The sequence below is a fragment of the Heterocephalus glaber genome, unplaced genomic scaffold, assembly GCF_053883595.1.
Source record: "Heterocephalus glaber isolate CG9 unplaced genomic scaffold, H.glaber_assembly_v1.0 deba00001312, whole genome shotgun sequence".
NCBI lineage: Eukaryota > Metazoa > Chordata > Mammalia > Rodentia > Bathyergidae > Heterocephalus > Heterocephalus glaber.
Window position 1 is genome coordinate 1 of NW_028258252.1, and position 123,587 is coordinate 123,587.

Genomic DNA, 123,587 nt, shown 5'->3' on the forward strand with positions numbered 1-123,587 from the left:
CTGAATAATGAATGTCTGGTGTGTTGGAAAATTCATAATGCCTTTAGCGCTATTTCTGTTCTTTAGAAGTAGTTTTTCTTTCCATTATTTCTGGTATTTCTTGGGATTTTCTTGTGTCATCCCTCTCTCCAAGCCAGGGGCTCTCACATAGGGTTATCTGTGGAGTCACCAGGGCATCTTTGAAGGACACTGATAATCTCATTTCACTGGCCTGCAGTGAGAATGGTTCAATGGGAGTTAGAAAGCTGCACAGGTGATTTTAATGTCAGAAGAGTTTGGGAGCTGATCCCTGGGCCTTTTACTGTAGCATGAAGGAAGAATCTTATTTCTAAATCTATAAAAACCCATGAAGGCCTCCTCTCTGTCTTAAATTTAAACCTGATTTTTTTTTTTAGCTCAAACTAGTCACAAGAATGGCCCAGACTGTTCTCAGGTCTGAAAACAAATGGGAAAGAAGCAGCCACTATACAGGAGAGTCAGGGAATTACAGATGGTCTTCAGGAAAGGAATGCATAGAGAAAGACACAAAAGAATAGCAATGCACCTATTGGTACAGAATCCCAAAAGAAACTGGTCATGTGTCCTCAACTCCAGACTGGGAATGAGGTCACAGTACTTAGAATGCCATAGCAAATGTGCTTCCTGGGTACACACTCTAGGGAAACACACATTAGAGCTCAGGGTTGCTGAATGCAGGAAGATAAGAAGGGATTCAGGTGGGGTCCAGGAAGAAATCTATGGATGGAAAAGGACTTTAGGCCCTCTCTACTCACAGGTGTCCCTCAAATCCACAGCATCAACAAACATGTGACCAATGACCTGGGGTCTGAGGCTTGAGACTTCTGAGTCAAGACCTTCCAGCACTATTCCTCAAGCTCCTCAGGTATGCACCTGCATGTTAAATCAACACTTATTTCTTCATTTCTTTGGTTTTCCATGAATCTGTCCAGAAACAAGGTCAGGATATGAAGGCCCTAGCCATATCTGTCTTTAGGAAACCTGACATTTTGTGTTAATCTGAGCCCACTGGGGAATTATGATGCCCCCCCAAAGTAGGAGATACCTGTGTTACAAGTGAGAACACTGAGCCTTAAAGACAGAAGAGGGAGAGAGAATATGAATTCAAGTGTGGTCAAGTTGGCAATGTCAAAACAGTAACTTGGCCTCCCTTGTCCCTGAGTTTAGAGTCTGTCCCCAATCACTGAATCTTATGTCCCAGCGCCAAAGTTGGAGAAGCTGGGGATTCTATTTGGTTCACTGGACTTGGATGGCAGCCCTGCCTCTTCCCCTTTGATGCCTCTGTTCTGTGACTTAGTGAAGCCACACCATCTAGATACTCAGGATCAGCACAACTCCAAAAAGCCCCTGCTCCATGGACAGAGCAAAACTCACTCAACAGTCTATGTTTCAGGGAGAAGAAAACTGAAGGTGGTTTGAGCTGAGTCTCATGGAAATGAAAAATGTAACTCAGAGAGCAAGTGCAGTTCCAGGTCCTGCTGTTGATAAATTTACTGAAGTTTTTAATTAAAGAATTCAAGTAACTTGCATGGTTTTGAATTTAACAGATTTCATTGAAAAAATGTTGACAGTAAAGGGAAGAGCACAGGTTTGTCATAATTATACCTCCCCAAAATGCCTACTTCAAATTGGCTAGAAGCCCCGCAGTCTACACTGAGTATCTCTGTCACTGTCACAGCACTCACACCACCCGAGCTGATTCACGGTTGGCTTCATGTCAGTGAATGAAACTCAATGGTCCTTGGATCATGTAGTTTCTCCTTTCCCAATTAACTGTCAGCCTGATGTTCTCAGGCTATGTGTGTTATGCTCTAGCAGAATAATTATCACATTTTGTTCATGTACTGTGACTTTGTGAGAGACTGAGATTAAGGGAAGTGGGCAAACTAACCTGATGTAGGAAATTTCAAGACAGCCTGATGTTGAGGCTGTGGCATAGGTCCTGTTGGGTCTTTTAGCCACCTCTACATTGAGAATCAATAACATACAGCACAACTAAATGATTTTAAAACTTCAGTTTGCAGAAAGGAACCTTCAGTAAAGTTGGGGCCTTCATATTTGGAAAAGGAGAGGTTGGCTGCTTAATAGACAAATACAAAAAGAAATCAAGTACTTTGTATCAGAGACAATAAAAAGGACATGTTGAGGGTATGGCAGGAATCCAAAAATGCCACCCTTTGCAGACACATGGGTGGAAAATTCAAAGAATTTCCTCTGACCACAGAGTCCTAGGGTACCTTGCTGTACAAAGCCTGTCGAAGAAATTGGATCAATGGGATTCCTTTCACAATTATTAGCCATCTGAGCATGCAGAGGCCTCTCCATCCATGATTCAATAGGGTTGTCTATGTTAGAATCTGTGGCAGACCTTGTGTCAGCCATATAGTACTAAACTTACAGGCATGCAAAATGCAAAAGTTATGGGCTCATAGAGGATTCTACTTAGATGTCAGAACAAAGTCTGGAAGTGCCAGTAGTGTGCTTCTGAAAACACAATCCATGTAGCTATGAGAGTGAATCTAAATGTTAAGTGAAGACCAAATGAATTTGGAAAATCTCCAAAAGTAGAACATTTAAGGAAAGATGGCAGGATTGACAAAGCCAATCCAAGATAGAAGCCATGAGAATAGCAACTGCCAGCGATGTGTTAGGTGTGGGATGATGCAAGGAATTTAGAGATTGTATCTTGACATCTCTTCACCTGGATGCTGGACCTGGAGAATGTACTATTTGCTCTGCTAGACTTCCTTCTGGCTTTGGTCTCATTTCTTTCTGTTTCCCTATTCCTCCTTGGTGAAATGGGGATTTTTATCCTGTACCACTGTACATCAGCAGTGTTTAACACTCATTTTGACTTTATGGGGACCTGAAGATAAGAGTTCCCTTAAATCTCATTGGAGACTTTGGACTTGGACTTTTTAAAAATGCTGAAATTGTTAGGACTTTGGCTACTCTTAGAGATGGACTAAATGTCATTGGCATAGAGACATGGACATGAGCAAGGGGCAGGATGTTACGATTTATAACTAGACCACATATACTCTAAGTTGGAGTTCTGGAAAATGGTTGGATTCTGTGGGATGTATTGCTGACTTGCTGTTAGGAGGTAGTGTCTCATAAAAAGAAGTGAATCACTGTGTGTGTGGCCTGGCCACCTAGAAGGATATATCTTCCTTCTAAGTCCTCCCTTCATTGGTATATGCACCTAGGCCATCTTGACACAACAGGTTTCCTCAGCATCGGACCCTTCTACAATGCTGCTGACCATGCAATGACTGAAACCTCTACAAACTGAGTCATTCAAACCTCTCCGCCTTTATGTTGCAAGTGTTGGGTACTTAACAACTAGCAAAGTGACTAATTCTGCTGTAATCTCTCTTTGTATTGCCATGTCCAATTAACTCAGTACAAATGAGCCTCCAGCTATAGGTTCTTTCCCTCTGTGTCTTTGTCATTGTTTTATTGGTTTCAAAGCCTCTATTACTTCCCTTTATTATTTCTCTCTTCTCTATTCTACATGTTCTGTGAAATAGCTTAAAAAATTCTTGATCCTCATGGGTTTCCCGAACTTCTTCTTTAATAAAAAAGGCTCCCAGTTGTTGCAGCTGTGGAATTGTTACACATATTTGTTTACTCAGTGACTGTGTAAGTCTTGTTCTTTAGCTGGTTAAGCACAGGAAAGAATCTCCACCTTCAGAAGCAGTTGCCAGATTCCAGCAGGGAGCCCTGTATGTGACCCTCAGTCCATGATGACACTCTGGATCCACTCACTCTGCACTCTAATTTCTCTCACATTACAGAAAGCTCTCCTGGGCAGCCTCCTGGCCCTGGCCATCTTTGTCACTGTATGCAGAGCCCACTGCTTCACCCTACCTCAGGTCCAAGGTCAAGATGACTCTCCAGCTTGTATGTCTTCATTTTCAATGTTGATTATGTTACTGTAGCCTGGTAAGTAGAATCTACTGGCAAATGAAATCCTTTGAGTCAATAAAGGAAGTTGGGTGAGAGAAGATACAGAAGTAGAGTCAAATGGGAGTCTTTAATGTGGCCTGCATATAAGAAAGACATTCATATTTCTGTCTGGCTGAGAGTTGCCTGGAGAGCTTGTCACATGTTCCAGTGTTGGTATTTATCTAAGACCCAATCAATCAGAATCTCTATTGTCAGAGCTAAAGATATAGCAGATCTACAAATGACTTCAACATGAATTCAAGGTTAGGAAGTATTCCTTAGCTCAAAGAGACATTCAGACATTGATCATGCCAAGCTTGTTAACTTGCAGTCTTGTTAACCTGAAGACATTGGTGTTCATGCCAAGCCTGTTAACTTGCAGTCCTGTTAACCTGCAGATGCTGCTTAAGGGACCTGAAGGCAGGTGTTAGAGTTGCCTGTCAAGGGTAGCCCAGGTGATGCTGAACATGGGAGTCCTGCAAGTACATGGAGCCTCAGGGGTCTCATCAGCAGTTCTTAGCCTTGGTGGAGCAAGGGTATCATTTCTTGTATATTCAGAAATGATGGCATCATAGGCCACACCCAGGGATCCTGATTTCTATGCTCTGTGGTGCTGCTTAGTATAGATTTTGTTTGTTTGTTCCACATTGTTTTTGTGTGTTTGTTTGTTGTGGTCTTGGGGAATTAACCTGGGCTTTTTGCATGATGAAAATGAGATCTTCCACTAAACTATGGTTGTTCAATACAGTTTTTTTGCACACCCAAGATGTTCACTTCTCAAGTATTTGTAAAATAATGAACCAAAGTAAAAGGAAGCAAACTAAGAAGTACAGAAATGAGGAATTCATTTAGTTATACTTCATTAGGAGAAAGAGAGCCCAAATCCAAATTAAAGAGAAAGGCCATAGTCATTCTGAAAATGTTTTTTCTTTTTTTTTTCTGGTACCAGGAATCAGACTCAGGATCTTGCACTTGTCAGGCAGGCACAGTGCCACTGAGCTACATCCTCAGCCCTGGAAATGTTCATTTTGAAGGAAAAATATAGGAAGATTTGAGTTTGTTTTGGAAAATTTCAGTCTTATAGACTTCCCAGGCCTGTAGTTGTCATGAGGATAATTAGAGAAGCACTGTCCCATGTGCTTCTAAGTTGCTTATTGTCCCAAGGCACAGTCTGGCCTCAATGTCCTCAAAGCCTTGTTCCTGTTTCATGACTCTGGTGCACCACTGATGATGCTGTGTGGATTTCTTTCCAGAATGCAAAGATTTTTTATGGAACCACACATCCAATACACTCAACATGGATGAGTGGGGTCTGTGTGAACTGTACATGCAAGGAAAATGGACTTCTATGCTGCAATATGTGAGTACCATTTCAGTAGTAACCAAGAGGGAACATAGCTGTCTCAAAAGAGCAACTCCTTCATTCAAAATCCCATCCTTTCTAACATACTGCAGTTTCTAACATACTATATTTTTACAGCAGTTTTAGATTCCTAGTAAAATTGAACAGAGACTTAGATTAACCATCTCTCCATTCAGCTATATTCACAGCATCCCAGACTATCAACACTACCAGTGATGGCTCCATGTATTACGCAGCAGATCCGATATCTACATGATTGTCTCACAGACTCTATGGTCTACATGAAGGATCATGTGGATGTGGTGGGGAAGTGTATTTTTAAGACCTGTATCTTGTACTGATTTGGTGCATTTAATATATTCATACTGTTGTGCAACATCCCCACCAATCACCCCCACAGTACTTTTATCTTGCACAACTAAAACTCATCAATCATTCAACAATCACTTCCCTCCTCAGGTCTCTTAGCCCTTAATAATAATCACCATTCTCCTTTCTGCATCCATGATGCACTCTAGCTATTGAGATGACTGTAGTGAACATGGTGTGCTGTCCTCGAGGTTTGTCTATGCTGCAGTGTGTTAAAATGTCCATCCAATTCAAAGACTATAATGTGACAATGTATGGAGAGAACAAATTACGTTTATCCATTCACTTGTGAATGGGCAGTTGGCTTGCTTCCACCTCAGTTTTAATTCTCTTTACCTATTCATTATATTTATTCTGAAATACACATATGCACTTAGGCTCCTCAGGACAGGAAAACATATTCAGTGGTCACATGTTATTCTAGAGTGTAACTTGATGAACACTGTTGCCTTGAAATTGGAGGTCTGCAATAACGGGAGTGTTGTAAGCACAGTCACAGGGAAGAATTGGGAGTGGTCAGGAGCGGTGACTAGTGCACCTTGTCCTATAAGCTCTATGTTCCTTCCTTGCTCATGTTAAATTCAGGGCAGCCAAGAGTTCTGCAGAGGCTTCTTGGTGGGTTTCTATGGATGCCAAAGATGCAGCCATGGGGAGGGTATGGTACATACTCCTGCAACATACTCAAATGAGGCCACCCATCCCCCCCGTCCCTCTGCAGTGGGATGAACCCAGGACTCATGCATTGTAGGCAGGTGTTCTACCACTGATGTACTTCCCTGCCCAATCAGAGCATCTTCGCTGACAGAAACATTGGTGTGTAGTAGTATTTCTCAACTTTCTTCTGAGTCTGAATATAACCACGAGCCTCAGAGTTTCAGTTCAATCCCAGTGAGTAGAGTAGCAAGCAGGTAGGAATGCACAAGTGTCTGGAAAGCTCTGACAATGTCCATTGAGAAGGCTTGTGGTTAGTGCATAGCAAGGAGTGAAGGGCCTGATGTCAAGACTATGGTAGGCACCCAGAGCAGCCTTCCAGGTATTGCTGTATGTGGCCACTGCCTGTTGCACCTACATCTTAATTCTGTGGCTTTTGCAATTTGACCTTAATTTGGGGGCAAGTTGCAGTTGACTGTGCAGTGTGGTTGTGTCTCAACCATGTTCTGGGCTGGTAAATAATTCCTCCCTCATAAGGGAGCATTGCCTTCTAGTCGTGAATTGGTCCACTGTACTTCAGTGCTGCACCACACCAGCAGGTCTGTAGAACCCTGTTCTTCTATTCCAGAGAGTCAATTAGAGAACAGAGAGAACTGATCTTGGTAATGAACTGGAAGGAGCCTGAATGCTGGAATCACAGTGACCTGAGTCTGAATCTCCCTGCCCTCCTGTACCAGCTGTGTGTGCCCTTGCAAGTTTATCAGTCTCATTTGCCCTCTTATTTCTCACTGTAACCTGGGAATTTTCAGGTGGAAGTTCGAAGTAAATTATATTTTTCACAGTTATTCATTCACCAAGGAGGGATATAACAGTTTACTTGGGCCCAGTCTTTGGCTCTAAGCCTAGAATGAGAGCAGGCTCAAAGTCAGGCATCCAGGTGTTCTTTTCTTCATTAGTTCTATATGCTTGTCCTACAAGGCATATTGTCCAATCTTGGGAACATGAGCTCAATTATCTCATTAACAAAACCAGCTTCTCCTTCACTTTAACTTTTCCACCACCTACCATATCTGTTTTCTTAGACTATTTCATTTTTATTTTGAGGATAGGAAAATATTTATCCTGTTTAGAATCTCTGGGACAAGGACTGGACCCATGTTCACCTCTATGGGACACTGACCAGATGCCCAGATGGTCATTGTCTGCACACCCAGGCTGAGATTCCCTGGGCAGAGGAATGAGGTGTCCTGTCTTCTGCTCTGTTCAGGATCAGCTATGCTGAAGACCAGCTTCCAGATAGCAGTGAGGAAGGCAGAGAACAAAGATCATCCAGCCTCCAAGTCAAGGAGTTTATCACATGATGTCTGTGATGTCCACTGAGAGTCTCTCAGGTGTTTCCCCTCCTGTGGTAGGGCTGGGTGGAATTAATGCTGTATCCAGTGATGGGCCCTGCCCCCAGAAACATGGTCCTGCACACAGATGGGAGATTTATGTATCCTCACTACCAACCAAAGACATGTAAAATACCAGGTGTGCTTCAATAATCATTGCTCCATTTCTAATTATTTCCTATTGGAGTAAAATATATGCTACATAAAATTTTCAGTGTAATGATTTTCAAGTTTAAAATTTACTATTATTGAGAATGTTCATATTATTTTTTAATCACCCTCCCTTACTTCCAAAATTTTATAGTAGATTTTTGTTTTTGCAGTACTTCGGATTGACCCTAGGGTAGGATTTCTTCTGCTGTCAAATTCTTTTCCTCAGCTGCTGCCCAAGGTGCAGGCCTTTTGCTGCATGCTAGGGGTTTTTTCCTCAACACCACAGCAAAAGCCATGAGCGCTGGCACCCACACTTGGTTTATTCATTCCTTGTGGAGGGACTTTGAGAATTCTGCACTTTTTATAGTAAATGACACAGCTGGGAATATGCATGTGTGTTTGCACCTTTGCTCTCCTCTCTTTAAGGTTCTACCTGTAGAAACTGCTGGGCCATATGGAAGTATGAATGTAAGTTGTGAGCGACCACCAGGGTATTTTCCACTGTAGCTACACCATTTCTTGCTCACATGTGAACACAACCCCTTCTGAATTTTAAAACATTCTAAATGCCATTTTCTTACATGTGTGATAAAATTACATTAATTATAAAAATATTGGAAAGCATAACAAAAAACTCACTTTATTTGTAATTCCACTGTATAAAATAATCATCATCAATATTTTATCACAATTTTTTCTTTTATACATTGTTTTGTGTGCTGGATATCAAACTTTATATTACCATTCTGTGGTGCTAGTTGTCAAATAAATAGACCAGTATCATTACTCTTCTATCTTATAAAAATTCCTCAGAACATTTTCTAGTGCAACTGAATCAATCCCTTGTCTTAATTAAAGCAGGACTTTGAAGCCTAAGGCAGGATTCCAGAGTTTGCTTCCACTCACTGGGAAATGTTCCCAGAGGAGTTTGTAATGCCTGGTCCCCTGCATCATGGCTCGAAGCCCTGGTTTCCATGAGCAGACTGCTGGGCTCCTCTGCTGGACTGCAGGAGCCAGTGTGCAGGGGCCACAGAGGAGCACTGAGGAGCCACACTGCTAGAGAATGCTGTGGACTAGGATCAAATATCCTCTTCAGTTAAAGTAGAGGTATAGCACCACCTCGTGGCAGGAAATAATGTCCCAAGGGGCTCTGGTTCTCATTGCTTCCGCCCATTTAGGGAATTTTAATTCCTTGTCCTTAGGATGGTTTGCAAGGGGTCAGTGGGTACTAAGAGGAGCACCTCTGAGTTTGGGGTGGATCTTTCCTTGAATGTGACCCCAGGTTGATCAGCTTTCTTGGGTCTATGACTCGGACTTGGGTGATTCCTTGCCCTTTTTGTTGGAGTGAGCTAATCTGGAAACAGCTCACCAAGCTGTGTGGAGCAGCACTTTTTACCACATTCCAGCTGCAGCAATGCTGACCACTTCCTGAAGAGAGAGAGAGAAGAAATGGGCTGGACAGGACTTCCTAACCACAGTGTGTGGCCCAGCTACCCTGGTCCTATCACAGTGTCCTCTGCCTTCTGTGCATGCAGGGGAGAACTAGGGAACCATGAGGGCTAATCTATGTGTCTCTATGGCACAGACAATTCTAGTTGTCTAGGGATCCACCTTGAGGCTCCCAGCCAAGGTGTGCCTTAGGGTTAGTGAGGGCCATCTAAGCTAGTAGAAGGGTGAGCTGCTTTAGGAACAGAAATGCCTGGACAAGGTGGTGGGACTTTTGTGGTTTTTGTCCTTCTAATGGGTCTTGGTGTTTCTCCATTATAGAACTGATATGCCTGAGTATTATGACAAATTCAACTCCCATGCCATTTTCCACATGGATAACTGCTCATACACTGTTGACCAGTGCCAGGAGCCATGGAACCCCTGTCCTGTCTATGACCAGATACTTGATGCACTGAAGGATCCAAATTACCAACCTTGCCCCTCATGCTGATTAGGCCACTAAAATCTGACTGTGTAACCCTTTCTACTAGTAACATCTTCCTTGAGCAAATTCTTGAAAAGGCATGTTCTTTAGTATTTATAATTACATATGCAGTAATATAAAGCACAAAAGAATTTAAAAGAGGAAACAAAAATATCCAATCACCAGTTGATGGGTATATGGGCTGTTTCCAAGATGTAGCTATTACAAACTGTACCGCTATAAACATGGGTATGCATATATAACTTTGATGTGATGCTTTTAATTCTTTTGGGAAGATATGAAGAAAGGGAAAAACTGGGTCAAATAGAACCTCTAGTTTGGTTTTTTGAGGAAATTCAACACTGATTTCCACAGTGGTTGCACCAGTCTGCACTCCCACTAACAGTGGAGAAGTGTTGCTTTGTCCCCACAACCCCACCAGCATTGGTTATTGGCTGATTTCTTGATAGCAGCCATTCTTTCTGAAGTGAGATGGAATCTCAGCATTATTTTAATTTGCATCTCATGAATGATCAGTGTTGTTGAACATTTTTTCATATGTTTATTTGCTGTTTCTACTTCTTTTTTTTGGTCCTGGGAATCAAACTGGGGACCTTAAGCATGTGAGGCAGGCGGTGGAACCACTGAGTTAAATCCCCAGCCCTAGCTGTTTCTACTTCTTCATCTGAAAAATGTCTATTCATTTCAGATCACATTTTTGGATTTGGTCTTTAAATTTGGAGAGTTTGATTTTTTTAAGTTCTTTATATATTCTAGATAGTAGTCCTTTGTCCGAGGAATAGCTGGTAAAAAAATTTTTTTCCCACATTGTGAGTTGTCTCTTTGTTCTGTTGGTGGTCTCTCTTGCTGTTCAAATGCTCTTTAATAAGATGAGATCCCAATTGTTGATAGTTCCTGTGGTGGATTAACTAATGGTCAACTTGGAACACCCAGCTGAACTGAATTAGCATGATTTGGGCATGGAAGACCCACCTGAGGATTGTTGCCGACAGTGTAAAAAGAGACTTGGAGGGGAAGATAGTGGGCTGTTGATTTTTCTAGGAGAAGCTTACTGCAGTTGGTTTTCCTGATGCAAACTTGGCTGTTCTTATTGGAGGAGGAGCTGGAGTCCTCACTCTCACCAGGGATGGCTACTGTTCTTGTCAGGGGAGCTCTGATCTTCACCTGAGCAGCACTTCTTGGCTCCAGCATAGATACCTCACCCTGGTGGCACAAATTCTTCACCCCACTGGTGCAGATTTTCTGGCTTCCACCATTGACCTTTGGACCTTCCTGGTGCAGATCATCGATACAGACAAGCATGAGTTATTGCCATGTGCTTAAGCCACCAGCTGTACTCATGGAGGATGTTGCTTTGGGCTCTAGGCCTTCAGCTGGACTTGTGTGGAACATTGCTGTGGGATCCAGATCCTTGACTGGATTCTTTTGGGTCTCTAGTGTGCAGCTAGATTTCTTGCTCTCCTTTGCATTTGACTTTCTGGGTTACTATTGTAAAATAATGCTATAAATTGTGTGTCCTGTATTAAATCTATTCTCTTGCAAAACCCTGACCACAACAGTTCCCATGTGACCAAGGTTTTGTTCATAAAGTATTCCTATGGCAATGTCTTCAAGAGTTCTACCTAACCTATCTTCCAGCAGGTTTAGTGTTTCTTTTTTAATATTTAGATCTTTGACCCATTTCTATTTTAGCTTAGTGCATGGTGAGAGATATGGGTCTAATTTTAATCTTTGGCAAGTTGAAACCCAGTTTTTCCAGCCTCATTTATTAAAGAGGCTATCTTACCTCCAGTGAGGGCACTTGGCTCCTTTGTCAAAGATGAGGTGGATGAGTATGTCTGGAGTTGTTTCTGCATCTTCTAATCTGTTCCATTGATCCTCAAGTCTGTTATTATTGCCAGTACCATGCTGTTTTTATCATTCAGTATGCTTCCCACACTGCAATTAGTCATGCTGCATCCTTCTCCAGGGAACCACTGCTTCTGAAGAAGGAAACAGTGAGAACCCCAGACAGATAACTCTTTAACATAAAGATAGGAGGGAAAAGTGGCTTTTAATGATACCAGCAGCTCAGTGACTCCTGTCAGTCTTGAGAGCCCTGAATGGAAGTTTGCGCTTCCATATATACCTCTTTTTACATCTATGAAGCTTAATTCCATTGCAGTTTCCCTGGGAATACAGCAAGCAGGATTTATACAAAGCAGAGCAGTAGAGAGAGAGAGAACAAAGAGTTCTGGAAGGACTTTCTGAGTCTGTTATGCTCCTTTGGTGATAGTTTACAGAAGTTGTCATGAATACACAGGTACATTCTACAAAGAGCATGGTTACCTAGTTAATCCATAGTTGCCCAATTCCATGCAGATAGGGGGTCTCCTCTCTCATTTCCTCTACCACTTCTCACACATCACCCTATGCTGCCTGTGTCCTGTGACCTTGTGGACAAAGTAAAAATAAGTATACCATCCAGATGAAATTAGATCTTTCTTCAGTTTGTGATGTCCACGTTGAACCCAAGCTTTCTTTCAGGTGGCATCCTGTCTGCTTTGTCCTCACATTCTTCTGCATATGCCTGAAGTCAGAGGAAGCCAGAAAGAAGAGCCTGATAAAGTTCTCCCAGGTAGATGTGCAGCCCCACATGAAATCAAGGCCAGGACTCTAGCTGCAATGCTTGACTTAGGTGCAGGCTGTCTGTCTTTTGCTGTACACAGACCCTCAACATGAGGTAACTTCAGACATTGACAATATGCATCTCATTTACAGTTTCTTTGTGTACAGAAAGTGCTTCCTCCATCTAGTGCTGATTGTGTGGGCCAGGAAGGGTGCTGGTCTTTGGATCCAGGAATGAATGCAGAGGTCAGGCCCCTGCTGTCCTGGGGCATAGAGTGGCTGTGTGTATCTACATGTATCTGACAGATCTCAAACAAGCAATCAGTGGGCAACTGATACAGAATTCCATTCTGCTACAACCACCCCCACATGCTATGTGGACCCTTTAGCATCCTAGGTAGGCCTCTCAATTTTATGATCATTTTGAATAATAAGGATATGCTTTGTTCAATTTCAGTGCCAGGATATCTCCTTTCAAAGTCCTCATCTTAATTGAATTGGGACTCAGGGAACAGATAGTTAAGGGTCTATCATAGTCCTAAGATGATTATCTCTCATTCCTCCTGGGGTCTTGGTGGCCTCTGGGACATTCTCTTGTGGTCCTCTACCTCCTCACTTTCCTTCCCTTCATGAGCTCTCACTACTCTTGAGTTTCAATATATGAATTAAGGTCATTTATGCTTTGTGCACAAGTCATCCTCCCACTTTGAGGCTCATCCTTGCCTTAGATACTGGAAACCTCATTATTGTCCTTATTGTATTATTGGGAATTTTAGGTCAAGTGTTGGTATATGTAGGCCTTCTATCAATGCTGAGAATAAATATTTTCCATTTGAACATCTCTTTAGTAGTAGATTCACAAAAACTTTCCAGGTTGATAATAGTACCCTGAAAATAGCACAAGGGAAGGACAGCATGCTAGATGCACATGTGGAAAACTGCATATCATGCTTTAGCTCACACAAGTGTTTGTTGGATATAGGTCATGTAGGTAAGAATCTGGCTTCTCATAGTGTCTCAGTTACTTTCTCACCACTGGGAGAAAATACCTGATGACCACAAGTTAGAGGGAAGGTTTATTTTAGCTTATAGTTTGTAGGGTTTTCCATTCATAAGCAGCTGGCTCCAAGGCAGGGCAACATGGCAGAGAGGCATGGCAGAGAAGAAACAGTCCATGGTGTAGTGGGCAGGAAATAATAAGCAGCAAGCAGTGAGCTTGCCTTCTTTCTGTCCTTTTATATTCCATCCAGGCTGTAAGACTATGGATTGGGGCCACCCACACACAGGGTAGGGCTTCCATTATCCACACCCATAACTATGCTAAACCAATTTAGTAATCACACACACTCTTAATCCATACTCATACACCCTATATCAGTGATTGCAAAACTTTCAGAGAACTGAATACCCAAACTGCAACCCCAAACCCACTTATTTATCACAAAGTGCCAGTATTGTAATTAACCTGAACACTGAAGTTTTAGTTAGAAAAAAACAACCGTTATTCCATGCTTGGCTGCTGGGGTGACTTGACTCACATGCCAATAGATAGGGCTCTGTGTGTCCACTGCAGTATGCATGCCATAGGTCCACCACCTCTAGATCCAGCCACCTCTGAAAAGCCCTGCTCTGAGCACATGAGGCTTTGGGGGGGGGTGCAACCTAGAAACAAGCCAACACATAGTTACTTACTCAATCATGAAAACAGATGGTCTCAAAATTTACTCAAGATAATTTGCATCATTATACCACTCTCTAAGTGTTCAGGGCAGTTAAGTCATTCACACTGCTCTGCAAGTGTCGCCACCTGCAGAACATTCATCACTCCACACTGAAACTCTGTGCCCAATCAGCAGTCACTCTGATGGCTGCCATCACTCCACCCCTTTATTGACATCATTCTGTTTCTATAACTATGAATTTAACTCTTCTATTAATGGAGTCTGATACTGTTCAATGGAAGAAATTACTTCTTATGTTCTCTAACATAATGAAACAGCTATGGTGATAATTAATTAAAGATTTCACAACATCTAGAAGAGATATTTTACATTCTCCACACTAAGAAATGTTGTCAGACCCAGCTATTCCCCTACGGGGAATCTTCCCCAAAGAATTAAAAGAATCATACCACAGCGATATATGTGCACCTATGTTTATAGTGGCACAGTTTGTAATAGCTAACGCTTGGAAACAGCCCAAGTGCCCATCAACTGGAAACTGGATAAAGAAGATGGGTTTTTTTTATAAAATGGAGTACTACTCAGCCATAAAGAATGAGAAACTAGAGACATTTATGGCTAAATGGATGCATATTGAGGCCATACTCTTAAGTGAAATAAATAGGACACACATGTGTAAATACCGAATAGTTTCTCTAGTGTGAGAAATTGAAAGTGTAAATAAGGATGAAAATGATTTAAATGAATAATTGATAATTTGAAATAAGAAAAGGTCCAAGGGTTTGGGGATGGTGGAAGGGAAAGGGGAAAGGGAAGAAGGGAAAGAAAAAAATTATGGGAAAAAAATGGAATCAAACTCTGTGTAGATAGGAAAGGGTGCACAGGTAATGGGAGAAAAATAAAAACTAAGAAGCCTCATGTTCTGGTACAAACACCCAATGATAAATGTAAATGTATTTTATACCTAAAATGTACCAATAAATATATACATGTTAAAAAAAAGAAATATTGTCAGAGATTATGTATATCTCAATTACCTTGCTCTGATCATTACTCCTTGTGTACATATATTGAAAAGTCACTTTGCATCCCAAAATATTTATAATTACTATATGTCAACTACAAATAAAAATATATTGGAGAAGGAATCTGACTGCTTTAGGTACAGTATGTAAGTAGAATTAGTGTATATTCTAGTTTATGTATTTCTACATCTGAACATTAAAGCTAAATAACATCTACCTTGTGGGCCTGGGTTTTAGCTCAGTGGTTCTGCCACCTGCCTCGCAAGCACAAGGACCAGAGTTTGATCCCCAGTACCAAAAAAAAAAAAAATCTACCTTGCAAAAAACAACCAACATTGATACTATAATATTATTCACATACCATATTCAAATGTCACCATTTTCTCATATTTTAAATGTGAACACAGAATCACAGATTAAATTTAGTAATGAAATTACTTCAGTCAGCTTTAATCCCAAATCATATGTCAGCCTTTTGGAACTTTCAAGGCCCTGATGCATTTGGAGTTAGGGCAGTTATTTCACAGAACAACTATCTCTGAAAAGACTAAGCTATGCATTTTTTAAAAAATAGAAACCCTATGGAGGAAAATGTATCCCTCGTAGGGCTTTATCATTTTTGAAGTGCTTCCATTTCTTGGCTGAAGTCACATACATTAATTATCATCTTCTCTTGGTTGAAAAGCTATAAGTAACTGCTAAAATATTAATATTTTTCTTCTTCAATTAAAAATATGCCTGTAGGAAATATTTAGAGGTGATTCAATATCCTGTTCCTCACTAAATTCGAATCACTAATTGTTGCATCCTGTCTTTTTTCTTTTAAAATATCCACTTTTAAGTATGTATCATACATAATAAATTTCATCGATTTTAAATGCCCATGAGAATGAGTGGCACAATGTAGTCACCAACACAATAAAAAAAGAACATTTCTATAACTTCAAAAGGTAGAAAGTTGGTTCCTTGAAATAATAATTTGGGATGACACACCTGACCTGGACATGTGTTGCTTACTTCTACTGACCATTGATATTTTATATACAAGAAACACATCTAAAGCAAAAATAAATAAAGCAAAAAACTAAAGAATGCAAAACAATATTCCATGCAACTAGAACACTAAAACAAGCAGGAGTAACTATCATATTCCCAGATAAAATGGACTTTAAACCAATAATGAAACCCTGGAAAAAATTAGAAAAAAAATCCACTAAGACTTCTGAAAAAGTAAACACCTAGGAAAGAACATAATCAAAGAGGTGAATGTGAGTATAATAACAAATTACAGAACTCTGGACAAACAAATTGAAGAAGATATTAAAAAATGGAAAGACATCCCTTCTTGAATTGGCAGATCAATGTTGTTAAGTGGCCATATTACTGAAAGTGGTCTACACATTCAATGCAACCCTTATTAAAATACCAACAACATTCTTCACAAAACAAGAAAAAGTAATCTTGAATATCAGATTCTGAAGAGCCAAAGCAGCTCTCACTAAAATAAGCAATGCTGGATGTGTCACTCTATCAGACTTCAACTGTAACTATAAAGCTGTGGCAAAAAAACCTGACATCAAACTATCAAAAAATACACAAACATAGGCCAGTAGAAGAAAATAGAAGACAAGGAAACAAACCCAAGCACCTAGACCCATTAATGTTTGACAATGTTTCAAAAACTTATACTGAAAAAAAAAGACAATCTCTTTCAGAAATGATGGTGGAATGCTGGAAATCAATATGCTGAAAATTAAAACGACTTCCCTAGCTCTCACCCTATACTAAAATCAAATCAAAATGGATCAAAGACTTAGACATTAAACCAGGAACATTGAAACTGCTGGAAATCACAGTGGAAATGCTTGAATCTAAAGTACAGGAAAAGACTTCTGAAGAGAACTTCAGCAGTACCAGAGAATAATATCAAGAATCAGCAAATGAAACCATATCAAATTAAAAGACTTTTTAATAGAATAGGAACCAAAAGAGAAAAGAGACAACACACTCAAAAGGAAAAAGTCTTTGCTAACCACTCTTATGTTAGAGGATTAATATCGAGGATATTTAAAGAATTTAAGAAATTAACTCTTGTGAAACTATGAGCTCACACAAAAAGTGGGAAATTGTACAGATACTATATAGTGCAAAGATATCCTTCAATGTTGAAGCAGAAATATAGAACTTCCATGATAAGAAAAGCTAGAAAAATCTGACTACAATGCTAGTATTGAAAAAAATAGTTAAGAGAATCCTAAACACAGATTTTAAAACATACAGGTACATAGAGGGGGAAAGAGTAAAACTCACTGGGATGGGGTAATGAATGAATATAATAATAATAATAACAATAAATTATGGAACAGAGAAATTGAAGAAGACATTAGAAAATCAAAGGACATCACTTCTTGAATTGGCAGAAATAATGTAGTTACATGCCATTGTATTGAATGTGATGTACACATTCAATGAAGCCCCTATTAAAACACCAAGAACATACTTCAGAAAACAAGAAGCAATCTTGAATTTCATTTGAATTAGAAGAAATCGTGAATAATTAAATCAATCTTTACTAAAATGAGCTATGCTAAATGCATCACTACATCCGATTTCAACTCTTACTATAAAGCTATAGCAACAAGAGTTGAATAGTACTGGGGAAAATATATAAATAGAGTAGTGGAAAACAATAGAAAACCTCTAAAGCCATCTAACTTTTGACAAGGGGTCCAAAGACACGTGCTGTAAAAAGGTCGAATCTACACACAAGCTAATGGGACCTGGAAATGTATTACCCAGACATGTAAGCACCGTTAGTGATGTTAATGTTCAGTGAAAGAAAACGAAGCAATTCAGTGGTAACAATTTTTCCTTTTTGTGTAAACATTCTCCTTTCTGGTTTTATCAGCATTTCATAATGGATATATTGAAAGAAGAATTGTAGAGAAGCAATATGTCATGCTACAAAAGGGTAATATATACTTTACTGTGCTCAAGGGACATGTTTTACTAACTTATTTTTTGGCTCCAAGACAATGACCCCTGACTCTCAAATCCTTATAAGATATTTAAGCCTTTTTCTTTTTTAGAAAGCAGAGTAAAACTTCTGTTCTTCTATACTAATTTACACTGATATAAGGACAGAGTCCTTACTGCACTTAGGAAGTTATAAAATAATGTTCATTGTCTGAAATGAAGACTGCAGGACTGACATCTTATTTTACCTTAGGATGATTTGTGATTCCTGAATAATCACCAGTGTTGTAATTGTTGGAGCCTAAAAGATGATAATTTCAAAAGTAAGTAAAATAATAATGGGCCAAAATAAGAAGCAGCAATTTGAGAAATATAAGTAAGGGCAGAGGGCTCAGGAAAGTTTCCAACCTTAGTTATTGGTTATGGGTTACCAGAGGAAGAGAATTATTCCAAATTATATATATTTTATTAGATTTAGAGAATCAGGGGTAAGAAAGTGCACAATGGTTTTCTGTTCACTAGAGATTCAGAAAAACTGGAAGCTTCTCAGCCTAAGAAGCTTGAAGCCACTGAACGAAAGGGATTAAGGAATCAGTGCTCTCTAAGAACAAAGGCCTGGAAGGGCTGCTGACAGTCACTGGTGTGAGTCTGAGTTGGATGGCTGAAGTAACTAGAGTCTGATGTCCAGGCAAAGCAGCAGCAGAAGATGCAACTGCTTAAGCAGACTAGATCTTCAAACACACAGAGAGACAAACACAGGAGGCCTCCTCCTTTTTCCCTTTTCAGTCCACCACCGATGCAAACCCAATGGAGAGTGCCAACCACACTCATGTTGTGTCCTCCCAACACAAGTGATCTGTGCGCTGGTCTGTATGCTAAACATCTCTGGTAACACCCCACTGACACACTCACAAATATGTTTTTGTAATCTGTGAGGCATTTCTTAATTTAGGCAAGTTGACAAGTCAAAATTAATGGTCACAACCCATCCCTTGTCAGCTTGGAAACCAGACACATCTCACTAAACCTCACTAAAACTTGGAAACAATAAAGTTAATTTTGCCTACCATGATACAACTATCCTGCATACATTCAGAAAAGCACCATATCCCTTCCCAGAACAGTAGGAAAAGTTTTTCTTTGGATAATGCTTACTCTTCTCTTGACATTCCATAACATAAATATTATAACATACTTTTTAATAATCCTTGAGTACAGATATTAATTCAATGCACAAGGTGTGATAAAAAATTACAGTGAATGTTGCTACTGAGCACCATTGAATGGAAATGCAGGGATCTTTAATAAGACAAGTGGCAAGTGGAACCTTAGTAAAAGTGTATGGCAAGTTTCAAGTTATTCAGTGCAGTAAGTTAGTTGTGAGCTATGGCTGAGAGAAGGTGTGCTTTAAAATGTGCCTTAAATCTTGGATCATGATCAAAGCATTAACAAGAAACTACCAATTTTATTGTAGTTGCTTGATTGTAGGGGTCTCATATTTAGCTTTTTAAAAAATGCCATCATGGCTGAGTAGTACTCCATTTTATAAAAACAAACCCCACATTTTTCTTTATCCAGTTTCCAGCTGATGGGCACTTGGGCTGTTTCCAAGCTTTAGCTATTACAAACTGTGCCACTATAAACATGGGTGCACATATATCGCTGTGGTATTATTCTTTTAATTCTTTTGGGAAGATACCCAGCAGGGGAATAGCTGGGTCAAATGGGACCTCTAGTCCTAGTTCTTTGAGGTATATTGAGGCCATACTCTTAAGTGAAATAAATAGGACACACTTGTGTAAATACCAAATAGTTTCTCTGGTGTGAGAAACTGGAAGTATAAATAAGGATTAAAATGATTAAAAAGAGTAATTGATAATTTGAAATAGAAAGAAAAGGTCCAAAGGGGAAGGGAAAGTGGGAAGGGAAGGGGAATTGAAAGAAGGGAAAGAAAAAAATATAAGAAAAGGAAAAAATGGAAACAAAGTTTTTGTAAATAGGCAAGGGTGGAGTGGGTGAAGGGAGGACAGGTAATGGGGAAAAAATAAGAACCAAGATGCATCATGTACAGGTACAAGTACCCAGTGATAAATGTAAATGTATTGTATACCTTAAATGTACCAATAAAAGAATTTAAGGGGAAAAAATGCCATCATGGAAGATGAAACTTGGGTCTAATGCTATAATCCTGAAGCAAAGAATCAGAGTTCTTCTTGGCAATCATTCATTTTTCCCTGCGAAAAAGGTTTATCCATCAAGGTCTAATATTAAGGTGATGTTGATTCTGTTTTGTGACCTTGATAAAGTTGTGTGAATTGGGTTTGTACCCAGAAACATTGTGGAGAACTCTGAGGGCTATGAAGGCTTAAGAGAGCATGCAAGAATCATGCATACAGAAAACAGCCTGTGAAATTGGCAAAAGTTATAATGTTCCATCATGACAATGCTCTGTTTTACACATAATTTCTGGTGTAGTAATTTCTGTTAAATAGAAATGGTAGAGTGTGTCCTCATCCACCTTATCCATTAGATCTGGATCCTTGAAACTTCCAGCTTTATCCAAAAATAAAAATGACCATGAAATGTAAGTATTATAAATGGATTCATGACACTGAGACAGCCACAGTAGCACAACGAAGGACATTCACAAAAAAGAACTCCCAGAGCTGCTTCAGAAAGGAGCAAGAATGATAGGGACAGTGTGTTCAAAATGAGGGAATTTAATTGGAGGGTAATGAATGACCATGTGTCTTTTACAGTTTTAATTTTTCTTGAAAATCTAAATATTCACAGTAGTTTTAAGCATACCTCATATGTTTCAGGGTATAAAATACAAAGAAAGAAAACAAAGATATTTGCTTGATATATATATATATATATATATATATATATATATATATATATATACTGCTGTATTTAAAAACAGAAAAGAAATTTTATGACAATTACAATGTTTACTTCTGTAACTGGTCACATGGCCAAAGCTTTCATTTATAATTTCTTTCTACTCTCCATTCTGAGTTTCCTTGGTCTTTAGCAAGAAATCTGTAAGTCTTGATTCTTGGCTTGGAGGTCTACCCCACACCTTCAATCCTGAAGTGTAAGAGCCATTTGTGATACTGCCTAGATTGCATTGTAGTTTGCAGTTTATATTACTGACAAGGCATAGTAATACTGGGAGATACCCTAAAGAACCTCCTGCACTCAAAATATACTCATTCTTACCTGCACAGATGTCAGCCAACAGATGAATGGATAAAGAAAATGTGGTGTACACACACAATGGAATTTTGCTCAGCCACAAAAAACAATTAAATCTAATTTTTTTAGTTCTTATATATTCTGGATATTAGTCCTCTCTCTGAAGAATAGCTGGCAATTTGTTTCCAAATTGTCTTCTTCATATGTATAACCTGTTTCCCAGCACCAGTTGCTAAATAGGTTATATTTAAGGTAGATAAACATTATGTATCCCAATTGAACTTGCCATAATGAGATAGCCTTTACAAATCTTCAGTACTCAGGTTTGTCACCTCACTTTCCCTCATCTTCATCCAATGTTGCCTGTTACTCAGAACAGGATGCTTCCTGCAATAATTCAGGAAAAACAGAATAGGAAATGTAACCTATTTAGCAAGTGGTGCTGGGAAACCGGTTATCCATATGCAGAAGACTGAAACTGGACACATATATCTAAACTAAAATTGAAATGGATCAAAAATCTAAATATTAAAGCAGAAATACATTACCTACTAGAACATAAGATAGGAAAAATTCTTGGTGTAATTGCTTTAGGCAAGGAATTTCTGAATGGAAATTAATTGCACAAGAAATAACACCTAGAAACAATAAATGGAATTATATCAAATTAAAAACCTTCTTCACAGCAAAGAAAACAATCAACAGAGTGAAGAGACAACCTACAGAATGGAAACAGATTACCACTGTAACATTCAGGGGTGTACAGCATGCCACTGCTATACTGCATCATGCGACTACTCTGCTAAAACACACAGCTCCCAGTGATCCTAAATTGGGCATAGGTTAAAGAAGAAGAGTTAAAATAAAATAAGATGATTTATTTTAAGAAAAGGGAAAGAGAAAGAGATGAGGTGGACAGCTGGATGAGTAGGAAGTATTCAAAAGGGAAATATTCATGAATTTCTTGTCTGTCACTCCTTTCGTTGAAATTCTTGTCCCATGTAGGCTCCTGGAATATGACTGGCTCCCTGGCTTATCTTTCATCCTAACCTTGGATTTCTTCTGGCCACGACTTTTCCTGTCCTTTGGTAGAGGGGAAGGTTACTGGTGAGGGCCTTATGGACAAGTGGTTTAGGGTTAAGGATTAAGTAAAGAAGAACTTTGCAATTCTTATGTTAATCCTGCTACCTAGAAATTTTCCAGTCCTGAGTTTCTGCCTCATTCTTTGCCTTTGTCTTTCTAATTGGTCAAGTCTACCTATCTTTGCCTTTCTAATTACTGGATTCTGGATTCAGAGGTCAAAGCTCCCTTTTTAATTTTTAATAAAGTTCAATGAGGCCTTCATCCTATGTTTTCCCTACCTATATGGAGCCCCTTGTCCCTACACAACCATTACGGAAATCAGGATGGAGATTGCACAAAAAAACTAAAAACAGAAATACCATTTGACCCAGGTATTTCCCTTTTTAGGTATCTTCCCCAAACACCTAAAGAAAGACATCATAATACAGAGATACATGCCAATGTTTATAGCAGCAATAGCTAAATATTAGAAGCAACCTATATGTTTATCTGCAGATGAATGGATAAAGAAAATGTGGTATTTATACAAAATCTAATCCTACTTGGCTATAAAGAAGGATAAATTCAAGACATTTGTATAAAAAGAGGATACACCTTGAAAACATGTTAAGGAAAATAAATCAGACATACAAGCTTAAATACTGCATGGATTCTCTCATTTGAGTAATCCAAATTGTGACAAACAGTAGAGGAATGAGACCACCCAAGCAGGCTAGTGGAAGGCAGTGAGGCACAGACTTTATCCACCTGGGTCCAGGTTGACTGAGGGCAACAAAGACATCACTGGTGAACAAAGAAGGGGCAGAAGATTTTATAGAGGATTGGGAAGGGGTCTGGCACATCTGTCATGTACAGGAGACAGAGTAAATATTTGTGGTCGGGGTCCATGCAGTGGTCAAGGCAGAGGTATAGATGTTATCAGATAACTTGGGGCCAGGAAGATGTTGTGCTGTTCTTTGTAATCTTATCTCTCTTCTGTAACAACCTGTTCTGTGTTTTGTCTTCCCAAAGAAGGCAAAGCCTGTGTCTGGGTGGAGACAGCATGGGCTGTGTCTGGTCTTTAGCCACTTGAAGGAGCGGCATGTTTTTGATGAGGGCTGTGGTGTTTTGAACCTGCTAAACTGTAGCTTGGGAATAAATAACATATTCATTAACCAGATCATGACCAGATCAAGCCTGACACAAATGAGTACAAATAAAGACCAAATGAAACAGTCATAAAAGAAAACAGACCTAGATGTGTTACACAGTGAAAGAGAACCAAGAGACTGATGGTGGGGTAAGGAGAAAGGGATTTAAAATATTTAAGATGCTTCATGTACATATACCAACTACTCACAATGAATTTAATGTTTGTATTTTGCAAAAATAAGCTAATAATGATGTTAATAACTAATTAATAATAATGGGGGAAAGTGTTCTACAGACAGAGGGAGTGAGATGGATGGAGAGGGGAAGAGAAATAAAAAGAACCAAGATACGTTAAGTACATGTAGTCACTGACTAAGATGAATGTAAACATCATGTACTCCAAATGTGTACTAAAACAAAAGTCAGATTACCTTCCAGGTGTGAAGCATGCACAGGTGGGTAGGAGGTGTGAGTGAAGACATAACAGTTACAGGTGGTTGTTGAAATAATAGGTTAGGGAGAAATTGCTGAAGTTTGGAACTGGAATATCCCCCAAAAGTCCATGCAGGAAGCACAGTCCCCAACATGAAGCACCATTAGGAGATGGTGGAACCATTGGGAGGTGAGGCCTGTAGAAGGAATCTCAAGACTAGAGGGGATGTCCCAGAGGGTTATAATCAACTCAGACTCCTTCCTATCTTTCTCCTTGCCTCTCATCAGCCACAGGGTGAGCAGTTTGCTCTGCCCCCACTCCTGCTATGATGTTCTGCCTTGCCACAGAAACAAATGCATTCAAACTTCACACTGAAACCTCTGAAACTACAAGCCAAAATAAAGCTCTCTTGTATTTCTGTTGCATTTTCTGTGTTTCTGTTGTACTTTCTGCATCAATAGAAAGCTGACTGATACAATCAGTGAGTGCCCCCACAACCAATCCTCAGAACAGTAGCTCTGCTAAGGCATTGGGCTGAAGATTGCTGCTGAGCTGCTCAGCTGGCAAGAAAGGTCAGCGGTCTTGGACCGCAGGTGGGAACAGCATGGGAATAGTTGCAGACATCTGCCATACAGCCTACAACATAACTGACATTTCTGAGGTCTACCATCTTTTAGTCATCAAGCAAACATCTCTCACCACAGTAGCCCAAATTCCTCAATGTAAGACTTTACCAGATAAAAGTCTATGCCTGAGGTTCAGTTGGATACTGTGTGTGAGGCTTGCATTCATCTGGCTACCTAGGCAGCCAGAAGCAAGATCCTTTATGCTAACTGCATTTCATCATCTGTTCTAGTATATGTCCTAACATTGCCTCTTCTGGAAGACATATGTTTGCTGGTTCATGATTTCTATCTAGAGGAGAGCATGTAGGCCTAATAGCATCAAAAACCTATGAAACTGACTCCAGGTTGGATAATTGACAGGACATGTAGTTTTCAGTCAGGAGTCCAGCAGGAACTCTGTTTTACAGTCCCCTCTCCAGCTCTGTCTGTCTCTGGCTGGTGGCATCTTCATCTAGTCTGGATAGGGATAAGAATTCTTCTATGCCTAGGGTTCAAGGTAGGGATTAGTTTAGCTGATACACCCAAAGCTGTTTTGCCCTAAATCTATATTCCATGTCATGGGCTATGGGACTCCAATTTAAAACAAAAGCTGAGCATTGTGTTATTTTTTCTGAATTACTGAAGGAAGCATCCTGCTTGAGTCAGAGTCACCAGGAAAAGAAGAGGAAGTGGAAGGTGGAAAGCACAGCAGGAATACTTGTAAACACCATGCAATTGTTGAATAGTTCAACTAGCAAAACTCCAAGTAATGTGTTTATCTTTAGGTGTTAATCTACCATAAGCACCCCCTTTTAAAATAAGAAAATTAAACATGTAATAAGTATGTATCTATCCTTGTATCTCCTCTTTCTGAATACAGGGTTAATAAACGTTTTTATACTTCAGATCCTCCTTCTTTTGACTGTAAGTCAAATTACATACAGAAATACCTTTTTCTGGAGGTTTGGCAAGTGGGAAGAGATGCAAACATAATGTCAAGATGACTGAAAATTACAGTGGAGGCTTATTTCCTGGGAAGGGATATACTGGATGCCACAATCATCAGAACACCTGGGTCCCAAGAAGGAAGAAAGCAACTTTGCAAAGCATAGAACATTGCTCATGAGCAGATAGAATCCAGTGAGGTTCACTGGAGAGAAAAGAAAAATGTTATACTCATCCTTCATTTCAACCTATAGGTGTGCATTGTATAGCCAATTTGGTATGGACAACTTTTCTGGTCAGAGAAAGTTTCCTTTTTGTCCCTTTTTCACACCTCTGAGAACCAATGGCTAGATCCTTGCAGTCCATCCCTGACTTCAGGAGCATGGGCCTCATGTAGGTGATGGTGATGTCTATATTATTGTGTGAGATCAGGATATCACTTTAAGCAGCATAAGTGTGACATTCAGATTTCTTTCACTGTGACAAAACCACTGAGATAATGAACTTAAGCAGGGGAAAGACTTGGCTCATGTGTTGGAGGTTTCAGTCCACCTGCCACTGGCTCCGTAATCCCAATTCTGTGGCAGGACAGAGCACCCTGAAAGGAAGTGTTTTCATGGAGGAAACTCTCACATAATGGGGGAGAGAGAGAAAGAGAGAGCACAACTATCCCCATTTAAGGACATTCTCCCAAAAGACCTAACTTTTTTTCCACTAAGCACCACCTGTTAAAAAGCATCATCTTTTGCATTGCCTCAAATAGACACTTGGCATCTTTTACATATAATCAAGTGAACTTTTTAACACCCACTAATCTCCTTTCTGCCTTTATATATTTGCCTGTTTCAGATATTTTACACAAGTGAAATCTTATGACGTGTGTCTTTTTTGACTGGCTTTGTCATCTAGAATGTTTTCAGTTTATCCTTGTACAATGTATCATTACTACATTTCTATTTTTTGCTAATAATCTTCTATTGTGCATAAGCACCACATACAAATATGCTTTTGAGTATCTATTTCAGTTCTGTTGGGTGTATACTTATGTCTTGGTTACTTTTCCTTATTGCTGAGACAATATACAAAACACCCAAAGTTAAAGGAGGAAAGGTTTATTTGGCTCACACTTTCTGGAGGTTTCAGTCCATACTTGGCTGGCTCCAAGCAGGGTGGCCTAGCAGAGTGGCATCACATAACAAAGCAAGGCTTGCAGAAGGCACCAAGCTGCAAGCAAATGACAAATGACAACACTAGCCTTCTTTCTGTCCCTTATATTTTATCCATGCTACCCACTCTCAAGGCGTGGTACCTTTACCCAGAACTATGCCAAACCAATCAGTGGACTAATTTAGTAATCACACACCCTTGATCCCAACATCACACACTCTAGATCCAGCCATTTATGAAAAGACCCATCTATGACCACATGAGGCTTTGGGGGAACATCTAGACATAAGCCATAGCAATTTAGGAGTGAAATTTCTGGGTGAAATAGTAACTTCATGTTCACCCTTTTTGGAACTGTAAAAAAAATGCCAATCCATATTTCAACAACAACACATGGCATTATCAGCCTTTGTGATCATTTGTGAATTGGTATGTCATAGTGGTTTTTATTTCCATTCCTTTAATAACTAATGCTTTTCTGCATTCTCCTATGTGTTTATTTGCCAACAGAAATACCCTTCTATCTTACTTTAATTATTATGCTAGTTTGTTTCATTTATACTACCGGTTTATCTTAGTTGTGTGAAAAGAAAATTTTCTGTTATCTGTTTCTTTTTTGTAAGGATATTTTTGATTTATTTATGTATTGTATTCTGAGTAACTATTTTGAAGATGACAATACACAGTATAATAACTGTTCTCTATTTGCTTATGAAATTTTAGGTTTTTTCATAAAATAAAATATTTTAAATTGTGACATCATTTCATATAATGACAAATGGATAGGGTAGTGCAATATACTCTCATATAACGTTTACCCACATTTACTAACTTAATATTGTGATCCATTTTCAGTTGTCATGTCTTTTGCTCAGTTTCTCTCTCTGCCTCTATTTCCACAGCTACCACATTTAGAAAAATCTTAGAGTAATTTTCAATCATCAAAACAATTTATCCATAAAGATTTCAGTGCAGATTTCTTGAGGGCAAGGAATTTTTGTTGTTGTTGTTGTCATTGTGGTTTTAAAACCTGAAGTATATTTGCCAAAATCAGAAAACTGAACACATAGTATTATTCACAGACCATAACCAAACATCATTTAGCATCAAGTATCCATCTTTTCAGTCCAGGATGACAAATTGTATTTATTAATCAAATTCTTTAGCCAACTATAATCTGTAACCATTTTCTAGCCTTTTTAGTTTCTATGAGTTAATATTTTTAAAGTTTGTGTCATAGTTCCTGGAACACGTGCATGATGAATTCCACAGGTATAATCCAGGTTCTTTTGTGTAATGAGCAAAGAATTCCAAGCACACAATCCAAAGGCAAATAAAAAGCAGCTACATTTATTGATGGCCATGGGAAGATGTGCTCAGAAAAAGTCCATACTGACAAAAATATGGCACAAATAGTAAAGCAGTGTTGGGGTAACAGGAAAGCAAAAGAGTTGCACACAGAACACAATACACAGCAGCTCCCAATAAATCAGGCTTTCAAAATTTAAAAGATATGCATGCATACCACAGCCCCGGTGCCTCCACTGAGTCTCTAGGTATGATTGATGGGAATGAATGACATAGTTCTGTGCCATCTCAGAGGCCCTCAACATGCATTCCTGACCCAGAATTTACTCAGGTCTTAATTACATACATGAGATGCAGTACATATTCAGACACAGGCTGACCTTGAGTTAGCTCGTGGTAAGAACTCAAAATAGAATCAAGGCCTGTGAAAGGGTCGCTGAAGAAGGGGGGGCATGCACAGACCTTCAAACAAGCTTTATTGGGGCGGCAGTCTGCAGCCTGCCGGGCTGACTCACAGAATGGAGACCAGCAACTGTGTGGGCTGAGCTGGAAGCTTGTATGGGGATCTTGGAGGAGAGAGGGCACTACTAGTCCATTGGTGGGGGTGGGTGATTGGGGCTGGGGTATGTAGCAACAGGTTTCGGTCAGGGGGGATGGAGTCACCACTTTTGGGAAGCCCCTATCTTACTGGAACATCTGACCATGAAACTGGTGGGGCAGAGAACTAGAGGTTGGGAAAAATAAACAGAACCTAGGAAACACAGGAAATTTTCTTGTGGCTCTGGGAAAAGTTCCCTAGTGTGTCCCAGCAAATGGAAGGTAAGAGGGGAAGTTCATGGCCTCTGTGTGTTTCCCAGCCAATAAAATAGGCCCACAGATCCTCCTAATGTTTATCTCCCCTCTTCTTTCTTCTCTTTTCTGATTTTGGTCATTTGTTGTGGGTACAAGTCAGTTAAGATCTGCCAGAGAGATGATTATCATCCCAGCTGCCAAACAGATCATTTGAATTCAATGTGTACCACCTAGAGTTTAGTATTCTTTTTCTACCCCTCATGCTTTTCTTTTCCCTGATACTTTGTTCAGCTTTGTCATTCTTTTGGATGACTGCTTGTGTTCAGTCTCATCTGTGCTTGTCCCCTACATGGGCTATTATCTCTAAGTATGCTTAGTGAGTCACTTTCTCAGGGTCTTTTTTCATCCCAGTCCACCTTTCTACCATGTTTGGCAGTCATTTTTGTTTCATCTAGTTAGTCACATGGTTCCACCATGTTTGTTGGCCATTTTGGGTCATTATGTAAGTCAGTCAAGTGGATCCACCATGCTTGTCAGCCATTTAGGTTGGTCATGTGAGTCAGTCAAATGATCCACCCTGTTTATTCACCATTTCCTTTTTTTCAGCTGAACTCATGAACACCAGGAAATCTAACTCTCATTGATAAGAGCTAAGCTTCTTGGGAAATATATGGGCTTCCTCCTCACTTCTCTTCAGAATCAGATTAGATCCCCTCTTTGTTTCTTCTAACAGAAAATCAGCTAATTTTTTTTTTTTGGTACCAGGGATCAAACTCGGAATCTTGCACTTGCAAGGCAGGCACTGAAACCACTGAGCTAAATCCCCGGCCCAAAATCAAATAATTTAAAACATATGCCTGAGACAGTGGCTAACTGGAACCTCTAGCAACAACAAGGTTAGGGACTGCAGCAGTGAGTAGTGAAGGTAGTAAAACAGAACAAACCATCCTGCTCTGTGACCGGGGCATGAGAGAAGGATACAGATGTGGGATTTAAGCAGCCTTGAGCCATAGCTGTCAATGAGTGAGAAGTCAGCACTAACCCTGCTAGAGAGGAGAGAGAAGTGCAATCAAGCAACCTTGGGCTGTCTCCATGATAGTGACAGGCACAGTGAATCAGCCAACAGCACTCCCCACACCCTGCAACAAGCAGCTTGAGAGGAGAGAGATGTGCCAGCAGGAGTGAAATAGGGGAGACTGTGTAAGGACAAAGAGAAGTCAAGTGTACATGGGACTGGTAGCCACCTTGGACTCTCTCTGTTTGAGGGCACCACTCTCTCTGAGGGCACCAGCATCTGGGACAGCAATGCAGAGACAAACAAGGTAAGGAAGCATGAGCAGGCCACCAAGGCAAATCCACAAAGCTGATGGCAGAAGACTGGTCCTAGCCCCTACATTCAGACCATAAAACTACAAAAACTACATAAACACATGGAAATTAAATAACACCTTCCTGAACAACCAGTGAGTCACAGATGAAATTAAAAGCAAATTAGACAATTTCTACAGCTAAATTATAATGCCCATACAACATACCAAAACTTATGGGATGCAACTGAAGAAATCTGACAAGTGAAAATCGTAGCGGTAAATCTTCATATCTGGAAAATGATCCAACCTGAAATAAACAACCAAATGTTGAACGTCAAACTTCTTTTATATATATATATATATATATATATATATATATATATTGGTACATTTTAGGTATACAATACTTTTACATTTATCATTGGGTGTTTGTACCTGAACATGACGTATCTTAGTTCTTATTTTTTGTCCCATTATCTGTGCACCATTCACCCCCTCCACCTTTCCCTATTTGTCGGGAGCAATCCTACATAATTTTAGGGAAAAATCATTTGGTTAGCCTAGTTCTCCTGCCTACAGCCCACCTATGGAATTCTGAGACATAATTGCATTTTGGCCTCTGGTCACAACTGAGACCTCAATGATCCCGTGGTGCTGTCCGTGATTCTCCAGGACAAGAAACATCCTGGGAGCTGAAAACATCCTGGGAGGAACAAACATCTGCTTAGTTCCTCATTGTTCTTGGACCTTTACCATCTTGTTTACCCGGATGTGCTGAACTCTCTGCAAGCCATTTGTTACCTTTGTTTCTCCCGATGTACTGAATAAAAGGTGCAGTAAGCTGGGGGCTTTTGTCTTTGCTGCCCTGAGCAGCACTGATCAGACCCAAAGCTCAGCTTCTTCACAGTCTCATTTTTCTACCTTTCCTGTAATTCGCCGTGTGCTGCTGTGGCTCGCAGGAGACCAGGACCCACTGCAGAGGTTCTGATAACGTCCCCTTCCCCTGTTCCCTACACCTATTTACACAGATTTTGATTCCGTTTTATTTCTTTCTCATAATTTTTCCTTTCCCTTCTTCCCTTTCCCTTTCCCCTCCCGCCACCCCAACGCCTTGGACCTTTTTTTATTTCAAATTATCAATTATTCATTTAAATCATTTTCATCCTTATTTACACTTTTAGTTTCTCACACTAGAGAAACTATTTGGTATTTACACATGTGTGTCCTGTTTATTTCACTTAAGAGTATGGCCTCAATATGCATCCATTTAACTATAAATGTCTCTAGTTTCTCATTCTTTATGGCTGAGTAGTACTCCATTTTATTAAAAACCACATCTTCTTTATCCAGTTTCCAGCTGATGGGCACTTGGGCTGTTTCCAAGCTTTAGCTACTACAAACTATGTTGCTATAAACATAGGTGCACATATATTGCTGCAGTATGATTCTTTTAATTCTTCGGGGAAGATTCCCAGTAGGGGAATAGCTGGGTCAAATGGGACCTCTAGTTCTAGTTCTTTAAGGTATCTCCATGCAGATTTCCACAGTAGTTGCACCAGTCTGCATGCCACCAACAATGGAGTAGGGTTCCTTTCTCTCCACACCCCAGCCAGCATTTGTTATTGGTTGATTTCTTGATTGCAGCCATTCTTTGTGGGTGAGGTGGAATCTCAGTGTTTTCATCTGCATCTCTCAAATGACCGGTGATGTTGAACATTTTTTCATATATTTATTTGCTGTTTTTACTTCTTTGAGAAATGTCTGTTCATTTCAGATGCCCATTTTTGAATTGGGTCTTTGAATTTGGGGGTCTGATTTTTTTCAGTTCTTTATATATTCTAGATAGTAGACCTTTGTCTGAGCTACTGCTGCTAAAAATTTCTTCCTATATTGTAGGTTGTCTCTTAGCTCTGTTGGTAGTTTCTCATGATGAGATCCCAGTTGTTGATTCTTTGTGCTAGCTCCCGTGCTACTGAAGATTTGTTCATAAAGTCTTTTCCTATGGCAATGTCATCAAGAGTTCTACCTAACTTATCTTCCAGCAAGTTTAGTATTTCTCTCTTAATATTTAGATCTTTAATCCACTTTGATCTTAGTTTAGTGCATGGTGGTAGGTATGGGTCTAGTTTTCATCTTTGGCAGGTTGAAATCCAGTTTTTGCAACACCATTTATTAAATAGGCTATCTTTCCTCCAATGAGGGTGGTTGGCTCCTTTGTCAAAGATGAGGTGGCTGAGTATGTCTGGAGTTGTTTCTGCATCTTCTAATCTATTCCACTGGTGTTTGGGGATGTTTGTTTGCCAGTAGCATGCTATTTTTATCACAGTAGCTTTGTAGTATAGTTTCAAGTTGGGGATTGTGATGCCCCCAGCCATGTCTCTGTTGCCTAGAATTGCTTTTGCTATTCTAGGTTTCTTCTGCTTCCAAATGAATTTTTGGATTGTTTTCTCTTGTTCTGTAAAGTATATTTTTGGAATTTCAATCAGCATTGCATTAAATCTATATAGTAATTTTGGAAGTATGGCCATTTTCACTATATTGGTTCTTCCTACCCAGGAGCAAGGGATGTCTTTCCATTTTCTTATATCCTCTTCACTCTCCTTCAGAGTGCTGTAGTTTTCAGTGTAGAGGTCTTTTGCTTCCTTTGTTAGGTTGCTTCCTATATATTTTATTTTTTTAGATGCTATTGTAAAAGGAATTATTTCCCAAATTTCTGTCTCAATGAGTCTGCTATTTGTGTATAAGAAAGCTATTGTTTTTTGAGTGTTGACCTTGTATCCAGCTACTCTACTGAATCTGTTAATTAGGCCTAGAAGACTTTTGACTGAGTTTCTTGGATCTTCTATGTAAAGTATCATATCATCAGCAAATAATGACAGTTTCACTTCTTCTTTTCCTGTCTTTATTCCTTTCATTTCTTTCTCTTGTCTAATTGCTATGGCTAATGTTTCCAGAACAATATTGAACAGGAGTGGTGATAGTGGGCATCCTTGTCTTGTTCCTCATTTTAGCATGAAAGTTTTCAGTTTTTGACCATTTAGTATGATGTTGGCTGTTGGTTTTTCATAGATAGCCTCAATCAGGTTGAGATAAAGACTTTCTATTCCAATTTTCTGTAGCATTTTTATCATGAATCAGTGTTGGATTTGTCAAATGCTTTTTCTGCATCTACTGAGATGATCATGTGTTTTCTGTCCTTGGCTCTGTTAATATAGTGTACTACGTTTATTGATTTACAAATGTTGAACCATCCTTGCATCCCTGGGATAAATCTGACTTGGTCAGAGTGTATGATCTTCTTGATGACACTGTATTCTATTTGCCAGTATCTTGTTGAGGATTTTTACATCTATGTTCATTAGGGAGATTGGTCTGTAGTTCTCGTTTTGGGTTGGGTCTTTCCCTGGTTTTGGGATCAAAGTTACACTTGCTTCCAGGAATGAATTTGGAAGCCTTGCTTCCCTTTCAATTTCCTTGATGAGTTTAAAGATTAATGGTAATAGTTCTTCTTTAAATGTCTTGTAGAATTCCGCAGTGAAGCCATCAGGACCTGGGCTTTTCTTTGTTGGTGAATTTTTTATTACATTTTCAATTTCACTCATCGTTATTGGGGTGTTTAGAATTTCTATATCTTCTTCATTTAATTTTGGCAATTTGTATGTATCTAGGATTCTGTCCATTTCTTCTGTGTTATCCATTTTATTAGAGTACAGATTCTCAAAGTATGTATTGATGATCCTCAGGATTTCTGCTGGATCTGTTGTGGCTTCACCTTTTTTGTTCTTAATTGCATGGATTTGAGCCTTTTCTTTCCTTTTTTTGATAAGGTTGGCTAAAGGTTTATCGATTTTATTTATTGTTTCAAAAAAACAACTCTTTGATTCATTGATTTTTTGTATTGTTCTCTTAGTCTCCATTGCATTGATTTCTGCTTAGATCTTTATAATTTCCTTTCTTCTATGAGCTTTGGGTTTATTATACTCTTCTTTTTCTAGGAGCTTGAGGTTCTGCATTAGGTTATTTAACTTAGTTCTCTCTGTTGTCCTAATATGGGCATTGACTGCTATGAATTTCCCATGTAGAACTGCTTTCATTGTGTCCCACAGATTCCTGTATGTTGTACTGGCATTATCATTTACTTGTAGAAACTCTTCTTCTTTAATATCCTCTTTAATAATTTCTTCTTTAATATCCTTTGTCACCCACTGGTTGTTCAGGAGGGTGCTGTTCAATTTCCATGTGTTTGTGAGTGTTTTGCGGTTTCTTATATTATTGTTCTCCAATTTTATTGCACCATGGTCTGATAATATACAGGGGATAACTTCAATTCTTTTACATTGACTTAGATATGTCCTATGAGCTAGCATGTGATCTATTTTGGAGAATGACCCATGTGCAGCTGAAAAGAATATATATTTGGATTTTGTGGGGTGGAACACTCTGTAAACATCTATTAAGTCCATTTGTTCAATAGCTTGGTTCAGTTCTAGAATTTCATTGTCAACTTTTTTTCTAGTTGATCTGTCTATTTGTGATAGAGGGGTGTTGAGGTCCCTCACTACAACTGTATTAGTGCTTATTTGGTTTTTCAAGTCCATTAATATTTGTTTTGTATAGTTGGAGGCATCTGTATTTTGTGCATATATATTTAGGATTGTCATCACTTCCTCTTGGATTGTTCCCTTCACAAGGATGTAGTTACCATCTTTGTCTCTCTTAATTAGTTTTGGTTTTAAATCTACATTGTCTACAAATAAGATTGCTACACCTGCTTTTTTCTGGGTTCCTGTTGCATGGAGAACTATTTTCCATCCTTTTACTTTCAGTCTATGAATTTCCTTTTGATTTAGCTGTGTTTTTTGTGTACAGCATATTGCTGGGTTTTGCTTCTTAATCCATTCTGTCAGTCTATTTCTTTTGATTGGTAAATTGAGGCCATTAACATTGATAGTTATAATTGAGTGATATTGACTCATCCTTGTCATGATGTTTTACAGTTGTTGGCTCATTTATTTCTTATTTTCCCTCGTTTCCCTTTAGTGTCTTACCTTGCATGGTGCCTTCTCTCTGTTGGGCCTCATGGAGTTGTGACCTTCATCGTCTTTTTCTAGGATATTGTTTAAAATTGTTTGGAGTGCTGGTTTGGTGTTCATGAAATTTCTCAGGTGTTCTTTGTTGTGAAAGTATCTAATTTCCCAATCGATTTTGAAAGATAATTTTGCCGGATACAACAGTCTTGGTTTGAAGTTATTTTCTTTTAGGGCTTGAAATACTTCACTCCAGGCTCTCCTTGATTTGAGGGTTTGTGTTGAGAAATCTGCCATGATTCTGAAGGGCTTTCCTTTGTAGGTGATTTGTTTGTTTCTTTTCTCTAACTGCCTGTAGAATTTTGTTCTTCTGTTGAGTTTCTGGGATCTTGACTATTATATGTCTAGGTGTAGATTTTTTTTGGTCATGGCTCATTGGAGTTCTATATGCCTCACTTATCTGTATGTGCAATTCTCTACCTCTGTCTGGGAAGTTTTCTACTATTACTTCTGTGAACAGTTTTTTTATGTCAATTGTACTTTCTCCTGTTTTTTCGTGGACTCCTCTCAGTCTTATGTTATTCTTCTTTGCATCATCTAGCAGCTGTTGGATTGATTTCTCATGATCCCTTACTATCTTTAAGAAATCTCTGTTTTCATGGTCCTTAACCACAATCCTGTCTTCTATATCTGATAGTCTGTCTTCAGATTCTCTTAGTCTGCTCTGCATGCTTTCTTTTTTTTTTCTTTTTTTCTTTTTGCATTAAATTCTTTTATTGGCACATTGTAGGTATACAACACAGTTACATTTCTCATTGGGAATTGTACCTTTATATAATGCATCTTGGTTCTTATTTTTTCCCCATACCTAGCCCTCCCTTCATGCCCTCCACCCTTCCCTATTTACAAAGACTTTATTTCCATTTTTTCCATTTCTCAGCATTTTTCCTTTCCCTTCTTTCCTTTCCCCTACCCCTTCCACTAATCCTACCCCTTTGGAACTTTTCTTCCTACTTTACATTATCAATTATTCATTCTAATAATTGGTACATTTTAGGTATACAATATAATGACATTCATTATTGGAAATTTGCACCTTTACATAGCCTCTCTTGGTTATTTTTTACCATTGCCCAGCCCTCTCTTCAACTCCTCCAGTCCTCCCTATTTACAAAGATTTTGTTCCTATTTTTCCATTTTCTCATATTAATCCCATTCCCTTCTATCCTTTCCCCTAGCCCTCCCACTTCCTTCCCCTTTGCCCCTTTTCTTCCTATTTCACATTACCTATTATACATTTAGTCCTTATTTACACTTTCAGTTTCTCACACCAGAGAAACTATTTGGTATTTACACATGTGTCCTATTTATTTCACTTAAGAGTATTGCCTCAATGTGCATCCACTTAGCTATAAATGTCTCTAATTTCTCATTATTTATGGCTGAGTAGTACTCCATTTTATAAAAAAACCACATTTTCTTTATCCAGTCTCCAGTTGATGGGCATTTGGGCTGTTTCCAAGTTTTAGCTATTACAAACTGCGCTGCTATGAACATGGGCGCACATATACCACTGTGGTATGATTCTTTTAATTCTTTGGGGAAGATCCCCAGGAATGGAATAGTGGGGTCAAATGGGACTTCCAGTCCTAGTTCTTTGAGGTATCTCCATACTGATTTCCACAGTGCTTGCACCAGTCTACACTCCCACCAGCAGTGGAGCAGGGTTCCTCTTTCCCCATAGCCCTGCCAGCATTGGAGTTTTTGATCTTCTGAATATCTGTTTGAATCTGTTTCATGGCTTCCATTTCTTTCTTATGTTGGGTGATCATGTTTTCCATTTCTTTCTTATGCTGGGCATTCATGGCTTCCAGCATGTTTCTGAGCTCATCTATTTTATCTGTTTCTGCTCTAGAGCCTCTAATCATGTCTTTCACTCTGCTCACCATCTCTGTATTTGTCTGGGAGATTATTTCTGCTTTGAATTTTTCCAGAGGCTCATGCATCTGCTATGTTACTTCCTGTGCTATCAGTTCAGGGTGTCCAAGTGGTTGCTTATCAGACTTTTCCACCTCATTTCCCCCAGAATTTCCTTTTTGTGGCATGGAAGACTGCATTTGTGCTTTGCTTAAGTGTCTTCTCATTTTTGTTTTTGGTACTGTCCTTGGTCTAATTCCTGGGTTGATATTTCAAAATTGCTTAATGTAAGTATCTTTGTTGCTTGTGTTTAAAACCCTTGTGGAATGATTGCTTTTCAGAAGTGTCTTCCAGATATAGCTTGTTTGGGTTTTGAGACTCTAATGACTCTGAGGCTATTTTATTTTCCTTATACCAGGAAGGAAAACTAATTAGATCAGTCACAACATGTTAGCCCAAATGACACACTAAGCAATACCATAGCATCAAGCGCAGCTTAGAAAATGACTTTTTGTGGTAGTTATTCATCTATCACATTTAACTATGTGAGTTAAATTAAAACCATGGACCAACCCAACATAAGTTTATAATGAATAAACTCTTCAATATAGCATCTTTCCCCTTTGGGGTGGGGAGTTAGAAGGAGTTGGGGAGGGAGGGACAGGTAGAAAGATCAGGAAAGATTAGCGGTGAGGCCAGAAGACACAGGAAGATCACACAAACTCTAATAAGTTGTTAAAGGCAAGAGGAAAAGGCAGAATGAAAGAACAAACATGTGAACAGAATCACCCACAGCAACAGGGAGGCTAGATACCGTATTTACTTTCCTTTAAACCTAATGATAATCAAGGCAAAAGAGAAGAAAAGAAAAGTAAAGGAGAAATCCAAATTCAGTGCAGAAAGGAACAAATGTGGAGATGAAGAGCAATGTGGGACAGTGAGAGAGAGAGAGAGAGAGAGAGAGAGAGAGAGAGAGAGGGAGGGAGGGAGGAGATAAAAGAAAGAAAGGTAAAAATTTGAAGAGTAGAAAAAAGTAAAAATTAAGAGTTAAAAATAAGAGAAATTTTTTTTTCTTTTTTGCAAATAGCAAAAAATAAAAATTATGGGCCTCCTTCAGGGTATGTCTCTGCTGTCACAGTAGGCAACATAGGAATCCATGTGCATATATGAGTCAATGAGTCTCAGCAAGGCACCAGCAGACCAAGTACAGTGGTCTGATGTGTCTTTATTGTAGAGATTCTCTTTACTTTTCTGCTGAGCTTCAGTTTTCATTGAGGAGCCTGAGAAGCCCTCTTTCTGTTACTAACTTCTGCTCTATATTGTGGCACTCAGAACAAGGGTCTTTATAATCCCCTGTGCCTCTGTAATGTGGGACCAGGTAGCAGAAAAGCCAGAAGGCCAGAGGTGCGGCAGGGATGGGGGTGGGGGGCTAAGTGGACCTCACTGTGGCATGGGCCCGGGACTGCCAAGGAGCTTCATCCTTCTTGTCTCACTGGCTTATGCTGGGTGGTTGCAGCTGGGAGAGCATCGGATGGGGGCCAACCTCAAACTTCTAAAAAAAGAAAACCATGTCAAGCCCAAACTTGTATGAGAGAGGAAAGTATAAAGATCAGAGCAGAAATTAACACAATTGAGACTAAGAAAACAATACAAAGAATCAATGAATCAAAGAGTTGGTTCTTTGAAAGATTAAATAAAACTGATAAACCTTTAGCCAACTTAATCCAAAAAAAGGAAAGAAAAGACTCAGATGCCCATTTTTGGATTGGGTCTTTAAATTTGGGGGGTCTGATTGTTTTTTAGTTCTTTATATATTCTAGGTACTAATCCTTTGAGGAACAGCTTGCAAAAATTTTTCCCACTCTGAGAGTTGTCTCTTCACTCTGTTGGTGGTTTCTTTTGCTATACAAATGCTCTTTAATAAGATGGGATCCCAGTTGTTGATTCTTTCTATTTGTGCAATCAGGGTTTTGTTCATAAAGTATTTGCCTACACCTATGTCTTCATGAGTTCTACCTAGTCTATCTTCCAACAGATTTAGTGTTTCTGCTTTGATATTTAGATCTTTGTTCCATTTTTATTTTAGTTTAGTGCATGGTAAGAGATATGGGTCTAGTTTTAGTCTTTAGCATGTGGAAAGCCAGTTTTTCCAGCACCATTAATTAGAGGCTATCTTTTTTTCAGTGAAGGTGTTTGGCCCCTTTGTTAGTGATAAGGTGATTGAGTGCATTTTGAGCTGTTTCTGTATCTTCTAATCTGTTCCACCGATCCACAGGTATGATTTTTTTTTGCCAATACCATCCTGTTTTTACCACAGCAACGGTAATATAATTTCAGTTATTAAATTCAATTTAATTTATTTTTTTATTTCTTTTCCTTATTCCTTTTATTTCTTTCTCTTGTCTAATTGCTCTGGCTAATGTTTCCAGAACCATATTGAGCAGGAATGGTGATAGTGAATATCCTTGTCTTGTTCCTGATTTTAAAGTGAAAGATTTCAGTTTTTGACCATTTAGTTTGATGTTAGCTGTTGGTTTGTCATAGATGCCTTTTATCAGGTTGAGATAAAGACCATCTATTCCAATTTTGTGTGGGATTTTTATCATGAATTTGTGTTGATCTTTGTCACATACTTTTTCTGCATTTATTGAGATGATTGTGTGGTTTTTGTCCTTGGTTCTGTTGATAGGGTGTATTATATTTATTGATTTGCATATGTTAAATCATTCTTGCATCTCTGGGATGAACCTTACTAGTCATTGTGCAAAATGCTCTTGAAGATTTGCTTCATTCTGTTTGCCAGTATCATATTGAGGAGTTTTGCATCTATGATCATTAAGGAGATTGGCCTGTAGTTCTTTTTTTTGGTTGGATCCTTCTCTGGTTTTGGTATCATGGTAATTCTTGCTTGCAGAAATGATTTTTGCACTTCATTTATTTATTTATTTATTTATTTATTTTTGGTACTGGGGATCAAACTCAGGACCTTGTGCATGCGAAGCAGGTGGTAGAACCACAGAGCTAAATCCCTGGCCCTCAGAAATTATTTTGGGAGTATTGCTTCTCTTTCTATTTCATTAAAGAGTTTGAGGAAAACTGGCATTAGGTTTTCTCTAAATTTCTTGTAGAATTCAGAAGTGAAACCATCAGGGCCTGGACTTTTCTTTGTTGGTAGGTTTTTAATTACATCTCCAATTTCATTGGCTGATACTGGGTTATTTAGAATTTTTGTATATTCTTCATTCAGCTTTGATAATTCATATTATCTAGGAATCTGTCCATTTCTTCTATGTTTTCCACCTTATTTGAATACAGGTTCTCAAACTAGGTATTAATGGATTTCTGCAGAATCTGTTGTGGTTTCACTCTTTTCATTCCTATTTGCATGGATTTGAGTCTTTTCTTTCCTTTTTTGATAAGATTGGCTAAAGGTTTGTCAACTTTATTTAATCTTTTAAATTAAAGATTCATTAATTCTTTGCATTTTTGTCTCAATTACATTACTTTCTGCTCTAATCTTTATAATTTCCTCCCTCATATGAGCATTCAATAGAATTTTTAGTCTCCTGGATTATCTGCTTCAAACTGTTTCATGGATTCCATTTCTTTCATATGTTTGGCATTTACAGTTTCTATCATTTTCCTAACTTCCTCTGTTTTTTATCTGTGTCTGCCATAGATTCACTAACCAAGTCCTTCATTATGGTCATCACCTCTTTCTTTACCTGAGAAATTATTTCTAATCTGATTTTCTCTAGAACCTCATTGATCTTTTCTATTACTTCTGCTGCTATCATTTCAGAAAGCTCAGGTGGGTGGCTTCTGATTTTCTCCCCTCTATGCTCCCTGGACTTGCACTAGGTGGGCTGGAGGTCTGGGGTTGCATCTTGCTTCTGCATCTTGTCGTTGCTATTTTTTTTTTATTTTGTTGTCTGTGTTGATTCTTGTAAATTGCTTGTGGTAGGTAGCTTTATCATTAGTATTTAGGCTTCCCCAAGAATGTCTATTCCTCAGAGATGTCTTCTAGGTGTAGCTGGTTCTTGGCATTTGAGTCTGTCTCAAGAGCCTACCTTCCCAGTTTATTAGGGATGAGAAGTTGCTATCTCTTTGGCCCAGCACCTAGCTCTTTGATACTGGACTATGGTTGTGTTTATGACTCCGGACAATCGTGGTGTTGGCATACAAGGAAGAACAACTGATCACAACAGGTATGACACCCTGGCTAACATAGTACAATTAGCAATAACAATAGCATCAAGCACAGCCTAGAAACTGACAAATTGTAGTAATAGTGTAGATAGGTAAATTAATTAGATATCTTGTAAGCAGTTAGATAGGGCCATCCCTTGAGGAGTCAATATGAAAGACAAACAAAATACATTCACTGAAGGTCAGCATTATGGGGAGGGGGGTGGCCAGGGATTTAGCTCAGTGGCTCCATGCCTGCCTCATAAGCACAACATCCTGAGTTCAATTCCTGGTGTGTGTGGGGGGGAATACTACATTTGCTTACTTCTCCTGGAGATAAATAGCAGTGATTGATATTCTAATATACCTCGATCTCCCTAGCCCATTTCCTTTCCAGAAATTCCTTGTTCATTCTACGTACACCTGCTACATGACTTGTTTTCCCATTTGATCCCCATTTAATCAATATTACCTGGGTGACTGTACTTGTAATATTATTGGTTCATCATAGTTTCATCCCACCTTATGCCCACCTTGTGATTTCCCCTTGGATCTTATTAGTTTGCTATAGTTTTGTACCACTTTATACCCACCCCACCTCATGGCTTTGCTCCATAATAAACCCCTGGGAAACAGGGCCCTGGGCAACTCACTTTCTGGTCTCTCTTCTGTCTCTCTTAGACAGAAGCTATCTTCCTCCCAATAAATTTTTCTTACTCTTAACCTCCATTGTTTCTAGAATTAATTCTTCAATTTTAGAGAACACGAACTCACATTTCAGATATCTAGCAGGTTTGAAGTTATAATTTTTGGATTACTTGCTGCCCTATATCAGTAACTATTAATTTAACCAGAGGAGCAAGATCTATAGTTATATAATAAAATCCAACAAAAACCAGAGACTTCTATACAGTGAATCTCCCATTAGTAGAGTGATTTTTACCCTGTGGTGGGGGAAATTTAAAAGGGATAAGAGGAAAATTAGAGAAATAAATAAAGAGAATAATATTAGAAGTAAGGCTGAAGGATAAAGGTTGATCACCCAAACCTTAGGAAACTGGAGAAGACCAGAGAGAAAAAATTAATGAGAAAGCAAAAGAAGATTAAAGAAAACCAGAAAAACTAAAAATAATGTTCACTCACATTTAAAAAAATCAAGAAATCAAAAAAGACAATCAAAAAAGGGGGAAAAAGGAAAAAACTATGAACCAAAAAAAGAAAAGAAAAAGCAAACAACAAGAATAAAGACCTAAACAACCCCCAAAAAAAGAAGAAGAAGAAAGAAATTTCTCTGACCACAAGCATGTGGCTATTCTCTGGTAACCACAGTCCCGTGGTGGAATCTAAGTCAGAGCCCAGATCTGTGCTGGGTAACCCCAACCAGTCTGCAGTAGGATTAGTGCTGCATGTGGGGCAGTCACAGCAAGCCTGCAGTAGGGTTGGGCAGGGCACCAACTCTGCTCTTTCAGCTCCACAGACTTGAAGGTGATCATGGCCTCCAGCTGTGGGGGGTGGAGCCTGAGTCTTCAGCCAGCAACACTCTGGATGTCCCTTGGCAGCCCACCTGTGCCTCCTGTATGCCTCCACAGGAGTAACTCATGCAGGTGCTGTGGGATTTCAACACTGGAGGCCCTGAAACAGACAACCCATGTCTGCTTTGAATTCCACCTTCAATTGGCCCCTCCCACCCCTTGCACAGCCTGCTCTGTTCCACTTCACTTGTGCCTCTCTCCTCTCTCATCCCATGGGGAGGGGGTGCTTCTTCCCTTTGGCTGTGGTTCACTGTGGTCCCTCTGCTCACTGCCTCAGCATGTTCCAATTATCCACTGCAGCACACAGAATTTACCACTCTGCTCCATCATTGTATTTCTCCCTGGAGGGCTCTGGGCTTGCTCACCCTTAATCTGTTCCTGTAGGTTCAATACTCCTCTCTCACACCATGAGCTGGGTGCAGGAATCCAATACTGGTGGTTCCCAACTCATTCAGAGGTTGCTTGTTACCACTTCATAGTCTGAGAACAAACTGGCAGACCATCAGTGAGGGAGGAGCTTGTTGGTCACTCACCCCTGGTGTGTGCCTGAAAAATATGCTGCCAGGCTGCATCATCTGTTTAGAGGAGAGCAAAGAGGCAAGGAATCATATACCCTAAGTCTACCGTGTGTAGGTTGACTCTGCTATGCTATTAGGGTTCCATCAGCTGTTTGGGAACTTCCTGGAATGGAAGCTCCTGTGTTGTGTGAAGATGAAGGTCATGCCAGCAGCCCTGTGGGAAAGCATCCCGTTTTATGAACTCCTATGCCCATTTTGTTTGATTTACAAGTCTCTTATTTCAGATTGATTTTTGTCATCAGGATGTACATCCCTCCCCTTCTTCCAAATTCCTGTTTTTAGTTTATTTTCTCTGAGTATCTCCAACATGACTCCTCCTCCATTCAGCCATGTTGAATTTCCTAAGGTATTTTCAAGAGTACAGGGACATCAAATTCAACAGGGTGTCAATTACCAACTTTACAGGATCTTCATCCATACCCATTGGTGGTGCTTAGAGGTTTTGTCATTGCCCTAAACCTGAACCACTTTGCCTTTCTGTATCATCTTGTCCTCTGATTCATTCTCTCCTCCAGACACCTTGGATTTCATTACCACCAAGTATGATTCATAAACATCCCTTGACACAAGTTAAAGATACCCTCATCCAGTTATTTTTTTTTTATCACCAACAAGGCTTTGAATGGCCACTCCTAAGATAATGATCAACTAGTCTACAGTTTCACAAGGCTACATGACTATGAATACCTCTGACAGCACTTCATTTTGGATCTTAGAGCTCATGTTAGCACCATGACAGAGATAGGAATGCTTGGTTTCCTGTATCTTTCACAGTATGGCATTACCAAATAAAAGGATTTTCTATTTCAAAATAAACTCTTCCATGGTGTGTTGTGACTTTCCAGTGTTGAATGTGCACTGACTTAAAATTGTGGTAATATAATCTTTAATGTCCAAATACCTATCAGATTTTGATCTCCTGAGATCCCACCAGAATTGCCCAATAAGCTTTGCTTATGGCATGTTAAAATTTTTTGATGCTACTTCTCCAAACTTGTCAAATTTCCTCCTGTAAATTAACTCCAAAGTTAATCAAATCACAACATTGGGTATAGTCAGCACCATAACACCACAAACTACTACCAATTTGGTTGTTAGTCAGATTTACTATATTGTGACAAATGACTGTGACAATTTAAAAGCTGAACCAACACTGCCATCCCTATAATAAAATCACTTTGTACACACTGCCAGATCTGACTTCTAATAGTTTATTTTGTTAAACAAATTTTTATCTATGTTCATACTTTTCTCTTCTACTATTGTTATCCAGTTTTAGCATTAGCACAATGTTGAGTTCCTAAAATGAGGGGAGAAGTGTTCCTTCTTTTTTCTGCTTTAATTGTTTGATATAATTTATCAGTTAAAATGTATACGAGCCTGTTGTCATAGAGGTAGGTTTTCAAGCTAGGAATATACTTTCTTTAATAGGTGCTATTAAAATTTTATATTTCCTCCAGAGTTAGTTTCATTAATTTGTCTTCCAAGGTACTTCTTAGAAGTTGTCAAATTTATTTCAAAAAATATTTTTGTAATATGATTTCTATATTCTTTTAAATTCTGGAAAATCTGTGGTAATGCCTTCTAGATCTTGGTATTGTAATTTTAAAAATGTATAATTGATATTGTGTAATGGAATAAAAGGTCTAAAGGAGTAGGGGAAGTGGGAGAGGTAGGGGAAAGCAAAGAAAGGAAAAGAAAAAATATGAGAAAAGGAAAAAAATGGAAACAAAGTCTTTGCAAATAGGGAAGGGTGGAGGGGGTGAAGGGAGGGCAGTGGAAGAGAAAAAACATAAAAACCAAGATACTTATGTAAAGGTACAAGATCTCAATGATGTATGTAACTGTATTTTATACCTAAAAATGTATCAATAAACTTAATGGGGACAAAAAGCAAGAAACTGGCTTATAGTCAGTGCACGGTGTGTTGGCCCAATTGCTTTTGCACCGTGTAGAGCCAGAAATTCATACCAGGACTACACAATAGAGCAAGCAGCTAACTTTATAGTCACTGACAGGGGAGGGCAGAGAGACAGAGACAGAGAGAGAGGCAGAGACAGAGAGACAGAGACAGAGAGCTTTAATAACAAATTCTTTCCTTCAGAACCCAAGAAGCTATGAAACCACAAATAGATTAGTCCAATCCAGAGTCCATAGACCTCATAATCCAATCACTTCTCAAAGTCCCACCTCTAAAATTTGTTGTGCTGGGGACAAAGCCTTTAGCACATGAGGTATTCAAGGACATTTACTATTAAAACAATAACAATAATTAAGAAGAAACTTGGAGGAGATAATTGAAAATAATACCTCAAAATCTGTAAATTGCCCTTTATCATTCTATCAACATTCTATCAACATTCTATCAATTTATCATTTTATTATATCTATTAAAGAATTGTCTTTGAGCTGTAATTTTTATAATAAACTGCGCAAATTTAAATGTTCAGTTTGATGACTTTTGACAAGCAGAACAAGTTGTGTAACCAACATCACAATAAAGCAATACATTTCTATGAACCCAAAATGTTGAAAGCAGTCACTTCTAAAAAATAATCTTGTTCAAAAGACTTTACCTGAAGATGAAATCATAGGAACTTTGAGTTATTTTTTTCCAGATCAAGCCTGACATTCAAGACAACTCTTTTAGTAGGAACTCAACAGAGGACAGCATTGATGCCCTCAGTGGGAAAATGACCCCTGGATCACAGAGGTATGACCAATGGAAGTGAGGTGGAGGGACTAAAGGTTGAGGAGGACAGATTCCATAAATACCTTTCCACATGTTTGAAGTACTCATCCTCATTGCAAGATCCATGCAGGCCCAATGGGCTCTGTTGGGCTCAGGGGCAATAAATGTCCTTGCTGGGAGCTCATGAGAGAGAAATATTGCTGTGTGTGCTGCAGACTGCTCTTGTCACCATGCATTGTGATGTGATTGTGCTCCAAGGCTTCCATGCTTTTCTTGGTTGTATATCTGACAGAGAAAAAGCATAGCTTTTCTCTCTGCTCATGGATCCCTCGTTTATCCAAGGTTCCATTGCTGCAGTCTTTACGTACAGGGCAGGGAATGGACAAGGCATTCTGTTCCCTCTCTGGAGCCCACATCAGTGCTCAAATGTAATATTTTCCTTTCTCATTCCTTTCTTGCCTTGGCCTGTGGTATCTTCATGTTGTCTCTTTGGAATGAGATGATCTATTCCTCATGTTCAGAGTATGAACTGAATGAACTGATGCCCTGTATGGCTTATATCTAGATAGCCCCTCAAAACTTCATGCAGACATAGATGGCGCCTTCTGGAGGTGGCTGAATGTAGGGTGTGTGATCCTGGGGTTGATTCATGGTGCAATGCTAGGATTAAGGCTGCCCCAGCCTGGGTGTGAGTGCTACCTGCCCTAAGGGTGGCATGTTAGTTACTTTTCTCTCATTGCTGAGACCAAATACCCAACACCCAAAGTTAAAAGGGAAAGGGTTTATTTGGTTTACAGTTCGTAGAGGCTTCAGTCCACAATCGGCTGGCTCCAAGGCTGGGATGGCAAACAAGCATTGCAGAGGAGAAACAACATGCCATGCACAAGGCATCAAAGACACTTAACAGTATCTTTCTGCTCCTTTTATCTTATTCAGACTACCAGGGGTTAAGGCAATACCAAACCAATCACTTATGTGTAGTGGTTTAGTAATCACACAACCTTAATCCTAGCATCACACATTCCAGATTTAGCTACCTTTGAAAAAGACTGCATGAGGCTTTGGGGGGACATCTAGACACAAGCCACAACTGGCGGATAGCCTGGATAAAATATGGACAGAAAGAGGGTCATCGTTTCACTTGCTGCTTGCTGCCTTCTGCCTTCTGCCTGCCATGAATTGTTTCTCCTCTGCCATGCCACCCTGCCTTGGAACCAGCCAACTGTAAACTGAAACCACTACAAACTGTGAATTACAATAACCTTTTCCTCCTTCAACTTTTGGTGTTGAGTATTTTGTCTCAGCAATGAGAAAGGTAACTAATACATGCCCCCATGCCTTTTTCTTCTACAGCTATTGCCTCTTCTGTGGAGTCCAATCACATTAAAAGCTGAGCTTTCAGTCATTTTTTAAATTTATTTTCAGGGAAAGCATGCTTCCCTGGGTAGGGAACATCAGGAATAAGAGGAGGGTAGTGGCAGTGGATAAAACTCAATAGAAAATACTTGACAATACCATCTCCTTACTGAGAAGTAAATTTGGGGAAATAAGTTTATTGCAGTAAATATCATCTTATTTGAATATAGAACAATTTAAATATGAAGTGTTTATCTCCCTTTGTCTTATCTGATTTAACTTTATCAAACTATATCAGGAATGTCTTTATATAATTTTCTATTTTTTTTCTGTTCATGGAACAATGAAAAGGGATTCAAAGATTATACCAAGCTGACTGGAAAGAGAAATAAAGGTCAGATCCTATGATAGGATGTGCTGTGGGTCTCAAACATCTGAACAACTGGAGCCCAAGAGGAAGGACAACTGAGAACCCTGGGATGTGGTGATCATGGGGCAGAAAAGGTGTGAAGTTCACAGTGGAGACAGGAGGCTGTGCTCTCATTCCCCATCTCATCACACCTGCATGTAGTCAATAGTAGATACAAGGAGCAGGATCTTTTCTTTGACAGAGAAACATTTCTTTCTAGTGCCATCTTCACTTATCCTCTAATGGATAAACATCTGGATCCATCATATGTCTTGAGATTGTGGGCTTGACCCAGGTGATTGTGATGTCTTCATTGCTGTGTGAGAAGGGGGGCATCACTGCAAACAATGTAGGTGTGTTGGTCAGATTTTTGTCACTGTATCAAAACATCTGAGATTATAAACTTAAAAAATGGAAAGACTTATTTTGACTTCTGGTTTCAGAGGTTTCAGCCCATGTTTGGTTGGCTCTGTTATTTGGGGGCTTCTGGTATGGTGATTGTGGGGGGAAGTGCTTAGTGGAGGAAATGCTACCACTTGAATGTTGGGAAGCAAAAAAGAAAGTTGCCCAACTAAAATATGCACTTAACACACTCACAACAGCCTAACTTCTTTCAACTAGACCTCACTTGCTAAATATTTCATCACTTCTCAGAAGTGCCCCAGCTAGTGACTAAGGCTTTGTTGCTTGAGCCTTCATGTTCATATTGTGCATTTCCTCTCTTTGCTGTGGACAGAGAATCTTTTACCTCAGGAGCTAAGCAGAATTTTCTTTTACTAATAATCCACTAGGTACAAGGCTCAAGTAAGATGAAATTTGACTTGGTCTATCATGCGAAGCAAAATTTCCTCTGTTGAATTTTCCTGATACTGAAAGTAAACTGATTCAAAATCACTCTAAAATAGAACCCTTTATGTTTGCCAGGAAATGCAAACTTTGTACAATTTTGAGAAATCCTAAAATACGACTGTGTAGAAGATACGAAGTATGAAGTAACCTATCTCATGTTAGTATATGAAGTACTTGAGACTGAGTAACTTGAGGGAAAGAAAAGTAGCACTTAGCTTGCTATTCCAGAGATCAAGGCCACACATCTGCTAATCTTGTTGTTGGCAGGGTTGTGAGATGGTGAAGGGCACCACATGACAAGGACCAAGGAGTACACCTGCAAAGAGTGCCATCTGTTCTCCTTCTGCCTACTTATGAAATCATCAGGATTCTTTCATGGGTGCTGTACTCTTATGCCCTTATCTTTTCCAACTTACTTTACATAGGCCTCCAACTCTAAACATCACAGTCAGACTAACTTTCGAACTTCTTAATACCTCCTGAGACAAAGGCAACAGATTCATCACTTGTTCTTGCTCTGTGTCTCTTCTCTCAAAACTTTCAGGACACAGTAGTTTAAAATCCCCATCCTGAAAGAAGCTGCTTTACAGCTACTCAGCCTGATTCTTGGTGCTCTTTTAATTCAGATGCTGCAGCCACGGGGGGGGAGGGGGCTAACAGGAAGGCAGTATTGGCTTAAAAGGATACGGGCTTTGAATCAGGAGACCTGGGTTCAAATTCTGCCTCTTTCACCACCACCAGAGAACATTGAATAGATTTCTCCATCCCTCTAAGCTTCAGTTACCCCATGTTTTAATCTGTGTACTGTGGTTATAACACAGTACCTGAGACTGAGTAATTTATAGAGAACAGAGCTTTATTCAGCTTACTGTTTGAATGCTTGGATATCAGAAGCATGGCCTCAGCATCTGGTGAGGGCCTTTGTCCTACATCATAATATAGCACAGTGCAAGGCACAGTGACACAGATCAAGAGTACTTTTAATCCTTTACAGTTGTGAATGTAATCTATTTGATTGCAGAAAATGTAGGAAATTAAAGGAAGAGCCCAAAGTTGTCATAATCACTTCTCCACAATGGCTTGTCACAAGCCCTGCAGTGTGTGTGAGAGACATCTGTCTCCATCACAGCATACACACCACTTCAGATGATTTGCAGCTGGATTCATGTCCCTGAATGAAACTAATGATCCTTGGCTTCTATCCTTTCTCCTTCCCATCTCTCAGCTACCAGGCCAATACCTGGGTCCCTTTGTTCTCAGCCAGCTGTGTCCAATAATAGATTGGTTTGTGTGCCCCTATTTTCCCAGCGCATTGAGCATCCTGGTGGGAGAGTTAATCTGCCATTCTCCTTGGGATCAAGATTCAATAGTGCAAATATGAACCCAGAGTGGTGCAAGAATGTTCATGTGCAAAAATGAACGGATCTCAAAAACACTGTTCGATACAAATGATCATTGTGCAATGGTTTTTTGTATGTGGCAATTTTTCCCTGTGAGTGTGGTGAATTATATGATTATTCTGGCCATGCCATTGTGGATCCATTTGTTCCCATATGTACATATTTGTTATCATATAGGTGAATATTCTCTGTGTCTCTCTGTGTGTGAAATGCTCCTTTCTTTCTCTTGCTACTTTTTAGCTAAAATATTTGTTTTACTTTCAGTGCATAGAAACTAAGTATTTAATGACATTGTTCTCCAAATATGATCTCTTAATTTTATTTACATTCTTATATATTTTATAAATTCAAACCTATTGTTATTTTATCCTTAGACAAATATAAATATTTATCTATATTTTCTGTTGTGATAGCTTTATGGTATCATTGCCAAAATTTAGACTTTTTATTATTTTAGAAAAATTTTCTTTTAATACAGAAATAACTGTTCCTCCTCTGTCACATATTTAATAACTAGATTCCCCAGACTTCCTTGGCAATATTTTATCCACTTGGTGGATAAAATACTTGAGAAGGAAAGACTCCAGGTGGGGATGGCTGCTTCACATGTCTCGGAGTCCAGGACATTTCCCACCAGGCAGCAGCAGCAGCAACATAAGAGGAAGCCTGGGATGGTGAGGGGAGGAGCAGCTGCCTCGGAGCAGGTTTCCAGGTGTAGGGTGCTGCCTGCCACTTCCCCTGTCCAACTCAGAGCCCTATCTTCTGTCATCATCCAGCCCTGCGGAATTGCCTGTGGTTTGGGGACTGGAGCTAAGGGCAGTGAGGTCAGTAAAAAACAGTGACAGCCACACAGGCTCTCTGCCCTCGGTGTCTCTGGTCATACCGCCCCCCCCAGTACAGGACATGGTTGATCCAACAGCTGAGGGATCCCCTGGACACTGAAGACAGCAGGCAAATAGAGAGCTGGTGACATTCCATGAGTGAGCAGCTGAGTGTCTGTGACATGAGGGGTCACCCAGTACATGAACACCTTTTTAGAGTTTATTTCATGGTGGAAACTAAAAGAGAATTTTACTATTTCTTTCCCAAATCCTTTACTACGTGTTTTGGTACCATTTATTAAATAATTACTTTCCATAGATAACTGGCTGTAATATCAAAGACCATGTTCATTACATAGAATTCACATCCATATTCACTGATAAATTCTTGGTTTTCTATTTTATTCTTAATGTTCCACTTTCTGTTCTTACATCAGTGGTGATCTGCTCAGATCACTTCAATAACTAACCTCGAGCATCTTGCACAAGGACTGTCCTTAGTGCGTGTACTTTCTAACATATTCCTGAAACTACCACATTGAGATTTGCATGTGCAGTCACTCATCTCAATGAGATGATATAGACAACGTGCTCCTTCCCTTGTTCTCCTGATTTCAGTCCAGTTTAACTGCTGTGTCCAGGCAGCCATCAGAGATGCCTTTGTAAGTCTTAAGTGTGCACTCAATAATGGAGAGCTGACCTCACATGCTCAAGGCCCTGGCCTTGATACAAAACAACAGAATACTGAAAATGAAAAGATAAAATGAGATCTTAGCAAAATGAGATTCTAAGCAGCACAGTTATTTTGTTGTCAATTGTTTTCATTAGTATATATTTGTGGTGTATAATATTGACATTCATGTTTCAGGAATAGGTACAGATCTTAAAATAGTCCATGTTTCTACCTACATGTTCTGGTTTATATTTAGATGTCTCTCCAAAACCCCATGGGCTCAAAAGTGGGGATTTAGAGAGGTGATTGGCTTATGGGTATTATAACTGACTTGTTAAGCCACGAAATCTTAGAAGAGGTCATCACTATGTGCATGGCCTGAAATGAACATGCTTCTACAAGCTCCTCCCTTGATTTACTTCAGCACCCCACTGTTGTGCCATGAGCAGATTCCTCTGCATCAGGCCATTCTACCATCCTGCCACCCATATAAAGACCGAAACCTTACAAGCTCTGAGCCAAAATAAATGTCTCCTTCTAGGTGCAGTTGTCAGGTATTTTGTCTCAGTGACAAGAAAAGTGAAGAAGACAGGTTTTGGTACTGGAGATGTGGGGTATTTCTATGATGCTACCTGATTATGTGGTTCAGAGTCTTAAAATGGTTCATAAGAGGAATTTAGAAATGCATGAAGACTCTTGCTTGAGAAGCTTTAGAATGTTTTCAGCTAAAATTGATGTGTGATGCTGGTCAGAGCTCAGAAAACCAGAATGCTGATTAAAAGGCTGATGATAAAAAAAAAAAAAAAAAACAGGCTTAGGAAGTTTAAGTTTGAAGCACGTACTCCATTGGAATTACAACTCTAGGTGACAAGTGTCTACATTTTTCTTATGTCCTAAAACTGCAGGACACTGAGATGAAGGGCAGCACAAAAATTAACCCAACATAGGGGATTTCAAAGCAGTTTAATGTTGAGGCTGTGGCTGGGGAATTTAACCAATACTACATTGAAAATCAAGAGCAAGTGGCACAGCTGAATGATTTTAAAAGATAGCTTTCTCCAGAAAGGAAGCTACCAAAAAGTTACAGCCTGAAAAGCTAGAGCAGAGGAAAGGTTGGTTGTAAAACTATTAGCCTTTAAAAAAGGCAAGTTAAAGGAAAGAGCGGAATGGAATTAATATGAGAAAATGAAAAGAATGGAAACAAAGTCTTTGTAAATAGAGAGCAGTGGAGGGGGAAAAAAAGAAGCCAAGTTTTTAAAATTGAGACTGTACAAAAAAAGCCTTGAGGATTTGGGAGGAGTCCCAAAGCCTCTTACATTTGCAGACTCAAGAGTGGAAAATTAAAATATTTCACTTTGAGAATTGAATAGTCCCAAGTTATGCTGCTAGAGAAAGGCCATGCAGGAAATTGGCCACCTGGGAATTTGTTCAAAGTGCTCATCCATTCAGGAGCACAGAGACACTGGCTTTGAAAACTAGTTTTCAAAGTTTAATGGACAGATAAAGAGTAAGCATATCTGCTCTTGTTCCCCACCTTAAGGAGAAAGCATTGTATCTTCTCCATTTGTTCAAGTTGAAAATTCAGTGGCATTGAGTATACTCACATTATAGCATCATCATTACCACTGTTTCCAAAATTTTGATAGTTTTTTTGTGTGTTGCTTTGGACTAAAGCTACGTTTTCTCCATGCTGGCCTTGAACTTTTTCAATCCTTCTGCCTCCACCTCCCGGGTAGGCTTTTTCTTGGCTTTCTCCAAAATTGATAGTGACCCCAAACCTAAAATGTGTACTTTAGCCTGTAATTTGTCACCTGTCCTGCCCCTTGGGTACCCTCTGCTCTACCTCTGTCTTACTGATTTTCCCTCTTCTAGAGGGTTCATATCTCTGGAACCTCACATGCTTGTCTCATTTCCCACAGCAGCTGACCAAGGCCTGGCCCTTTGCTGAATGTTAAAGCTTCTTCCCTTCACACCACAGCTACAGCCCAGGACATACCCAACCTACCCTTGGTTTCTTCATTTGCATGTGGAAGGACTTTGGGATGCATGCACTTTTGTGTATAGTGACTAATCCTGCTGGGAACATACAAGTGTGTTTGTATCTCTGCTTTCATTTCTGGGGCTCTATACCGGTTATGGGCCATATGGAACTATGGGCTTAAACTTCAGGAGCTCTTGGAGTGTTTTCCTCTGTGGCTGCAACATTTCACATTCCCACCTGCAAACGACCACTTCTGAATTTTAAGAGTTAAAATGACATTTTTTATATGTGCAAATAAAAAATATATTCATATAGAACTATTGGAAAGTACACCAAAATCAAACAAATTTAGTCATAGTTCCAGTATCTAAAATAATAACCCTTAACATTTTATCATAATTTTTTATCTTTTATACACCATTTATGGAACTGAATATCAAATTTTATATTAGCATCTTCTGGTCTGGCTGGTCATAGGAATATTTCATTATCATCACTATTCTTTACCATAAACACTTTCAGAAAGTTTTGTAGTACAACTGAACTAATCCTGAGCCTCAGTTACAGCAGGGCCTTAGAGAGGATTCCAGAGTTGCTTCCACTCACAGGATGATGCACACAGGGGTCTTTTGTTTCTAGATCCCTCAGTCAAGGCTCAGTGCCTGGGTCAACATGAGCACACTTCTGCCCTCCTCTTTAGTGCATCACCAAGCCCTATAAGTGCCAATGTCTAGCCCTCCACACAGTGAGCACAAAGGAGCCGTATTGCTTAGGAAGGAGAGAGGGAGAGGATCAAAATGTCCTCTTTTGGTATTGAACTTATTTTTTATTATTTTATTTGTTATTGAACTCTTTTGTTATTGACTCATTAAAGTCCAGCATCACCTGATGAAAGGAAACATTGTGTCAAGAGGCCCTGGAACTGGCTGCTTCTGTCCACTTTTGGCAGTTTAAATCCAGAGACATGGAGTGGACTCCAAGTGGTGACAAGCACTAAGCTGTTCACACCATTGAGTGTGCACAGGGTTCTCCTGGGACAGTAACCTCACTGGGATCTGTGACCCTGGTTTGGGGTGGCTCCCTGTCCTGGTGGTGGTGCCCTGGGCTTGTCAGAGAGGCTCCTGCTTTCTGAGCATGGAGGGAGGAGTGTGGGACCCATGTGAGTGCTGATCTGTGTACTGATCTGTGATAGAGAGATGTCCAGGTCTCTGGGACTCACCCTGGGGCTTCCAGCCAAGGTGTGCCATAGGTTAGTGAGCAGCACCCTGGCCAACCACACTGTGAGCTGTCTGTGCACAGAGCTGGCCTGGACAGCAGGGCAGGATGGCTGGTGTCCTCGTCCTTCTAATAGGCCTTGGTCTTCTCTCCATGACAGAGTTGCTATACCTGTGGATTATGACCTGTCCAACTGCACTGCCATTTTCCACAGTAACAACTGCACCTACAGCATGGTATATCTTAAGGACCCAACAAAAAAATGTGAGGTCTATTCCTGGAAAATGTAATGTCCTTCCATGTCCAAGTACTCCCCTGCCAGGCCTACTCCTGTGTCCTCTGATACATGTGACTATGAAGCCCTACCTCCCAATAAAACTATTCTTAAGCAAACACTTGTAAATGTGTATTCTCTAAATTTACTAATTACATTTGCAGTGATTGAATGCCGATTTCAAAACTCACAGATATTTGAAGAGGGAGACAAAAGTAAATACAAGTGAACATCACAGGATGTTTCCTGCACTGCAATCAGTCCCCATGCATCCCTCCCCAAGGGACCATGAGCAACTCTGCCACTTCCCACACATCAGCCATCAGCTTCCTGTTTCCTGAGATCTGGTGGACAAAGTGAAAATAAGAGTCTTGAAGATGAAACCAGACCCCTTCTCAGTTTGCAGTGCTCATACCCACACCTCTTTCTCCACTTCAGGGAGTGTCCCAGCTGCTGTCCCCACATCCCTCTGTGTTTGCCTGAGATCAGAGCAGGACAGGGCAGGACAGGCTGAAGCAGTTCCCACTGGATCCCATGCAGCAGAGGCTCTGATGTGGCTATCCTGGCCTGGCTGCAGGGCTCTAAATGTCTACTGCAGTGCACAGATCCCCAACATGTGGTGATTTCAAATCTAAAAACACGATCTGCGTTGCAGGGTCTGTGCTGGAAACCACGTGATTCCTCTACCCTGTGTTGAGTGCTCTGCCTTGCTCTGCCCAGGCAGGGACTGGGTCTGGGTTCCAGCAGTGCAGAAAGATGTTGTGCAATTTTGTCCTGGGGCCAAGAACAGCTGTGTGTCCCACAGGTCTCCAAAAGGGAACCAGAGAACAGCAGATTCAAGTTTAATTTCCTTGCTCTGAACCTCTCTGCATGGGGTCTGTAAGAATGTCTCCTGCCTTCTGTGCATGCAGGGAGGAGTGTGGAACTCAAGCGAGGACTAATCCATATGACTCTATGGTACAGAGTGGTCCCGGTCTCTGGGGACCCACCTGTGCTGCCAGCCAAGGTGTGCCATGGGTAAATGAGGAGAACCCCAGCCCACAGGATTGCAAGGTGCTGTGCACACAGAACTGTTCATGGCAGGAGGTAGAATGGCTCATGCTATGTGGGCCGTTTGGCAGTGTAGGTAGGATCTCTTGTACTTTATTTTCATTCTAGGTGATCGAGATGATCTATTGAATTTTAGTTCCAGAAAGACTCATTTCAAGGTTCTCATCTTAGTTGAAGAGAGAAATGGGGACATGGAGTTAAGAGTACAAGACAGTCCTGGCTCCTTCTTGAAGAGATAACTGTGTCTGGTTTCTCCCAGTGTATTGTTGGCCTCTAGCACATTTTCTTCTGGTCCTCTTTCTTCTGACCTCCCTTCCTCTTACAAGCTCTGACTATTCTCATGGGGTCAACACCAGAATTTAGGTCTCCTCTGCTTTATGTTAAGATTGCTTCTTTCTTGGAGGAGCACTCCTGGCTTGGATCCATAAGACTCTCTCCTGGTCCTGACATGTGCATAGAATGGTAAGGCAAGTCTTGGTGTTGCGGGTCCTCTGTCAAAACTGGGAGGACATATTTCCCATTTTAGCATGTGGTCAACAGTAAATCCACAAAACATTCCCCAGGTGATAATGCCATCCTTGGAAGTGTACAACAAAAGGTCAGCCTAGTGGAGGCAGGTGTGGAAACTGGGTCCTGTGGTGCCACACACAAGCATATGTGCCAAATTTGGATAGGATAGGATAGCTTGGGATTCTAGTAGTTATGTATACAATTTTTCAATCAAGTAGCAGCACAATTTACTTACATAAGTTTCATCATTTAAACTACTTTCATTTTGAGCAAACTTGTGTTTCTCATATGAGAGATTTCAGGCAATATTTAAGCTCATAAGTCTAATTTACTCCATTTAACCTTATGGTCTCATGATGCATCCATTTTCCTATAAATGACTCATTTATTCTTCTTTATGGCTGAGTAGTACTCAATGGTGCATCAATACCACATTTTCCTTATCCCTTCATTTATTAACGGATATATAGGCCACTTCTATGATTTTTCTCTTAGGAGCTGTGCTGCTTTAGAAATGGGTGTGCATATATCACTGTAATGTGATGACTAACTCCACTGAAAAGTTTCTTGAAAGAGAATAGTTCAGTCAAATGTGAGCTCTCATTTCAGTTTTCTAAGGAGTCTCTATACTGATTTCCATAGTTGTTGTACTAGTATACATTCCCACCAATAAGGTAGAAGGGTTTATTTTTCTCCCCATCCATGCTAGCATTTGTCATTATTTGATTTCTTTTTGTTGTTGTTTTGTTTTTGTTTTGGTACAAGGGATCAAACTTGGAACCTTGCGCTTACAAGGCAGGTGGAGGAACCACTGAGCTAAATCCCCGGCCCCTGTTATTATTTGATTTCTTGATGATAGTCATTACTTCTGAAGTAAAATGGAATCACTATGTGGTTTTAATTTGCATTTATTTAATGCTCAAAGATTCTGAATACTTTTTCATATATATGTTGGTCATTTGCATTTCTTTTTCTGAGATGGGTCTACTCATTTCAGTATTCATTTTCGTTTTGTTTTGTTTGAGCTCTTTATTTTGGTGATTTAACTTTGCTGGGCTTTTATACATTAGTCCTGCCTCTGAGGACTGGTTGGGCAAAAGTTTTGCCAACTCAGTAGGTTGTCTCTTTATCCTGTTGTTTGTTTCCTTTACTTATGACAAAATCAGTGTTATCCTCTATGGGATAAACCCATCTTCAGACTTGGCAATGATCCCTGGAATTCTTGAGAAGCTAATTCATTGTGAGTGAGATCAAATAAGCATTCTCCATGTAACTAGGAATTTACCCAGGTTAGGGTGAATGTTCAGTGAGTAGTTCTTCCTTTATTTTTCCTCTCAGGTCAATCACAAAGATATATTAGCATTGGGAACGGGGGTGGACCCATAATTGATACGTAAATCTGATAGATAAATTCCTGATACACCCTCTGAAACCACAGTCTCTTATTAATAATCAACCCCTATAAGTACTCCCTGTATTCTTGACCAGAGGTCCTTCATAATGGTGTTGAATGTGTGGTGACCTCTCATGTATAAATGCTCAGTGTGAGAGCTCCTGGCAGCTCCCACCTGGAAGAAATCTTTTTTGTCCCAAAAAGGGAAACAGATGGAGGTGCAGTTCAGTGGTAGAGCTCCTGACTGACATTGGCAGCTGAGTTATTTCATACAGAAGGGCAAGAAAGGAAAATAAAAAATGTCTGTATTCCTTTCCATAGTAGGTGTGATGTGCATTTTCGTGATAACACATAAATATCAATGCAACTTCATTATGAATCCTGTCTATATTACTTACAATTAATTGTGCACTGTATAATGCAATTCTGGGGCATTGGAAAAGTTGCAGTGTTTGCAGTGGTATTTCTGTTCTCTGGAACCAGTGGTTTTTCTCTCTAGTAATTTGGGGATTTCTTGGTATTTTCTATGTCTCTAAATATTGCACTCTTAAGAGTATGATTACTACAATTATATATAAATTCATAAATTATATATAAATTCAGAGCAGCAATTTGTACATCCTCTTACAAATGACCAAAGTAAGGCTGGAGAAAGAAGCTTCTATGGAATCATCACCTTGAGCCTGGGGAGTGAGATGAGAACACACTCATCCCTCTCTGCAAGCCAGGGGCAGCTAGACAGGGCTGTTTGTAGTCATGCAGCAGTCTCTGAAAGAACATGATGCTCTGATTCATCTGGCTTGCAGTGAGAATGGTGCAATGGGACTTTGAAAGCTGCACAGTGATTTTAATTTTAGAAGAATTTGTGACCTGATCCCCTGGGCCCTCTTGCTGTATCTGTCGGATGATGGAAGATTCTTATCTCTGAATCTGTAAAAACCCTTGAAAGCTTCCTTTCTTTCTTAAAATTAAACTTACTTTTTCTTAGCTCAAGCCAGGCTTAAGGATGGCCTGGGCTGCTCTTCATTCTGAAAAAAGGGGGAAGATCCAGCCACTGCACAGGAGAGTCATGGGAGCTCAGGAAGATGCTCAGGAAGGGAATACCTAGAGAAAGACACTTGCAGGAAGAGCACCATACCTAATGGACAGAATCTCAGTGAACGTGTCCAGGTGTCCTTTCACGAAGTTAGGACATGAGGCCACACTATCAAGAAAGCCCTAGATGATGGGCACTTGGGCTGTTTCCAAGCTTTAGCTATTACAAACTGTGCCACTATAAACATGGAGACACATACATTGCTGTGGTATGATTCTAAAAAGAAAAAAGAAAAAAGAAAGCCCTAGAAAGAGTTCTTCCTGGGTGCACTTTCCAAGGCAGCACACAACAGGGGTTGGTGTCCCAGCAGAGATAAAGGTTGCTGGGTGATGACCAGGAAGGAATTCACAGGTGTGAAGGGACTTTGCAGCATCTGTACTTGCTGGTGCCCTCAGACCCACAATGTCATTGGAAGCATGACCAGGAAGCTAGGTTCTGAGCCTGCAGAATACTGAGACAGAACCTTTCAGTGCTGTGTTCCCCAAACACTCCAGGGATGTACCTGGATGTTAAAGCAGCATTGATTTGGTCAGTTTTTCTGTGCATTTGACAAAAAGAAAAGGTCAAGTTATAAGGCCCAGGTCATGTGTATTTTAGGGATCCTGAGATTATTTGTTAAACTGAACTCCTTGAGGAATTGTGATCCCCAACCAATGAGAGACCACTCTTTTTATGAGTGAGAATACTTAGTTTCAGAGAAAGGGTGGGGGCTCAGATATTGTCAAGTGTAGAATCTCAATTCCAATAATTTGGTCTCCCTGTTACTGAGTTTGGACTCTATACCCAGTCACTAAATCTTGTATCCCTGCCCCAGGGGTGGAAGGTTGGGAACTCTCTCTGGTTCACCAGCCCTGGATGGCAGCTCAGGTTCTTCTCTGATGCCTCTTATCTCAGGCTCAGTGAAACAAGACCCTCCAAAGTTTTGATATGACTACAGCCCCAGGAAGTCTTCTCTATGTATAGAGTAAAATGCTTTTGACAGGGCTTGATATTTTGAGAGAAGAAAAATTTAAGGTTTAGAGCATTGTTTGAGCTGAGTCTCATGAAAATGAAAAATACCAAGCAGAAATCAAGTGCCATTCCAGGCCCTGCTGTTGGTAAATATAGTGAGGTTTAAAAAAATTATTTCATTCTTCATCATTATAAATTGACTATATTTCATTGTAGAAAATAAGAGGAAAAGCCCAATGTTGTCATAATTATGCCTTCTCAAAATTCCTCCCTCAAACTGGCCACCAGCCCCACATTCTGGGTGTGACCATCTCTGTCTCCATCACAGCACACATACCACATGAGCTAATTTGCAACTTGTTGCATGTCAATGAATGAAACTCAGTGATCCTTGGTTCATAAGGTTTCTCCTTCCATCTGTCAGCCTGTCAAGTTTTTTTCTTAGTTCATGTTCTCAAGCCATGTATTTTATGCTCTAGTGAAAAAAAACTGTCTACATTTTATTTATGTACTGAGACTGTTGGAGATTGAGGTTAAAGGTGGCAGACGAATTAATATGCAATGTGATAGAAGAAATTTCAAGGCAGCCTACTGTTTAGGATGTGGTATAGGTACTGTTGCATTTATTTTAGCCAACTCTAAGTTGAGACCAAGAAAAAAAGGCACAGCTGAATAATTGTGAAAATTGAGTTTGGCCAGAAATGAAACGCTAGTAAAATTGGGACATGCAAAACTGGAGCAGAGAAGAGTTTGGTTGCTGAAAAGACAAGTATTTTTAAAAACCAACTGGTTTGCATCAGGGACACTACAAGGGATGTCTTGAAGGAATGGGAGGAACCCAAGAATCCTCAACATTTGCAGATTCAAGGGTAGAAAACTGAAACATTTTGCTTTCTGAAGACAAATTCAGAGAAACCTGCTGGAGAAAGACATCTTAGTAAATTGGCTACATGGGATTCATTTCATCCTTTTGGCCATCTAGGCACTCAGATTCTCCTGCAGTCATAATGGAAAACAGCTGGCTATTACTAGAGCAAGTGGCAGACACTGGCATCATCCATGTGTTGCTGGTTTAAGGGGCATGCAGAATGCAAGACTTATGGACTCATGGGAGCTTCCAGCAATATTTTCAAAGAAGGCTTGAGAGGTGAGGTGGTTCCCTTTGGACAAGACAGCATGTGAAGGTGTGAGAATGAAGTGAAAAGTGTAGTGGAGACCAATGAAGATGGTAACTCTATGAAGTGGAATATCTGGGGGAAAGTGTAAGGATTGAGCAAAGCCAGTCCAGGAGAGAAGCCTTGAGAGCTGCAACCACCAGCAAATCTCTAGGCCACCCACTCAAGCAATTTGCAGCTTGCATCTTTCCATCTCTGTCCCCAAATGCAGGACTTTAAGCTAAGTGATTTACTCTCTGATCTGTTAGATTTGGCCCACCTTTAGTCTCATTCCCTTCTATTTCCCTTTTGCTCATTTTTGAAATGAAAATATTTACTCTGAACTATTGTATATTGTCAGTGTTTATCTTTCTTTTTGAGTTTTACTGCAGTTTACAGCTAAGAGTGTGCTTTAAATCTCAGCAGAGGCTTTGAATTTGGAACATTGTAATTGTTAACACTTTGGGACCATTGAGAGATGAACTAAATGCATTTTGCATAAAGAGATGTGCCTGAGAGTTCTGGAGGGTCAGAGGTGAAATGTTATGGTTTAATACTAGGTGTCCCCCAAATCCACATGGACTCAAGGTTGAAGCTTCGAGAAAGTGGATGGATTATGAAAGCATTATATCTGACTTGCTGTTAGGAGATGGTATCTGGTAGGATAAGGTAAGTCACTGTGGGTGTGACCTGGAAGGGTTTATTTCCCTTCCCACTCCTCCCTTGATCTCATTGTGCTTCTTGGCCACCGTATCATCAGCAGATTTCCTCAGCATCTGGCCATTCCACCATGCTGCTAACCTTCAGAGGACAGAAACTTCTACAAATTGTAAGCCAAAATAAACCTCTCCTCTTTTAAGTTTTAGGTGTCGGACTTTATGTCTCAGTGATTAAGACACTGTTGTAATGAGTCTTTCTCATCACATTTCCTATTAACTCAGTTCAAGCCAGCCTCCAACTGTATCTTTTCTTCTGTGCCTCTGCCATGGTTATTGCTTTCAGAAGTCTTGTTTCTGTATTTTATAATCTACATATTCTATAACACAGCTGAGGAATTTTCATTTTCCTCATGGGCTTCCTAAATGTCACCTGTTCTGATAAACCCACTGTTGTTGCACTCTGGTGTTCTTGAATCCAGTTTACTCTGCCAATGTATTACTTGGTGATGATGTAGGTCTTGTTCCCTGGCTGGCTAACCAGAGGGAAGAATCCACCTTCAGAACCACTTGCCAGAGAACAGCAGGAAGTCTTGTGAGTGACCCCCAGTCTAGGATGACTCTTTGAATCCACTCACTCTCCATTATTTCTTACATTACAGAAAGCTCTCCTGGGCTGTCTTCTGTTCCTGGCCAACTTGGAGACTTCATACAGTGCCCGCTGCTGGAATGTAAAAGTGGCAGAAGGTGAAGGCAATTACTATTATGGTAAGTCTTGGTTTTTAATACTGACTGTGTGACTAAAGCCTTTGAGTAGCTACAGGAAGGTAGGTGAAGGCAGATAGGGAACTGGAGTCCAGTGAGGGTCTTCTACCTGGCCTGCATATAAGACAGTCCTTCTCAAGTCTACCTGAGTGAGAATTGACTAGGGAGTGTTTGAAACTTATCAATCCTAGGACTCCATCTACCACCTCATGAGTTAGAATCTCTGTTTTCACAGCTGCATATTCATGGTTCAAGATTAAATCCTATTACTTACTCCAAAGAGGTATTAAGATTCTGATGTTCATGTCAAGCTCAGGGAGTCTTGTGAACCAGCAGGTGCAGATTCAGAGACCCTGAAGGCAGATGAAAGAATTGCATGAACAAGGCAGTTGTGGTGATGCTAGGGGTGGGTGTCCTGCAAGTACATGTGAATCTAGGGGTCTCAGCAGTGGTTCTCAGCTTGGTTCAACACTTGGCAAGTGTTCTAAAATCATGGCCACTTGGACTCACACCCAGGGATCTTGATTTCCGTGTTTTGTGATGGGGCTTAACATACACTTTTGATTTGTTTGTTCCAGTCCTGAGGATTGAACCCAGGCTTTTTTACATGCTGAAAATGAGATCTTACACTGACCTGCACCTGTTAAATACACTTTGAGTCCCCAAGATGTTCACTTCACAGGTTCATGAAGAATTGAGAATGAAAGTAAAAAGAAGCAAAGTAAAAGTACATGAGTGAGGAGTTTATGAAGAGTTACTCCACTAAGAGAAAGTGGGCCCAGAATAAGATTAGAGAAGAAGGTGGTAGTTATTCTTGAAATGTTTACTTTAAAATAAATGTAAAAGGATTTGAGTTTGCTTTGGAAAATGTGGCCAGTGTTGTAGACTTCCTAGTACTCTATTTTAGCTGAGAGAAATGGAGGAGCTCTGCATTGCATGACACAGAAGTTGTCTATCATCTCATAGAGAGGCTGAGCCAGTGTCCTCCCAGCCTTGTTTTGGTTGCCTGATTTGGGGACTTCACTGATGTTGCTGTGTGGATTTTTCAGTATGCAGGTATATCCTTGAATATATATTCATGACGAACTCAACTTGGAGGAATGATAAATGTGAAGATTGTTCTTGCTATGAAAATGGGATGAAATGTTGTAGTATGTAAGTATCAATCTCATCTTGTCCAGAAAAGACTTGGCTATCTTAGACTTTATTTGGTAGAGCAGTTTTGAGATTCTCAGTAAAATTGAGCAGAGACAGATATTTCCCCATTTGGCCCCTTCAGCTATAGGTACATAATCCCAGACTGTTAACATCCTCAGTGAGAATTCCATGTACCCCATATACATCTATGCGCTGACACCCATGTACTAACATCCTCACATGATCATCATCGTGACTCCAGAGTCTAAGTGAGGATTCTCTCTGGATGTCATGGAGGGGATTTAGCTTTTCATCTTATATCTTGCAAAGATTGAGTGAATTTTGGACTGACACATCTGTACAACCTCCCCACCCATCATCCCCACAGTCCTGTCATCTTGCACAACTCAAACTTTGAGTCTATCCAACCATCATTCATCTCCCCCTACCACTTGCTCTTGACAACAACCACTCTCTTTTTGGATCTCCAAGCATCACAGCTCTTGGAGCCTCATATATGTCCATCCCTGAAGCATCTGACCTGCTGAGACTAGTTTACTGAGCAAAGCATGATATCCTCAAAGTTTATTCATGCTACAGTGTGTTAGAATGTCCTTTCACTTCGGTGCCTATAACACTGCACTGTATGCATGACACTGTATGTAAGACATGCTATGCTTATTCATTCACTTGTTAATTGGCACATGATATGCTTCCAACTCAGGTTATTTCTCCTTAGGTATTTATTGTGAAATACCCGTCTGCGCATAGTTTCCAGAGCATAGGAAATCCTAGCCAATGTTTGGATCCTATTCTGTAATTTATCCTGGTGACCACCGTAGCCTTGATCTTGGATGTTTGTAATAATAGAAGTGCTGTAAACCCAGTCACAGGAAAGATATGTGAAGTGTCAGGGATGATCAGGGTGTGATATGTCCTGTAATCCCTGGATTTCTTCACTGCTTGTGTTGAAGTCATAGAAGCCAAGGGTTCTGCAGATGTTTTCTGCTGGGATTCTATAGATAGCAATGTTGTCATTTTTGGGGAAGAGAATGCAGCCATGTCTAAATGAAGTACCTAACTCTCACCCCTCATTCCCTGTGATGTCTTTGTATCAGCCATCCTGGCTTCAAGTATTTTCCATAAATATTGGTAGCTTTTATTTTATTTGCTTTGTTTTGTTGTGCTGGAGGTGAATCCAAGACTCATAAACTCTAGGCTGGTGGTCTATAAGAGAGGAAACATTCTTCCCAACATGAGGATCTTTGCTGATGGAAGCATTGGTGTGAAGTTGCATTTCCCAAACTTACTTCTGAATGTAACCAAAAGACTCAGAGGGTGACAGGTCAATGTCAGCAAGTAGAGAAATCAGACAGTTACTTAAAAAGAATGCACAAGTCTTGTGGGAGTTGAAATGTCTGGAAAGCTCTGTGCACATTTTTTGAAAGGGTTTATAATTAGTGCCCTGGGAACAAAAATGTCTGATGTCCAGAGTGTGGCAAGTGCCTGGGGCAGCTTCCCATGCACTGCCATCCTGCAGCTACATTCCAATTTTCTGGCTCTTGCAATTTGACCTTGTCTTGTAGAAAGTGACATTGACTCTGCAGTGTGGTCCTGTCTTGACCATGTGCTGGGATTGTCAACAATTTCTCCCTCACAAGTGAGCACTCCTGCCTAGCTGTTAAACTGCTCCCTGTTGATCAGCGCTCAGTCCTCCTGCTCTCCTCTGTGGCTCCTGGGAGTCAGGTAGAGAAGAGTGAGTGCTGGTCCTGGCACTGAGGTGAGAGGAGCCTGGATGCTGGAGTCACAGTGACCTGAGTCTGAGTCTCTTTTTCCCAGTGTCGTAGCTGTGCATCCTTGGGGAAAATTCTCAGTCTCTCTAAGGCTCATTTTCTCTACTGTACCCTGTGGATTATCAGGTAGATGTGAGAAATAAACACTTTTTTGCAGAGTTATACTTTAACATTAAAAGAACATAAGAATTTCTCTGGGCCTGGTCTTTGGCTCCACCCTAGGTTAAGGAATGACTCAAGTGGAACCATCCAGGTGGTCTTTTTTTCCCTCCTGCCCCATTGCCTGTCCCTTGAGGCACACTGCTGCACCCAGGGGACATGTGCTCTTTAATCCCATGTCAGAACCAGCTCCTCTTTCCCTGGAATGACCTCAATGCCTATCACCTCTGTTTTCTCATAATCTGTCTTTTTTATTATGGGTATCACACAGTATTTATTTGGTTAAGCATCTCTAAGACAATATCTGGAGCCATAGTCCACATGCAGAACACTGCTCAGATGCCCATGTATTCAGTGCCTTTAGGCCCAGGCCCAGCCCCATCCAGGCTGAGCTCCAGGAACACAGTGAGGGAGGCACAGAACCAAGGTCACCCAGCAGCCAGGTCAGGGCGTCTGATTGCCTGATGTCTGTGAGCTCCCCCTCAGTCTCCCTGGGATGTTCTCTCTCCCATGGTAGTTCTGGGTGGGATTAAGTTTGCATCTAGTGATGGGCTCTGTGTCCTGTACACAGATGACAAAATTATGCATGTTGATTACCTGCCAAACACATGGTAATGATTAGGCATCATTCCATAAATAGTAGTTTAACTTTAATTAATTTCTGTTGAAATAAAATATGTAGTATATAAATTTTTCAATTTAACTGCTTTCAGATATATAATTAACTGGCATTGAGAACATTTGCTGTATTGTTTAACCATCTCCACTATTTCCAAAACTTTTTATATTAGATTTTTGTTGCTTTGTATTTGCATTAGTTTGGCTTCATCCTAGTGTTTCTTCCATGCTGGCCTTCAATATTCACTCCTTCCTCTTCAATATCCTGAGCAACTGAGGTAACTGGTGTACTCCACAATGCCTGGCTTTTTCCAAAAGTCTGTAATGACTCCAAACAGAAATAATGTACCCATTAATCTCTAATTTCCATACCCACTTCCTGTCCATTCCTGGGATCCTCAAATCTGTCTCAGTGACTTTGCCTCTTCTAGTTCATTCATGTCAGTAGATCCCCAGGATGCTTGTCTGCTGTGTGGGCTCGTTTCTGCCATCAGCCTGTTAGAGCTTCTTTCCTCCATGCCACAGCAATAGCCCTGGGCATTGAAACCCCACACTAGGTTTACTTATTTGTGTGGGCAGGGAGTTTGGGACACCTGCACTTTCATTTATACTCACTAAAATGGGATCATAAAAGTTTGCTTGTGTCTCTGATACATATTTTTAGGGCTCTCCCTGGGAGAGGACTTGCTGGGCCATAGGGAACTGTGGATCTCACACTTGAGAAACTATTGAGGCATCTTCCTCTGTGGCTGTACCATCTCACATCCAAACTGGAAACAACCACTTCTGAGTTTTAGAACTTAAATGACATTTTCTTATATGTGCTATAAAAACCACATTAATTGACTATTGGAAGGTACAAATGATCCTCTTCTAGTTATAGTTCCTCTATTAAAAAGTAATAATCATTAAGATTTTATCATACTTCTTAGACACCCTTTTGTGTACTGGATGTCAAACCATTTATTATAACTTTGTGGTGTTATTATTCAAGTTAATAGTCTAGCTTCATCACTCTTCCTTCACATAAAAGCCTTTCAGAACATTTTCTAGTTCAACTGAACAAATGCTTAGTCTTAATTAAAGCAGGATCTTAGCCCACAAGGCACAATTCCAGAGTTTGTTTCCACCAGAAGGATGATGTCCCCAGAGGTGTCTCTCATGTCTGATCCCCTGGGTCAATGCTGAATGTCTTGGCCCCTATAAGCAGCTATCTGCAGTCTTCTTCAGTGCATAACCAAAGGCTGAAAGAGTCAGTGTCTAGGGGGCCATGGAGGGAATACTGAGGAGCCACACTGCTTTGGATGGGTGAGGAAGAGGATGAAAATGTTCTTTTGTCAAAGTCAAATTCCAGGATCAACTCGTGGATGAAAACATTGTCCTAAGTTATCTGCTTCTGTACACTTAAGACTTTTTACACCTTTGGGGTGGGCCTCAATGGGGTAATAAGCTCTATGCTGTGCACCTGGACTATGGGTTGGAATTTCCCAAAAAGCTGACCCCAGTTTGATCATTTCCCTGAGGACTGTATCCCTGGTCTGAGATTTCTCCTTGTTCCTGATGATGGAGTTATCTCTTCTGGTAACAGAGCACAATGCATGGCAGGGATACCCCTCCCTCCCACATTCCAGCATCTTCCATGCTGGTCACTTCCTGAGCACTAGGATGGATGGGTAGACAGGCTTTCTGTCCCACATGTGGCAGCGCTGCCCTGGACAGTCAGAATGTCTTGTGTATTCTGTGCATGCAGGGAGGAATGTGGCACCCGTGTAAGGCCTGATCTATGACTCCATGGTAGAGATCAGTCTAGGTTTCCTCAGAACCTGCTGTAAGGATATGGGCCAAGGCATGGTGTCAGTCAGTGAGGAGCTCCCAGTCAACAGCAGTGTGAGCTGTTTCATGCACAGAGCTGTGCTGGGTGGCAGAGTGGGATGGCTGGTACCCTAGTTCTTCTAACAGGCCTTCATCTTGTCTCCATGACAGAGTTCTTGAACCTGTGGATTACAACACAACCATGTGTCAGCCCATTTTCCACAAGGACAACTGCACCTACACCGTGGTGGAGCACGAGAACCCAGCAAAGCCCTGTACTGTGGGTGACTGGAGACTGTAATGCCCTCCTCTGCACCCAGCTCTCCCAGGCTCACTTTTTCCATGTGTGGCCTCTATAATCTGTGACCATGTGGGCCTACCCAGCAGTAAAATCATTCTTGAGCAAACCCTTCAACCCGCATGTTCCTTAATATTACTTATTACACGTGTAGTGATGTAATGCATATTACAAAACACACAGACATTTAAAAGGAGAGAAATACAATAAAAATAAATGCTACAGCATGTTTCCCATGCTTCATCTTCCCTAGAAGACCACTGCTATCTGTGGCACTTTTCACACAGCCTTCTTCTTTTACCTTACGACCTTGTGGGGAATGGAAAAATAAACATGTCTGAGATGGAATTGTTTTCTTTTTCCTTTTCAGCGTTCACGTCTCGCCCCTAGGTTTTTTCAGGTAGTATCTGTCTGCTCTGTCCCCACATCCCTCTGCATTGGCCTAAGGGCAAAGCAGGGCAGGGAGGACAGGCCGAGGAAGTTCTCACGTGAAGCTATGCAGCCCCACAGGAATCAAGCCCAGAGATCTGACTGCAGGGCTCCCTTGTGGGTGCATGGCTCTTGGTGTCTTTTGCTGTTCACAGACACCAAACATGAGGTGACTTCACAGTGACAAAATGCATCGTCTTTAAACTTTCACTAGTGTAGACGATGTGCTTCTTCCATCCAGTGCATATTGTCTGGGCCAGGTGTGCTGCTGGATGTGGGATCCAGCAGTGAACAGGCAGGGCAGGACTGTTCTGTCCTGGGGCTTAGAGTGGCTCTGTGAACCTGATAGATCTCAAACAACCAACCAGAGGGCAACTGACACAGAGCATCAGCCTCCCAGTTATTCTCAGTGGTCAAATTTGCTCTATGGATCCTAGGATGGCCTCTCAATGTGATGGTCATACTGCTGATAAAGATGGACTTTGTTCAAGTTTAGTTCCAGAAAGGCTCATTTCAAAGCTCTCATGGTAGTTGAAGAAGGATTCACGGAGAGACAGTTAGGAGTTAACATAGTCCTGTTCCCTCTGCCTGAAGAGATGATTCTGTCTTTTATTCCAGGGGTTTTCTTGGCTCCTGGGACATTTGGTTACTGTCCGCTTTCAACTCAACTCCCCTCCTCTCAAAAACCCTCACGCTACAGATTTTTAAGTGACTAAGAAGGGAGAAACAGCCACCGTATAAGCAAAATAATCTCTACCATGATTAGTCCATGAGACTATGTACATTTCAGGATAGAATCTATGCAGATCCCACACAGTGTCCAAGCAGGGCCATGCACCCTTGAGGTAATGGCCCCAATGGTCATGAACAGGAAGATCTCTGACAGCTGGAAGGCCCCTGGCAGATGCTTTTGAATGATGCCTAGAGGATGGAGAACAAGCAGACTCCACTTTGGGGCCACTGACCTTACTATTAGAATCCTATCCTCTGTCTCACTAACCCTTGTCTCAGTACATTTTTAAAAATTTTATTCTCTGATCATTAGAGTAATGAAAATTAAAACAACACTATGAATATATCTTACTCCTTAAAGAGTGACAATCATGAAAAAATCAAACAATAATACTGGCATCCTGTTGTGTCTGAATAACTTTAACTTCTCTTTTCCTTCACTAACTATGGTATATGCAAGGTTTTCAGGAAAATCATAGTTAACAGATTTTCAACTGCACACTTTTATTCCATCATGCTCTAGACCTTCCAGCTGGCACTAACAAGTCTTGGCATTGTCTAAACCTGAAGGAGTGAACTCCATTTTTCTGTTTCTCTGAATCAGTCTCTCATCCTGTTACTTTGGATTCCATTAACAGCAGATCTGATTAATATATATTTAGCCACAAATGACAAATCTGTCTGCAGCCAGCAGCATCACATCTTTGTGGCTGCAAAGGCTCTGGGTGGGCCATTCCTAAGGTAGTGATCAACTCGTTCACTGGTCTAGAGATTAGACTAATTGTGGATAATACTTATCATGGTTTATCTTATATCTTGGAGTTCCTGATAGAACATGAATACAGGGATGTGGAAACTTGGTTTCTCTGCTCCTTGCTAGCATGACTATAATGAATAAACTGATTTATTACTCCAACATTAATTTTTCTAGTTGACTTTCAGGCAAGTGGCTAGACCTTAAGTGTTGGAACTTTCTAGGGTTGGGCCTTCCTGACCAAATAATATGAAAAAAATAATCTCTACAGATAAAATTCCTATCAGATTCTGGTCTTCTGAGATTCCTCCAGAATTGTGCCTTAATCTCTGCTTCTAGTATGGTAACATTTTTTGAAGCTACTTTTCCAAACTTGTCCATTTACCTCCTGTGAACGAATTCCAAATGCATCCAAATCAGTACAGTGGGAGTAGTCAGTGTCATAAACCCACTTCTTAGTAGGAATTTTTCTGTTGGTTAGATTTGCTACAGTGTCACAAAATGCCTCAGACAAACAACTTAAAACTGGGAAAACTGATTCACAGTTTGAGAATTTCATTCCATGGTGTTCTGGTTATATTCATATTAGAACACAGGAGAGCCAGAAAGTCCTCACAGGAGAACATGTTTGGGCAGATCAGCTAACTTTATTGTGACTGAGAAGCACAGAAAGAGACAGAGAGAGAGAGAGAGAGAGAGAGAGAGAGAGAGAGAGAGAGAGAGAGAACAAGTACCATCCTTCTTGAAAACTGAAAACCCAAAACTCTATGAAACCATAGTTGATTAGTCCAGTTTTGAATTCATAACCCTCATCATCTAATCCCCTCTCAAAGTCCCACCTCTAAACTTTGCTGCATTGAGGACCAGGCCTTTATGGAATGAGCTTTTGGGGTACATTTAAGATCCAAACCATAACATTATTTATAAGCAACTTGCAGGATATATCTGGAGATGATATAATATTTTGTGCATCAGTAAACTACAAATTGCTTTCACGTTTTCTTTTTTTAAAATCATGTTATATTTATTATTTACATAGAAAGTTGACCACCTTAAGTTTACAGTTGGATGAATTTTGACAAACATGAAGAGTTGTGTAACCACCTCTACAAGAAAATATAGAACATTTCCATCACCTGAAAATGTTGAAAGTGACCACATTTAAATCATAATCTTGGACAAATGACTGTACCTGGACATGACTCCCCTGATCTTGGGGAGCTTGGAGTCCTTTCCCTTTCTGAACCAGACCTGGCTTTCCAGAAGAGTTTGGTAGGACCTCAACAGAAGGCAGCATTGAGGCCCACAGTGAGTAAATGACAACATGCTCAAGAGAGAACTGCCTGCTCTCTGATATAATGGAAGAGAGGTGGAGGGGCTGCAGGTCAGGTTCCAACTACTCATCCTCACTGCAGGGTCCTTACTGGCCCAGTGACCCCAGTTGATTATAGGGGGACTTTTATAAATGTCTTGCTGTGAGTCCAAAAGACAGAACTGATGCTGTGTCTAGTGGAGACTACTATTGTCAGTATGCACTGTGCTGTGTAGATGATTAAATACCTCCTTGATTTCCCCAGACCTGGGTCTGACCTAAAGTGAGCATGGCTTCCTTTCCCTCACTCACAGATCCTACCATTTATCCAAGGTTCCTTTGTCCACATCCTTTCCTCAGATACCCACCTCAGAGGGGGAAAACCAAGGCATATAGCTCCCTCTCAGGAGCATGCATCAGGGATTGACTCTTGTGGTCTACTTTCTGACATTTTCTTCCTCTTTTATAGTATATTCATATAGGCTAGGTCAGAAAGAGCCATTACTCTATGCCTGAGTTAAGGCTAACAACCAAATTAGCTAATACTCCAAAGGGTTTTGCTCCAAAAGCTGCTGTCTCTGTCATAGGCTGTGTGTGTCCAATTTTATCTGAAACCCAGATCTTGAATCACTTCATGATTTCTGCAGGAAGCATTCAGGTCTAAGTCTCAGGCAAATGGAAGAAAAGGGGCATGGAGGAGGGGAAAAATTCAATGGCAAATAGTTTTAACAGCAACACATTACTAAGATGTAAATTTGGAAAAAATAAACACTGCAACTTTATCTACCTTAATATTATTATTATTATTAGTCCACATTAAAACTGCATTTTTGAATAGGATGCCATAAATATCTGTTGAGAGTTTATTTACACTAGAGTCTCTGCCATTTCTCTGTTCACGAAATTAAGCATTTATCTACTTTTGTCTTTCCTCCTTTTAACTCTAAATTAACCCAGGTAAGGAAATGTCCTTAGTTTTTAACTTTCTCTGAAAGTGTATCAAGTAGCAAAGAAGACAGGGATAAACGTCAGGATGACTGAGAAGAGCAATGGGAGCTTCAACCCTGTGTTCGGAGGTGGTGTACCTAGCACAGAAGAGCACATCTGGCCACCCAGGAGTAATGCAGGACCTTTGCAATGTGTGTCACATGAGGCTGTGCAAACCTAATGGTGTGAATTTCACTGAAGAGAAAGGAGGCAAAGATCACATGCTACCTTTCAACCCAAGTGTATTGTACAACAAATATGGTAAGCAGGACCTGTTTGCTTGTTAGGAAATGTTGCCTTTCTACTACCACTTTCAAATCTCTCACAACTTATGGATGGTTCCTCAGGGACTGTCCCAGACTTCTGGATCTTACACTTGAACTTGGTGATATGTTGCCATTACAGTGTGGGATCAAAAAGATCACTTAAAAACTATAAGTGCACAGGTTAGATCTGTTACACACTGTTGGCTGGTGAAGCAGATTACAGCACGAGCACATAGTCCAGCAAAGCTGCTCAGCACTTCCCTGCATAGAAACAAAGAGAGTACATTTTTTTTTTTTTTTTTTGGTACCAGGGATCAAACTCGGGTCCTTGTGCTTGCAAGGCAAGTGGTGGAACCACTGAGCTAAATCCCCGGCCCAATAGTACACTTTTTAATAAAATCTCTTTCATAAAACTCTGCCATGGTCCTGACATTAATATAGAATGATAACAAAAGTCTTGGTGTTGTGGGTCCTCTACCAAAACAGAGAGGACTTATTTCCCATTTTAGCATCCGGTCAGCAATAAATCCACAAAACATTCCCAGGTGATAATGCCATCCTGGGAAATGTACAGCCTAGTGGAGGCAGATGTAGAATCTGTGTTCTGCAGTGGCACACACAAGCACATGTGCCAGATTTGGGTGGTATAGGATAGCTTTGGGTTCTAGCACTTACCCAGTTATTTAATTGAGTAGCAGCAAAATTTACTTACATAAGTTTCATCATTTAAACTACTTTCTATTTGAGAAAATTTGTATTTTTCAAATGAGAGACTTCAGGCAATATTTAAGCTCATATGTCTAACTTATTTCTCTTAACATTATGGTCTCAAGATGCATCCATTTTCCTAACAAATGACTTGTTTATTCTTCTTTATGGCAGAGTAGTACTCCATTATGTATAAATACCACATTTTCTTTGTCTATTCATATGTTGATGGACATATAAGCCACTGCTAAGATTTATCTAGTATGAGTTGTGCTTTTATAAACATGGGTATGCATGTATTACTGTAATGTAATGACTAATTCTACTAGAAAGTTCCTTGAAGGAGAATAGTTCAGTCAAATGTAAGTTCTCATTTCAGTTTTTGCAGAGTCTCCATACTGATTTCCATAGTCACTGTACAAATTTACATCCCCATAAATAAGGTAGAAGAGTTACTTTTTCTCCCCAGCCATGCTAACATTTGTTATTATTTGATTTCTTGATGTTAGCCATTACTTCTGAAGTAAGACAGAATCTCCATGTGGATTTAATTTGCATTTATTTAATTCCCAGAGATGTTGAATATTTTCATATATTGGCCATTTGCATTTCTTCTTCTGAGGTCTATTCATTTCAGTTGCCATTTTTTTGGTTGACCCTTTTATTTTGATGGTTTAACTTTTTTGAGTTCTTTATTCAGTATGTTGTAGATATTAGTGCTTCCTCTGAAGAATAGCTGGGTAAAATTTATCCCACTCTGTAGGTTGTCTCTTTGCCCTGTTGTTTGTTTTCTTTCCTGGGCAGAAACTACTTAATTTGATATTATGTCATTTGCTGATGTAATTTCTCATGCTACTGGGGTTGTGCAGAAAGACTGGCCTATGATAGGTCTTCAAGAGTTTTCCTGAGAGAGATGCAACATGGCTGACTAGAGGAAGAGTCATTTCAGAGAAGCTCCAAAAGAGTACACTAAAAGAGAAGGTATTCAGAAGGCAGGAGGGGTTCTCACACTGAAACAGAAAACTATTTTAAAGGAGATATATATATATATAAATTCAAACAAATGGACAATTGAAAAAGGGAAGTAGAACTACTGTGGCAGGTCCACCTGTGCTACTCCCCATTCCTCCAGGGAGCAGCCATTTTGACAATGAGGTAAAAAGTCTGAAGGCCCAATCTAGCACTGCAGAGACCAGATTCCTGGGACAGAGTTTGTGTCCACCAGCACCCCAACACATAGCCCTTATCCAAACACTGACTAAGGCTACTTTCCTATGTTCTCTGCTCCGGCAAGTACTGCAGGCAGCTGAGCACTCCCCACCCATGAGACTCAGGCCAGGGAGGATGCACAAGCAAAGGGCATCCTAGCTGAGTCAGTGGAGTTCATGATCCTGCCCGCCCAGAGTGCTGGTGGGTTCACCAGCATGCACATCCACAGCCCCCAGGACTCTCCTAAATAGCTCACTTGTGCAGAGTTCCTGCAAGTCACAGGGAAGTGCACCAGTGTGGCTGGCACCAGCTCTGTGGGTCCCCAAGTCAGCTGAGTTGCAGGTAACACATCTGAACTGCCTAGCATGAGTCCTGCATGTTCCCTACACTGCTGAGTCACCAGCATCAGCCCTGACCACAGCCCAAGCTGTTTCTGCCTTGCATGCCAGGTTGCCCCCATCACCAGAGCATATGCCCAGCTGGAGAGAACATGGATAATCACCCACAACCAGACCTCAGCTAAGACAAAAAGGGGAGTGCACAGACTCACAGGTTCTTTGGTATAGCAGTTAAGAATGAATTGTGGCTATAGCAGTCCCTTACACAATTCCCACCTGTGCTCATCCTGGCTGGGGAACCACATCCATACCCTGGGCAGAGCAACGGGGTCTGCAAACCACAGCAGGCAGGCACACACACCCTGAGGAATCTGCAGAATTCTGAGAATGAGGAACCAAGCAGTTTCTTGCAGATCCCTGCCATCTCCTGCAGGATCCCCAGCCAGTGCATCAAAATAATCGCAGTCCCCCGAGGATGCCTGCCAGAAAATGTGCACAGGTGTACCCTTGATGTGGTGGTCCCTTACTTGCCCCTGAATCAGCTGACTAACTCCACCATTATGCCTGGGAAAGGGGACAAGAAGAGTTCCTAACCCCAAAACTGGGTCAGCATCAGACTCTGCCTGCACACCTGCAAGCTGGTGGAATTAAGTCTGTGAGACTGGGTTAGTTTTGCAGTGTAAAGCTCAGAGTTGATATTGATGTGGATGCATAGATAGAATCATGCCACAACCAAGGCAGAAGGAATGGGTGTGAACATTCAGGCTTTCTGGCAAAGAGGCTATGAGTGAATAACATATACAGTCTCTTGTTGGAATACTTAAAACTGAGCTCCCATTTACCTTCTGGGTTTGGTTTTTTGTGTTTATTTGGTTTTTTGTTTTATTTTTTCTTCTATTTGCTTAAATTTAGTTGATATCTGGGTTCTCTCTCTTTTCACATCCCTATCTAGTTTCTTCACCTCAAGCTCCCACAACAATACTATTATCTTGATTATTTTCCCCAGTATATACACTCTTCTTCTTAAGTTTTAATTTACCATATACTGCTCTCTCTCAGTCACTCCTGTCTTCACCTGTACTAACCCTCAATCCTTCCATCCATTCCTTGGGGAAAAGCTGAAATAAAAAATCAGGTAAAGATCTTTTGTCCCAGAAAGAAGATATACTAAGGTAATTGAAAGCTCCTTGCTAAGCTCCTGACATGGACTTCAAAAGGACTACAGAAACCATTAGAAAAGCACAATAACCAGGTTCTTTTTAAACTCATTTACTTTTAAACAAGCCTCAGTTCTCTGCCTAACTGTATTAGGCTGAGACAAAGCAAAAAGAGCTTCTTTCCCCTCTTTTGTATCTACCAAGAACTTTCTTGTGCCTATTGTTTCCAGTAAACATTCTCTAAAATTGTTCCTTTTTTCCTCAAATTTATTCTTCAATTGGGGAGGCAAAGAACTCAGTTTAACACAGAATTAGCTGTTTCAGTTGGATTCTGGGCATTATTACTGACTTGCTGTAAGGAGGTGGTATCTAGTCAGTAGAGGCAGATCTCTGTGGGTGTGACCCAGAAGGGAATATCTCCCATCTAGCTCATCCCTTGATCTCATTCTGTTTCCAGGCCACCTGGACTCAGCAGATTTCCTCAGCATCAACCCATTTCCACCACACTGCTGACAATGCAAGGACTGAAACCTTTACAAACTGAACCACAATAAACTTCTCTGTTTTTAAGTTTCAGGCTATCAGTATGGTGTCTCAACAATGAGGAAACTGATTACATGTCACTTTTGGGTCAAATATCAAATATTCCAGCCAGCCTCCAATTATACATTTTTTCATTCTGTGTCATTGTCCATGTTTTACTGCTTCCAAAAACTTCTTTTTCTTGTTTTTGTCTTTTTATATAATATTCTGTATAACAGCTAAACAAATCTCCTTTTCCTCAAGTGTTTCCCAGGTGTCATCTCTAATAAGAAAGCACACTGGTTTTGCACTGTGGGATTCTTGACACACATTTGGTTCTTCCAGTGTTTATTCAGTGACTGTGTAGGTCTGGGTCACAGCTGGACAAGAAGAGGGAAGATGTTCAACCTTCAACACCACTTGCCAGAGACCATCAAGGAGCCTTGTGTGTGAGCCTCAGGCATAGCCACTCACTCTCCACCCTCACAGTCCTTGTATTACAGAAAGCTCTCTTGGGCTGTCCTGTTCCTGGCCAAATTTGGGACTTCATTCAGTGATCACTGCTACATCTTACAAATGCACAATGATCCAGACAAAGCCATTGGTGGTATATCTTTATTTTTAATATTGATTATGTGACTACAGCCCTGTAGTTAGAATGTGCTGGCAGGTGAAAAATCTTTGAGTCTATTCAGAAAGGTGGACGAGGGCGCATACAAAAATGGAGTCAAGTGAGGGTCTTCTTCTTGGCCTGCATATAAGACAGTCCTTAACTCTGTCTGGCTGAGAATTGCCTAGAGCTTTTGATACTCACCAATACTCAGGTTTTATCTAAAACCCATTGTTGTCAGAGCTGCACATTCTGGAACTCCTTAAATGTCTTCCACATACATTCAAGATTAAGAACTAATGGTTAGTCCAATGAAGTATTCAGACTTTGATATTCATGCCAAGTTCTGGGAGCCTGGCTAACCTGCAGATGCTGTTTCAGGAAACTTGAAGGCAGGTGTGAGATTCGCATGAGGAGGGTATACTAGATGATGCTGAGGGTAGTGTTTCTGCAAGCATATTTGGGCCTATGGGGCTCAGCAGCAGTTCTCAACCATGGTTGAATGCTGGCTTTACTTGCTGAGTGTTCTAAAATGATGGCATCATGGGCTCACACCCAGGGATGGTGATTTTCATATTCTGTGGGGAGGGGAGGTTAGTATAGATTTTTTTATGTTTGTTCTACAGTGTTTTTATATGTTTGCTTGTGATGTTCCTGTTGATTGAACATAGGGCATTTCATATGCTGAAAATGAAATTTTCCACTGACTTGAATCGATTCATAATACTTTTTTTGAGTGCTGAAGATGATCACTTCACAGGCACATGAGGAATTGAGAACCAGGGCCAGGGATTTAGTTCAGTGATTCCACCACCTGCCCTGCAAGTGCAAGGATCCGAGTTTGATCCCCAGTACCAAAAAAAAAAATTAAAAAACAAAGAATTGATAACCAAAGCAAAAAGAAACAAACTAAAACATACAGAGCAAGGAAAGTTTTAGAGACACTCCATTAGGAGAAAATGAGCTTAAAATGAGATTAAAGAGGAAGTTATTCTGGAAATGTCTATTTTGAAATAAAATACAGGTTTGAGTTTGCTTTGGAGAATGTTATCAGTTTTACAAAACTCCAAGTACTGAATTTTAGCTGAGGGTAAGTAGAGATGCACTGTAATATATGGTTTCAAAATTCTCTATCATCTCATGGAAGGGCCTGGCCTCAATGTCCTCACAGACTTTTTCATGACTTGGGGACTCCATTGATGGTGCTGTGTAGATTTTTAGCACACAGGTATCTCTGGTAAGTCAAATTCAAGAGCTCAGATTGGGAAGATGATTACTGTGAGAAATGTTCTTGCACTGAGAGTGAATTGAAATGCTACACTCTATGAGTATCAATCCAGTGGTGGCCAAGGGAAGATCTGGCTATCTCTAAAGAGCAGGTCCTTTCTCATTCAAAATCCCATGCTCCTGGATTTGCTAGTAGACTTTATTTTGCAGAGCTTTAGGTTCACAGCAAAATTTAGCAGAGATGCAGATTCATCTTCAGTCCTCTTTACCTATATGCACAGAATCCCAGACTATCAACCCCTTTATCAAAGATACCATATACTACACACCAGAGCCTGTATCCATACAGGATCATCAGCCAGACTCCACAGTCTATATGACTGTTCACTCCAGATGTGGAAGCTGTTCAGTTTTCACTACTGTATCTTGTACTGATCAAGTACATTTAGTACATTCATAGTGTTGTGCAACATCCCCAACTATCATTCCTACTATCCTTTCATCTTGCACAACTAGAACACAGCACCCATCCAGTCATCACTCCTCTCCCTCATCCCTTAGTCCTTGGCCACCATCATTGTTCTTTCTGCCTCTACAATTATCAGTGCCCTGGGATCCTCATACACTTGCATCCATGAAGGACCGTACTTGAACAATTAAGGCTTGTTTACTCAATTTAGCATGATGTTAAGGTTTATCCTTGCTACACTGCAGCATGTTAGAATGTCCTATATCTCTGAAAATTGAGTGAGAATGGAAACCAGAAAGCAAGCCCAAGTGCCTTACAAACCCCTCCAAAAAAACCCCCTTCAAGTGCCACATTTCCAAACAATACAAGCTTGTGTCCTTCAACCAGCCTGCACTGGGTATGTGGAACCCCAGCAAAGACACCCCAAGAGAGGCAAAGACCAGCCTGGCCCTAGGTGAGGAACTGAATTTTCCAATGAGAGTGATACACAGATCCCCAGAATAACTGTTTCTCCATTCTCATAAAATATGAATGGGTAGAAGCCTAGGTAATCAACCCTCTCAACTGAAATAAGGAGAAGAGTTCACTGGCACATTCTCAGATTCTCTCACAACAAATGATGGTTGGCCAGTGACCACTTCTTATCCAAACACAAGGGTCAACCTCAGCCAAGAGGCAACACTCCTACCTCCCACTCTGCTACCTACATATGAGTGCCCAAGTGACAGATGGCTTGGCATTTTTCTTCGTCATATGAGGGCAGGTGATATGCTGGACTTTAATAAGGACCAAGTGCATTATTCAAAAGGACAGTTGTTCTGGTTGAGGAGACCAGTCATAACTTTAAGTGTACAAATTAATACCATGAGAAATGCTACAAAAAATCAAGGGCTAAATATTTTCAAGAAAAAGTCACAAGAAGGAAGGTCTTTTGAATAAGCCAAAACTTGATTTTAAAAATCGGCTTTCTATAAAAAAAAGAGACACCCTGAGGCAAAGACTAAAGAGACATTGAGGAAAATGTGGTCCTTCAACTCACCACCCACTACTAATTTATTCACAGCCAAAGACATCCCTTGCAAAGGAAAAGCCTGTATCAAGAGTTTCGGGCAAAGGCTGAGAACAGATACGGACACGAAAGAGAGACAGCTATCCACAGCATAGATGATTTCCAATCATCCATAAACAATAACACATTTAGTAAACAACCAGATTTTTTTTCCCATTTCTTGCTTTTTTGTTTGTATGTTTGTTTGTTTTTGGTACTGGGGGATTGAACTAAGGTCATTCTGCTTTGGAGACAGGCAGGGGGCGACCATTGAGCTAAGTAAATCCCTGGCCCTTTTTTCCCATTTCTCAGACAACAAGTGTTTATTTTGAGTTCAAAAAGGTTATGAAGGGCCGGCGATTTAGCTCAGTGGTTTTGTTGCCTGCTGCGCAAGCGCAAGGACCCAAGTTCGATCCCCGATACCAAAAAAAAAAAAATTCATCACCTGCTGTGCAAAAAGGTTATGAACTAGGTAGAAGGTAGAGCAAAGTCACTTCCTCAGGCCAGGGTTGAGAGTTGGATAAGTACAAAGTCTACCAAGGAGGGACTTCAGGGACCCCAGATCTAGGCGTGGAAAGGCTTGAGGGGCAGCCCCCACCAGAGGTTCTCAAGACCCTAGCAGGCAGGAGGGTCTTGAAGAGGCCCAGGGGGACACGAAGAGGGCCCGGGAGGCCTGAGCCTCATATGTGAGACACCCCAAGGATGGAAGAGGGATCCGAGATGGTATGGAGAGACCCGAGAAGGTTCAAGGTGTACCTGAGGAGAGGTGAAGGGAACGGAGGCTGACGGAGAGTACCTAAGAATCAAAGACTGAGCTCAGGCGGAGGGAGCCAAGGAGAGGGGAAGGGAGCCAAGCAGGGGTGGAGGGAGCCAAGCAGGGACAGAGGGAGCTGAGCCTGGGGCATAGGAGTTCTGGTTCCCTGCAAGAACAAGAAGCTAGAAGGCTGGGCAGAGATGACTGAACAGGGATGGAGGGACCCTAGGAAGTTCTGGTTCCAGGAAGCAGAGCCCTGAGGGAGGAGGGCCTTCAAAAAGGCCTGAGTAACCCCTGGAGAGGCAGGAGGACCAGAAGGCTGGGGGAGCTACCCAAGAAGGAACTGAGGTGCCCGAGGAGGAAGGACCCTAGGATGTTTAGAGAAACCCAGGAGGACCAGAGCTGGGCCTAGAGCTCAGCCTGTTCCCATGGGTGAGCCCTGGTGGGTTGGAAAAGGCCAATTTTGTGCAAAGGGACCTGAGTCCTGGCAAGGACAGCTGAGTTGGAGCAGAAGGAGCCAAAACTGGACCAGGAAAACATAGGTTTTGGTAGGGAGCTTGAGCCAGTTCAGGGGCAGCCAGTTCCCGGCGGAGTGGAAGTCTGTGTAGCCCAGTCACGACAGTCAGGACCTTGAGAACCTGAGCAAGCAGAGAGTCCAGAGAGGTGGGTGGGGCAGAGGAGGCCAGTCCTGGGCACAGAGGGCCTAAGAGGAGCAGGCTGTGGGAGCCTGAGGCCAGAGGAAGGAAAAGACCCAAACCGAACCAGCCAAGACAAGGAGGGACGTAGAGAGGCTGTGGAAGCCCAAGTCTTGCTGGAAGCTAGATGGGTGTAGAGACTAGCCAAACCCCAGGGTCCAGAAAGTGGCTCCTCAGTGTCCAGAAGGTGGCTGAGCAATGGCCCCTGCAGGAGACTGGAGTGGTAGGAACAGAGAAAGTTGTGATGGCTGGGCAGCAAGAGGGAAGAATGCCACTGAGTACATGGGGCTGGGTGCCTTAGCAGGAGGTAAAAGGAGCTTTGTGGCTCCACAACATACAGGTCCTAATGTTAACGGGATAAATAATATTTATCCTTTAACCAAACTTAACAAAAAGAAGGAAAGAAAACACTCATGTCAGTGGAATTAGAAATAAAAATGGCAAAACTACAACAGACACCACTAAATCCAGATGATTATAAACAACTATGTTTTTCAACTTCTAATACATTGAAGGAATCTAGAAGCAATGGATAAATTCCTAGACAGGTGTGACTTAAAAAAACTTATTCTAGAAGATACTGAAACATTGAATATATCATAACAGGCAATGAAAATGAGACAGTAATAAAAACACTACAATCTAAGGAAAGCTCAAACCAGGATTGATTCACTCATGAATTCTTCCATAAGTTCAAAGAAGTAATACCATTCTTCTCAAACTCATGGATTTGAAAGGAGACAAACACTGTCACTGATTCCTTAAAGACAGCATTTCTTTGATGTAAAATCTGGACAAGGATTCACCAACAACAAAAATTACAGTAGTACCTCGATTCATGTACTTAAGTTGTTCTAGGATTTTGTGTTTCTTTGAGAAAGATGCCCATGGTTGTGTTTGTCACCTAAAACAGTGTGCAAACAAAAACAAAATTTTCCCAAGTGCTTCTCTTTGCAAACCAAATTGTTTGCAAACAAAAACATTCATGAACTGAAGTACCACTGTATAGGACAGTAACCTAGATGAACATAGTTGCAAAATTTCTCAAAATACTTGTAAACAGAATGTAACAAATTGGTGAAAAGATCATGCATTATAAGTAATTCAGCTTCATCTCAGGGATGCAAGAATGGTCAACATACATTAATAAATGTAATATAACACAAATAAGATTAAGGATAAATATGATCATCTCAAGAGATGTAGAAAAATACTTTGAAAAAGTCCAACAACCATTCATGATATAATCCCTCACAAAAGCAACTGTAGAGGACTGCACCCCAAGCTTATGAGCCATTTATATTGAGACCACAGCATAAATAGTTTAGATATTGTATTCTTATCTCTATTTTTCACTTTCCCATCGCTGGGACAAAATACCCATCACCTGTGATACAAACATTGAGAGGGTTATTTTGAATGATGGCTTTCAGAGGATTCAATCCATAGTCAGTTCACTCCATGGCAGTAATGTAAAGGGAAAGGCCATGGTCAAGGAAAGTTCCTCAGCCCATGATGGCTAGGAAGCAGAAAAATGTGAGGAGCTGGGGACAAGAATACACTCTTGCATGTCATGCACACACTGACCATCCTCTCCAACCAGGGTCCACCTCCAAACAGCAGTCAGGTGCTGACTGTAGATGAATTAAAACTGATGTTTTAATCATGAGTGATAGCACATCCATGATCCAGTCACCTTCCAAAAGTCTCACCTCTCAAATGAAATATTTGTGGCATTTTAGGTCTAAACCGTAACATTCTAACCCTGGTTCTCAAAAGGCTCATGTTAACTTCATTATGCAAAATGCACTTAGTCCATCTTTAAGATTCACCAAATCCTTAACAATTGTAGTAATGAGGAAAATTCTAAGTCAAAGTTTCTTCTGAGACACAAGGCAAGTTCTTAGCTGTGATGCTCTGGAAAAAATCAAGAAGAAATCAAATATTTTCAGCTTAAATGGCACAGGATAAACATTCTCATTCAAAAAGGAGGAAAAGAAAATAAAAAGAAACCAAACCAAAGCAAAAGTGAAAACCCTGTAGCTCTACTACCCAGGGCAAGTTCTGGTGAATTATGAGCTCTAAAGGGCTTGGGCAGTCCTACCCCCTACAGCATTGGCTGCAACAGCCCACATGTTTTCACTCTTATGCTGATTCCACTGACTGCCTGCATTTTTCTCTACACATATTCCACATTCCTAGCATCTCTAATTTCCTGGGGTCTCTACTGCAGTCTTGTCTTCACAGTCACAACCTTATGCTTCAACCAATGGTGCTTTATAATAAATCTCTATTGAAAACAGGTATAGGAAAACCTTATTTCAAAATGATAAAGGTCATGTACTGTACAACAAACCCTAGCTATTATATTAAGTGAAGAAAAGCTGAAAGAATTCCTTCTAAAATCTGGACTGAGACAAGGTTGCTCACTTTTATCATTTCTTTTCAAATCACAGTTCAGATGTTTAGCCAGAGAAATCAAGCAAAGGAAAGAAGTGAGAGGGATATGAATAGGAAAAGATGGAGTTAATTTTTTATTTGTAGATGGTGTGATTTTTTTCAATAGATGACCCCCCAAAAATCCTCCATTAGAAGTCTTTAGATCTGATAAATTCAGGAGAATACAAAATCAATATATAAAATTCAATCATGCTCCTCTGCACCAGTATTGAAGCCACTGAGAAAAAAAAAATCAGGAAAAAAGTCCATGTACAAAAGCTTAAGTAAAACTATGTTGGAATCAATCTAAGCAAAAAGATAAAGACTACTATAATGAAAATGACAGAACTCTAGAAAAAGAAAATGAAATTGAAGAAGAAAATAGAGAGCAATCACTTCTGTTTGGATTGTCATAAATAATGTTAAATGTGACACCCTACCAAGATTGTGAGTCACGCGGAACACGCCGAATCAGCCGGCACCCCGGCAGCAATCCACTGGACACTCCCCCTGCTCCTCTGTACAGCCACCTGGTTCCACACTACAAAGATGCAGAGGACTCTGGACCACAAGACCACAGTACTGGGTCCCAGAACTCCCAGCCCAGAGGTAGGGGCTTCTGAGCCACCGTCCAACTGATCCTGGTCCAGTGGAAGGACCTTCCTGGCCACCATCCCCCCTGCTGCTCCCAGCCCAGAGAAAGGGGCTTCCAGGCCACCATCCCTCCCGCTGCTCCAGGCCCAGAGGTGGGGGCTTCTGAGCCACCATCCAACTGCTCCTGGTCCAGATGAAGGGGCTTCCTGGCCACCATCCCTCCTGCTGCTCCCAGCCCAGAGGAAAGGGCTTTTGGGCTGCCTTCTGTACCGCCGCTCCCGGCCCAGAGGAAGGGGCTTCTGGGCCACTATCCTTACTGCTGCTCCCAGCCCGTCCCACCTCTCCCAACTCAGAGGAGGTGATCCTTGTGGGTGCAAGAGCACACCCCCACCCCCCCCAGTCAAAATGAGAAAACACATACATAAGGCTCAAAACCAGACTTCCAGATCACTTACAGCAACCCCAAAGGGAATAGAGATGGAAAACTCTGATACTCAACCACCTGGACCAACTGAACTGGCAACAAAAAGAGATCTGGAAAAAATGAAATCAGAAATAATTTCTCAGATAACAGGAGAAATTGTGCCCCTAGTAAAAGACATGATAAATAAATCTAGAGAGGAGCTAAGGAACATGATGGAATCCCAACATAGGAAACAAATGGAATCCATAAAACAGATGCAAATAGATTTCCAGGAGATGAAAAACTCCACTGAAAGTCTACACAGCAGAATGAGCCAATGTGAGGACAGAATTTCAGATATAGAAGATAAGATTGCAATTAATGACCAGGAAAAGAAAAATTGCTTCAAAATTATAAGGTAACATGAGAAATCAATCCAGCAGCTGCTAGACACTGCAAAGAAGAATACCATAAGACTGACTGGAGTCAATGAAGAAACAGGAGACTGTGCAGATGACATAAAAAAACTGTTCACAGAAGTAATGGCAGAAAACTTCCCAAGGAGGGGAAAAGAACTTGACATACAGATAAGGGAGGCATATAGGACTCCAAATAGCCTTGATCAAAAAAAAAATCTACACATAGGCATATAACTGTTAAGATTCCAGAAACACAACAGAAGAACAAAGTTCTACAAGCTGTCAGAGAAAAGAAACAAATCACATACAAAGGAAAACCCATCAGAATCACAACAGACTTTTCAACACAAACCATCAAGGCAAGAAGAGCTTGGAGTGACATATTCCAAGCCCTAAAAGAAAACAGCCTCCAACTCAGATTGACGTACCCTGCAAGACTATCTTTCAAAATTAATGGAGAAAAAAGATACTTTCATGACAAAGAGCACATTAGGAAATTCGTGAATACCAAACCAGCACTCCAAAGAAATTTATACAATATCCTAGGAACAGACATTGAGGATCACAACCCCAGGAAGCAGAATAGAATGAACCCATCAGGTGTGACAAGAAATTAAATATGAAGGGGGAGAACCTAACAAAAAGAAAAAGTCATGGCAATGATAAGTCAATATGTTTCAGTTATAACCAAAAATGCTAATGGTCTCAATTCACCAATGAAAAGAAACAGACTGGCAGAATGGGTCAAGAAGCAAAATCCAACAATATGCTGCATACAAGAAACACATTTAATTCAAAAGGAAACTCATAGACTGAAAGTTAAAGGGTGGGAAACAATACTCCATGCAACAGGAAATCGAAAAAAAGCAGGAGTAGCTATCCTCTTGGCAAATCAAGTAGATTTCAAACCAACACTGATTAAGAGAGACAAAGAAGGACACTACATCCTTGTAAAGGGAACAATCCAAGAGGAAGAGATGACAATCATAAATATCTATGCACCAAACACTAGTGCACCCAACTATATAAAACAAATACTAACGGACATGAAAAGTCATCTATGCACTAATACAATTGTAGTGGGGTACCTCAACACCCCACTGTCACAAATAGATAGATCAACTAGACTAAAAATAAGTAATGAAATACTAGAACTCAATTAAACTCTTGAACAAATGAACTTAACAGATGTTTACAGACTCTTCCACCCCACAAAATCAGAATACACATTCTTTTCAGCTGCACATGGGTCATTCTCCAAAATAGACCACGTACTCACACATAGAACATGTTTAAGTAAGTGCAAAGGAATTGAAGTTATCCCCTGTATGTTATATGACCATAGTGGGATGAAATTGGAGATCCATAGCAAAAGAAACTCGAAGAATTTCATAAACACATGAAAATTGAACAACACTTCTGAAAAACCCATGGGTCACAGAAGAAATTAAAGAAGAAATCAGACAGTTCCTTCAATTAAATGACAATGACAATACAACATATCAGAATCTATGGGACACAATGAAAGCAGTCTTACAAGGGAAATTCATAGCAGTGAATAAGCAAATCAAGAAAATAGAATGAGCCCAATTAAACAACCTGATGCTGCACCTCAAGCTTCTAGAAAAAGAAGAGCAGGACAACCCCAGAGCTCAAACAAGGGAAGAAATTATAAAGATCAGAGGAGAAATCAATTCAATGGAGACTAAGAGAATGATACAAAAAATCAATGAAGCCAAGAGTTAGTTCTTCGAAAGGATTGAAAAAAAATGACAAACCCTTAGCCAACCTTGTCAGAAAAAGGAAAGAAATGGCCCAAATCCATGCAATTAAGAATGAAAAGGGTGAAATTACAACAGACCCAGCAGAAATCCAGAGGATCATCGATACTTACTTCCAGAACCTATATGCCAATAAGATGGAAAACACAGAAGAAATGGACAGATTCCTAGATACATATGAATTACTGAAGTTGAACGAAGAAGACCTAAAAATTCTAAACAACCCAATATCAACCAATGAAATTGAAAATGTAATTAAAAACTTATCAACTAAGAAAAGCCCAGGCCCTGATGACTTCACTGCTGAATTCTACAAGACATTTAGAGAGGAACTGCTGCCGCTACTGCTTAAACTCTTCAATGAAATTGAAAGGGAAGCAATACTCCCAAATTCATTCCTGGAAGCAAGCATCACCTTGATCCCCAAAGCAGAGAAAGATTCAACTGAAAAAGAGAACTATAGGCCAATTTCACTAATGAACATAGATGTAAAAATCCTTAACAAGATAATGGCAAACAGAATGCAGAAGATCATCAAGAAGATCATACACCCTGATCAAGTAGGATTCATCCCAGGGATGCAGGGATGGTTCAACATGCACAAATCAATCAATGTAATACACTATATCAATAGATCCAAGGACAAAAACCATATGATTCTCTCCATAGACTCAGAAAAAGCATTTGACAAAATCAACATGCATTTATAATAAAAACCCTACAAAAAATTGGAATAGATAGTCTCTACCTCAAACTGATAGAAGCCATCTATGAAAAACCAACAGCCAGTATCATACTAAATGGTCAGAAACTGAAATTCTTCACATTAAAATCAGGAACAAGACAAGGATGTCCACTATCACCACTTTTGTTCAATATAGTTCTGGAAACAGCCACGGCAATTAGACAAGAGAAAGAAATAAAAGGAATAAAGATAGGAAATGAAGAAGTCAAATTGTCATTATTTGCAGATGACATGACACTCTATATAGAAGACCCCAAGAACTCCACCAAAAGTCTTCTAGACCTAATAACCAAATTCAGTCAAGTAGCTGGTTACAAGCTCAACACAAAAAAATCAATAGCTTTCCTCTACACGAATGACAGACTCACTGAGAGAGACATAGGGAAAATAATTCCTTTCACAATAGCATCCAAAAAACTGAAATACCTAGGAATCATCCTAACGAAAGAAATCAAGACCTCTTCTCTGAAAACTATGGCACTCTGAAAAGAGAGATTGAAGATGATATCAGAAAATGGACAGACATCCCCTGCTCCTGGGTAGGAAGGAGTAATATAGTGAAAATGGCCATACTTCCAAAACTGCTCTATAGATTTAATGCAATTCCAATTGAGATCCCAGCAGCATACTTCATAGACCTCGAGAAAACAATCCAAAAATTCATTCAGAGCAAAAAGAGACCCAGAATAGCAAAAGCAATTCTAGGTAACAGAGACATGGCAAGGGGTATCACAATCCCCAACCTGCAACTATACTACAAAGCTACTGTGATGAAAACAGCATGGTACTGGCAAAGAAACAGGCTTGAGGACCAGTAGAACAGATTAGAAGATGCAGAAACAATGCCAGACACACTCCGCCATCTCATCTTCAACAAAGGAGCCAAACACCCTCACTGGAGGAAAGATAACCTCTTTAATAAATGGTGCTGGAAAAATTGGGCTTCAACTTGCCAAAGATTAAAACTAGACCTATATCTCTCACCATGCACTAAACTAAAATCAAAATGGATTAAAGATCCAAATATTAAAATAGAAACTCTGAACCAGTTGGAACAGAGATTAGGTAGAACCCTTGAAGACATCGGTGTGGGAAAAGATTTTATGAACAAAACCTCAGTTGCCCGTGAACTAGCACAAACAATCAACAAATGGGATCTCTTCTTATTAAAAAGCTTCTGCACAGCAAGACAAACCACCAGCAGTGTGAAGAGACAATCCACAATGTGGGAAAAAATCTTCACCTGCTGTTCCTCAGACAAAGGTCTACTATCTCGAATCTATAAAGAACTTAAAAAGATCAGACCTCCCAAATTTAAAGACCCAATCCAAAAATGGGCATCTGAAATGAACAGACATTTCTCACACAAAGAAGTAGAAATAGCAATACACGAAAAAATATTCAACATCACTGGTCATTTGAGAGATGCAAATGAAAACAATGCTGATATTCCACTTCACTCCAGAAAGAATGGCTGCTATCATGAAAGCAACCAATAACAAATGCTGGTGGGGCTGTGGGGAAAGAGGAACCCTTCTCCATTACTGGTGGGAGTGTAGACTGGTGCAAGCACTGTGGAAATCAGTATGGAGATACCTCAAAGAACTAGGACTGGAAATCCCATTTGATCCCGCTATTCCAGTGCTGGGGATCTTCCCCAAAGAATAAAAAGAATCATACCACAGTGATATATGTGCGCTCATGTTCATAGCAGCACAGTTTGTGATAGTTAAAACTTGGAAACAGCCCAAATGCCCATCAGCTGGAGACTGGATAAAGAAAATGTGGTTTTTTTATAAAATGGAGTACTACTCAGCCATAAAAAATGAGAAATTAGAGACATTTATAGCTAAATGGATGCACATTGAGACAATACTCTTAAGTGAAATAAATAGGACACACATGTGTAAATACCGAATAGTTTCTCTGGTGTGAGAAACTGAAAGTGTAAATAAGGACTAAATGTATAACAGGCAATGTGAAATAGGAAGAAAAGGGGCAAAGGGGAAGGAAGTGGGAGGGCTAGGGAAAGGATAGAAGGGAATGGGATTAATATGAGAAAATGGAAAAATAGGAACAAAATCTTTGTAAATAGGGAGGACTGGAGGGGTTGAAGGGAGGGCTGGGCAAGGGTGAAAAATAAGAACCAAGAGAGACTATATAAAGGTGCAAATTTCCAATGATGAATGTCATTACATTGTATACCTAAAATGTGCCAATTATTAGAATGAATAATTGACAATGTAAAATTGGAAGGAAAGGTCCAAAGGGGTAGGGGTAGTGGGAGGCACAGGGGAAAGGATAGAAGGGAAAGGAAAAAATGATGAGAAATGGAAAAAATGGAAATAAAGTCTTTGTAAATAGGGAAGGGTGGAGGGGGTGAAGGGAGGGCTAGGAATGGGGAAAAAATAAGAACCAAGATGCATTATATAAAGGTACAATTCCCAATGAGAAATGTAATTGTGTTGTATATCTACAATGTACCAATAAGAGAATTTAATACCAAAAAAAAAAGATAAAGCAGACCTTATAGCATATGATTCCACTTATATGCTGTACACTAATCAGTCAAATTGTTTTTTCCTGGACTGGGGATTTAGCTTAGTGGTTCCGCTGCCTGGCCCCCAAGCGCAAGGTCCCGAGTTTGATCCCCAGTACTAAAAAAAAAGGAGGAAATCAAATTGTTTTTTCCAATACATGTTTATCTTTTGGTAACATATAGAAATTGTGAATTTTTATAGGGTGCAATGTGACTTTTCAATAGATGTATACAGTGTGTGCTGATCAGACCAGGGTAATTGGGGTATGCATTACCTCTAATGTCATTTTTTGTGTTGAGACCATAGAATACACTCTCTCATTGGTATTTTTAAATCCTTAATTAGTTGTTGTCAACCATAGTTGTCCCACTGTGCTACAGAACCCAACCACTGGCATCTTGGAGCCCATTAGTAGAGGAGTAAAATTCTTAGATATAGAAACAGAATGGTGGTGTCCAGGGCCTGGAGAGAGTGGTTTTGGGATTTTCCAATGTGTCTATGGTTCCAGTGTAGGGCAATGGAAAATCTACAGATAGATGGAGGTGACAGCTGCACAGACCTGTGGATGTACTTAGTACCACTGAACTGCACATGTAGAGAGTGGTTTGAATGATGAAACTTGAGTAAATTTTGTTGCCACTTGTTTGAAAGATTGAGCAAATAACTGAGAGCCCAATAGGTATCCTATACCACCCAGAGCTGACATTTGTGCTTGTGTGTGCCACAGCAGGCCATAGATTTCCACACCTGCCTTGTTCATCTATGCTGTCTCTCCATCATACACTTCCCAGGGTGCCACTATCACCTGGAGGTGCTTTTATAGATTTGCTGGTGATCAGATGCTAAAACAGAAAATATTTCCTCTCAATTTTGACAGAGAGCCCAAATAGGCCAACACCTCCCCATAATTCCATGCAAAGGACAGGACCATGATAGGGTTTCATGGATCCAAGCCAGGAGTGAAATTCCCAGTATGAAAGCAATGTCAGCATAAAGCACAAGAAACCTAAATTCAGATGTCGACACCATGAGGATAGTTAAGAGCTTGTAACAGGAAGGGATGTGAGGAGAAAGAGGACCAGAACTGAATGTCCCAGAAGCCACAAAAACTCCAGGGGAAACCAGACACAATCATCCTTTCAAGCAGAGGGAGCCAGGGCTATTTTGTGTCCTGATTCCTCTTCAACTAAGATGAGAAATTTGAAATGAGACTTTCTGGGACCAAAATTAAACAAAGGATGTCCTTATTATCAAGACTGACTATAAAATGTAAGGAGCCAGCCCAGGCTCCTAAGAGTCCAAATAGCAAGTTTGAACAGAGAGGGTCAGGTTAGGGGATGGAGGTCTGTATCAGTTGTCTTGGGACTGCTCATCTGAGGTCTGTCAGGTGTACACAGCTGCTTCAGGCCCTGGAATAGCAGGTTCCTGACTTCTCCATTCACTGCTAGATCCCAGGCACATGGTAGAGTGAGTATGTATTGTCTACCACCAACACTATGAAGCAGATGTGGGTTGTCACTGTTTGAAGTCTGTGATAGGGGTTGGTGCACAGCAAGAGAAACCAGGAGCCCTGGACTCAGGTCAAGATCCCCACAGGCAGAGAAACCTGTCCTTGATTCCCTGTGTGGGTGGGACTACCAGGCATCCTGTGGGAACTTCTTTAGCCTGTCCTGTCCTGTCCTGTCTTGCTCTGACCTCAAGCAAATGCAGAGGAATTGGGCACAGGGCAGCCAAGACATTTACTGAAGGAGAGAAAGAGGTGTGGACATGAACACTGAAAACTAAGAAGAGGTCTGGTTTCACTTTGAAGATTATTTTTACTTTACCCACAAGGTCTCAGGAAATATGAAGCTGAAAGCTGGTGTACGACAAGTGGCAGAGGTGCCCATGGTCCCCTTAGGAGCCACACATGATTACCAAATGCAGTGCAGGAAGCATGCTACAATGTTCTTGTATTTATTTTTGTCTCCTTCAAATATCTGTGTGCTTTGAAATCACCATTCAGTCACTGCAAATGTAATTAGTAAATTCAAAGAACACACGTGTCCAAGGGTTTGCTCATGAATGATTTTATGTTAAGGAGGGCTGCACAATTATAGATTATTAGAGGCCACAGGAGGGGGCCCAGTGGGGGCACACTGGACCCACTGGAGGATGTTACAATACCCAGCCATAGGCTTCACAGAGTTTTCCTAGGTCTGTGTGGTCTTCCAAAATGTAGGTGCAGTTGTACTCATGGAAATATAAATAGCACTTGATTTTGTCATATCCCATGGGTCTAACAGCTCTGTCATGGAGAGAAGACTAAGGCCTGTTAGAAAGACAAGGACAACCAGCCATCCCACTTGCCATCCAGCCAGCTCTGTGTGCACAGCTCACACTTCTGCTGGCTGGACTGACCCTCACTAATCTATGGCACACCTTGGGTGGCAGCCCAAGGGTGGATCCCCAGAGACCTGGACCTGTCTGCACAATAGAGTCACACAGATCAGCTCTCCCATGGGTCCCACACTCCTCCCTGCATGCACAGAAGGCAGGAGGCTTTCTGATAGGCCCAGGGCAGGTCTGCCACACACTTGGCCAGGAAGCCTTTTCCAGCCCAGCCCTTCTACCTCTCCTTATTCAAGAAGTGGCTTGTACTGCTGTGGCTGAAAGGACTTTCTCCACTCTGTATGGCTTCCTGTCACTAGAGGTGCTAACTCCAGCAACAAAAGCAAGGATCCATCCCAGCCCGGGGTCATGGATCTTAGGCAGAAGATGATCAAACTGGGGTCACCTTCTTGGAAAATCCACTGCACACTCAGTGTTGTAGACAGCTTAATGCTCATAACTTTTTGAAGCCCATTCCATGTCCCTGGGTTTAAACTACCCCAAGTGGATAGAAGCAGCTTGGGACAATGTTTCCTTTCATCAATGAGGCTGGGCTTCAAATTTAACAAAAAAAGGATGTTGTGATACTCTTCGCGGCCATACTAAGAAATGTGGTTCCTCATTGCTCACTGACTCCCCCCTGGGTATTGGCACTTGTAGCCCTTGATAATCCACTAAAGAGGAGGGCAGATGTGTTCTCATGGTGACCAGACCAAGGGGACAAAGAACAACAGACCCCTGTGGGTGTCATTCTGTGAATCATTCCTTGCCCTTTAAGAATCATTTCTTGCCCTCTAAGATCCTGGTTTAAATAAGACTAAGAATTGGTTATGTTGCACTGAAAAACATCCTGAAGTTTTTGGATGGAATAGTGACAATGCTGGGATATCAATTTGACAAATCAGATCACAAAATGACAATGAAGTTTGATACCCACTACACAAAAGGATATATAAAAGAAAAAGAAGTTATGATAAAATATTCATGATTATTACTTTTAGACAAATAAGCTAGGGGATTGTTTTGGGGGGTGTACTTTCCAATAGTTATATAATGAATATGTTTTTCTTCACACATATACCAAAATATTGTTTTAAATCTTTTAAAATTTGGACATGGCTGTTTTCAGGTGTGAATATGAAATAGTCAGCCACAAAGAAAAACACCACAAGAACTCCTCAAGATTAATCCATAATTACATATGGCCCAGCAATTCTATAACCAGTGTAGAGCCCCAAGAGACTCTGAGCCCCAGAGCTAAAAAAACGCTTGTATATTCCCAGCAGTGTTACTAATGATAGACAAAAGTGCATTCATCCCGAAGTCCATCCACATGCAAATGAAGAAATTAAGCATGGGTTGACAGTACCCTGGGTTGTTGGTATAGTGTGAAGGAAAGAAACCCTAACATGCAGTAGTGGCGCTGAACCTTCAGAAGCTGCTAAGAGAAATATCAACAACACAGAAGGCGAAACAGATGATATCCAGGGAACCAGGAAGGAAGACTGGAAATTACATCTTAAAGTACACATTTTTGGTTTGAAGTTAATAAAAACTCTTGGAAAAAGCCAGTAATTGCAGGATACACCTATAACACCAGCTACTTGGGACAGTGAGGCAGAAGGATCAAAAAGTTCAAGGCCAGTATAGAGCAAACCTGGGTTTCATCCAAAGTACCACTAAAAACAAATTACTATAAAAATTTTGGAAATAATGGTGATTGTTAAACAATAATGTGAATGTTACTCAGTGACAGTGAAGTGTAAACTTGAAAGTGATTAATTTGAAATTTGTATGTAATGTATATTTTCCTGCAGTAGAAAATAATTTAAAATAAAGTAGTGATTACTGAAGGGCACCTAACCTTTTAGGAGTGTCTGGTAGGCAACAAAAATGCAAATTCTGTGTAAAGGACCAAGTTTCTGGAATACAGGGCCCATTACTAGATGCAACTTTAATTCCACCCAGACCTAGGATGGGAAGGAAAGCAGCTGAGAAAGACTGAGAGAACATCAGAAATATTAGGTGATCAGATGCCCAGAACTGGAAGTTGGATGACCTTGGGCCTTTGTCTTCCTCACTGCAGTCTGGGAGCTGGGCCTGAGCAGAGCAAAAGCAAGGCCATCGCCCTTCCCAGGGAGCTTCAGCCTGGGCCTGCAGACATGGAGCAAATGGGCACCTGGGCAGTATCCTGCAGAGGGTCCTGTGGGTCCAAATATTACCCCAGAGAAGCTGAACCAAAGCAGTGTTGTGCTATACCCAAAATAAAAATAGAGTGGTTTACCAGCCCTCGACATGGTTGAGACAAAACCACACTGGAGAGTCCAGTGTCACTTACTACAAAGACAAGGTCAATTGCAAGGCCAGGAAATCAAAGTGGAATTGTAACAGGTAGCAGTCAGCCATTGCAATGCCTGAAAGGCTGCTATGGACACTTCTCCCAGTCTGGTCATAGGACTCTCCTCCTGTTCTTCTGTGCAGCAACCATGAGGCTGCTTAGCCACCATGCTGAGCCATCCAGACACTCTGTCATAGTGCTCAGGCATTCTCTTCAAGTCACCTGCCCATTCCTGTATTTACTAGGATTGATATATAAGACTCTCTGAGAATCTTGGTTACAATGAGATTCAGAGGTGAGGTTGGAAAATGCCACTTCACGCCAACACTTCTGTCAGCAAATACTCCTGTTGGGCTGGCATGAAGCTTGGTGGTAGAGTACCACCCTAGCATGCCTGAGTCCTGGATTCCTACCCAGCACTTCAAAAACATAAGAAAACAAACACTATTTTTGTTCTTGGAAAACTTTATAAGCCAGGCCTGACTGACAGGAAGACATCAGGTGTATGGTGGGGTGAGGGGGTAGGGTTCCTGATATAAACATGGCTGCAGGTATCTGTTCTTATCCCCCCAAGAACTACACCTTTAAGATCCCTAAAATCCCAGCCAAAACATCTGCAAACCCCATGACTGCTTTGAGTTCAGTGTGAGCAGTAAAGGAACACAGGGTTATAGGATATGGAATGCTACAGATCATCACTGATCCCTCCCACATTTTCTCTCTACCTTTGTTCACAGAGCTCCTATTCTGGAAATCCTTTAAGGTCAAAGTAATGGTAACCATCAGACCAAATTCTAGAAAAGCATCTTACTATTGGAAACAGTTTCCTGTCCTCAAAAACCTATATGCATATGGGTATTTCTGAATAAATATAATTAATAGCTAAAGAGAAATAAAACTAGGGCAGAACCAAACCAAATGCCCATCCACAGGTGAAGGATAAGCATTATGTGCTCTATTCATACAGTACATTGTTATGGATCCTGAGGAGGAAGCATATTCTAACATACTACAGCAAGGATAAACCTCGAGGACACCGTGCTAGGTTCAGTAAAGTTGTCTCAAGAGTCAAATACTTAATGGATGGAGGTATATGAGGCCATAGAGCTGTGACCCTCATAGATGCAGAAAGAAGAATGGTGGTAGCCAAAGGCTGGGGAACAGGGGAAGAGAAGTGATGGCTGTGTGGGTGCTGAGTTTTACTTGAGCAAGATGAAAGGACTGCAGATGAGTGGGGGAATGTTGCACAACAGTATGAGTGTACTAAATGCACTTGATCTGTACAGGGTATAGGACTGAGAACTACAACTCTCCACCACATCCAGAATGAACTGTCATGTAGACACTGTGGACTCCGGGTGATGATCATGTTTGGATCCAGGCTCTGAAAGGAAGTTCTTGGAACCTTCTCTGAGGTATTGACAGTAAGGATGCTATGTGTATAGGGAAAGGGCACCAGTGGGAGAGCTCTTTCTCTGCTCCATGTTACTGTGAGTCTAAACTTGCTATGCAAAATAAATTCTATGAGAATAACCAAAAGATGGGATTTTAAATGACAGAGGAGCTGCTCTTTAGAGACAGCCAGCTGCCCCCTTGGCCACTACTGAATTAAGACTCACATAGTGCAGCAGTGAATTCCATCTTCATCACAAGAACATTTGCCACAGTTCCTAGTCTCCCACTCTGAGTTCATTGAGTGTGTGATTTCATCAAGATCCTTGCATTCTGAAAAAAATCAACATAGCACCGTTAGTGGAATCCCCAAGTCATGCAACAGGAACATGGCTGTTAGGGCACTGAGGCCTGGCCCTTCCATGAGATAAGCCACAGTTTTTAAGGCATATATTACAACGCTTCTTTATTTTCCCACCAGCTAAATTTCAGTACTTCAAGGTCCATGAAACTGGTAACATCTATGAAAGCAAATTCAAATCCTTCTATATTTTACTTCAAAATAGACATTTCAACAATAACTAAGGCCTTCCTCTTTAAATGTACTGGAAGCCCACTTTCACCTGGTCAAGTGTCTCTAAATAAAGCCCCCACTTCTGTACTTTTTTTAGTTTGCTTCTTTTTGCTCTGGCTGTCACTTCTGTGTGCACCTGTGAACATCTCAGGAAACATGGAAATCAAAATCTCCAGGTGCGGCCCTATGACACCATCATTTCAGGACACTCCCCCAGAAATTGAGTACCACTGCTGAGACCTGGTGCCCATGTGTGCTTGCAGGACTCCCACCCTCACATCACCTGGGCTTCTCCGAACAGGCAACTCTCACACCTGCCTTCAGGTCACCTGAATCAGCACCTGCAGGTCAAGAAAACTCCCTGCGCTATGCATGACCATCAAAGTCTGTCACCTCTTTGGAATCAGAAGTGCTTGTCAACCCTGAATGGATGTGGGAGTTAATCAAGAAGCTGATGAATGTGCTGCTCTGACCACAAAGATTCTCATTAAGTGGGTCTTAGATGGAGTTTGAGCATTGGTAAATTTCAAAAGATCTCTAGGCAACTCTCAGCCAGACAGAATTGAGAACAACTGTATTACATGCAGGCCAAGTTGAAGACCCTCACTTGACTCACTTTCTGTATCTTCCCTCACTCACCTTCCAATGTAGACTCAAAGTATTCCACCTGCCACCCAATCCTATCTACCAGTGACTTGATAAACACTGAAAATCAACTTACTAGCAGAGGAGTCACCTTCACCTCTCACCATGGGTATGGTAAAGCAGTGGGCACTGCATGACATCACAAATGTGACCAGGAACAGGAGGCCTCCCAGGAGAGCCTTCTGAAATGTAAGAAAAGACATGGTAGAGAGTGAGTGGATTCAATGTCTACCTGGACTGCAGATCACACATAGGTCTCCATGTAGGGCTCTGGGAAGTGGTGATAAAGGTGGAACTTCTTCCCTCCAGCATCACTGAGTGAACAAAAGACAAAAGAATATATGTGTCAAGAATCCCACAGCTGCAATGGCAGTGTGCTTTCTTATTTACAGAGGAAGTTTGGGAAACCCTTGAGAATCAGAAGATGTTTCAGCTGTTTTACAAAGCTTATAGAATTTCAAAGAATGAGGATGGGCAAGAGAAGTTTTTAAAACAACAAAAATGGACAAAGACATAGAAGGGAAAGAACACAAAATTGGAAGCAGTCAGGAACTGACACACAATTGAAGAACAAAGACATGAGGAGAAAAGGACACACAATTAGAGACAGGACATAAGACTAGAAAGACAGGTTACAGCAATGTCTTAGTCACTTTCCTCATCACTGAGACACCACACCCACACCCACAATTTAAAAGAGACAAGGCTTATTTTTGGCTAAAAGTTTGTAGCAGTTTCAGTCCTTGCATGGTCAGTTGCATGGTAAAGGGCCTGAGGTGCAGAAAATCTGCTCATGTCATGGTGGCCAGGAAGCAGGGAGAGAGATCAAGGGAGGAGCTAAAAGGGAGATAAACCCTTCCAGGTCACACCCATAGTGACCTGCCTCTTCTGCCCAGACCCCACCTCCTAACAAGTCAGCTATAAACCCAAATAATCCAACCACCTTGCAAAACCCCCACCTTTTGCTGATTGCAACTTTGAGAGGACAACTAGAAATAAACCATAATAGGCAGGTTGCAACATAGATTATTTTTAGAGATGTAACAATTTCCCAAACACAAATATAATTATTATCACAAACATAGACTAATAAAAAATTAATTTAAAAAAGAGACCATGAGGCTCAGAATTTTCATTTGTAGATGATGAAGACCTTTTTATGTTTCATTTTTATTCTTTTTTATGAAAAAATAAAACAAAATTTAATAACAAAATAATGCGAGAAGAACAATAGTGTATCATTATCTTCAAAGTAGTTACTCAGAGTATAAGATATATACCAAAAAGATTTTTGCAAAGAAGAAACAAACAGATAATAACATTGGCTCTGGACATCAAAGCCAGGGCTTTGAGCATTGTGATAAGCTCTCCATGACTGAGTACATACACAACACCAACAAGGGCATCTCTGATGGCTGCCTGGACACAACCACTAATCTAGGTTGAAATTGGTAGAACAGGGAAGTAGCATGTGATCCACATCATTTAGTTGAGATGAGTAAATGCACAAGCAAATCTCAATAGGGGAATTTTAGGACTGAAAGGAAGATGAGGTGGATACAGTTCCTCTGAAAGATGGTTGAAGTTAGATGTGAAATGATGTCACATTAAGTAGGATACCACTGATGTAAAAATAGCAAAACAAATATAGAGGATAAAATAGAAAAAACAGGGAATATTTGTCAATGAATACAGATGTGTGCTCTGTACAATAAACATGGTCTTTGAGATCACAGAAAATTACCTACAGAACGTGATTATGAATATGTGGTATTAGAACACACAGTAGATGATTTTGAAAAGAAACAGTAAATTTCCTTGCATGAATCAAATTCTACATGGGCCTTTTCTTTACTGGGAGATTCCCTCCTGCCAGAGTTGTTCAGCCCCTAGGCCCCTGGAAATATCACTGGCACCACATTCTTCTGCTGTCCTCCATATCCAGCTGCTGCATCAATCATGTCCTGCACTGGAGCTGAAATGACCAGAAACACAGATAGCCAAGAGTGTGGGTGGCTGGCAGGCAGTCCTGGTTCCCTGACCTCATTTGTCCTTAGCCTCAGCTCTCAAACCAGATCCATTTCAAGGACCTGACAGTGAAGCCAGGCTTTCCAGGGCTGTGTGGCTACAGGTGGATCCAGCTCTCAGTAGGACAGGGGCTATGACTGGGGCTGTGATTTGCACCCAGAGTAGTGCTCTGAGGCAGCTGCACCTCTCCTACAGCATCCTGGCATCTTCAGTAGTGAGTGATGGTGCCTGGTTGGGCTTTCTAGTCTGCTGTGACATGTGAAGAAGTCATCCCCATTTGCCACCATTCTTTTTCACATATCCCCTCAGCCCTATATGCTCCTTTATTACACTGATGAGATAGTTGGGGGAAACTAGTTCTTGAGGGTGTGACAAGGGAGGATGAGATAAAAATTTTGTAAAATGACTCAAGTATTTTTTTAAAGATAAAGTAAAAATACATTTGAATATCTAAAAGTTATAAGAACAAAACTAAAACTAAAAAGATATCAAACTAGAGAACAATATCATTGTACGGTGAGTTTCTATACACCAACAGTAAAAAAGAAATACATTGGTAGAAAAACAGGAAGAGAAAAGAAGTGTCATTTCACACACAAACACAGAAAGAGAAATGTCAAACACAGGAAAGCTCATCTACACTGTAATGAAAATCAACATATGGAGAAAAAATGAAACCACAATGTAAGGCCAGCATAATCGTGTAACTTGCCATACTCACAGGGAAACAGAGGCATGTACAGGAAATGATATGCTCAGGGGTCATTTTGGGGAAATAGTGTTCCTAGAGAGCAATTCTTTCCTGCACATGAACATTCTTGCACCATTTCTAACATTTATATCCACATTTGCACTTCTGAGCTGGCTCCCAAAGACAATGGAAGAGACATGAAGACCAACTGCCCTACAGGATGCTCAATGCGGTGGGAAAATGAGAAACCACAAATAGCCCAGGACACAGCTGCCTAAGAATGTGGGGACACAAGAAACAATTCAGCAGGCTGACAGATGGGAGGGAGAAAGGACATGAGCCAAGGATCACTGGGTTTCATTCAGTGACATGAAGCTGACTGTAATCAGGCCAAGTGGTGTGACAGCCATGATGGAGACAGAGCTGCTCAGACACAGACTTCAGTAGTTGTGGCAAGTGTGAGAAAGGCATTTTCGGGAGATGTGATTATGACAATTTCAGACTCTTCCTCCTACTTTCTGTTATTTTCTACAGTGAAATACATTAGATTCATAACCGTAAAGATTAAATGAATTCTTAAAAACAAAACTTCACTACAGTTAGCAACAGCAGGACTTGGAATAGCATTTGCTCTCTGATTTGCATTTTTCATTTCATGAGCCTCACCTCAAACAATACTTGAAACCTACAATTTTCTTCTCCCAGAAAACTGGCCCCATACAGGAATTTTGCTCCCTTCATAGAGAAGGAGGTATCCTAGGCTGTGCTGATCCTGGGCATCTGGAGGGTCTTCTTTCACTGACTCACAGTGCAAGAGCATCAGAGGAGAAGAGCCAGGGCTGCTGCCAAGGGGAATGACCTGGGCAGAGTCCACAGCCAGCCCAGTACTGGGGCAGTGGCACAAGATTCAGAGACCGGGGACAGAGTTGAAACAGTGACAAGGGAAACCAATATATATAGATTAGATTAGAATACTACTTGTCAATACCTGATCTATCTCCCTCTGCATGTGCATGTTGCATGTGTGTGTGTGCATGTGTGTATGTGTGTGTGTCTGATGTTCAGTGTTCTCACTTGTAAGAAGCAGGGTCTCCCACTTGGGTGGGCATCACAATTCCTCAGGGAACTCAGCTTAACACACAAATTCAGGTTCCCTCCAGATAGATATGGCCAGGGCCTTGGAATCTTGTCCTTGTCCCTTGGACAGATCCATGTGGGGGACCACCTTATTGATTATGCTCAAAGCAGGCTGTAAAGAGTTAACCCCACAATTGGCTTGTTTTTCAAAGCAAGTCCAGCCAAAGTCTACATGCCAAGGTCAGCATGACTTGCAACCAAATTCCATTCCCACAATTTAAATCTTAACTAGAAGGACAAGGTTCTAATTACAACCCTATATTTTTTCTATTCTGTTCCTAATTCAAAAATCCTTTGTTTTTTTCCTTTACAAGCCTTGTCTGCATTAGTATCAATAGCAACTCCATGACTGCACATACTCACACGTAGTTCAACTTTACCCCACTTTGATTACCAATTAAGATCAGTAGCTTGGACTGATCAGCACCTTTGCTGGTTGCTCAGCATTGACCATCCTGGCTCCCCATTTCTCTGTCTCTTTAGTTCTGTCTTTTAGTTTTTCTCTCAGCCTTGCACTATAGCACCAAGCAGATCAGTGCCCACTGCAGAGGTGTCTGATAGATCCACAGAAAAACTAAGCAAATCAGTGCTGCTTTAACACACAGGACCATCCCTGAGAAGCTTGGGAAATACAGTGCTGGAAGCTTCTGCCTCAGTAGAGTGCAGACTGAGACCCCAGGTTGGTAGTTTTGTTGTTGATGCTGGGGGATCATAGGGACAGCCATGAGTACAGAAGCTCCAATCTCTTTTCAACTGTGGATATTTTCTCTGCACTCTCCTGCTTTCCTTGTCTTCCTTCTTGCATCTGTAACCCTAGAGGCCTGATGTGTGTTGCTGGAGAGGCTGCAGCCAGGAAGGGCATTTGCTGGGGCTTTCTAGGTAGTGTGGCTTCATGCCTGGGCTTGAGGTGAGAAAAATGTCCTGTTCCCTTGGGATTCTGAACCATTGTAGGGACAGGGAGCCATTAGCAAAAAAAGAAAAAAAAAAGAAAAAAAGAATAGAATCTCAGTAAGCTTCAAAAAAAAAATAGAAAACCTTACTAAAGGCAGTTTCTGCCTCTATACATAGACTCTGCAGTTAGAGCAATCAAAAAGACAAAGGAAAGAGAGAGAAGCTACAGAGAGGCACCAGGTAACACAATTATCTTAAGAACATATCAAGAAGAGTTAACAAAACACTAAAGAAGCCAGAAATATAAAAGACCAAGAAAACCAGCCCCCCTCACCCACCTAATAAAATGCAAGGGAGATAAGGGGCAGCCACCTAAGAACTCTTATTTAATATATAAAAGATATATATATATATATACATACATATATACATATATATATATATAATGTACATTCTCACTTTAGCACCACTATACCTGCAGCAGATATATACATGTCCCCTTTATTTAATTTCTAACTCTAAGTTGCCCTTCTGAGGCTTCCACTCCCCACATTTATCCAACACAAAAACGACAGGAAGAAATCAAACTGCCAGAAGAAACGTAGGCAGGCATGCCTGGGTTAGGATCAGACAGCCAAGAGAACAAATCAGTTGGTGACAACTTTTAGGTGCACATATGGGGGATGGAAAAGATGCTAGTTCCCAATAAAAGGCCCTTAAAGACAAAGATTCATGAATGTTTCACTTTTGAATACTCCCTATTCATCCAGAATCTCTCTCTCTCTCTCTCTCTCTCTCTCTCTCTCTCTCTCTCTCTCTCTTTCTCCGTTTCCCCACATTCAAATAAATTGTCTCCTTTTTTGTTTTTAAAACTCTGCTTTAATTTTTTTTTATGGACGCTGGGTTTAGGATCACCTGGAGCTGTGTTGCCACCCACCTCTAACCAGGACACCATCAGGTACCCTGCTGTTCCTGCAAGGGTCTCCCTCTGGGAGTCTCTTTCTGATGACCTACTTGGACTCCCTCATCACTACTGTCCAGTGGCTGCTTCTTTCTCCATTGTTTGCAGTCCATTCTTGTGACTGGTTCAAGCCAAGGAGAGTTTTTTTTAAAATTTACTTTGAATTTAAGACAGAGGAGGCTTTCACAGATTTTTATAGATTTAGAAACAAGATTCTTTCTTATACAACATGATATAGCAAAAGGACCCAGCACTTCACCTCCCAAATTCATCTTGCATTAAAACGACCTATGTATCCTTCAAAGGCCCACTGCACCATTCTTGATCCAGGCCAAGTTAAGCAGTGTCAGTGCCTCTCCAAGGCCCCTATGTGACTCCACAGACAGTCCTGTGGGGGCACTCCTGGCTTGGAGAGAGGGATGACTGGGTTCTCATCTCAGCTCCTCAGGCCTGAGGTGAGGACTCTGTGGCAGCTTATTTCCCTCCCCAGCCTTAGTTTCCTCATTTGTAAAATGATACATAAATTGCAGCTCTGAAATTACATTTAATTCCACAAATCACTCACATAGGCCCCAAGATTTAGAGACAAATACAAAACCTCATGGAATTCAAGAATTACTGGAAGGAATAGCTACTTAGTTCTAGAAAATAGAAATAGTGCAATATGTGTTAAGATTTTTCAAAGCTCTCAAACTTTCTCTATACTGTTCACATTGAATTGCAAGTAATACATACAACATTCAAACACAGGTTACATTGATCTTTAAGTGGTATCTAGAAGAAATGCACATCACAGCCTATTATAGTAAGGAGTACATTTTCTTTTTTCTTTTCTTTCTTTGTTTTGTGTACAAAATCACTTACCTGCTAATGTGAGGCAGGTGCTCCAGCCCTGAGTGCCACCCCCAACTCAGTTACCTACCATGGTGAAGAGCAGCACTCCTTCCAGGCAGGTGCCCAGGAACAGTCACATGGAGTATTTATATGTAGGAGAGGTCAGCACACAGTCAACATCATTCTGAAGGATCTCTCACCCAGAACCCTGAGTATTTACAGAGAGTTGATTATCAACAGGTCTGAGATAATATAAGAGTTATCTAACTATCAGAGTTCTACCCCAAGTATGTGTTTACCATGTCCTCACCCTAATATGTGTTTGCCATTAACCTGAGGGGGCAGAGAAAGAACTCTTCTTCTTTGAGCCTTAACACTATACTGGGTAGATTGCTAGGCATATGGCATGTGTTTACTTGATTTTATCAACAAAGAAACAGGGGATCAAAACGCCAGTTACCACTTCAGGTGCTGAAAACAGTTTTCATGAAGACATAAGAACTGCCTCCTGCCTGGAATTGGCTGAGGCCCAAAGGGCACTTAGGGTCTGGTATGAAAGAGCAGGAATGCACTAAGACATCCTCTGGACCATAGGAGAGCCCTGGCCACCTGCCCAGTTTGCTCCTGACAATCCATGTGGCTCAAACCACTTGAACTTCTTCTTTATTATTCATTCTTTGCTCCATGGGGCATCAAGAAAACCTTCCTTCTATTCATTCAAGAATGATATCCTTTATGGGAAATAGTAGGAAAGGTCTTCATGAAACTAAAAACAGAAGTACCCTGTTATCCAGTAATCCAACTTCTGAATGTACATCCAAAGGACTTGAAGCAATATGCCCAAAAGGACCTGTGCTCTCTTATCTCCTTCAGTGTTACTCACAATAGCCAAGATATAGACTCAACCATCACCTGATGAATGTATATAGGCATACACAATGAAATACCATGTGGTAATAAAATCAGTTAAAAATCTATCATTGGTAACATTATGGATGGAAGTGGGAATTTTTATGTTAAATGAAATAAGTAGGTGAAGCCACACCCCCATGCCCCATGGACCAAATGGAGCTGCACCCCACATGAACCCAATGAAGCCATGCATGGGCCCCCTGACCAACTCTGTGACCAGGATTCTGGGCACTGGGCATGGCCACCTGTCAACTCTGAGCTGGCTCTGTATTTCATTTCCCCTCAGGATGAAGCACCAGAAGTGCTAATCAACAACCTGATGGTGAACAAGGCCAATGCTGGGGGAGAAGCCAAGCCTGGAGGGCCAGCACATCCAGGAAGATATGACAGACCTGGCCAATAGCACTAACCCCAAGAAAAGCCCACAGCTATTTTTTTCAATTTTTATTCTTTATTAGTTCATGTTTGCAGCACACAATGATTACATTCCTCATGGGGAGATGGCACATGTACATAACACATCTTAATTCTTTTTTCATCCCCTGCCCTACCTGTCCCTCCTGCCCACAGCTATTGTAAACTACAAAAACAGTGAAGTTTAACTCTTAAAGTGACTTTGTGGCAGGCTAGAGTTGGAACCCTTCTACATTGTTGGTGGAAATGTAAACTAGTACAATTACTATGGACATCAATATGGAGACTTCTCAAAAAACTAAAAATAGAAATTCCACTGGATCTAGCTATTCCCTTCTAGTTATCTTCCCGAAAGAGTTAAAGATATCATATTACAATGATACATGCATACCCAAGTATATAGCACCATAATTCATAACAGCTAAATCTTGGAAGCAACCTATAGGTCCATCGACAGATGAATGAATAAAGAACATATGGTATTTACACATAATGGAGTACTGCTCTGCCATAAAGAACAATAAACTTTAGTTACTTGTAGGAAAATAGATACATCTTGAAACAATAATGTTAAGTGAAATAAATGAGACACACAATCTTAAATATTGCATGATTTCCCTTATATGAGAAAACCAAAATGTGAAGTGCAAAATAAAAGATATACAATATGAAATAAGGAGCTAGATATTTTACAAATGGGAAGGGGAGCAAGAGGTGGAAGGAGGGAACAGGGAGAGGAGGACAGTTGATGAAAGAAGAATTAAGATACATGGACCACACATGGAAATTGAATAACACCCTCCTGAACAACCAATGGGTCACAGATGAAATTAAAGAAGAAATTAGACAGTTTCTACAAGTAAATGATAATGCCAGTACAACATACAGGAATCTATGGTACACAATGAAAGCAGTTCTACAAGGGAAATTCATAGCAGTCAATGCCCACATTAGGAAAACAGAGAGAACTCAGATAAATAACCTAATGTAGAATCTCAAGATCCTAGAAAAAGAAGAGAATAACAAAGCCAAAGCCCTCACAAGAGAGGAAATTATAAAGATCCAAGCAGAAATCAATGCAATGGAGACTAAGAGAACAATACAAAAAAATCAATGAATCAAAAAGTTGGTTTTTCAAAAGAATAAATAAAATCAATAAACCTTTAGCTAATCTTATCCAAAAAAGGAAAGAAAAGGCTCAAATCCATGCAATTAAGAATGAAAAAGGGGAAGTCACAACAGACCCAGCCGAAATCCAGGGGATCATCAATACCTACTTCGAGAACCTGTAGTCTAATAAAATGGATAACACAGAAGAAATGGACAGAATCCTAGATACATACAAATTGCCAAAGTTAAATGAAGAAGATATAGAAATTCTAAACACCCCAATTATGATGAGTGAAATTGAAAATGTAATTAAATTTTTACCAACAAAAAAAAGCCCAGGTCCTGATGGCTTCATGGCTGAATTCTACAAGACATTTAAAGAAGAACTATCACCATTACTCTTTAAACTCATCAAAGAAACTGAAAGGGAAGCAAGGCTTCCAAATTCATTCCTGGAAGCAAGTGTTACTTTGATTCCAAAACCAGGAAAAGACCCAACTCAAAAAAGAGAACTACAGGCCAATCTCCCTAATGAACATAGATGCAAAAATCCTCAGCAAGATACTGGCAAACAGAATACAGAGGGTCATCAAGAAGATCATACACCCTGACCAAGTCAGATTTATCCCAGGGATGCAAGGATGGTTCAATATTCATAAATCAATAAATGTAATACACTATATTAACAGAGTCAAGGACAAAAACCACATGATCATCTCAACAGATGCAGAAAAGGCATTCAACTAAATCCAATACCCATCATGATAAAAACCATGTGGAAAATTGGCATGGAAGGTCTTTATCTCAACCTGATTAAGGCTATCTATGAAAAACCAACAGCCAACATCATACTAAATGGTCAAAAACTGAAAACTTTTCATGCTAAAATCAGGAACAAGACAAGGATGCCCACTATCAGCACTCCTGTTCAATATAGTTCTGGAAACATTAGCCACAGCAATTAGAAAAGAGAAAGAAATAAAAGGAATAAAGATAGGGAAGGAAGAAGTTAAACTGTCATTATTTGCTGATGATATGATACTTTACATAGAAGACCCAAAAAGCTCAGTGAAAAGACTTCTAGACTTAATTGACAGATTCAGTAGAGTAGCTGGATATAAGGTCAACACTGAAGATACATGGACCAACTCCCCACTAACAATGTTATCATTATATACTGAAATATGTACTAATAAAAAAAATTTTAAATGGGGGAAAAAGAAGTAAGCTAGTTACTGAAACACAAGTACAGCATGACCTCACATACACATGGAAGCTACAACAGTTGTTCTCATAGAAGCTGGGAGTAGAATGGTGATTGCCATAGGCTGAGGAAGGGAGGGGTGAGAAATTGTGGTTAGTGGGTACTAGTCACAGTCAGAGAGAAGAGGTTCTGCAGTGCTACTGGATGGTAAGGTGATGACAGATAACAGTAATGCACTTTATATTTCAAAAGCTAGAGAAATATTTATTGGAAGCTTTTACCATATTGGATGGCAAAAGTTTCAGGACATAGGCATGTAGGAACTTATTTAAGCATTACACAACATAACCATGTATAAGAACACCATTTAAACCCAATCAATGTGTGCTGATTTTTAAATGTTTTTAAAATGATGGTTAATAGTTTTTTCCTTCCTCCTTCCTCCTTCCTCCTTCCAGAATGAACCTTTATCGGCACTCATGATGTCCAGGATGGCCTTTGTGGAAGAGCAAGAAGCTGCACCACTGAGCTCTGGCTACCAAGGACTTGTGGTCCGGAACAAAACGGACTCATTAGTTCACCATCATAGAGACTAGAAATCCAAGGTGAAGGCACTGGGGGCAGATCTGGTCTCTTGCAAGGGCTCTGTCCTTGGTTTGCACACAGTGCTCTGCTGCCTTTTCACATGGCATACATCTCCACTGTCTTTTTGTACCTCCAAATTTCTTATGAGGACCCTAGACCCATTGGATTAGGGTCCCTTAACTATCTCATTTCACCCTACTTAGCTATGTAAAAGTGCCACCTCCAATGTAGTCATATTATAAACTATTGGAGTTAGGGTATCAACCAATAAATTTAGGGGGACTCATTAAGTCCCTTACATCCTTCATCCCAAATGTTCCCCACTTTTCACTCCAGCACCTAAGACCCCATGCTGGACTCCCCATTGCCCTACCTGAGACCCCTAGCCCCTTAAACAGAAGCCCTGGAAGCTCCTCAATGCTAGGCATGGCCATTTTTTCTAGCACCATCCCTATCATCCCTAAAGCCAGCTTGCAGGCTGCTGTGGTGTTCCCTAAAATATGATTCCTCAGTGTTGCAGTGCCAGAAGATGAGGCCTTGCAGGAGGTGTCTGGGTCATGGGGCCAGAGCCTTGTGAGTGCATTCATGCCTTTCTGCCCTAAATGGGTTCTGCTTATGTTTGGGGATGGTAGACAGCAAAGCTGCTCGTTGAGTTTTGCCTTTTCACACAACCTGTTGCCCTTCACCTTTCCACATGAGTTGCAATCCTAGCATCCTACCACATTTTCTGTTTAATAGATACAACATGACTTGTCATAATGAATTCCTTTTGTTTTGTTTTGAGATGGGGTTTTGCTATGTTGCTCAGGGATTAGACAATCCATCTGCCTCAGCCTCCTGAGTAGCTGGGACTACAATTGCACACTACTGCATCTGTCAAATAATGAAGTCACCTAAAGATTCAGTTCTCAAATTGATTTGGTAATAACTCTAGATACACATAAATGGTACAAATAGAGGCAAATAATGTTCTGCCTATAGCATCTGTGTTCCAGGAAAGAAAGGAATCTGTGTTCATTGGATTAAAAGAGCAATGGTTTATCAATTTCACAAACACGAAGCCCTGTGGTAAAGTGGTGGGAAGTTGTATTTTCTGATAGTGAGGTGATCCTGGGCTGAAATACACAGCAGGGTTAGGGAGGCACTAAATAGGAGCTCCTAGGTATTTGGCAATTTGTCCATGTCCTCTGTGTGACAACACTTGCCCATTGTCCCCACAAGGCTCATCTGCAATGTGACAAAACAATCCAGAATGCAGGAAAGTGAAGTTGGAGATCATCATCCACCAGGTGTGCAAGCATATCACAAGGTATCTCATAAAATATGAAGCATTTACCTCTGAATATAGCAAATACAATGAGCCTTCCACATCTATGGGCTCTGTATTTGTGGACTGAAAATATTAATGACAAAAGTTTCATCTGTACTGAACATGGATAGACTTCTGTTTTCCTGTTATTAACCCCAAACAATAGAATTCATTTGATAAACTAACAAATTCATCAGTGAAAAGATTTCAACTCATCTCACATCTGCACATGGACTTCCAATTGCTCTTCTTTCATCTTTCTTCTAAGTCCTTTCCCTCTTCTGCCTGCAAATATGCACCCACACCCACCCACACACAAACTTCTCCCTGAGGACTCTGTGAAGGCCACCTCCCAGTAACAAGAACACAAGAAAACATGGAGGGGAAAGTATCCAGGGCATGAGGACAGCTCTGTGCCTGCCAGCAGGAGCCATACTCCCTGATGGTCCACCTCCAGGGCAGCCTAATGGTATGGAGCCTGCTCCTTCCAATATTCTATGAACCATCCATTTCTATATATGTCAGGGTGATGTCAACCATGGCAGAAAGCAAACTCAGATGAGCTTAGGTAAAAGGAAATATTTTGGGCTCAATATTAAGGCCAGAGGTGAACCAGTTTCTTGACTTCGGGGTTCAGACTTCAATGGGCATGATGACACCTCTCAACTCTCCAGAAGCTGAAGATCAGAAGCCACCCCTGCCATGAATTACATTCTGCCTAATCAATATTTGCATTTACTTCTCAACTACTGTAAGACAGATTTCCTTTTGCATGCAAAGAGATGCAACAGAGGCCCTCGGTGGCAGTGGGATAAAGATCTGTAAGGCCCTCTTGGCCTCAGACCCACTCTCCTTTGCCACAATGCCATGCACTGCCACCTGCCCCGACCATCACCTGCCCTCCACTACAGCGAGGTGGTGGCCCAAGCATGAGGATGACTCCAACTTCTTCAAGGTGGTGGGGGGCTTCTTCAGCCGCGGCACCAACATGGTGCGGGTCAAGCTGGTGGAGGACCTGGACACCCACGAGAGCAAAGAAAAGCATAACTGTGTGCGCAGCATCCTGCACATGATCAAGCTCTGCAACTACATGCTGAGTGTCTCCTTCCCCTTCAGTCACAACCATGGCTCCTGGAAGGTCATCGAGGGCTATGGCACTCAGCACGGTCAGCAGTGTACACCTGCAAGGGAGGCATCCGGGACAACATGGACAAGAATGTGGACGAGTGAAGGTGCTGGCTTCAATGATGACATGCAAGTGTGCAGTGGTTGATATGCCATTTGGCGGGGCTAAAGCAGGTGTTTAGACCAATCCCAAGAACTAGTCAGACAATGAATTGGAAAAGATCCCAAGGAGGTTCACCATGGAACTGGCAAAGAAGGGCTTTCTCAGTCCTGGCATTGACGTGCCTGCCCTGGACATGAGCAGGGGTGAGCGGAAGATGTCCTTGATCATGGACACCTATGACAGCACCATAGGGCACTATGATATTAATGCATATGCTTGAGTTACCTGGAAGCCCATCAGTCAAGGGAGAATCACAGGCAGATCTCTGCGACTGGCCACGATTTTTCCATAAGATTGAGAACTTCATCAGTGAAGCTTCCTACATGAGCATTTTAGGAATGACACCAGGCTTTGGAGACAAAACATTTGTTTTTCAGAGCTTTGTTAATGTGGGCCTGCACCCTAGAGCTATTTATATCATTTTGGTGATATATGTGTTGGTGCTGGGGAGTCTGATGTGTGTGTATGTGTGTGTGTGTGTGTGTGTGTGTGTATACATATATATATTCCAGATGGTACTGTGCTGGGAGCACTGTGCTGTGGATCACTACAGCCAGGCCTAACTCACCTCCTCCCACAGATGAGTCAGGGCCCTGCATGGAAGGAGAAACATGCGTCTTGTTCACTTCCTCCCACGCAGGGCTCCACGCTGGAGGAGAACAGGCAACAAGAGGGCATGATAGGGCCAGGGATTTAGCTCAGTGGTTCTGCCACCTGTCTCACAAGTGCAAGGACCTGAGTTCAATTCCTGGTACAAAAAAAAAAGGGGGGCTATGATGGAGGAAGGCCTGGCTGAGAAGAGGACTGCCCCCCACCACCATTCATCAGAAAACCATCAAGCAGGATATCCTACAGACCTTAGCTACTCTCCTGGCTCCAGTTACAGACCAGCCCATTTTACCTCCCCCTATACTTCCCTTATCTCTACCACTATAAATAAACTCCCTTGCATTTGCCTGGGTTCTTTAGAGCCCCGCCTGGCCCCACCTTTGTTTCTCTTTGTTCTTTTAACTTTCTCTCTTTACCTTTTCTTAATCTCCCATCATCATCATTTCTCACTCCTGGACCCTTCAGCCAACCAAGGCCGTGGCAGTATTGACCCAAAATAACTGGAAGATTTCAACTTGCAACATAGATCAGTTCTGGGCTTCCCTAAGGCAAAAATATAAAACAAAGCATCTTGGAAGCTGACTTCAACATCCTAATCCCTGCTGTCAGTGAGAAGCAGTTGACCAAATCCAACACACCCAGAGTCAAAGCCAAGATCATCACAGAAGGTTCCAATGGACCCACTACTCTGGAAGCTGATAAGATTTTCCTGGAGAGTAATATCATGAATATCCCAGATCTGTACTTGAATGCTGGAGGAGTGACAGTAACTTACTTTGAGTGGCTGAAGAATCTAAATCATGTCAGCTATGGCTGATTGACTTTCAAATACTTAAATTGTCCTATACTGAAAGGAGGACTGACTATGGTAGACCAACAATGATAATATTTAAGTTAGATAAATATACTGTTTATTTTCCCAAATTTACTGCTTAGTAATGGGACAGCATTTACAAGTATTTGCTACTGAGTTTTGTCCTGTCCCACCACACTCCTCTTCTTCCAGATGCCCCACTCAGAGCTGAATGCATCCTGCAGTAATTAAAAAATGACTCTTGTCAGTTTTTCATGTGAAATTGGACACCCACAGCCCATGACTGAGACAGCAGCTTTAGGAGAAAGAGGCTTTGGGACATGAGCTAATCCAGTTTTTAACCTGAACACAAGCATAAAACATACCTCACGCCAACCCAGACTAGATGAAGATGTAACAGTCCAGGAGGAGAGCATTAGAAGGGGACCATGAGAGTGAGTCCTTGATGTGGGCTCCTGACACATCAGCTTCCTGTGGGAGCTGGAAGGGTATTTTCAGAGACATATCTGGATATGTGATAATGCCCTATATGACCTGTGGGCCCTCTGCCTCACATCCACCAGGTCAGAGGCAAGTGGTCATTTTCCCACTTTGGTCTTCAGTCCCTGCTTCTGTTTTGAGTTCTTACCAAGAGAATCACCTTGAATATCAGGCCTGGGTCAGAAAAAGAAAGATTCAAACTCCTTAAGAAGAGGTGACACCTTCGAGGTCATGTCTGTTGTCCCACTGTCACTCACTGGGTGTGGTTTCTTAGTCACACAAAAGATGGAAATCAGGTGTGGGCTGGTTCCTGAGCTTGCTGATGACCATCACCACTATCTACTCTCTTCTTCAGGGCTTTCTAAAGGGAGCCCAATACCTTTCCAAGATGTTACCAACCAGATGTGTTTTCTTCCCCAGTTTGCATAGAAATCATGAATTGGCAAGGGTGGTTCTTTTAGTGTTAACAGTTCTGCACTTTGAATTCTTACAGTTATCAGCTCTTTAATGCTAGTGCCCTCCTTTCTGCTCAGGGTAAAGTGCTCCTGGCAGGTTTCAGGAAGATGGTGGCTCCTGACAATTCTTTGTTGCTCTCCATTGCTCCCTGCTGCTAGATATCTGTGATGATACCATTTCCAGATGCTGGCTGCTTTCTGCACTAGTGGCATTTTGTATTACCAACCCTTAGTGTAAGAGCTCAGCATGTTTTATTCAAGATAGAAATCATTAACAGGGAAAACATACCATCTACTACTTACTTCTTTGGTAGTCCTACTTCAAAAAATGCATAGTTTAATCTAATCACAAGGGCATGGAAGACTAATCTGTTCCTTGAAATAAGTGGCCCAAACTCTTCAAAAATATCAACTCATGGTAAATCAAGAAAGGCTGGGGCAAGATTTCAGATGAAAATTGGATAAAGACATCTGATTACTAAATGCAATTTGGCATCTTGGACTCAACTCTAGAATATTAGGATAATTGGTGATGTCTGAGCATGGTCTGTGGATAATATATGTACTGAGTTTTCTTATTTTGGTAAATATACTACGGTTTCATAAAACAACAATGACAACAAAAAGCTCTTGTTCTTGAGAAATCTACACTGAGGTCTTTATGTACAAATGGTCCTGATGATCACAAATTACTCTCAGATTATTTTTTAATGTGAGAGGTATGGAAAGAGAGGCACAGAAACATAGGAAAGCAGAACTAATGACTGAAAAGTGATCAAAACATTAGCAATTAGTAAATCTGAATAAAGGATGCATGGGAATCTTTTGAACTATCCTACCACTTTTTTGCAAAATGAAACTATGTCAAAATTAAAAGTTTGGAGAAATAAACACAAGATGATGCTGAAAATCCTCAATGATTAAAGAAATGCACATCAAAACCACCATGCCATACCTCTTTACACCTGTAGGAAAGCTATGATCATAAAGGCAGGTAATAATCCCATGTGCTACTGCTGAGATGTGGATTGGAATTGTACAGCAGTTCCTAAGAAGGGTCAACATGGAATTACTATTTAATCCAGCAATTCCAGTCCTAAGTACAAGCCCAAGAGAACTGAAATGAGTACTCAAATATTTATTTGTATATGGTGCTTACACATAATAGAATGTGGTGAGCAAGAAAAAGGAAAGAAATATTGATACATCCTATAGCAAGGATAAACTTTAAAAACATTATGTTGGGTGGAAAAAGCCAGTCAAAAAAGATACATGTAATATGATTTCATTTACATGAAATGTCCAAAACAGGCAAATATATAAAGACAGAACAGAGATTAGCAGGTGTCTAGGATTGGAGGAGATTGCTTTATTATAGATAAAAGACACAGAGTGTCCTTTTTTGAGGTAATGCAAATGTTGTATATGCTGCAGTGTTGGCTGGACTACTCTAAATACATTTTTTAAATCTTTAAATTTCATATTTTAGATCCATGAATTGTATGGGATGTGGATTATATCTCCATAAATCTGTCACCAAATGAGGCATTCTCTATAGTCTGCCAAGTGTTACAATCTGTTAAGAAATTGTCTGCTCATCTTACTTAAGTTTATCTGGAATTCAGAAGCACACATAATTTCATTGTATATTTTTTTCTTGTAGCAGAAAAAAATGTGGGATCAAAAGTAGGAGATATTTCTGTCAGAGATGAAGGGTATGACTTGGGAGAGTGTGTTTTCTTGTTCCTGAGTCCACCTTTTTTCTCTACTTCCTCCCTGTGTGCGTGTGTGTGTGCAGGCACTCACGTGCACGCGTGCACATGCCATGCCCTTCCACCATGCAGTGGAAAGCACTGAAATTGTGTCAAAATAAACCTCTCCTTCTCTAAGTTGCAGGTGTTGAGTATTTTGTCCCAGCAATGAGAAAGGACACAGACAGGAAATGATGCCAGAGAACTGGGGTTGTTGCTATAACTGCAATTAACCATGAGGTTAGAAGCCTTTGGAATTGGTTTACAGGAAAAGTTTGGAAAGTTTTGAAGATTCCTGCTAGAGAAGCCCCATAATGCTATAAGCCAAACTGGATGGGAAGTTCTGGTCAATGTCCAGAAGCCCAGAATGCTGATAGGAATGCAGACAGTAAAGGCCAGGCTTAAACGATTCCAGTATGGAAACAGGACTCCATTGGGAACTAGACTAGACTCCTTGTAAGTTAGGCTGTAGCAGAAAACAAAGACATCCTGTAATCACAGATTGAGAAACTCTTAACATTGTTAAAATGTTCAAACTACTCAAAGTGACCTAGAGATTTGATGTAATCATATCAAATCACAACTTCACTTTTTTAAAAAATAAAGAATCCGAAAATTTATGTAGAATATCAATGGACCCTGAGTGTTCAAAACAATCCAGAAAAAGAAGAACAAAGTTGGAGTACTTATACTTCCTGATTTCAAAATACATTATAAAGCTACAGCAATCAAAACAATGCAGTAGTGAAATAAAAGCAGATATACAGATCACTGAACAAGAATAGAGAGCTCAGAAGTAAATCCTCAAGCATATGATCAAGTTTTCTTCAGCAAAGGCATCAAGACCACAAAATGGTGAAAGAACAGTCTCTTCAACAAATAATCTTGAGAAAACTGTATATCTACATGCAAATATTTGACCCTTATCTTACACCATCTACAAATGCTAACTCAAAATGAGTTAAAGACCTAAACACCAGACATAAAAATATAAGACTCTTAGAAGAAAACATAGGTTAAAACTTCAAAATATGGCAATGATTTCCTGGATACAGCACTCAAAATACAGTGGAACTATAAACAAAATAAATGTTACGATAAACCATAAACAGAAAATAAATTTTAGCAAGGAATGGAGAAATTTGAACTTTTGCACTGTTGATGGGAATACAAAAACACTGCAAATACTGTGCAGATACAGTATCAAGGTTCCTCAAAAAATTAAAAATATATTACTATATCACTCAGCAATCTCAGTTTTGAGAATACACACAAAAGAATTGAAAGGACTTCAGAGATATTCATATATCCATACTTGTTCTAGCACTATTTCAATAGCCAAGATGTCCATCAATGGGTAAAGAAAATGTGAATATATATTTTGATGGATTATTATTTAGCTTTTAAAAGGGGAAAAGCTCTCACATGCTACAACCTGAATAAACCTTGAGGACATTATATTAGGTGAAATAAGTCAATCACAAAAAACCAATAGCTATATGATTCTACTTAAATGAGGTATCTGGAATAATCAAACTCAGATACAGAAAGTGGAATTCTAGTTGCAGAGGCTAAAGCAGAGGGAAATAGGGAATTGTTCAATGAGCAGAGTTTGCATAATGAAAGAAGAAAATAGTTCTAGAAATCTGTGGTGTAAGCTGTGAATACAGTTACCATTACTGAATTATACAATTAAAAATGACTAAGATGATAAATTCTGTATGTTTTACCACAATTTTTTTTTTACAAAAAAAGAAAATACTGATACATGCTACACCATGGAGAACTTCCCCAAATTATGCTAAGTGAAAGAAGTCAGTCACAAAAAGTCATGTGTTGTGTGATTCCATTTATGTGAACTATCCTGAATAGATAAATTCATAGAGACACAAAGCAAATCAGTGTTTGTGGAGGTTTAGGGGCTTAAGGACTAAAGGGTGATAACTAGAGCTCTTTTCTCACAGTTATAAAGTGACTGTGGCTGTGAGGGCTGGGGTGTGACTCAGGGCTGGAGCATGCTAAGCATAAATGAGGCCTAGGGTTCAATTCCCAACACCAAAAATAAGAAAAAAAAACAGTGAAATATAAAGTTCAGAATGACATTTTATGGTATTTGATCTGATGGCATTTCAATAAAGTTTTTATTAATTCTACTAAAGAATTGAAAGCCAACTTCAAGAAATCAACAGGCATATTTATTCTTAAATAGAACACTCAAAATCCTGAAGATGTCAATTCATCCAAAATTGATCTGTAGATGTTTTTGAAAAATACCAGCAGGACTTGCTGGCATTGGACAAGCTGATTCTAATGTTCATGTTGAAAAATAAGTAATAGTAGCTGGAATTTTTCTGGAAAAGGATGAGAAGGCCTTTACCAGCAACAAAAGTGTTTGAAAAACAGATGAAGAGTTGAGATGGCAATTTGAAGCCAGACATATACTCAGTTGAGGAGCAGCCTCGCTACAGGACTAGGCAAGTAGGCTACTGCCAGCTTTTGAGTACCTCAAAAGTAACTCACAGTAACTCAAAATTAACTCAAATAACTCAAGAGTAACTTTTTACATTGAGCCATATGAAATATTTGTTTGCTTTCGACCTACAAAGCAGTATTTTCAACTTATCATTAGAGGTGAACAAATGAACAAAATATTAGAGCAGAGTATGCAAATTTTGCCTTCAGAAGTTTATCAAAAATAAAAAGATGTATTTTTTAAAAAATTTCCAGTGGTCAAAGTAGGAAACCAAGTATAACATCAAATTTAAGAACCTTGAAACTAGACCTAAATTCATACTTAGCAGCCTATGCAATTGAAGTGGCACTCAGGCAGGCTGGCAGGGAATGAGGAAAGCCGTGCCAACGTAACAGCAGCAAACTACACTGGGGACTCTGGGGCTGTCCTTGAATAGTCAAGGGTGGTGGAAGGAGAGGCAGGGCCAGTGGTGCAATGGATAATGCATCTGACTACAGATCAGAAGATTCAAAGGAGGTAGGAGGTGATGCACAAAGAAGGACAAAAGATCTGGCTTGGAGATGCAAGGGCAGTTGGTCAGGGTGGTCCATGTGGAAAGGGGAATTGTGCAAATGTGAAATGCCACCAAGTGATTTAGATGGTGCAGCTCTCCAGCTGGAAGCCAATCTCACCACTATCAGGAATCAGAGCACATAAATGCAATGCATGCCCCTGCTGGTATATTGAATTGGGGGTGAGGGACATAACTAGAAAGAATGTTATTGAGATAAGTACCCCAAATTGGGCAATTCTGAATACAGACAATATGTTAAGTAATAGTATTGTATCCATGTTAAATTTTCAAGTGTGAAGATTATATGATGGTCATACAGAAGAATACCATTGCTCTTGGTAGATACAAACAGAAAATTTTTGAGATGAAGTGATAGGACATCTGCATCAAATTTCTTCCAATAAAATACAGTCACAGACATAATGCAAATGGCAAAATGTTAATGGGTGAATCTAGATGACATATATTTGATATTTTCAAAATTAAAAAAACTTGGGAAGAAAAAGAATACTGTATTGGCATGAATTTCATCCACTGGGTTTCTATTGTTGTCAGACTAGGGGCCATACCAAAAACAGGAGGGAATGGTAATTATGTGAGCACTCATGAACACCCTTTGAGTAGATGCTAAAATGGAACTGAAAAAGGCAACACTCCTAAGCATCAGAAGATTGCACCCACCTGTCAAAGCCTCATAATCCATCCCTGTGCTTCTCTTCCCTATCAGCTCATAACACTTGAGGTGGGGAGAATTTATAAGACACCTGTTCAGTGAGTTCTCAGGCCACTGTTCTCCATAAAGTTTGTTCTCATAAAGTTCCTTTATGGCTTTGCCTATGGGTGACACTGTCCTGCCCTTTCTACATTCCCTTGTGCTCCAGGGGCATGGAGTCCTGTTTAGCTGAAGCCTAAAGAATTATATTTGTGGTTTCTGATCCTGCCTACACAGGATGTATAAGAAGAGCATACTTGTCTCAGCTCTACTCAGTGTCAGGGAAAAAGCATGTCGATTTAGTTGGCATTTTATTTATTAACTTATTTTTGGTGATGAAGATTGAACCTAGACCTCACACATTCTAAGCACACACTCTACCACTGAGCTACTCTCCCAGGCCCTAAGTGATATGTTAAAAAGCTCAATGGGCCATGGATTTAGCTTAGTGGTGCTGCTGCCACCTGCCTCGCAAGTGCAAGGTCCTGAGTTCGATCCCCAGTACAAAAAAAAAAAAGCTCAAACACCTGAAACCACTGGAGAACTATTAGACAGCTAACTAGCAGGTGCTGGAGACCACAAAATGACAAGTACCCATGAGAAGAGAAGAGCAGAGAAGAAAACAGGAGGGAGAAAAACAGGGAGACAAGACAGAGGGAAAGGGAAGGGGAAGTAAAAAGGATTAAGATGTGACATGTATATTATTAATTCTCCCATAAATTATCCATTATATATAACAAACATGTAGTGATTTTTTAAAGAAAAATGTAAACATCAAATAGTTTGCCTGTCTCTCTTCCTAATTGTTCCAGCTGCTTATTTATGATACAGGAGTTGTCAAGATGAAACTTCTTTTAAGTTTAACTTAAAGAAGATTGGACAAGGGACGATGTTCATCACTTGGTGTGGGAGGGAGCTCAAGCGTGGCAATCAAGCCCCTGCCCCACCTAACCCACAGGTGTCCCAGACCCAGGCTAGAGGTGAGCATGGCTGAGCAGGAGTCCACAGCTGAGCAGCTAGCCCAGATCACAGCTGAGAACAAGGAGGATGAGCATTCAGTCAACTACAAGCCCCCAGCCCAGAAGAACATCCAGGAGATCCAGGAGCTGGAAAAGGACGAGAGCCTACGCAAGTACAAGGAGGCCCTGCTGGGCCACATAGCTGTTTCTGCTGACCCCAACTGCCCCAACATCAGTGACTCATCTGACCATAGTGTGCAGCACCGCCCCTGCCCCACTGGAGCTGGACCTCACAGGTAATCTGGAGAGTTTCAAGAAACAGTCCTGTGTGCTCAAGGAGGGTGTGGAGCACCAGATAAAAATCTCTTTCAGTCTAGTGTGAGAACCTGAAAGTGTAAATAAGGACTAAAAAGTATAACAGATAATGTGAAATAGGAAGAAAAGGGGCAAAGAGGAGGGGGAAGTGGGAGGGGTAGGGGAAAGGAAAGAAGGGAATGGAATTAATATGAGAAAATGAAAAAAGGGAAACAAAATCTTTGTAAATAGGGAGGGATGGAGAGGTTGGAGGGAGGGCAGGGGAAGGGGGAAAAATAAGAACCAAGACAGTATATAAAGGTGCATATCTCTAATGATGAATGTCATATTGTATACCTAAAATGTACCAATAAAAGGATATACAGTTAAAAAATAAAATAAAATAAAATAAAAATCTCTTTCAGGATGAACAGGGAGATCGTGTCAGGCATGAAGTACATCCAACACACCTACCGGAAAGGCGTCAAGATCGACAAAACCGACTACATGGTGGGGAACTATGGGCCTGGGCAGAGGAGTACAAGTTCCTGATACCCATGGATGAAGCCCCCAAGGGAATGCTGACACGGGGCAGCTACAACAAGTCCCACTTCACAGACAACAACAAGACTGACCATCTGTCCTGGGTGTGTAATCTCACCATCAAAAAGGACTGGAAGGACTGAGGCCTGGCCGGGGGGTGAGCAGGGTAGATGGACAGACAGATGGACGGATGAACTTGCCCCTGCCCATCTCCCTCCCCACCCTAAACCAAAGTGCTAACAGGGCCCCTCCCACTGTCACCTGGGTCCATCTCTCAGGAAGCTCCTCCACATAACATCCCCTGCCCTCCTGCCCACAGCCCCCTATGGTCTCTAGTGTCATGTTGCTGCTTCTGCCTGTGCCGTGTTGGGGAAGGGGATCCAGCCCAGCCTCCACCCCCATGTCCCACTGGGTTCTCCCAGCCCCAGACTGGACCCAGGCTTTCAGAGGGAGTGGAGCACTGTGGGACTACCCAGAGCCAAGGTCTCCAGTCGGCTGAGCTGTGGTGCACACTGCCAGGCCCTGGCCAGTCCATTTGTTGCTGTTAGTCATCATCTAACCATGATGCCTTAACATGTGGAACATGTGCTGGGGTCCATTGCTAACCCTTAACTCCCCCTGTCTGCATGAGCATGTGGTCTCCATTCCTGCCCTGTCTGTGATGCCACTGACCTGGGAGGCCTGGGGTGTGCTGCTGTTGCTCCTGTCCAGCCTGACAGGGCCTGGCCAGCCTTCTCCCTACTCCAGCCAGGGCTCAGGGAGGGCCAGATTGCCAAAACCAACAGCCTCCAGCCCCACCTGGGAAGGCCATGTCCTCTGCCTTCTCTGCCCTGGGGCAGTGCTCACAACCCCTCCCCACGAAGCCCTCAAGGGACAAAGCCAGCTGGTGAGCCTTACTTGTCCCACCAGGGGCCCACAGCCCCAAACCCCTGTGCATGGCCTGCCAGTATTTATTGCCTCCACTTGTGCCATCCTCTGGGCCAGCTGGCCTGCTGCCTCTGCCCTGGCATTCAGTGCTACCATCCCCAGGCAGATCCTCCCCGGACCCAGCCAGGACAAACATGGGACCAAGTGCACACAGTTGGGAGCTCTCTCCTGCACCTTCCCTCCCCTGCCCAGTCCTCAAGTGGTGTTTGTCAGGCCCAGGCCTTGACAGGCAGCAGAGCCAGTCCCTGCTTCTATTCTGGCTGGGAAATAAACACACCTGAAGGATTAAAAAAAAAAGAAGATTGGGCAACATGTCAAAATATGGTTGGTGGGTATTGTGAGGCCAGTGAGATTTCCCAAGGTTTTGCAAATCCAATACTCTCTTTCTTTCCTTAGTTATGAAAGACACCAAAGAGATGATGACTTCTAAGAAAGTGGTACCAGTAACTAGCAAGGTTAAAACAACTACCACCAGTGGAGTGCTTACTATGTACCAGTATCTGACCTGGCATTCAAACACAGTATGTCCAAGTCACTCTCAGCACAGACCAGTGAGCCAACCTTCACTAATTCCGTGTTCCAGATGGAGAAACACATTCTCAGATTAAGTAACCTGCTCAAGCGCACATAAATAGTGAGAACCAGACTAGGGTCTTAACCATTGAGTTCTACAGTCCAGAACTGAGGAGTGTGACTCTGGAACTGATGTGCATATTCATTCCAAAAACACTGTTTCGATTCACTGCAGAGCCTAAGAAGAAGTGTCTGTCAAACACTCTGGAAACCTGTTCCTATTTTGTACAGTGAGGTCAGAATGAGAGGAACAAGGAACCGTGACTGTATCTCTATGCCAAGCCTTGCATCCTCCGCGCAAAGCAGCAAAGTTCTTGAGTTGAAACCAGGTTTCCATTAATAGTCAGGGACAGTCCAGGTATTATGCTCTTCAGGTCTGAGAGCACTGGGCATCCACGAGAGAGGCCCTTCTGTAGTATCTCTGGGAGGGCAGGAATTTGTCAATATCTCTGCAGATAATGCTTTGAGAGGCTCATCCATGACCACTAAGGAGATTCAGGGCTGACAAACAGGTCCATGCTTGAAATAAGTACAAGACCTGTATCTGCTTAGACTGTGACTCAGCCAAGTGTGGTATGGACAAAACAGCTGTGAGTAGGCAAGTCCTTTGGGGGGAGGTCTGCCCTTCCTTGCACTCTTTGTAAGGACAAGTAGAGGTCACTGGTGGGCCCTGACAAGGGTTGAGTTCTCCCAATGTTGTCTTCTCAGATCTCAGATTCTAAGAAGTCTGGAAGCCAGAAATTGACAAACAGTGCTTTGATTTCAAGGAATAAACTGGCCTTGAGCAGTACTGAAAGACACTCCAGCTCATTAAGAAGAGTAATTTGTACTTGCATTTCCCATGAAGAGACTTCTGTTATCCTGTAGCTAAAACATGACGGATGGTGATGTGTAACTACAGGTGTCTTCTGACTATGTCAACCCACAATACTAGCTTTGGGGCTTCTTGAGATTTCTTCTTTGCATGGCAAATTACCCGTGAAATACATTAACCAAACAGGATGTGATGAAGGAAGAAGGAAGTTCTTTGTATGCATTTTGGATCTGAAATGTGGCAGGTATATACTGGTTCTGTCATTAATTAATCATTGGGTCACTGCAGTTTAAGCTCTACAATAATAATAGAATGTGTTTTTTGTGTAAAGGAAAAAAATGGTGATTTCCTGCTACACTTGCCCAGCCTTGTGCCAGTCTACACCTAACTCTGGCCTTCTATGAGCCATTC

The 123,587-nt window shown here is 40.8% G+C and overlaps 1 protein-coding gene, 1 long non-coding RNA gene and 2 pseudogenes across 3 annotated transcripts; 2 read left to right on the plus strand and 2 right to left on the minus strand.

Annotated features, from left to right (window-relative positions):
- Nucleotides 1-9,418: 9,418 nt before the first annotated feature.
- LOC147828095 (uncharacterized) lies at nucleotides 9,419-14,633 on the minus strand. The gene is made up of 3 exons (XR_015451314.1): nucleotides 13,975-14,633; nucleotides 12,290-12,398; nucleotides 9,419-11,811 (listed from the first exon to the last, which is right to left on the minus strand). It is a non-coding gene; the product is annotated as an uncharacterized LOC147828095 (long non-coding RNA).
- Nucleotides 14,634-28,012: 13,379 nt separating this feature from the next.
- Nucleotides 28,013-98,058, minus strand: LOC110347572 (beta-microseminoprotein-like). 2 transcript variants are annotated; one of them, XM_087211145.1, is made up of 4 exons: nucleotides 97,932-98,058; nucleotides 96,864-96,969; nucleotides 62,472-62,537; nucleotides 28,013-30,401 (listed from the first exon to the last, which is right to left on the minus strand). In XM_087211145.1, the coding sequence occupies exons 1-4, from the start codon at nucleotides 98,056-98,058 to the stop codon at nucleotides 30,326-30,328; spliced, it is 375 nt and encodes a 124-aa protein (XP_087067271.1). In that variant the 3' UTR covers nucleotides 28,013-30,325. The 2 variants fall into 2 exon arrangements, with proteins under 2 accessions (XP_087067271.1, XP_087067270.1); XM_087211144.1 differs by having other exon boundaries at nucleotides 62,472-62,540.
- A 12,740-nt stretch (nucleotides 98,059-110,798) lies between these two features.
- Nucleotides 110,799-112,645, plus strand: LOC101706295 (glutamate dehydrogenase 1, mitochondrial-like; annotated as a pseudogene).
- A 7,051-nt stretch (nucleotides 112,646-119,696) lies between these two features.
- LOC101704382 (rho GDP-dissociation inhibitor 1-like) lies at nucleotides 119,697-121,377 on the plus strand (annotated as a pseudogene).
- Nucleotides 121,378-123,587: the final 2,210 nt, after the last annotated feature.

What these genes read in the sequence shown, in the direction of transcription:
- LOC110347572 (XM_087211144.1), bottom strand. Translation starts at nt 98,058, where the DNA reads ATGTCTTTTCTTACATTTCAGAAGGCTCTCCTGGGAGGCCTCCTGTTC. An exon ending in GGAATTCACTGCTGCACTAT is followed by an intron (nt 62,541 to 96,863) that starts GTGAGTCTTAAT and finishes TTTACATTCCAG; the next exon opens with CAGCGGGCACTGTATGAAGT. An exon ending in CCAGGAGAGCTTTCTGTAAT is followed by an intron (nt 30,402 to 62,471) that starts GTAAGAAATAAT and finishes TGTTTATTTCAG; the next exon opens with GTTGGATCATTTTCCAGATA.